The 144,179-nt window shown below is 43.4% G+C and overlaps 2 protein-coding genes across 3 annotated transcripts; both read right to left on the bottom strand.

Annotated features, from left to right (window-relative positions):
• Window positions 1-121: 121 nt before the first annotated feature.
• Window positions 122-20,608, bottom strand: cpb1 (carboxypeptidase B1 (tissue)). Its single transcript, XM_072572019.1, has 11 exons — window positions 20,327-20,608; window positions 20,139-20,214; window positions 19,927-20,051; window positions 19,728-19,830; window positions 14,469-14,570; window positions 12,669-12,773; window positions 10,624-10,734; window positions 7,324-7,414; window positions 4,100-4,302; window positions 1,904-1,988; window positions 122-354 (listed from the first exon to the last, which is right to left on the bottom strand). The coding sequence occupies exons 1-11, from the start codon at window positions 20,395-20,397 to the stop codon at window positions 167-169; spliced, it is 1,260 nt and encodes a 419-aa protein (XP_072428120.1). The 5' UTR covers window positions 20,398-20,608; the 3' UTR covers window positions 122-166.
• An 8,583-nt stretch (window positions 20,609-29,191) lies between these two features.
• Window positions 29,192-125,643, bottom strand: agtr1a (angiotensin II receptor, type 1a). Of its 2 annotated transcripts, none has more exons than XM_072572017.1 (2): window positions 125,520-125,643; window positions 29,192-32,413 (listed from the first exon to the last, which is right to left on the bottom strand). In XM_072572017.1, exons 1-2 carry the CDS (start codon window positions 125,532-125,534, stop codon window positions 31,205-31,207), a joined length of 1,224 nt encoding a protein of 407 aa, XP_072428118.1. In that variant the 5' UTR covers window positions 125,535-125,643; the 3' UTR covers window positions 29,192-31,204. The 2 variants fall into 2 exon arrangements, with proteins under 2 accessions (XP_072428118.1, XP_072428119.1); XM_072572018.1 differs by lacking the exon at window positions 125,520-125,643 and adding an exon at window positions 69,782-70,029.
• Between the last annotated feature and the right edge of the window lie 18,536 nt (window positions 125,644-144,179).

Genomic DNA, 144,179 nt, shown 5'->3' with positions numbered 1-144,179 from the left:
TTAAATGTTCCTAGTAAGGCAATATTCCTAAATGTGTTTAAGTTTCTGTAGAGTGCTCTGGGGCAGCCATAGTGAAATGCTGCTATAGCCCAACAAAGATCTCCTCAAAGTAAGAATACTGAACTGTCCAATTTCTTTATTTTAATGCATTCTTCAGGCCCATATTTCAATACAGATTGTTGACGACATAATTGGCCACGTATTTAATGGCCAACATGGTTTCTTCACACGTTGGTTGGATTTGAGATTCAGGTAACAGGAAGCCATATCGGCCAGTGTCACGGAGTTCAAAGGTGAAGGAGTATTTAATACCCAGATCGTAGGCCCAATCATCTGAACCTCCAGCTGCAAGATCTGTGCAAAGACAACATGCAAAATATTAGCAATGATAAAGCTTCAACTCAACAATTCCCACATCCTCTATGCAGATAAGAACCTCAAACTGTAAACAGTATAGGCATTGGGAGGTCATGTTATGGCTGTACAGGACATTGGTTAGGCCACTATTAGAATACTGCATGCAATTCTGGTCTCCCTGCTATAGGAAGTATTATAACTGGACTACCTAATCTAGAAAAATTGACGTTTCAGGCAAAAGCCCTTCATCAGGAATCATTCCTGATGAAGGGCTGTTGCCCAAAACGTCAATTTTCCTGCTCCTCGGATGCTGCCTGACCTGCTGTGCTTTTCCAGCACCACTCTAATCTTGGCTCTCATCTCCAGCATCTGCAGTCCTCACTTTCGCCTACCTAATCCAGAAACCCAGGTAATGTTCAGGAGCTGGGTTCAAATCCTGCCTTGGCAGGTAGTGAAATTTGAATTCAATAAAAATCTGGAATTAAGTGCGTAATGATGACTTTGAATCAATTTGAGGAAAAGCCCATATGGTTCACTAATGTTTTTAAGGAAGGAAACTGCCACCTTTACCTGGTCTGACTTATATGTGACTCCAGACCCACAACAATTTGGTTAACTCTTAACTGCCCTTTGGGCAATTAGAGATGGGCAATAAATGTTGGACCAACCAGTGATGCCCTCATCCCATGAATTAATTTTTAAAAAAATTCATACTCTCTGCATCACTGACACCTTTACCTGATATGTTAGTTTTGAAGATGTCATCTTCCACCTCCTTGACATGCATTCTAGTAGAGAATTGCCCTTTAAAAGTTAACGTAGCTTTTCTATCTCAGAACACTGCATTTCCAATATCAGCAGGTAACAATGACTTGTGCTAATGAAACACCTTGAAAGTACACATCTGACTATGGTGTTTCATGGGGACAGAATTGGACAAAATATATTGCAAGGCAAAGAAGGCTTTATCAGATGTTAGCAGTGTGTTCTATGAAGTATTTGAAATCAGGATAATTTTCATTAAGATTACTGACTCAATGAGCTGTGCTGTTTTCATGGACTCAGTCCGATGTTATTCTGTCCTTGTGGATCCTACCTCTGAAGAAATGTGGGCATTGAATGAAGACACTGGAGACTCAAGACTGCTTGACTTTGCTAGCTTGTGCTACTCAGAGCCTGCTGCATCACTGCCTCCATGTTATCTAGGAGTAACTCTTCCCTGATGTTCAGAAGTTCATGTAATCCCTTTATTTGCATTCTAATGGGCAGAATACTGATGACAGCTCTCTAGCATGGTTCTTCCATTCCTCTCTCCTCAGTCTCAACAACAATTGATGTCAAACTTAAACGTACATCATCATCATTATTAACATATTCCTTTTCATTATTCGCTCATATGAGAAGGGGCTTGGGGTAGAATTTCCAGCATTCATTTTATAATTTCATTTTGCATTTTCTTCCCACCATGCATTTTACAACTTTAAAATAATATTTCGTCTGCTTGTTTGAAATGGTGAACAAATCTAGAAAGAAACTAAAAGCTTACAAATGGTGGTAGCTGCTGGGCCGTAGGTATACTGTGTCCCATAGAGACTGGCCAGCTTACGAATCGCTCCTTTAGCAATGTTATTCTGGAATGGCAAGAAACAATTATTTATGTTTGTTGTTTCAGAAAGTGATTAAGCACTTAACAAAGATGCTGTGTCTGTTTTATAAGGAGCTCAATAAAAGCTAAGTTACAAATGGGGAACACCAGCACCAAGATTTCCTCATATAAATGAGAGACCTTTTTCTGCATTTCCAGATAATCTAAGCCAATTCAAGAGCACATGATTGTTAAACCATCTTGTATGGGAGCACTTATAATCAGCTGAAGAGAAAAATGGGCCCTTGTGAGTTAATGAGCCTTCTGAAAGATGGTACCCTTGAGAGTGCAACACTTTATTGAAATCTCAGCCTGAATGATGTGCTCAAGTTCCTTCAGCATCTCTGAGTCAAAATCATGAAACTGCCCTCCTGATGGCACTACATCCAAAGAACTGCAGTGATTCAAGAAAGCAGCTCAATATGATCGTTCTCAATGGCAATTAGAGAAGGGGCAGTAAGCTCTGACCTATTCAGCAACGTGCACTTCCCACAAATAAAGCAAATAATCAATCCCGGGATAAGGCAGTTATAGCTGATAGTTACCGCTGGTGCTGGAATCTGGACTGAAAACTCTGAGGAAGTTCTGATTAAGAGTCTTCTTGACTTAGCCTTGCTCTCTATCCATAGATGCTGCCTGACTCGCTGTGTTTTCCAGCGTTTTTTGTTTTCAATCATAGCTGATGGTCAGTGACAATCTCAAAATGCATTTTCTAAAGATTCGCCTACTGCATCAGCTTCCCCTCATGCTTCCCCAGTCCTGTATTCCTCCCATGTTCTGAAGGATTGTGACCTCAGCCCTCATTTTGCTGTGTTGACCATATTGTGCAGCAACAAGAAAGCAAACTTCATGTTGTCTGTGATTGTAAGGGGATTGAAGTATCACCCCCCTAAGAAAGGGCTGACTTGGATTTGAAATAGTTTGGAGAAGGTGGATTGATTTTTTGTGTGGAAGAGGTTGTAATATGATGGAAGTTTGAGCAGATTGCAGTTACACTCATTGGAATTTGGAAGACTAAGAACTGATTAAAATGTTCGCTGTCAGGTTGGCCACCTCCTTGTCCACCCGCAAACAGTTCCCCATATTTTAGGGAAGGTGGATAAAGTGTCTACTCAAGCATTCACCCTTACCTCACTGTGGGTGGCACGGTGACTCAGTGGTCAGCACCGCTGCGTCACAGCACCAGGGACCTGGGCTCAATCCCAGATTGGGTGAAGTTTGCATATTTGCCCCATGTCTATGTAGTTGTGCTCTGGTTTACTCCCACAGTCCAAAGATTAGGTGAATTAGCCATGCTAAATTACCCTTAGTGTTCAGGGATGTGTAGGCTAGGTGCATTAGTTAGAGGTGAATATAGGGTAGGGGGATAGGTCTGGCTGGGTCACTCTCTGGAGGGCTGGTGTGGACTGGTTGGGCTGAAGTGCCTGTTTCCACACTGTAGGGATTCTATACTATTCTATTCAAAATTGATTGAAGGTCTCAAGTGGCCAATTACTGCCTCTTTAAGGCCCTCATTTGCATTCTTTTCTTTGAAATACTGGGCAGTAGCAAACGCGTCAGAGAAGAAATGTAGACGGCTGGGTGGCTTATCATTTGGCATTTGCCTAACGAAGGTGTGCATTGGTTACCATTCACAAGATGATATCCTGCTTTGTCCTTCCTTGGCTATCCATACATTCCACACTCCCACTGTCGGGTGCCTGATTCTTTCCTATTTGGGGTTTTGGAGGGGGGCATTGTCGTTTGGAGAAGTTCATTCCCCTCTAATAATATCCCAACCCACGTAATTCATCATTTGACCAAGTACTTGTTCCTAGATAGTGCATAAACTAGCCCTAGGTGTGTCAGCACTTAGCCTATCCATCTTCCTTCTGGGATCATGAGATGCTGGAACAGAGGTAGGCCTTTCAGACCATCAGGGAATGTAGCATCTTTGCTCTTCTTGATGACCCAGCAGAAATACATCCTGAAAACCCTCACCCAGACTGACAGCAGAGCATACCACCATCTACTGGAGTCAGATACCTCTCAGAGAATATAAAACTACGTGTCAAATTCTGCCACACATGGAACTGTCTGATGTGTTGAGATACATACCAGCTCATTGTGGTTTGCCGCTAAGTCATAAGTGTAGGAATAAGGGAAAAGACACATCTGAGAGTATGAATGCATAGTGAGATAAGCCTTAATGCTTTCTTTATGGAGACGAATGAAGTTTGCAACAGCCTGAACCTCCTTCTCGGATTCGACTCGCGGGCCACAGTACGTCTCATCACAGGGATTTCTGGAAGCCCCGACAGCTGCAGGACACAATGGGACAATTAGCAGGACATCTGATGGTCTCACATTATCCCGACTCTGTTTCAACAGCTTGAAAACAACCAGAACAACACAGGTTGCTGAAGCAAGACAGAGAGGCCAGCATGTCGAACAGACCTTTCCCGATGATCAGGCTACATTTGAAACAATAAAATAAAACAAAGACCAGCAGATGCTGGAAACCTGAAACAGGCACATGTTGTTTGAGAGACTCAGCAGGTCTAACAGTGGAGAGAGAAATGGAAGTGGTTTTTCAAGTCTGGTAGGGCTCATGATGTCTGCTGAGTTTCTTTATGTTGTGGAGGTGCTGGTGTTGGACTGAGGTGGACAAAGTTAAAAATCACACAACACCAGGCTATACTCAAATAGACCTGTTGGACTATAACCTAGTGTTGTGTGAGTTTCTCCAGCAACTTCTGTTATTTGAAACATTTAATCTTCCAGTTTCACAACACGGCAGAGTGCAAAAGGCCTGTGGAAGGAGAATTACTGTCTGATTCTTTGGACCGAGGGCGGCACGGTGGCACAGTGGTTAGCACTGCTGCCTTACAGCACCAGAGACCCGGGTTCAATTCCCGCCTCAGGCGACTAACTATGTGGAGTTTGCACATTCTCCCCGTGTCTGTGTGGGTTACCTCCGGGTACTCCGGTTTCCTCCCACAGTCCAAAGATGTGCAGGTCAGGCGAATTGGCCATGCTAAATTGCCCATAGTGTTAGGTAAGGGGTAGATGTATGGGTGGGTTACGCTTCAGCGGGGCGGTGTGGACTTGTTGGGCCGAAGGGCCTGTTTCCACAGTGTAAGTAATCTAAAAAATAATGTATGCATTAAGGTTTAGATTTCTTCACTGCACATTCCTTTCCGGTGTCTACATAACTCAAAATGATTCTTTAAATCCCACAGTCATCAAGAAATATATTGATAGCTGCAGGGATTAGATTAGATTAGATTAGATTAGATTACTTACAGTGTGGAAACAGGCCCTTCGGCCCAACAAGTCCGCCCCGCCGAAGCGTAACCCACCCATACCCCTACATCTACATCTACCCCTTACCTAACACTACGGGCAATTTAGCATGGCCAATTCACCTGGCCTGCACATCTTTGGAGTGTGGGAGAAAACTGGAGCACCTGGAGGAAACCCACGCAGACACGGGGAGAACGTGCAAACTCCGGTGTCTTCACATTGTTATTTGAGTGCTGGGGTCACTATATTTGCTTAATATATGGAATGACAGGGAGCTTTTTTTTAAAAAAAAAATCAGTCTTCCTTTATTATTTCAAGAAAAAAAAGGATGCATTTCTGTAAGGAGACCTCTGACTGGTGTCTGCTGTAATCTTGGAAGAAGAGGGTCATAAACCTTAGAGAATCGTTCTTTCAACTATACGTGTGCATGTATTTAGCACTGAACAATGTGAGGATGCAGGATGACCTTGATGACCAGGAAGTTCAGAATCAGGAATCATTCATCCTTCCTAACTGCAGATGAACAAATTTTAGCCATGGTGTATCCTGGAAAAAAGCAATTGTAGGGATAGGGATTGGTGATGATGTAGGTGGTGGGGAAGGAATGCTTGGTTTTGGTACTTAGAAGAAGCTGCCCCTTGATTTGTTAAAAGAAGACTTCTGTGTAATTGTTTTACATCTGACAATTCTTAAAATTTGTCCATGGTGCAGTACGACACTCAAAATGTAATAATTTTTTAAAAATACGCAAAGGCATGCATAATAATAATGGCTCAGTGGTTAGCACTGCTGCCTCCCAGCGCCAGGGAACCAGGTTCGATTTCAGCCTCGGTCTGTGTGGAGTTTGCACATTCTCCCTGTGAATGATTTGGAGATGCTGGTGATGGACTGAGGTGTAGGTTTTCTCCGGGTGCTCTGGTTTCCTCCCACAGTCCAAAGATGTGCAGGTTAGGTGAATCGGTTATGCCAAATTGTCTATAGTGTTCAGGGATGTGTAGGTTAGGTGCACTAGTCCGGGATAAATAAAGGGCAAGGGGAATGAGTCTGGGTGGGTTTTTCCTTGAAAGATCGGTGTGGATGTGTTGGGCCAAAGAACGTGTCTCCACACTGTAGGATTCTATGATATGGGGTAGGCCATTTAGGGTTGAGATGAGGAGAGTTTTCTTTAGGCAGAGAGTGGTGAGCCCGTGGAGTTCTTTGCTACAGAACGTGATTGATACCAAAATATTGAATGTTTTCAAGAAGGTGTGAGATGCATAGCAACCTTTTTACTAACCAGTATCTACAGGACTGGAGTCTGCCAGTTAATGGAATATTCTGGATATTCAAGAGATTGCGCTAACTGCAGTAAATCCTGACCAAACGAAGCTTTGAGACATTGACATCTCTTAAAAAAATCTTTGTAAAAATATCAATACACCTCCTAAAATCAATGTCAAAACACGCATTAAGTCATAGAAATGTAACGCAGGGCAATACACATCACCATGATATTTTATTTACACTGTAAACTCTCGGACATCCTCAAAGATTGCAGGCATTTGAGGCATATAATTTTTGCCGGTTTCTCATGATTACCAGTGGATAAGATGGTAGTTAAAATAAAGTTTGCTGTAGTTCTTGGGGTGGAAGGATCAATGGGTATGGGAGGCGAAGCAGGAACAAGCAGCCATGACCATATTGAGTGGCAGTGGAGGGTCAAAGGACCGACTGGCTTACTTCTGTTCTTATTTTCTATGTTTCTATCTAAAAAGGGATAAAATATCCGTCTTGGTTGTGCAACCACATATGCATGATATTATCAAACACCAAGTTTCAGCTACCTATCCCCTAGTTTCAGTTTCATAAATGAAATGAAGTGGGCTAAAGCAGATGGCCAAAATGACATTAAGGTTCGGCTTTAGATGAATATTGGTCCGATTATTCTTACTTCAATTTGTTATGAGAATGGAGGGGGACCAGGCCCCTGAATCTGTTTGAGAATAAATTCTCTCAGAAGCCTCCCCTGTAGCAAAAACATTGAGGAGGATACTCACTGCACCATCCAGCATCCCAGTTCCTGTTCGGGTCAACTCCTCTGCAATAACTTCCAGATGTCCTGGAGCGAGTTTTTCTCCACATGCGATTCTTCCGGTAAATAAACAACAAGTGAGGTTATGGTATTGACACGGCGACAACACTGCAAATGGAATCTCTAAAGTGGCACACAGAGCATGCGTGGGTAAAGAGGGACGCAATCTTACCCAGGCGCAGCAGAAAGGTGGGGGACAGTGTGAAGCTACAACTATATCAGTTAGTTTGTGTTTTTCTGATTGGAAAGGTGAGCCAAGGTTTCACATGGTCAAGGGAAATGGGGGTGGGGTGTGAGCGGTGGGCATTGGGGGATGAGGGCGGAGGTGTGTGAGGGAAGGGGAGATGCGACAGGTGGGTGTGTGAGGACAGTGTGAGCAGTGGGGGCGTGTGAGGGGTATGAGGTGTGGTGGGTGCAAGAGGTGGAGGGGTGTGAAAGGAAGGATGAGTGAGGGATTGGAGGGTGTGAGGGGATGGGGGTTTTGGATTTGGAGGTTGTGAGGCATTTGAGGGTGTGAGGGGTTGGAGGGAGTGAGGTTTGGGGGCTGTGAGGAGGTGTGAGGTGGGGGATGTGAGAGGTTAGAATTGAACCCAAGTCCCTGGTGCTGTGAGGTAGCAGTGCTAACCACTGAGCCACCCTTGGTTAGAATAATACATTACAAATAACACAAGCCAAACTGAATGATTATTTGATGGTTTACATCAGAGTCATAGAGTCAAATAGCACAGAAACGGACCCTTCAGTCCAACTTGTCTATACTGACAAAGTTTCCCAAACTAAACTAGCCCCATTTGCCTGCATTTGGTTCCTTTACCCCTAAACCTTTTCTATTCATGCACCAGTCCAAATGTCTTTTAAATGTTGTAACTATACCTGCCTCTACCACTTCCTCTGGCATACGAACCACCTGCTGTGTGAAAAAGTTGCTTCTCAGGTCCATTTTAAATCATTCCCTTCTCCCCTTAAACCTATGCCCTCTTGTTTTGAACTTCCCTCCCGTGGGGACGAGACCTTGGCCTTTCACCTTATCAACCCTAATGATTTTATAAACATCTGTAAGGTCTCCCTCATCTCCTTGGCTCCAATGAAGAAGGTCCCAGCCTATCCAGACTCTCCTCAATACTCAAATCGTCTAGTCTCAGTAACATCCTTGTAAACCTTTTCTGTAACCTTTACAATTTTATAATATCCTTCTCTAGAAAGGCAACCAGACTTGTACGCAGTATTCCAAAAGTGGCCTCACCAATGTCCTGTATAGACACAACATGACATCCCAATTCCTCTACTCAATGTTCTGATCAATGAAGGCAAGCATGATAAATATCTTCTTCACCACCCCAATATTTTTATCAGCTGACATTAATATAGTGAGAGATAGCAATCATTCATTGTACAGGTTGTAGAGAGAGAATTTGGATCTTTAATACACTTATTGCATATTCGCAGTGAGTGTGCACAGAAGGTAACAAGAGCTTATAAGAAGTGCTGGTCATATGTCTGTGTGCCTGTGTGTGCATGTCTGCATGTTTGTCTGTGTGTCTGTGTATATCTGTGTGCGTGTCTGTGTGTGTGTCTATGTGTGTGCCCATATGTGAGTGTGTGTGTGTATATCTGTGTGCATGTGTAAGTGTTAGTGTGTGTGGCTGTGTGTGTGTGTGTCTATGTATATGTGTATGTGTGAGAGGGTTTGTGTAAATTTGTATGTGTCTCTGTGTGTGTTTGCCAATGTGTGTGTATCTGTGTGTGTTCTGTCTTTGAGCGTGTACTAGTATGTGTGTGTGTTTGTCTATGCATGTGTATCCATGTGTGTCATGTGTGTGTGTGTCGACATATGTGTGTGTCTGCATGTGTGTCTCTGTTGATGTGCGTGTGTGTGTTGATGTATGTGTCTGTACGTGTTTGTTAATGTGTGTGTCTGTGGGTGTGTTTATTAATGTGTGTGTTTGTTATTGTATGTTTGTGTGTTTGTTTTTGTTAATGCATATGTGCCTGTGTGTGTTTGTTAATGTGTGTGTGTGTCCATGTGTCTGTGTGCGTGTTAATGTGTGTGCCTGTGTATGTGTATTTGTTAATGTATGTGTGCGTCTGTGTGTGTTTTTGTTAATGTGTATGTGTCGATGTGTGAATGTGTTTGTTAATATATGTGCGTGCATGTGTATGTTTGTTAAAGTATGTGTGCATGACCTTTGAGAGTGGGGCCAGAACTCCCCGCTGTCTGAAACTAGATGACAGTTACAGAAACCCCAGGCGAATATACAAGTGTAGGCACTTGGGGCAACTGATCTCTGCCCTTCTTCCTAACCTTTGCTCTTGGGGAAATGAGCATCCATGAGAGATCATAGGTCAGGATCTACCCTGAGATTTCAAACTAAACCTGTTAAAGCATTTCGAATTTCAAAATTCTTTCGCTCCTCCCCACGTCTTCCCTTGGCTTGTGTGCTCAGTGAATCAATCAAAACAAGGGAAATGATTAGTGTTTTAGGGGAAAAATTAATGGAATTATATAACAAATCTCCCCAAAGTTTAGTATGAATTCTGGAAAACCCTGGAATCAGAAGAAATGTGCATTGCATTGTTCAGTCATTACAAAACAATATGAGTAATTATGAATGGCCACAACACTGATAAAACCTTTATTCCCATGAACTGAATAGAATTTGATTTATGCAATCCTTAAATTTCGAGGTTCTTCACGAAAATAATCAGCAAGTTCATCTGTGATTGGATCCCAGTGATGTTAAGTCTTTCTGTAGTGATCCGCCATGATTATATTGAATGGGGGAGCAGGCTTGAAGGGCCAAATGGTTTACTCTTGCTTCTGCTTTGTACATTTCTACAATCAATATACTGGAGGGAAAGTGGTGGAGGCTGGTACAAAAGTGGTGGAGGCTGGTACAAAAGTGGTGGAGGCTGGTACAATTACGACATTTAAAAGGCATCTGGGTAGATATATGAATGGGAAGGGTTTAGAGGGATATGGGCCACATGCTGGCAAGTGGGGGTAGATTAATTTAGGATATCTGGCTGGCATGAACAAGTTGGACCGAAGGGTCTATTTCCATGTTGTACAACTCTATGATTCTATGACTGATCTGCTTCATAACTTTGTACTCTTTATCAGTACATCACAGTGGACATAGTAAGTAATGCAGCTCCAGCCAAATTTAACAATCTCTCATTGTGAAATAATCTCTCATAACAAATTTACACACACCCTCTCACACATACACATATACATAGATACTGTGAATATATTACCGCTTACATTAGACCAGGTGAAGGCATAACCATCAACATTAATGACGGGCACAACAAAGAAGTCCATGGTATCCAGAACTTTGGTCATGATGGGATCAGATCCATAGGTACTGATAGCCTAGAGCAAAGAAAACAGCTATCAAAAGGCAGCCCTCACGATAACTCTAATTCAGGAAAACAGAATCTGCAAACTTAGTTGTTTTTACATCAATAGAACCTTTGACTTTTCCCCTCATATATTATGATTTCATTGCAGCAACTAATTATCCCTATATAGTTGAGGAAAATATGAACAGTTGCATAGCTTAAGATGAAACATAGTTTTGAATTAATAATACATGCATATTTGATAATGCTCTTCCACATTGTGCTTTCAGAGCCATTAATGGTAGGATTGACAGGATTGCGTTCAGACCCATGCATGAAAATCGATTAGTTTTAGTTGACCCATGCATGGTGATCAATTCATTTTAACAGACCAATGCACAGTGATTAATTAGTTCTGACAGATCCATGCATGGTGATAATTTTAGCAGACCTATGCATCATGATCAATTCATTCCAGCAGACCTGTGGATGGTGATCGATTAGTTTTAGCAATCCATAAATAGTAAGATGAATGAGTCTGTCAGTAGAACTATGCGATAGTGACAGAAATAGCTTTTGTCAAATCCATGCGTGGCAGTTTTGAACAGGCTGCATCTAGACTTGTGCTTGCATAATCTGAGAACTCATTCACTTAAACACAGAATTAAAAAAGATCTAACCAGGAGTGTTCAGCCTTTTGCAACTGGTGTGGTTAAAAGTTTTATAACCATGTATTTTTTTTTCACAATGGAGTTATTTATCACAACATTTAGAAGTTGGCAGCATAGGTATGATCGCTTTTATATAGGATCACAGTCCAATATTGTATTGAATAAGCCCTTTGATAAATAAGGAGAAAGTGAGATCGACAGATGCTGGAGCTCAGAATCGCGAGTGTTGTGCTGGAAAAGCACAGCAGGTCAGGCAGCATTCCAGGAGCAGAGAATTGATGTTTCGGGCATAAGCCCTTCATCAGGAAACTGTTCCCTACATTCCTGATGAAAGGCTTATGCCCGAAACATCGATTCTCCTGCTCCTCAGATGCTGCTTGGCCTGCTGTGCTTTTCCAGCACCACACTCGCGCCAATGATAACTATACCACATTACAAAGTAGTGATTACAGATTATGTTATATTAATCTGAGTATGGATATGGTAGAGTGCCTAGTTAACAGCAATATCAAATAACATTGTGCCTAGTGAGGTTTGAGAAGATTTGTAGCTCAGGTTGAGGTTCTGGATGTAAGTTTGCTCGCTGAGCTTTAAGGTTTGTTTTCAAACGTTTCATCACTGTACTAGGTAACATCATCAGTGAGCCTCTGATGAAGCATTAGTGGTATGGCCCACTTTTTATTTATGTGTTTAGGTTTCCTTGGGTTTGGTGATGACATTTCCTGTGGTGATGTTATTTGCTGTTCTTTTTCTCAGGGAGTGGTAAATGGGATACAAGTCAACAAGACATGACCCACTCTCACTTGTCTTTATATACAGATGAGGAAAGACACCACTTCGACTGGGACAACACATACATCCTAGGACAAGCCAAATAGAAACATATGCAAGCATTCCTAGAAGAATAACACTCCAACTGGAACTCTGTCAACAAACACATTGACTTGGATTCCATTTACTACCCACTAAGAAAAAGAACAGGAAATGATATCACCACAAAAAATGACATCAGCAACCCAAGGAAACCTAAACACATAAATAAAAGGTGGGCCATACCACCAGTGCTTCACCAGAGGCTCACTGATAATGCTACCTAGTATGATGACGAAATGTCTGAAAATGAACCTTCCAGCTCAGCAAGCAAACCTGCATCCACAACATTGTGCCTTTTAATTTAATTTGATGATATAATGAAATGGCAAATTTATCAAAAACAAATCATATAGGAGTGGAAATTATAACACTTTCTAAACAGCCTGTAATAAAAAGTGAGCACCTAATATTTTGCACTTACCTCTTTCACAAACCACTGGCAGAACGCTGGAGAAATCCACTCCCGAGCATGTATTCCGCAGTCCATGAAGATTGCAGGTTTAGGTTGGTTTGTTTCCTTGCCAATCTTTAGCAACACAATAAAATAAAAAACTAGAAATCATTTACTTTCACACTACAGAAATGTAGCTAACTAAATAGCTGTGTGTGAAAAACGGCCATTACCCAACCCACATCCCCTTCGCCTTACCAATTAGATTTACATAGCCGACCTGTTAAGATCAGTTTAACCTTCCTCTTCCTGAGCTTGTCAACTTTCAGTTACTTTATTTGTTTTTCTTAATCAATGCTTCTGTCAAAGTCACATTCACTATTCCCTAACTTGGCCACTGAAATTCTTCAAATCGCATGTAGTTCAAGACACCGTTTATTTCAATCAGGAATCCTAACTCCCCTTTTCTTGGTCAAGTGTAGCGTGAGTGGATTAATTTTCTTCAAGATTTTCAATTGTTTTGATTACATCTTTTTCCATCTGTGAGAACAGATTCATAGAATCATAAAAGTCACGGAATCGTTGAGCTGTAGAAGGAAAACAGCTAGCCCATCATGTCTGTACTGGCTCTCCAACTGAGTATCATGATTTACTGCCATTTTCCTGCCCTTTCCTGTAACTCTGCCATTTATTTCTATTTTATAATCACGTAATGCTCTCTAGAATGCTTCGACTGAACCTAAACCCACTGTAGTGTGTTGCAGTCTCAGGCATAAATGCACATACAGTAGACCACCCATACCTAGGGTGGGGGGGTGTGGAATGCGTTCCACGACCTACTGCAGAAACCCAAAAAACGTGGCTAGGAGCAAACCCATTCATTTTAATGGGAAATTTACCTTCCCAGCAGCTTCCTGCTCCTTGATTCCGGAAGGTTCCCTGTAATATGTTCAGCATGCGGTAAAGTGCGGGTAACTGAAACTGCGGAAAATGATTCTGCGAATGGGGCGGGGTGGGGGGGGGGTGGCCCTGTATGTTTTTCCTCACATTACCTTTACTTCTGTTGCAAATTAATCTACATCTGCGCCTTCTCCTTCTTGATTAATTTGTGAACGAGAACCATTTTTCCCTGTCTACCCCATCCAGAGCACTCTCTGGGGTGGCACGGTGGCTCAGTGGTTAGCACTGCTACCTCACAGTAGCATGGTCTCAGGTTCAATTCCAGCCTTGGGTGACTGTCTGTGTGGAGTTTGCACATTCTCCCCGTGTCTGGGTGGGTTTCCTTCAGGTGCTCCAGTTTCCTCCCACAGTCCAAAGATGTGCAGGTCAGGTGAATTGGCCATGCTCAATTACCCATAGTGTGAGCTGCATTAGTCAGAGGGAAATGGGTTGGGGTGGGTTACTCTTCAGAGGGTCAGTATGGACTGGTTGGGCTGAAGGGCCTGTTTCCATGCGGTAGGGAATCTAATCTCTTGATTTTGAAACAGTCAATCAAATCTTCACTTAGCTTTTCCTTTTCCATGGAAAACTGTTTTAAATTTTCCAAACTACATTCATGGTTGAAATTTCTCATTCCTGGAAACATTCTTGTAAAGTTCTGCTGCACTTTCTCCCATATGTTCACACCCCTCCTATCGTGTGGTACCCAGAGCTCCACAGTGTATTCCAGCTGAGGTTAACATGGTGTCTTATGTAGGTTGAGCAGTACTTCATTCTTCTTGTTCTCTATGCCCCTATTAGTAGAACTGAGGATGCTATAGGATTGAGCTCCCTCAACCTCTCGCATAAATTTTCATCTATGAAAATCCCCATTGATGTGATTCCAATTACCTTGATGACATAGATCGACCGTCCTTCATAGCTGGTTCCAATTTCCGTCAACGACATTAGCTTTGAGTTCCTAGATACGGTACTTGTCATCCAAGCATTGATCTATTCAAGGTAAAAAAAAATCGTAAAATGTGAAGATACTGACGGTTTGGTAAGACAATCCTGACATCTCCTCTATCTAACGCTCCAAACACTCTTCAAAAATTAAGTTCCTCTAGAATTTTATTTTTAAAAAAACTGGCATCAGAAATGGTGGCCATGAAATTACCACAGGAGATGTGCCACATTACCTGGTCAGACCTCCATGTGAATCCTGACCAAAGCAATATGGTTGACTCTTGATTGCCCTCTGAAATGTTTTGTTCAAGAAGAGAGTCCACACTGAACCTTTTAAAGGGAAATCAGGAATGGGCAGAAAATGCTGGATTGTTGAGGTCTGTACTCTATGAATGAATGAAATGTGTCCGGGTTGGTGAAGGTTGGTGCTCTTGCCTTGCAGCTGGGAGTTTAAGAGTTTCAGAGCCAATCAATAGATCCAGGTATTCTAGTCAGGAACACCAGTGCAGTCCTGCGAGAGTGCTCCTGGTGGAGGGGATGTCTTTCGAATGAGATATGAAACTGCGTTTCCTCACCTTTATGATGGCTAACGCTACTTCGAACACTGAGGTCTTCTCACACACTCTGGGGGGTATTAGGATAGCTGTGAGCTGCATGAAAGTATCGATGGATGTGTCAGGTGGACAGAGCAAATAGAATTCATGGAAAAATGTATGTACAGAGACACCTCGATTATCCGAAGGTCATAGGTGGGGAGTATTTCACTCAGTTAATCAAATTCCCGATAATCAAATGCCAATAACATAGTTTAGCCAAGCATTGGGACCTTGAGATTTTGCTGGATAATCTGATATTCAGATAATTGAATGCTGGATAATTGAGGTTCCTCTGTATATGACTTTCTCAGGGGTATCAACAACTTTTCTGTAAAAGGTTCAATCCACTGCGTGAACAGCAGAGAGTGACATTTTGAACAAAGTCTTGAAAGTTTTTCCTTTATAATTTCAGCTTTAGAAATTTAAGTGTCACTGGATCCAAAGCATTGACTTTGCTTTCTCTCTGCAAAGGTGCTGCCAGACCTGTTGAGTTTCTCCAGCAGTTTCTCTTTTCGTTTCAGATATTTCCAGCATCTTCAGTTCTTGGTTTTATTTCAGTGTGTAGATTTAAGATTGTACGTAATTAACGCTTGTAGACGTCTACCGGTCAGGTAAAGGAATCCTGTATTTTAAACAGTGACTTTATATATTACCTCTAATGTACAGAAGCATCTCAATGCACTTCAGGGAACATAGTCAGCAATAAATGAATGAACACTTACTTAAAGGAGAGAATGCTGGGAAGATTTACCAGGAAATTGAGGAAAGTAAGAGGAAAAGGCATGGTGTGGAATTGCCTGCACTTGCTCAGTCAAAGATCCATGCAGGGGAGATTATGGCCTCGTGGTAATATTGCTGGGCTGTTCATCCAGAGAACCAGGTAATGTTTGGGGGACCTGGGTTCAAATCCTGCCATGGCAGATGGTGGAATTCAAATTTCATAAAAATCTGGAATGTGGGGTCGAATGATGACTATAAGTTGATTCTCAGGAAAAACCCATTTGGTTCACTAATGCCCTTGAAGGAATGAAGCTACTATCCTTACCTGGTCTAGTTCACATGTGCCTCCAGACCCACAGCAACATGGGTAGTTCTCAACTGCCCTTTGGACAATTAGGGATGGGCAATAAATGTTGGTCTATCCCATCAATGAATTTTAAAAGTATGATCCTTCCTGTGCAGATTCTCCCAAACAGGGGTGGCTGGATCTTACTCCGTTCAGGCAGTTTTGACAATCAAGGAGACGGGTCGGTGCTGCATGGGATGAGCTGAGACTTTTCTGGGAGTGTAGTGATGGGGGTGAGGAGGCGAGGTTTCTGTGGGTTTCAGCAGCCGATCGCTACCCAATGTCCATAGCCTTCATCGCACAAGATTTGGTAGGGATCAAGGGAGACCCTCACGCAGCAGTCAGCCTGCACTGAGGTGACGTACACCATCTGCAGCTGTTATTGTAGCCCAGCCAGAAATAAGCCCTTCATTTGGGTCTCAAGCGACCATAATTGATCTTTAAAGGGTTCAGTCGATGGAGGAGGAAAAAAAAACATACATACTTGTCAGACTCGTCTCCTTTCACCTCAAAATGGAAGCCTGGTATGAGTAATACGCTCATTTCCACTGGCTTATATTAAGTCCTCACAACCACAACCCAATATGGGTCAAGATGGGAAGATAGTGGCCACCTCATCTGGTTAAGTTGTCTTTCTGCCCCCATTTGAGCTGAAAGGCTCCACTCGTAGGTTGCAAATTTCAGAAATAGGTTTGAGTCAGTGGAAGGTGGGCTCCATGTTTTTTGAGGTTGGGGGGAGGGTGGAGGTGGTGAGGATGTTGCACGGCAAACTGATTTTAAAGAACAAAGAGTTGAGAAAAGAGGGTTCTGGGATTGTGAGGGCTATAGAGACGAAGCTGCGAAGAGCTTCAACACAAGGGGTGAACTGGTGATGCTGGGGAAAGGCAGCACATCGAGGTTAGTGAGGACAGGAGTGATCACATGGGTGCAACTTGGTGCAGGTTAGATTCCATACAGCAGTGGGGGCTAACTCATTTCCAATATCCGTCCTGATCCTCCTGGTTGAAAAGAAAACCATAAAATACACAAAAGAACCTACCCACATGTCTCCTCCTCTGGATTTGATTCCTTGGATAGGTTTGGCACTATCTCACAATTATATCCTTCCTATAATTCGGCAACCAGGACTGAAAGCAGTACTCCAGTTGTGGCCTAACCAGTGTTTTATACACTTCCAGCAATTAATTCCCTGCTCTTGTATTCTATGTTTCGGCTAATAAAAGCAAATATTCCCAATGCCTTTCTTCACCACCTTCTCTACATGTGCTGTGACCTTTAGGGATCTGTGGATTATACACATCAAGGTGTCTCTGATCTTTCAGGGTCTTACCATTCACAGAGTGATCCCTTGACATGTTTGTCCTCCCCTCTCACATTTTCCCAGGTTTAATTCCGTTTTCCCCTGCTCTGTCTGCCTGACCAGTTCTTTGATACCCTCCTGCAGTGTGCAGCGATCCTTCGTGCTGTTTACCGCCTTGCTAGTGTTTGTGTTATCTGCGAACGTCTTGATCATAGCTCTCCAAATCACTAACGTAAGCCGCAATGATCCCCAGCACTAAATTCTGCAGAATCCCATTGAAGACAGACGTCACAGAAACATCTCCCTAATTTAATCACTCTACTGCGTCTGCTTCCTGCCTCTCAGCCGATTTCGAATCCAATCTATCACTTTGTCTTACATCACCATGAGTTCTTCCTTCACTGACCAGCCTGCATGTGTGGCATGAACAACAGCCTGGCCAAGGTTCATACAGGCCATGTGTAGTGTGGATAAGGATAAATGAATTATCCTTATCCACACTACCCAAAGAATTTTAGAATTTTATGATTTCTGTTTTGTGTGGATATTTAGAAAAATACAGTTGCATTTAGTGCACTGGCTGGTTTGCTTGTAACTATGTGACCTCTACCTCTGCTGTGAGTGCCTTTATGTAGTATCTGGCAATCATTAAACAACACACCTCCCAAAACTCACGAGTGAAATGAACGTGCAGGGATGCCGTTTAAAGGAATAATTAAGGATGCTCTCTATTTTTAAAACCTTCCTCCATGTGTTCTTTTCTCATTCAATACTTATCAATAAAATTCAGGTTTTGCAAGTAAAAACCACTTTCTCATTCCCTTCTAATTTGATCCAATAGATATCACGTGTGAATATTGTCATGAAAGTGCAGTCTGGCAAATTGCGAAGGGACATTTAACACAACAGTTCTATGCTGTAGTAATCCAACGCGCTGTAATCTCCAATAAATCTCCAGTGTTTTTGATCTTCCCAAATGTCCTGCTATTCTACACGTTCCGACAAGCACAGCAACTCAGGAAATTCAGCTTGTTCATAAGGGCCCTCACCAACTTTCACAGGTGCGCCAAAGTAAGCATACTGCCTGGGTGTTGTGGTTCTGTTCGCCGAGCTGGGAATTTGTGTTGCAGACGTTTCGTCCCCTGTCTAGGTGACATCCTCAGTGCTTGGGAACCTCCTGTGAAGCGCTTCTGTGATGTTTGCTCTGGCATTTATAGTGGTTTGTATCTGCCGCTTCTGGTTGTCAGTTCCAGCTGTCCGCTGCAATGGCCAGTATATTGGGTCCAGGTCGATGTGCTTATTGATTGAATCTGTGGATGAGCGCCATGCCTCTAGGAATTCCCTGGCTGTTCTCTGTTTGGCTTGTCCTATAATAGTAGTGTTGTTCCAGTCGAACTCATGTTGCTTGTCATCTGAGTGTGTGGCTACTAAGGATAGCTGGTCATGAGGAAACATCACAGAAGCGCTTCACAGGAGCCTCCCAAGCACTGAGGATGTCACCTAGACAGGGGACGAAACGTCTGCAACACAAATTCCCAGCTCGGCGAACAGAACCACAACAACGAGCACCCGAGCTACAAATCTTCTCCCAAACTTTGAATACTGCCTGGGTGTATAACGGTCTGGTGTGGCAACTGCTCTGCCCAGGACCGTGAGAAACTACAGACGGTAGTGTGCACAGCCCAGACCATCACGGAAGCCAATCTTCCATCCCTGGACTCCATTTCCATGGCTCACTGTTGTGGGAAGGCTGCTAACATCATCAAAGGCCTCTCAAACCCAAGCAATGAAACCCTCCAACCTCTTCTGTCAGGCAGTAGATACAGAAGCTTGAATACACATGCCAACAGGCACAGTAACAGCTTCTTCCTGGCTGTTATTAGACTGATGAATGGACTCTCCAGCCTCAAATAATGCTGACCTTGCTAATGCTGATCTCGCCTAGCGCATGCCCGATGCAATGTAACCTGTATGCCTCTGTCTAAGTCATTTTAACCTTTGCATCTTTGTTTGCTATAATCTGCTCGTACTGCCTGTAAAGAAAACTTTTTAATGTACCCAGTACACGTGACAATAAAACAAGTGACTATCAAATCAATTTCCCCTCCCTCTAACCTAACTGTGTAAGTCTTGTCTTAAGTGCCTACAGTGGCAACAGTTCAACTTCAGCAAGTCAAACAAGAACATGATTGTAGATCTGAGGGGACAATGTCTCATTGGAAGTTAAGATTAAGGCTTACCACATCCAAATCGTTGTATTTTACGTAACTGTGCAAAGAAGCTGATCGTTCCTTATTATCAAGTTGTTGTTCAATCATTTCCTGAAGGTCTTCAATTAAAACTCTAGATGGAAAGAAGGTTCAGGAAATTAACCATATGTTAGACTTGAGGTGAGTACCTGGATTCTGACTGAAACATTGGGCAATCATTTGAGCATACTCATATTCCAGTCCACTTTGCTCCAGCAGTTTCTGAACCTTCACTACGTCCTGAGCACCCACTCGGAAATCCACGTCCACGCCTACAGTCACTTGGTCAATGGAGTCAGGTTGCCAGAAGTCAACCTGGACAGAAAGGGAGAGAGCTGTTTGAATCACTTCATTTCAGAAGAGTTTTGGAAGATATTTAGAGCTCATGGATGGACCTCGAACCTTTGCAAAATCGGCCAGACCTTTCACGAACCACAGAGCTCGGTCATTTGTTGGCTTCAGGCGGAATACTTTCTCCCTTTGTGAGGACCAAAAAACAGAGTATGAGTAATGAGATGGAACAAAGACAGTGGGTTGTGTTACACTTTGAGATCTTTAATATAATATGATGCACAGGAAATCTTTCTTACCCATCAAATCGCTGGACAGCAGGATCAGCCAGTACGGCTGTAACCAACCCGAGGAGACAAAATATCTTCATTGTCTGATTCTAGAGATGACTCCAGTGCTGCTTTTTTATACCCTCTCATAACATTATCATTTTCCACAATAAAGTTGTTTATCATTTTGTGATAAGGTGGGATTTATAACTTTCATGACCTTGAGGGTTCCTCCGTTGCAAGAGTTAACATTCCTAATCTTTACATTTGGATTAAAGCTGGCACCTCTAGAATTTCATCAGCTGCAGCCTGTCTGCGTTCAGGGTGGGAATTAGATGTCTTGTGTAGGCTGTTCAGTTTGTATTTGAGCCAGTCCTGTGACAAGGCTGCTCCACCCATGAGTTCAGTCGAGGGTTCAAGGCTGCAAAAACTGGCATCCCAATGTCACCTGTCACAGAAAATATCCCTGATTCCCAGTTCAGCTTCTGTTTGTCTGCCAGAAAAGATTTACAAGGATGTTACCAGGGTTGGAGGATTTGAGCTACAGGGAGAGGTTGAACAGGCTGGGGCTGTTTTCCCTGGAGTGTCGGAGGCTGAGGGGTGACCTTATAGAGGTTTACAGAATTATGGGGGCATGGATAGGATAAATAGACAAAGTCTTTTTTCCTGAGGTTGGGGAGTCCAGAACTAGAGGGCATGGGTTTAGGGTGAGAGGGGAAAGATATAAAAGAGACCTAAAGGGCAACTTTTTCATGCAGAATGTCTGGAATGAACTGCCAGAGGATGTCGTTGAGGCTGGTACAATTATAACATTGAAAAGGCATCTGGATGTGTATATGAATAGGAAGGGTTTGGAGGGATATGGGCCGGGTGCTGGCAGGTGGGACTAGATTGGGTTGGGATATCTGGTCGGCATGGATGGGTTGGACCGAAGGGTCTGTTTCCATGCTGTACATCTCTATGACTCTATATGTTGATCAGAAGTCACACAGCACCAAGTTATAATCCAACAGGTTTATTTGAAATCACAAGCTTTCGGAATGCTGCTCCTTCATCAGGTGAAGTGAGAGAGAAGCGCACAGGCACTGAATTTATAGGCAGAGAGATCCAGGGCAGAGAGATCAAAAGATCATACAAATGGTGTCAGTGGAGTGTCGGTAGGCCGAATAATAACGCTCTGCAGATGATCAAGAGTGCCAGTCGGTGTGAGTAAAATGCCAACGGTTAAATAACAAGTGAAGGGATGACCTATAATCCGATTAAATGAGGCAGAGAGATAACTACAAAGAATTAAAAATAAGCTCGTGCTGGAGACAAACCAAATGACCGGAGTAACATAGTAGGTATAAGAGTCGTGTGTCTGTGCGCTTCTCTCTCATTTCACCAGGTGAAGGGGTAACGCTCCGAAAGCCTGTGCTTTCTAATAAACCTGTTGGCCTGCAACCTGGAATCGTCTGACTCCTGACCTGGTCCACCCCAGTCCAACACTGGCACCTCCACGCTACACCATATGTTGAGGACACAGGATAGAATCTCGCAGCACTCAGGCGATTTGATGCTTTGAAAAGCTATCCAAATCATCTCAAACTCCTACACTTCATTCACAACCTTTGTTCGTTATGTCCACTCTCCTTTTGAAATGTATTTCCTCCACTCTCAAAACAGTACATTCCACAACCAGCGTAACAGGCAGCTTGTCAACTCCTCTTCCTTTGCTAATCAGCTTAACAGCTGCATCATTTGATAATCAACCATCCAACTAATTGGGGAAAAATTCCCTTAGTGTTTCCCATTTGTTCAGAATGCAAATCTGTCAAGAATAACACATATTGCCAATAGCTAATTCTGATTCTTCTTTTCCAAGCAGGATACGTCCTAATCATGGGTCACTGCCAAAGGAAGAGGATTGTGTATGGTCCAAATCCCTTTGTGGGATGTGGGCATCGCTGGCTGAGCCAGCATTTATTGCCCATCCCCACTTGCCCCTTGAGAAGGTGGTGGTGAGCTGCCTTCTTGAACCGTTGGAGTCCACCTGCTGTGGGTTGACCCACATTGCCCTCAGGGATGGAATTCCAGGATTTTTACCCAGTGACAGTGAAGGAACAGTGATGTATTTCCAAGTCAGGATAGTGAGTGGTTGGAGATGGTGGTGTTTCCATGTAGCTGCAGCCCTTATCTTTCTAGATAGAAGGGATCATGGGTTTGGAAGGTGCTGTCTAACCATCTTTGTTGAATTTCTGAATTTCTGCATTTTGTAGATATTTCACACACATTTTATTGAGCATCAGTATAGAGACAGCGGATGTTTGTGGATCTAGTGCCAATCAAGTGGGCTGCTTTACCCTGGATGGTGTCAAGCTTCTTGAGTGTTATTGGAGCTGCACTCTCCCAGGCAAGTGGGGAATATTCCATCACTGGATGACAATTGACAATGGTTACATGGTCATCGTTTGTGCTAACTTTCATTCCAGATTTTTACTAAATTCAAATTTTACAGTGCGATTTGAACCCATGCGCCCAGCACATTAGATTACCAAATGGTCTGGACAGAGTGGATGTTGGGAAGATGTTTCCCTTGGAAGGAAAGATGAGGACCCCAGGATACAACCTTAGAGTAAAGGGAATACCTTTTTGAGCAGAGATAAGGAGAAACTTCTTAAGCCAGACAGTGGTGAATCTGTGGGATTCATTGCCACAGAGAGCTGTGGATGCCAGATCATGGACTGTATTTTATATAGAGACAGATAATTTCTTGATTACCAAGGGGATCAAAAGTTATGGGAGAAAGCAGAAAAATATGGTTGAAAACCAATTCTCCATGATTGAATGGCAGAGCAGACTCAATGGGCTGAATGGATTAATTTCTGCTACAATGTTTTATGGTTTTATTAAGCTGGGTTTGGGGGCTACCAGCTCACTGACTGTGGTGGCATAGTGGTTAGCACTGCTGCCTCATAGCACCAGGGACCATGGGTTCAATTCCAGCCAACTGTGTGTGGAGTTTGCACGTTGCCCTCGTGTCTGCATGGGTTTTCTCTGGGTGCTCAAATTTCCTTCCACAGTCCAAAGATGTGCAGATCAGGTGGCCCTGCTCAATTGTGCAGGCTAGGTAGATTAATTATGAGTAATGCAGTGTTACAGGAGGAGGGTAGTGTATTGGGTGTGGGTGGGATGCTCTTTGGAGGGGTTGCTGTGGACTTGAAGGGCTGAATGGCCTGCTTCCACACTTGTAGGGACTCTATGACATCACCAGTCCCTCAGGAGGGAGGGCAATGCTTTCTGTCAAATGTGACTTCATTTCCTCAAAATATTTCATTGGTTCTGAAGCATTTTGGGACACAGAACGGTTAAATAAGAATGCTGAAAATCTACTTTGGTTGGACGAAATGAAAGGCAAGATAATATTTAATTGGAGAGAATTATATAATGATTAGGAGAGAAAGTGAAATACTGGCATTTATTATAGGGGAAATGGAATCTAAAAATAAGAAGTCCATCCATAGCTGTTTAGTTTGTTAATGAGACCTTACCTACAGTTCAACATACAGTTTTGGTTGCGTTATTTGAGGTGGGATCTGTACTGAAGAACATTCACCAGGTTGAGTGCTGGGATGAAGGGATTATCTTTTGAAGAAATGTTGAACAGGTTGGTCCAATTCTCATTGGAGTTTACATACTGAGAGGTTACCTTACAGAAACATCTATGAATCTGAATGTGAATAAGCAAGGAATGGAGGCATATGGAGGGCAGGAAGAAGGGAATCGTTTCATTTGGCATCATGTTCCGCATTTGCATCATCAATAATTTGTATCATCGATTGTCACAAATGAGGCGCTGGAAGACTAGAGGTTGGCTAACGTGGTGCCATTATTTCAGAAAGGTTGCAAGTAAACTATAGCATTCCTTGCCCAGGGAAGCGGTTGTCGGTACTTCAGTAAACACTTTTAAAGATAAGGTAGACATGTTTTTGAAAAAATCAAAAGAATTAAGGGACATGATGTGAGTGTGGGTAAATGGAGTTGAGTCCACAAAAATATTGGCCATGATCTTATTGAATGGCGGAGCAGGCTCGAGGGGCCAGATGGCCTACTCCTGCTCCTCATTCTGATGTTCTTATGTAAGGATAAGCCAGGGGCCTATAGGTTGGTGAGCCAGTGGTGGGCAAGTTGTTGGAGGAAATCCTGCAGGACAGGATTCACATGTATTTAGAAAGGCAAGGACTGATTAGGAATAGTCAGATTGCCTTTGTGTGTGGGAAATCATGTCTCGTGAACTTGATAGAGTTTGTTGAAGAAGTAACGAAGAGTATTGATGAGGGCAGAGTGGTGGACGTGATCTATATGGACTTCAGTAAGGCATTTGAAAAGATTCCTCATAGTAGGCTGATTAGCAAGGTTAGATCTCATGGGATACAGGGAGAACTAGCCATTTGGATACAGAACTGGTTCAAAGGTAGAAGACAAAGGGTTGTGGTGGAGGGTTGTTTATCAGACTGGAGGCCTGTGACCAGTGGAGTGCCACAAGGATCGATGCTGGGTGCATTGCTTTTCATCATTCATATAAATGATTTGGATTTGAACATAGGAGGTATAGTTAGTAAGTTTGGAGATGACACCAAATTTGGAGGTGTAGTGGACAGCAAAGAAGGTTACCTCAGAGAGTGGCAGATGGAGATAAAAGCAAGGTGCTGCATTTTCAAAAGGCAAATCAGGATTTATACACTTAATGGTAAGGTTCTGGGGAGTGTTGCTGAATAAAGAGACCTTGGAGTGCAGGTTCATAGCTCCTTGAAAGTAGAGTTGCAGGTAGCTGGGATAGTGAAGAGGGCGTTTCATGTGCTTTGTTTTATTTGTCAGAGTATTGAGTACAGGAATTGGAGGTTATGTTTTGCTGTACGGGAATTGGTGAGGCCACTTTTGGAATATTGTGTGCAATTTTTGTCTCCCTCTTATCGGAAGTATGTTGTGAAACTTGAATGGGTTCAGAAAAAATTTACAAGGATGTTGCCAGGATTGAAGGATTGAGCTATCAGGAGAGGCTGAATAGGCTGGGGCTGTTTTCCCTGGAGTGTTAGAGGCTGAGGGGTGACCTTATAGAGGTTTATAAAATCATGAGGAGCATGCATAGGATAAATGGACAAGGTCTTTTTTCCTGCAGTGGGGGAGTCCAGAACTAGAGGGCATAGGTTTCGGGTGAGAGAAGAAAAATTTAAAAGGGACCTGAGGGGCAACGTTTTCACACAGAGGGTAGTGCGTGCATGGTATGAGCTGAGGAAATGCTGGAAGCCTGTACAATTATAACATTTAAAATATATCAGGATGCATATATGAATAGGAAGGCTTTAGAGGGATATGGGCCAAGTGCTGGCAAATGGGACTAGATTAATTTAGGATATCTGGTCAACGTGGATGAGTTGGACTGCAGGGTCTGTTTCCGCGCTGTACATCTCCATGACTCAATAACAATATTGTAGACCGAAGGGCCTGTTCCTGTGCTGTTATGTTCTATGTTCTATTTGCTAATCTGGGGGGGGGGGGGGGGGGGGCTGATGGGGTTGCTGCTGAGAGGGCATTCCTCCTTGAGGGAGTTATCTAGAACTGAGTGCATAGTTTCAGTGTAAGGGGTCTCCCCCATTTAAGTTGGAGATAATGACACATTTCTTCTCTCGATGAGTTGTGGACCTTTGGAATGCTCAACCTTTTGTGAAGAGTAGAGGCTGAGACATTGAATATAATCCAGGCTGAGAGAGATTCTTGAACTCAAAGGGATTCAAGACTTATGGGGATTGGGAGGGGAGTGGTATTAAGTCCATAATCAGATCAACTGTGATTCTATTGAATGGTGGTGCAGGTTTGAAGGGTTGAATGGCCTCCTGCTTCTCATATCTCATATTTTAAAATCTTCTCTTTAGTGTATATTATATGTGGATCCCATCTGGTGACAGTTCACTCCTGTCCATTGTAGAATACATAATGAGTAAAATGGTTTTATTCAAGATAAACGGTGGTAATAAAGTTAACACTTTATTTAAAAGTTGTGAGTTTTTAAAAATGCAGCTTTAAATAAGACAGACACAATAAATTATTGCGTGCCCCAAGAATCTACACAAGTTGAAAGGTTCTACATTTGACTTGCTGAAAGATGCACAGCGTTGAGGAATCTTCCATGCATTGAATTCTTGGATAGAAGAGTAATTGCAGTCCACTGCAACAACAAAGTCATTGAATTTATGCAAATCTCAGTCTCTCCTTCACTTTTAGGGTAAATGTGATGATCCGTGGTTTTCAGGTATAAACCTTTTCCAAAACAATGCAAGCCAGAGAATTAACCTTTACACACAATCGTCATCCATTTCCATTGACAAGACAGGCTAAGGATAAAGTTTATTGTTGACAGTACAGTGGGTAGAGAAAGATTAACACCAAGCTCATTTGCATGTTACCCACACTTTACTTTTGAACAAAGGCAAAATACTGTAGATGCTGGAAATCTGAAATACAAACAGAGAGGCCTAGAGAAACTCAGCAGATCTGGCAGCCACTGTGTGGAGAGAAATGGAATAAATCTTTGAGTCTGCTATGACTCTCCAGAGCTACCTTGTTCAGAACTCCAATTCTGAAGAGGCATCATTTTGGACTCGAAACATTAACTCGGTTTCTCTCTGCACAGATGCTGCCAGATGTGCTGAGTTTCTCCAGCTTACTCTGTCTTAATTTCATCTGTTTTCTCTTGATGGAAGCAACACAGAAAAACTTTAAATGTGATTACAGAATTTCAAACCACATGCTTGAAAACACTATAGCCTGAACTTTTTTGTCAAATGCTTCTTCTGAACTTCTCATTCAAACCAATAATTCAGCAACACAGGGTTAATTTTCTAACTTTTTGTACTTGTTTTGGAAGGGTGTCATGTCACATGTGCCCTTCTCAAAGGCATGTCCTTGGTGTTGTTTCTTCCAGAGCACTTGACTTGGCTCTTTCTATTAATGAGGTTTCTCATTGCTTTCCAGTGCTCAAGGAAAGGTTACGTTTATAGCTCCCAGGTCTATAACAGTTGTAGTGGTAATGAAGCATGTATTCTGGGCATTATTCTGAACCACACACTAGCCAAGTATGTAGCATTTATTAATTTAACAATCTAAGATGCAAGATGGACCACACTGAAACATACAAAATTCTTACAGGACTTGATAGCATAGATTTGGGAAGTCGCCTTGTGGTAGAGTCTGGGACCAGAGGGTTTAATCTCAGAGTAAAGGGTCATACATTTAAAAGAAGAGATTGAAGGAGTTTCTTCTCTCAGACAGTAGTGAATCTGTGGAATTGTTTACAGTAGAAGGTTGTTAAAGCCCTGTCAATAAATAGATGCAAGGTTGAGATGGATAGATTGGTAAGCCATGAGGGAATTAAGGGTTAATGGGAAAAGGTAGGAAAGTGAACTTGAGAATTACCAAATCCATCATGATCTCATTGAATGTCAGAGCAGACATGATGGGCTGAATGGTCTACTTTTACTCCTCCATCTATGGTCTTACATTCCACTGATTTGGTTGAAGTCTGTAAGATCCTGAATGGTCTTGACAAGGAGAACATGGCAATGTGATTCCTCCTGTGGATGAGTCCAGAAATAGAGGGCACTGCTTTAAAATTTGGGCTCACCCTTTTTAGTTCAGAGATGAGGGTTTTTTTTCACTCAGTGAGTTGTGCAACTTTGGAATTCCCTGTCTTGGAAAGAGGAGTCTTTGAATATTTTTCTGCTGGAGGGAGACAGATTCTTGTGAGGGAAGAGAATTGAAACATCATTGCAGGGCAGATGGGAATATGAAAACTGAAACATGAATCGAGGAACCATGATCTTATTGAACAATGGTGTGGATGTACCAGTGTTGGATTGGTGTGGACAAGGTCAGAAGTCACATGACACCAGGTTATAGTCTGAAAGGTTTACTTGAAATGACAAGGTCTCAGAGCGCTGCTCTTTCATTGGCTAATGCTTACTTTACCTGACTGAGGAACAGCGCTCCGAAAGCTTGTGATTTCAAATAAACCTGTTGGACGAGAACCAGGTGTTGTGTGACTTCTGACCTCATTGAATGATGAAGCAGTCTTAAAGAGTCTGCTCTTGTTCCTAATTTGCATGTTCAACAATTTGGACACTGGCGAGTTTTGAGAACTTTTGTAGCTCAGGTTGAGGGTCGGGATGTAAGCTTGCTCGCTGAGCTGGAAGGTTCGTTTTCAGACGTTTCATCACCACACTAAGTAACATCATCAGTGAGTCTCTGGTCAAGCACTGGTGGCATGGCCTGTCACATGCTTCACCAGAGGCCCTCTGATGATGTTACCTCGTGTGGTGACAAAACATCTGAAAATGAACCTTCCAGCTTAGTGAGCAAACTTACATCCAGATTTGGACAATGAATTGAATACAATACTGAGGAGATGGGGAAGTACAGAGCAACAGCTGAATTTGCACTTCGTAGACTGTCTTTTAAAATGATTTCTTCAAGAAGCAAAAACAAAAAAAGGGACAAGGGACAAAGTGATTAACTTATGCCATCTTCTTCTCTGGGGCCTCCTGCCATGTGTTTGGCTAGCTGAGTTGAGTCAGTGTGTGGAACCATTGCACATATATATTGGGGGGGTCCACAGAAATGCATTGTCAATTCTTCGACATTACTGGAGGGAGGAGGGTGGATAAATTGGCTGCGTAAATGCAGCCACAAATAGGTTGGGTTGTCTTTATCAATTTCTTCAAGACTAGCCTGGACTTTTACCACTACAGCTCCTCTATCTCCACAAAGATTGGATCCCCACTCAACTGTACCCCCCCCCAACTTCATCCCAATGCATCAGCCCACCGCTTCCCCCCACCCCCAGTAGAAAGCCACGCCACTGACCTGCTACCCACCTGTGTGTAGGATGTCCAATGCATTTTATTGATTCAATTGTAACCTCTTGAGCATCCCCAATTTTGATCACTCTGTTTTTGACAGTCATCTCTTCAGCTATAGAAATACTAACAACTCGCATTCTCTTCCTAACCCACACCATTTTTCTTTGGCACACCTGTTAGAATCCATGCCTTTGACTACATTTTTTTGACCATCTGCCCTGACATATCTCCCATATTTGGAGCTGCAGAAATGAAACACGTCAGGTTATGTTTATATCGGATTTTGTTCACATGCTTTAAGATGTTTCCTCTCACAATTTTCGCTGCACGTCCACAGTTTAATGATGAATATGGCTTTTTTTTGTCTCCTAATCAACCTTTTCAGGCATGTTATATATGGAGCAGTGGGAACTTGAACCCACAGCGCCTGAGCCAGAGGTGGGGACATGACCAATGCACTACAAGGGCTCAATAACTGCACTTTAATTTGTCTTCTTCAAGTTACTCCACCTGGCCTTGAGTAATCACCCACAGAGAACATTGAAGAGAAACACAGAAACATCAAACAACTGAATGCTACAATCTCCTTATCTGTCAATACTTTTATGATACAATTCCTGAGTCCTTAGGGCATATTACTCTGCTAATGTTGCCATATAAATACTGGTAGCTGTTAATGGCTTTTAATGAAGTTTCGTAACTGCAAAGGAAACCACACTTCTCAAGTCATGTTCTCACCTCTCCCTGTTTCCTTGCATGAATCCAGTCTCTGCCTGCTTCAGATTTGGGAAATGGTCAAAAAAATCGAAACACTTCTTCCTTTCAAGTTTTAGGTGAACACACTTTGGCAATTTGCCAGGTGTCAAGGATTCTGGAACTCTGCTCCAGTACCAGATCAGTCCGGCTCAAACCGATCGTGCCTAAAATCCTGAAGATGGTCACTTGAACGAAAGGAATTGTGGGTCTGCATCATATCTAGGTGCTTCCTAGGTGCTTCCGTGCTTCCCACGGTCCAACTCCATCAAGAGGCCAGGCCTGTTCTGAAGAATGGACAAATCATTGTTTCTGGTTTTTGGTCGCTACCTTCCAATAGATTTGACACTGGAAAGCCCACAGTGAGTCCCATCATCATATACTGGTGAAGCCCTTTATTCAGAAGACCTTCCGTTGGTTTGATTAAAGGCAAAAACAGTGGGGTCTTTTACCTGAGGAAATGTCAGTTTGCACTTTGAGTTGGCAGGAAAGAGATAGCAGCAACGTGTAACTTCCCCTTTCTGTCGCAAGTTCCCGAAAAAGGGACAGCCACAGTTGCAGTGAAGTTGAAAGTTTCTTCTGTCCACACGAGGTCAGGAATATCTCACCCTCCTGTTTTTGCAGTTTGGATACTTTTCTTTCTGCTTTGCTTTAGTTGAATCCGGAAGAATTAAACCAGATGGACCATTCTGCTGATTTTGAACCTCACTTGAGGTTTCATGTGTAATATTTGATGCGAGTTCAAACCTGACTCAAGCAGAATACTGAAAGCTGTTGAGCAGTGCTTTGAGTCTGTGGCAAAGTGTAGGGTAAAGCATTTATGAAATTAGACAGTGAGGTTTAATTAGGATTCCTTTTCCTCACCTTAATTTACAAGTGTGTGATGAGACAGAACCAGGAAGGGAGCTGAGTTAATTGGAGGTTAGATGTTACGATGGACCCCAGCACACTCCCCTGAGTGGTTTACATTCTAAATCCCATCACACAATCCAGTGAATCCTGTACTTGTGTGGACATTGTGCTGGGCTTTGCCATGATGTTGCATTCAGCTTGGCTCCTTGATCAAAGGACCAGTACTGGAAGCCAGTGCCTCCGCAGGTTGGAGCCCCTCGAGGCAAGGATTCCCTCGGAACTGAGAAATTAATTGTGTGAAACTTCATTTCCGGCGGCAGGGCTTTCGGTTTCTCCGAACCTGGTTTAGTCCATTCCAACTCGCCGTTGAGACATCGTGCGGGTTCATGATTATGTTCGCCGGACATTTCTAAGCCCGAACATCCAGGGGACACCCCTCTGAGGTAGGGCACCTTGGCTCACTCGAGGAGACTGGCTTCTTGGCTATCGCACTCAGCGATTCGATGGTGCGGTAAGATAAGGAGCTCATTTTGGTCGATAGACTCGGGTGGGATCTGATCTTGGGAGGCACACACCTCAGAAGGAGGAAGAACTTTTCTCTGAAGCTGTGTCCCACCAGGCCGTACAGGATGGGGTTGAGGCAGCTATTGAAGTAGGCCACGCAGATGGTGAAGGGGATGGAAGTGTCAATAATTTCGGTGATGTGGCAATGTTTGATAACATTCAGCCGCGAAAGAACATCCAAGAAAGTGAAAATCTGGAACGGAAGCCAGCACAAAATGAACGACACCACGACAGCCACGATCAGTTTGAATGCCTCGTTGCTCACTGGCTTGCTTCGTTCAATCCGGTAGGCCTGCACAAGGCTCTTGATAATTAGGGAGTAACAGATCAAAATAATGAGCAGGGGAATTAGAAACCCCAGAAGGGTCTTCAGCAAAGCCATGCCGAATATCCACTGGGTCTTGTGCTTCTCTGGGTAGGAGAAAGCACAGATGGTTTTATTCCACTCCTCGTAGTGAAAGACTTTGCGGAGGAACATTGGGGGCAGGCTGACTAGAATGGCCAAGATCCACACCATGATGCAAACCCCCCAGGCGTGGACCAGTGTGCGTCTCGTCCGCGATTTCATGGGGTGCACGATGGCGAGGTAACGGTCGATACTGAGGCAAGTGACCAGGAAGATGCTGGCGTTCATGTTCAGCTGCATGACGGTGGCGCCCACTTTGCACAGGAAGATCCCAAAAGGCCAGTGGTACTCCAGGGCCAGGTAGGCCACCCAGAGCGGCAAGGTGACGATGAAGATCAGATCGGCCAGGGCCAGGTTTAGCAGAAAGATGTTCGCCACGGTTGTCAGCTTCAGGTAACGATAAATGACCAGGACCACCATGCTGTTCCCCAAAACCCCCACCACAAAGACGATGCTGTATATGATAGGGATCATAAGGAAGACGTAACTGTGCCTCCCGCCAATCGTGCAGGTGAGGTTAGCCTTCCCAACATCACTCCCTGTGGAATTGCTCAGCAAGGTTTCTTCAGTGCTCAGTGCAAGGCCAGATGTTACGTTGTGGAATACACTGAAGTTTGACGCCATCTGTGTCCAGTTCATGTCTGGGATCTACAGGCAGAAAGAGGGGAGCTCATTAGCATGCTTTAAAAGACAGATAGATCACTTTACCTGTTTTCCGACCTGGCATCTTCAGGATAATACAATAGTTCCCTTCTACAAGACAAAATGCCTCAGTCACTTCAACATTGCATCAGACAGCTGCCCTTACAGATAATGCCTCCTTCCCACTTGTTCACATCTGTGAATAAAGCCATAAGATACAGGAGCAGACGTAAGCCATTCAGCCCATTGAGTCTGCACTGCCATTCGATGTGATCATGGTTGATCTGAATATCTTCAACTCTACTTTGCTGCGTATTCCCCACAAATCTTGATTCCCTCACTGATTAAGAATCTGTCTGTCTCAGCCTTAACTATAATCACCAAGTCTTAACAGTCCTATGCAGTAAAGATCCACAGATTCACAGCCCTTTGAGAGATGTGTGTGTGTGTGTGTGTAAGTGCACATGTGTGTTTATGTACATCTGCATGTCTGTGTGTGCATGTGTCTGTGCAAGTGCACTTGTGTTTATGAACATCTATATATCTGTGTGCGTGTATGCGTGTTTATGTGTGTGTCTGTGTGTGTGTGTGTGTGTCTGTGTGTGTGTGTCTGCGTGTCTGTCTGTCTGTGTGTGTCCATGGCTGTGTGACCCTTGGCTGTCTGTGTGTATTTGTTGATTCACACCATACCAGAAATTGACTAAGTGTCAGTTTTGTCAGATTTCTGGGTCTCTCACTGCGAGGTTAATGAGTTTTCCTTGTATGATCCTCCCAAACGTACCATGCCCCTGTGGTGCCCACCTTGTCCAATGCTAGGCTGATTCTCCCCTTCTCTGTAGGCAGAAGTACTTACCAATGCCAGGATAACCCAGGATCCATAGTGCCACCACCATCTTTAAAAGACTGTGGTGTATCCAGTCAAGAGCTGGCAGTCAGGTGCTGCTGGGCACATTTGGGGACAATTGCCTAGAAACAGCACACAACGGGAATTTGGTGTCGAGCTTTATGGACAGGGACCTGGAGGTCCTGGTGGAAGTTGGGGAGGGGTGGGGAGGTGGGGGGATTGATATACAAGAGGGATACACTCTCTCCCCCCAAGATAGACAGAGGTGGCCATGGCACCAGATTGTGCCAGACTGGAATGAGGTTGATACATGGGTCACTGAGATCTCCACAGTCCACAGAGGAGCATGCATCGATACCACAAGAAACTCAATAACTTTCTCTACTCCAGCAGGATAAATGCCACCCTCTTCTCTCTGCTACCTCACACTTCTTCCAGCTCTCCAAACACCTCCCACCAAGGTACATGTTCTACTGTTCTCCTTGTTATGTGTAACATCCTCCCTTGCTTGTTCTCATCCGGCCCAACCCACCCACCCAACTAAACCTGCATGGCCTCAGCCCTGTCTCCATACACATTGTGGTCACCTCACCACCTTCCCTCCCTCACACTAGTCCTAACAGCTATTAGTACAACTGCCGCCCGCCTTCATCTCACTCGTTATTTCTCTTTCTCACACTGCAGGAGAAAACCACTTACAATGGGGCCGAGAGAGTCAAGACGGGTGATGGGGTCCTCAAAGTTTGGCTCCTCACCTCCCCCCTCCCACGGCCCAGGTTGGTGGGAATAGGGAGATGCTGAAACTTTCTCATCTGGTCATCCCTCCACTGTCATTGCTTCATTAACAGTGCCACTAGTTCATCACTGTCCTGTAGGTATTGATGGATGCCCACAGTCTCCGTGGTCAGGAGGACAACACCACAACATACCCTCTCCTCCACCTCCAATGGTGAGACTCCAGAACACTTCGTGGATCTATTGGCAAGGCTGCCTCCTGCACTCTCTATTAGCTCAGAGACTGAGACCTCTGTGGCTATTTGGTCTCCACTGGAGTCTGTGGCATTCACTGGTGAGGATTTCACTGCCACATCTCCACTTAGAGTCATAGAGCATGGAAACAGACCCTTCAGTCCAACCTGTCCATGCCAACCAGATATCCCGACCTAATCTAGTTCTACCTACCAGAACCCGGCCCACATCCCTCCAAACCCTTCCTATTCATATACCCATCCAAATGCCTTTTAAATGTTGCAATTGTACCAGCCTCCACCACATCCTCTAGCAGCTCATTCCATACCACTCTCTGTGTGAAAAGGTTGCACCTTAGGTCTCTTTTATATCTTTCCCCTCTCACCCTAAACCTATGCTCCTCTACTTCTGGACTCAAGAAGAGACAGCCAGGTCACTGGCACTCAGAGGGTAGCAGGGACCAGGCACCTCCTCAGGTCCAGGTGGGCCAGGAGCCCCTGGGTCTCATCAGATCTTGATCTGAACCAACCAAGAGCCAAGAGCCAGGTTTGGTTTGGGACTCACTGGCTTACCCTGTCATTGGCACCCTGCTACTTTAGACGGGCAATAATCTGGCTGCTTTCCTGGGCAGCTTGGAGATTGCCATGGAGAGCCAGGTCTAGCGCCCTCAGAGTCTGCTGGATATACATAGACCTGCACTCACCATTGGTCCTCAGTACCACCGGCAAGGCGATGGGGCACAAGAGAGCTTGACCACGCTCCAGGTAGCTCTTGCTCACCGGGAGATAGATGTTTTGAACAGTGAAGAGGGTTATCTCAGAGTACAACGGGACCTTAATCAGATGGGCTGATGGGAGGTAGAGTTTAATTTAGATAAATGTAAGGTGTTGCATTTTGGTAAAGCAAATCAGCACAGGAGTCACAGGTAGACAGGGGAGTCAAGAAGGTGTTTGATATATTTGTTTTTATTGGTCAGTGCATTGAGTATAGGCATTGGTTATACAGGACATTGGTTAGGCAACTTTTGGAGTACTGCGTTCAATTCTCTCTGCAGTAGGAAAGATGTTGTTAAATTTGAAAGGATTCAGGAAAGATTTATAAGGATGTTGCTGGGTTTGGAGGGTTTGAGCTATAGGGAGAGGCTGAATAGGCTGGGACTATTTTCCCTGGAGCGTCGGAAACTGTGGGGTGACCTTGTGGGGTTTATAAAATCATGAGGGGTATGAATAGGGTGGATAGTTAAGGACTTTTCCCCAGGGTGGGCATGTCCAAAATGAAAGGGCATAGGTTTAAGGTGAGAGGGGAGAGATTTAAAAGAGACCTAAGGGGTAACTTTTTCACACAGAGGGTGGTGCGTGTATGGAATGAACTGCCAGAGGAGGTGGTGGAGGCTGGTAGAATTACAGCATTTAAAAGACATTTGGATGGATATATGAATAGGAAGAGTTCAGAGGGAAATGGACTAAATGCTGGCAAATGGGACTAGCTCAATTTAGGATATCTGGTCAGCATGGACAAGTTGGACCAAAGGGTCTGTTTCCAAGCCATATCACTGTAGAAGTGTCCAATGAGAACTCCACCATTCTTATGTGGTAACTTTGGGAGGAATGTCAGGACCTTGGAGAAGCTGCAAGGAGTATTTGTCAGAATGAAAGCTGGGCTAAAATTCTTTGTTGTGTGGAGACATTAGAGAGCTGGATTCGGTCTCCTGAAAGCACAGATGGCTAAGGGAAGATTTAATAGGAGCATTCAAAATTACAATTCATGAAGTAATCTGAAATTGTTCTCACTGGCAGAAGCATTTGTAACCAGAGGACACAGGAATAAGCTAACTGGAAAAGAACCAGAGGGGTATTGAGGAAAATTTGGTCTTGGGTGATGAGTTGATATGATCTGGAATCTCAAGCTTGGAAGGTTAGTGAATGCAAATTCTAACTCAACTTTGAAAAGAGCATAAGCCGGAAATAGAAAAGAAAAAGTCAAGGTTCTGTGGAGAGAACAGGGAAGTGGAATCAATTCGATAGTTATTTCAAAAACTAAGCCATGATTAGCCAAATGGAGAATATGATGACATTCCTGATGAAGGCCTTATGCCTGAAAGGCCTCCTGCTCCTTTGATGCTGCCTGACCTGCTGTGCTGTTCCAGCTCTCGACTCTGATCACCAGCATCTGCAGTCCGCACTTTCTCCCATGATCAAATGTCCTTCAATTTTATCCCAGAGTTTGCTTTCTTTATTCCGTGTGCATTTGTGTGTGTGTGTGTGAGAGAGAGAGAGTGGTTTTGCATGTGTGTGTTTCTGTGAGTATGTAAGTGTTTGTGTCTGTGAGCATGTGTGAATGTGCATGTGTGTGTATGTGTCTGAGTGTGTGCGTGTGAGTGAGTGTGTGTCTGTGAGTGTGTGACTGAGTGAGGCTGTGTGAGTATGTGCGTGTGAGTGTGAGGAGGTGTGGATGTTTGTGAGGAGGTGTGAGTGAGTGTGGGTGGGTGTGAATGTGTGTGTGTATACGAGTATGTGGGGGGGATGTGAGTGTGGGTGTGTGTGTGTATGTAAGAGTGGGTGTGTGAGGGTGTGTGTGTGAGTGTGTGTATGTGTGCGAGAGTGTGTCTGAGTGAGTGTGTATGTATGTGAATGTGTGTGTGAGGGAGTGCGTGTGTGTGCAAGAGAGTGAGTGTGGGAATGTGTGTGTATGTGAAAGGGAGTGTGCAGGTGTGAGTGTGTGTCTGTGAGTGTGTGACTGAGTGAGGCTGTGTGAGTATGTTTGTGTGAGTATGAGGAAGTGTGAGTGAGTGTGTGTGAATGAGTGTGTGTGAGTGAGTGTGGGTGTGTATGTCAATGTGTGCATGTGTGAGTATGTGAGTGTGTGCATGAGGGACTGGGGGTGTGTGTGAGTGCGGGTGTGAATGTGGGGCTGTGCGTGTATGTGTGTGAGTGTGTGTGTGAGGGAGTGTGTATGTGTGTGCGTGGGGAGGGGGTGTGCAGGGTGTGCGTGCGCGTGGGGAGGGGGTGTGTGAGGTGTGTGTGTGTGCGTGGGGAGGGGGTATGCAGGGTGTGCGTGCATGTGGGGAAGAGGTGTGTGGGGTGTGTGTGTGAGGGAGCGTGTGTGTGTGCGTGGGGAGGGGGTGTGCATGGTTTGCGTGCGTGTGGGGAGGGGGTGTGCGGGGTGTGTGTGTGTGTGCGTGGGGAGGGGGTGGGTATGCAGGGTGTGCGTGCATGTGGAGAAGTGGTGTGTGGGGTGTGTGTGTGAGTGTGTGTGTGTGTGTGTGAGGGAGCGTGTGTGTGTGCATGGGGACAGCGTGTGCAGGGTGTGTGTGCGTATGGGGAGGGGGTGTGCGGGGTGTGTGTGTGTGCGTGGGGAGGGGGTGTGCAGGATGTGCGTGCGTGTGGGGAGGGGGTGTGCGGGGTGTGTGTGTGTGCGTGGGGAGGGGGTGTGCAGGATGTGCGTGCATGTGGGGAAGAAGTGTGTGGGGTGTGTGTGAGTGTGTGTGTGTGTGTGTGTGTGTGAGGGACCGTGTGTGTGTGCATGGGGAGGGGGTGTGCAGGGTGTGCGTGCGTGTGGGGAGGGGGTGTGCAGTGTGTGTGTGCGTGGGGAGGGGGTGTGCAGGGTGTGTGTGTGTGTGTGTGTGTATCTGCACTGCCCCCCTGCCCCCGCCATGTTTTGAATGTGCTGTTGAACTGTTCACTGTATTTCTTCATTGTTCTACTTTTTGGTAAGAAGGGATGTAATGTTTAACTTGCTCCTTTATTTTCCTGCTTTGTACCTAAGATGATGCTGTAAGTGGTGACTTGTAAACTTTTCACTGTCTTCATGTGAGTCGATGTGACAATGATTCTAATGTTCAATGTGTTTTTATTTTTGTTAACTTTAACCTTCTAATGAAGTGAAAAGAGGCTTTACCATTCAAATGTCCCAATATCTTATGTAAGACATCAATGTTTCTCCATTTCTGTGCCCTGCATTAAAGGGCTGTTTACGTGGAATGCAGAATTGTATCATAATAAGCACTTTTTTGAGTACAGCCAGCTTTTGGGTTAGTGAAGGTCTACGATTAATGATGTCTCAGGAGTATCACAGGAATTTTTGTATTAAACTGCTGTCAAAATGCCACGATAATTTATAGGTGTCAAATGCGGAGGGTAAATTCCTTCCCACACGCGACCCATAAAGCCAGGCTGAAATTATACTTCAGGGTGCAATATGTCTATAATTCAAACAAATGCTGCACTGATGTGAAAATAAATCGGTGCTTTTCCTTTACCTACAGGGGCCTGTTAATCTGCAATACAGTCAGGTTCAGCATTCATTTGATTTCTTATGTCATGAAGTTAAGAAAACAACACTACATATGAACAGCATAAACACTGTGCAAGAGCTAGGCAACACACAGTCTGAAACATCATCCATCTTACTGATTCTTTCTTGTTTGTTAAACACTATAATGCTTTGTAACTGTCTGCAATGAATGTATATCTATTATATTAATGGATTAGGTCAATCAAATGGTCTTGGATTGTAAGACCCTACCACAGACAGTGAGGAAAACTGAGAGAATCATCAGGGTCTCTCTTGCTTCCATTGCAGATATTTACTCCGAAAGGCTAAGAGCATTGTGGAAGACCCCATACACCCCTCACTCAAACTCTTCTCCCTCTTGCCATCTGGCAGAAGATACCAGAGCTTTCGGTTTCTGATGGCCAAACTGTGCAACAGTTTCTTCCCCCAAGCCATCAGACTCCTGAACACTGTATGTTCGGACTCTTTTCCATCTGAAACTCTTTGCACAACTTTGAATTGCTGCTAGAACCACATCTTATTAATTATCATTCTTTTATGACACTGTAATTTGCGGGTTTTGCACTTTTATGCTCTGTATGCTGCCCTGTGTATCATCGTGCAGTTTGTGCTGTCCATGTAGCACCCTCGGTCCTGGAGGAACATTGTCTCGCTTTTATTGCAACGGTTGTATATGGTAGAAATGACAAATAAAAGCTACCCGATTCTTGACATCTTTGATCATAGATTTGAAACATAGAGGTTAACAGTCAACAATACCCCAAAGTTTCTGACACAAAGATTGCCTTTTCATTCATATCGATGGGAATGGTTCAGCACAATGTCCAAGAATGTGATTAGTCTTGTTCAACATTGAAACTGTTACAAAGCCTACGAATGGGTCCTGAACATCAAAAGCCTCACAGCCATGTTGTTTAAGGCAGTGACTGGTCCTGGAAGGTTTCAAGGATATCAGAGCTGCACTTTTGTTCGAAGGCTGGGAAAGTTAGATCTAATTAATGCCATTTTCCTCCTGGTGATTGCAATACTGGGGGCATAATCCCTGGGCAATCAATCCAGCAGTAAATTCAGGCCACTGCCTTTGGTTCAAATCCTGCGATGGTAGCATTTGAATTCAATTTTTAAAAATAAAATCTGGAGTTAACGATCTGATGATGACCAGGAAGTCACTGCTGACTGTTTGGGGCAAAATCCCATCTGGTTCATTAATACCTTTTAAGAAGGGAAATTTGCCTTCCTTACCTGGTCTGGCCTACACATGAGTTGAGAGTGTAGTGCTGGAAAACCACAACAGGTCAGGTAGCATCCGACAAGCAGGAGAGTCGAAGTTTCAGGCCTAAGCCCTTCATCAGGCTGTTCCTCGGATGCTGCCTGACCTGTTGTGCTTTTCCAGCACCACACACTTGACTCTGATCCCCAGCATTAGCAGTCCTCACTGTCATTTGGCCTACAAGTGACCCACAACAATGCGATTGATTCTAAACTCCCTCTGGCCTATTAGAGATGGGTAAAAATTCAAGCCTCTCCCCCCACCCCCCCACCCTGGCAACACCCACAACCCATGAACAAATTTTTGAAAAAGCCACCATCATGAAACTGACATGAAGCACTGTTGAATAAATTTGCCGACTTCATGTAGGAAAATTGCGTACAATTCTGGTTTCTTTCCAATCGGAAAGATGTTGTGAAACCTGAAAGGGTTCAGAAAAGATTTGCAAGGATATTGCCAGGGTTGGAGGATTTGAGCTACAGGGAGAGGCTGAACAGGCTGGGTCTGTTTTCCCTGGAGCTTCGGAGGCTGAGGGATGACCTTATGGAGGTTTATAAGATCATGAGGAGCATGGATAGGGTAAATAGACAAGGTTCTTTTCCCTGGAGTGGGGGAGTCCAGAGCTAGAGGGCATAGGTTTGGGGTAAGAGAGCATAGATATAAAAGAGATCTAAGAGGCAACCTTTTCACACAGAGGGTGGTGCAATTCTGGAATGTGCTGCCAGAGGAAGTGGTGGAGGCTGGTACAATTGCTATTTTTAAAAAGCATTTGAATGGGTATATGAATAGGAAGGGTTGGGAGGGATATGGGCCGGGTGCTGGCAAGTGGGACTAGATTGGGTTGGGATATCTGGTCAGCATGGACGGGGTTGGACCGAAGGGTCTGTTTCAATGCTGTACAGCTCTATGACTCTATGCGCATTCCCTTTGACCTAGTAAAGAATGGTGTGCCTTTAACGATCTCAGTATATTTGAACTCACATTAGGTTTTGATGTATTTTATGGAATACGGTTGCAAAGAACACAGTAGCCAGTTGGTGCAGGGCCACTCGTTGATAATGAGCAGGTAGCCTGTGTCAATGATGTTCAATGATCAGTACTGGCCAGGAGTCCAGGCATCATTTCCAATTCAGCTTAAAAATAGAGCCAAGGGATTTCTTTTTACATCCAACCTGGAAGACCTCAGTTTTACATTTCAACGAAAACAAAAAGTGCTTTTAAAAAGGCAGAACTACTCAGGTGATTTTTATGTTGAAGTTAGTCTTGAACTCCTGATTCAGAGCTGTGAAACATACCAGTTGTATTGTGTGATTTGATACCACAATGTGTTCAGATACAAGACAGACTGTTTGGTAAGAACGCAAAAACAAAAACTGTCTTCAGGTAACACCATTTGTTATACATTACTACTGAATATTGCTGTACATGGTAATCGTAGATATCTTATCTAAGTAGGCAAGGATCTTGCCTAGATAGGGGAGGGGAAAACGTGTCTTCTACATATGTTCATGTTCCATGTGTGCATGTGACTCTTCCAAACAGGAGAAAGTGAGGACTACAGATGCTGGAGATCAGAGTTGAGAGTGTAGTGTTGGAAAAGCACAGCAGGTCAGGCAGCATCCGAGGAGCAGGAGAGTCGACGTTTCGGGAATAAGCCGTTCATCAGCCCTGTGTAGGGCTTATACCTGAAACATCGATTCTCCTGCTCCTTAGATGCTGCCTGACTAATTCTTCCAAACGGTCTTGTATAAAAGTATTCGGTGCAGAGTGTTTTAACTGCACTGACACTGTGCTAGTTACACTCAGTAATATGTACCGTCATGATATCACGTTGCAAAAGGGTTCTGTATTAATTAGACCCCTCCCAATGTTATTTTCCTGTTATAACAATGGATTAATATTCTCAAGTGAGTTACTTTGAGCTTGGTCCACCATTCAGTATGATCATGGCTGATCATCCAACTCAGTCCCCGATCCCACTTTGCTCCCTATAAGCTTTAACTAAATATACCTCATTTTTGAAAATGTTCAATGTTTTAGCCTCAATCCATTTCTGTGATAAAGGCTTCCCATTCACTGGGTGAAGAAATTTCTCCTCATCTCAGTTATTAATAGATCAAATCATACCTTTAAACTGTGATCTCTGGTTCTGGTGTCCCCCATCGTTGAGAACATCCTCCTTATATTGACCATTGGTTAGGCCACTGTTGGAATATTGCGTGCAATTCTGGTCTCTTTCCCATCAGAAAGATTTTGTGAAACTTGAAAGGGTTCAGAAAAGATTTATAAGAGTGTTGCCAGGGTTGGAGGATTTGAGCTACAGGGAGAGGCTGAACAGGCTGGGGGTGTTTTCCCTGGACCGTTGGAGGCTGAGGGATGACCTTATAGAGGTTTGCAAAATTATGAGGGGCATGGATAGAATAAATAGACAAAGTCTTTTACCTGGGATGGGGGAGTCCAGAATAAGAGGGCATAGGTTTAGGGTGAGAGAGGAAAGATATGAAAGAGACCTACGGGGCAACTTTTTCATGCAGAGGGTGGTACGTGTATGGAATGAGCTGCCAGAGGATGTGGTGGAGGCTGGTACAATTGCAACATTTAAGAGGCATTTGGATGGGTATATGAATAGGAAGGGTTTGGAGGGATATGGGCCGGGTGCTGGCAGGTGGGACTAGATTGGGTTGGGATATCTGGTCGGCGTGGATGGGGTTGGACCGAAGGGTCTGTTTTCCATGCTGACTCTATGACTGTATGTAAGACCATAAGACCATAAGACATAGGAGTGGAAGTAAGGCCATTTGGCCCATCGAGTCCATTCCACCATTCAATCATGGCTGATGGGCATTTCAATGCCACTTGCCCACACTGTCCTCAAAGCCCTTAATGCCTTGCGAGATCAAGAATTTATCAATCTCTGCCTTGAAGATATTTAATGTCCCAGCCTCCACTGCACTCCATGTATAGACCTGTTAGAATTTTATAGGTTTATATGACAGACTCCTCATTTGACCCTTGGATCACAATAGTCATCAAAAGTGCAATGTAACTGGAGGTCTTTCTTTCTTTCAAACTTATTCAACATGGCTGTATAACTATTCGTACAATAATATTGAACAAAACTATTTCCAGGCTGTCTTCTTTTAATGTGAAAATAGGCTTCCTATAACATCATACATGGACGATCACCACCATCCTATATGCACCCTCCGAGTACTCTTTGACTTCTTGTGAAAGTGAGATTGTTACCTATTTTGCCACACAGAACTTTGAATTTGTTTTAGTCCTGCCTGAAACAGGTCCCCTTGGAGATCTTGTGCTGTCTAGCCTCTCTGGAAAGTTCTTTACGTCAACAATGCAAAGGGCTTCATCGAAATGTGGCAAACCATTAGCAATAAATGCAGGCAGGTTCCTTGAGCAATGTTTAAAGGTCAAGTTATCTCAAGGGCTTTTAACATATTATTCATGTGGACGTGTGAAAAACCGTAATGGAAAACAGCTGAATAAATGCCACACTTGGAACAATTTGTGCTTGTTTGGGTCAAAGCTGCAGAATACAGAGTGGAAAATAGCTCATCTTAATAGTTCACTTATAAGTATGCCGAGACGCTCTGAGAAACTGATTACCGGTTGATTCTTATCATGGTTGTGGCTATCTGTAAGCAAAAGTCGATTCTTATTCTAACCGAATATGATCTGGAAGCTATGCAAAAGAAACATTTGAAGTTATGTAATTCTGACTTTGGCTTTCTATGTTTCGGAGCTATTTTTGGTGCGATGCTGTGACAGAAATATTTTTAACCTGCAACAGTTTTCAGCTCCAGCTTAACAAGAGCAGTCAGCTTTCTGTTCAGTTTCCTGATAATTACTCAGCCCTGTGTGCCTGATGAGCTATTTCTGATCCTCTAACTTATACAAAGCAAAAGTTTTAAAAATAAAGATAGAGAGTTGGACATTCTCTGGAGCAGCAAACTTGAAATGTATTTGTTCTGGTGGTGTTAAACAAAAATGACAGAAAAGTAAGTGCAGTTACCAACAACACTGTGCCTGGCTCTTAGACCTTGCTCTGGTACAATAGGAACAAACTATAGAATAGATTTCTATGCTGTTTACTGCACACTTAGGGGGAGGTGATGGCTCAATGGTATTAACACTGGACTGTTAATCTAGAGACCCAGGTAATACTCTCGGGACAAAAACAGAATTCGCTGGAAAAGCTCAGTAGGTCTGGAAGCACCTGTGCAGAGAAATCAGAGTTAACGTTTCAGGTCAGGTGGTCCTTCATCAGAATGTTATGGGGACCCAGGTTCAACTCCTGCCATGGCAAGTGATGAATTTAACAAAAATCTGGATTTGACAGTCTAATGATGACCACGATAGATGGTTTGTTGGGGGGTAAAATTCATCTGGTTCATGAATGCCCTCTAGTGAAGGATGCTACCATCCTTACCTGGTGTGGCCTACATGTGACTCCAGACCCACAGCAATGTGGTTGACTCTGGACAATGAAGGATGAGCAATAAACGCTGGCCAAGCCAATGATGCCCACACCCTGTGAACGAACAAAAAATGAATGCGGGAGTTGTCGCTGGTACATAAATGAACTGGGGGCACCTTTTAGATGCAGAGTTTAGATCAGAGTGGTGCTGGAAAAGCACAGCAGGTCAGGCAGCATCCGAGGGGCAGGAGAATCGACGTTTCAGCCAAAAGCCCTTCATTAGGAATAGATGCATTCTTGCATTTTTAATGGACAACCATAACCACTCCAATTGGAGGAATGGTAATCGGAAACTTGCAAACTTAAAAATGGCTTTATGTCATAACCTCCACTAGTCTGCAACTCTCTGAGAACAAAAATAAAAGCAAATTACTGCGGATGCCGGAATCTGAAACCAAAAGAGAAAATGCTGGAAAATCTCAGCAAGTCTGGCAGCATCTGTAAGGAGAGAAAAGAGCTGACGTTTCGAGTCTAACTGACCCTTTGTCAAAGCTCTGACAAAGGGTCAGTTAGACTCAAAACATCAGCTCTTTTCTCTCCTTTACAGATGCTGCCAGACTCTCTGAGAACAACCCTTGCAAGGATGTTGCCAGAGTTGGAAGATTTGAGCTATGGGGAGAGACTGAACAGGCTGGGGCTGTTTATCCCAGAGCATCATAGGCTGAGGGGTGACCTTATAGAAGTTTACAAAATTATGAGGGGCATGGATAGGATAAAGAGACAAAGTCTTTTTCCTGGGGTGGGGAAGTGCAGAACTAGAGGGCATAGGATTAGGGTGAGAGGGAAAAGATATAAAAGAGACCTAAGAGGCAACATTTTCGTTCAGAGGGTGGTACGTGTATGGAATGAGCTGCCAGAGGAAGTGGTGGAGGCTGGTACAATTGCAACATTTAAGAGGCATTTGGATGGATATATGAATAGGAAGGGTTTGGAGGGATATAGGCCAGGTGCTGGCAGGTGGGACTAGATTAGGTTGGGATATCTGGTTGGCATGGACGGGTTGGATTGAAGGGTCTGTTTCCATGCTGCACATCTCTATGACTCTGTGACTCTACTTCTGTTGTTGTGATCCCAACACTGGCAGCAGGTCTTCTGCTATCTCAGCTCTTCAACTTTGCCGCTGGACCTTGCCATCTCCTTTATGATGCTTCCTACTACATCTTTTCAAGATGGCGGCGGTGGAGTAGGCAGAGTTTAGGCTCCTGTGCCTGGACATGTCCTTTTCGTCCACTTTGTCTTTTCCGTTCTTTCCCCTCTTTTTACCTTCCAAAGAGAGCTGTTTCGGTAAGAAGGCAGCGTCAATGGAGTCTGGAGTGGGGGGGGGGGGGGGGGGGGGTAGCCTCAGAGACAGGGTGGCTACAGAGTCGGCTGGCCTGTGAGGCTTGGAGAGGCACTGTAGTCAGTGACATGCTGTGGGATGAGGTGACCTGGAACAGGACTGTAGCAGTAAAGGAGGGAAAGTTGGACTGTCTTAAAGTTATTTTTCTTCATCTTTTTATTTTATTTTAAAGAAATGAGAGTGGCGTGAATGCATGGTGATGCTATAAACTTTTCACAGCATTTGATATTGAATACACGTGACCATAAATGATTCAATTCAATAACACGCTTCACGTTGACCATGCTTTTGCCTCCTGTCCTGCATGAACTTTCCATGTGTTGGTCCCAATTCGTTTCTGCCTTGGCATATTTTACTGGTGTGACAGACACTTTTATAAATTAGTGATGCAGCTGGGAAAACATATCCGGTACAATTTAGAAGGTTACCTTCCCAAAACCCAGAGTGTGGTGCTGGAAAAGCACAGCAGGTCAGGCAGCATCCGAGGAGCAGGAGAATCGACGATTCGGTTATTCCTGATGAAGAGCTTATGCCTGAAATGTCGATTCTCCTGCTCCTCAGAATCTGCCTGACCTGCTGTGTTTTTCCAGCACCACCCTCTTGATTCTGATCTCCAGCATCTGCAGTCCTCATCTCCCTTACCTTCCCAAAATGTCTTTTTTCTCTTCAGAGGTGCTGAGCATTTCTCGCATCTATTTTCAATTAACAATTTCCAGGTTTTGGTAGGTTTACAAAAATGTATTTTAACTATTAGTGGCCGGCCATTAAAAGATTCCGGAAGAAACTAACTGATTGATTTTCTGCTGAGAATTCTGCTGGCTGTTAATGGGAAGCCATATTGAAATCCTGATCAAGGGTCTCAGTTTGAAGAGGCCAGGGCTGCTCACTGCAATTATGACTCCTAAACCACTGTGCAACAACCCCACTCTCCCTGCCCCTGACCAATACAGATCACAGATACCATGCTGCCCAAGGGTTGACCAGGCTAGTGGTGAAGCAGAGCAGAGAGCTCTTGAGGATGTGGTTCTGTTCCATAGGCAGGATTTGGTTGGGTTGTGTCCTCTAGTATGGTCCGACAGCGTGAGTGCATCATCCTGGTCTGCTATGTCCTACAAGCTGGAGCAGACAATGGGGTAGTCTGGCAGTTAAAGTCATAGAGATGTACAACATGGAAACAGACCCTTCAGTCCAACCTGTCCATGCCAACTAAATATCCTAAATTAATCTAGCCCCAATTGCCAGCACATGGCCCATATCCCTCTAAACTCTTCCTATTCATATACCCATCCAGATGCCTTTTAAATGTTGTAATTGTACCAGCCTCCACCACTTCCTCTGGCAGCTCATTCCACACACAGACCACTTTCTGTGTAAAAACGTTGCCCCTTAGGTCCCTTTTAAATTTATCCCCCCTCACCCTAAACCTACGCCCTCTAGTTCTGGATTCTCCCACCCAGGGAAAATCCCTTATCTATTTGCCCTATCCATGCCCCGTATGATTTTATAAGGTTACATCTCAGCCTCCGTTGCTCCAGGGAAAACAGCCCCAGCCTACGATGAGGGAATGGAAACAGTCATCCGAGGGGGGAGAATGAGGGCATTGGGGAGCTTGTGAATGGCAGAGCTCAATGGCAATGGGCACTAGAAGCCAGCCAGGGCCTGTGTGATGCCCAGATCCTGTCAATGAAAGCTGGGTGCAGTTGTTAAATGTTGGTCATGGTAATCGCTGATCCATTAGACTCGGGGCCAGCAACTGCTCAAGTTCCAAACCCTGGAGGTGAGGTTTGTGTAACTCGTGACACTTCCCACAAATCACTTTCATCTGAGACACAACATGTCCATGCAGAACCTGCCATCTCCCCCCATAACTTTATTTATGACAATTGCAATCGTTGAATTTACCAGCACACACTCATTAGTTTAGGTCTATCTTCTGAAGGAGGAAACAACGACAGGAGGCTGAGAACAGCTGAGAATGAAAGGTGTATCTTCTCATCTTCCTCACTCTTAGGTCAGGCAAGGTGACACAGTGGTTAGGACTGCTGCCACACGACGCCAGGACGCGTGTTCGATTCCAGACTCGGGCGACTGTCAGTGTGGAGTTTGCACATTCTCCCCATCTCTGTGTGCTCCGGTTTCCTCCCACAGTCCAAAGATGTGTAGGTTAGGTGAATTGGCCATGCTAAATGTGGGGGTAGTGTAGGGGTCTTTGCCTGGATGGGATGCTCTTCAGAGGGTTGGTGCAGACTCAATGGGCTGAATGGTCTCTTTCTGCACTGTAGGAATGCTGTGACAAACTCACACTCTCTACGACTGAAGCCACACTCAGTGCAGACAAAAGAGAGCATTGTAGGATTTTTACTTCCAGAAAACAACTCACTGAAGCTTCAGAAAGTGAGGTTAAACCAACTACTAATTACTCGCTCCAGTTTCTCTCAGAGCTTGTAAACCTCTGAATTAAGGCTGCAATAAAACTTAACTTCCCTTGAATTGTAGTGCCGTGTTTAATTAATTGCAAAATTAAAGGAAATTCTGATTTTGAAAATTATCCCTTCAGACTATCACACTGAACAGCTCCGAGTGCAAACTGATATAAAACTAACAAAATCTTACATAAACATTTCTTATTCCTGCAGAACCCTTGGATAATGTGATGCGGCAAAATGCTCTGTAAATGCAAAGAGTGTCACAGTTTTTATTTTCGGGTGCCTTCCTAAAATGCAAATAGTTTCTGTGGATCAGATGGCAGGAGAGAACATCAAAGTCTGAGGCGCTCAACTGAGCTGACATACTAAGTATCCAGACCATAATGAGACAGTCACCATGGAGGTGAGCTAGCATTGTAGACAAAAGTGCCTGACCCTCCCTTGTCAAAGTGGATCTTCAGTGGTGACTGAGGCAAAGCTGTGCTTTCATGGCAATCAAAGGAGACATTACAGAGATATATCAAAGGACACTTAGGAGCTCAGATATCAACTTGGAGTCCTGGGAGAATTTTAGCCAGAAACGCCGTGTTTGCCACAAATAAAGAATGCTGCAGTCTCTTTTGAAAGTAAGAGCATATCAGAGACACAGGGAAAGCACAAGGAGAGGAAATCCCAAACCAGTAACTTGTCCAAAACTCAATTGTCTCTGCTCTCCTATCGTACTGGCTGCAGAACCTTTCAGGCACCTTACCAATCTTAACAATCACCTACGTTCCCACCAGAACACGAGCAAAAACCCCAGAAGATTAACATGGTCGTTGTTGCCTGGAAGGACGAGCAAGAGAATTAAGCTTTTATGCATTCATGGTAGAGCTACCTCCCCATTCACAGGAAGTTTGGCGTAGACCAATCTCACCTCCTCCATTTTTCAGATAGTGATGATAGACAATATTTATAACCCCACATTCCCAGGCACTGTTGTGATGAGTTCTGATTTTGTTTGTAAACACGTTTTGTACTGCAGGAGCCAACGTTCTGTGCGAATGTCACATTCGGAGAACACTCAGTTCCACGGGCTTGTTACATTTGCTATAACATGTTAACACAAATTGGCTGCAACATGATTGGGTGAGTCGGGAACACGTTTTTCAAAATGCAAACTTGTAAAATGTGTGTTGGCTATAACGTGATTACATCAACACTTTAGGTGTATTTGTACTGTGCAGATTTTGTAAAGCGCGGGTCACACGAGAACCTAACAATCGTGTAATAGCAAAACTAGCTGCTTAGAAAAATTGGGGGCTCAGTGCAGGGTTTCCAATAGGTTAGTCAGGAGAGCTCAAGTTCACTGCAGAGGAGTCAAAGGTGACAGACAGTGTCACTGAAAGTTATTGTGTACGTGCAGTTAAAACAGAGAGAGAGAGAGACAGAGCGAGAGAAGTAGACTTCATATAAGGCAGTACGGCTTTTAGCTGCATTGCTGGGAAGATTTGTGTACGACAGTGAGAAGTCTCATGCACAGTTAGATGTCTCTGTGCTGTTGGAATTCAGGCAGTATTTTGTTATAGACCAGACCAAACCCCCTGAAAAGATGTTAAGAAGGTAACCTAGACCCTAACTTTTTCTTATTTTAAAGGTAAATGCAAAATGTTGCAGTCCAGATGCAATTTGATTGGTCAAACGTTAAGTAAAACACAATTTATTCACACACAATAGTTAAAATACAACAACAGAAAGAATAAGGAAAAGAATCGGAAAACTAACAGAATAATAAATTCAGTAACTTAACTAATCAACTGTTCCAATATGATATCATCCCATAAACACCATTGGCTGAAAAACAAATTCAGATACATGCAACTCCAACAGCCCGGGAGGAGAAACATCAAGAGAAAATTCCAAGTGAGTGTAGCAGGGTGAGCTGTACAGCAGCAAAACAAGTGCTACTGAAAAACTAGGAAATGAAAAATCCTGGTTCTGTGGGAGCTTGACCACACCCATTCAGGCTATTTTTCATTGTTTCAACTTTAACAGAATAGCCCAAGTCCTCACAAGTTGTTTATTGGCTTTCCTCTGTCTTAAAACCTCTCCTTCAAAAACAAAGGATAAAGTAACCTCTTAAGGCCATAGTATTGTCACAATTTCTCAGAGGTGAGGTTAGTAAGTTGCTAAACATTGAAGTCAAGGCTCTGGAGGAATGCTAGGAGTTGTGACAGCTCAGAAGAAGGCCATTTGTCACTCTTTGTTAAATACAGCTGTGAGTGGGGCTTTGAAAAGTCCACCATCAATATTTATCTGATGCAACTGAACACGAATAGAGCTCAGGGAAAAGGCCCAGAGGCAGTTCTAGCTTGGTGAGGCTGGCTGTTGGTGAAATGCTGGAGGTGTGCGTATGAGTGAGTACTGGAGTGGAGTTTTCACAGTCCAGGAAACCTGGGAAAGGAGGGTGACCACCTCAAACAGGAGCAGTCATTGAGATAGTCTGTGATTGAACTGTTTGTGAAACGTAAGACAAGGACAGATAAGAGAGGTTGAAAAATCATACTCCTTTAGAAAACTTATTAGGATTAGATCATCTGCTGTGTTATTAACATAGAGTCATGGAGTTGTGGACACAGACCCTTCAGGCCAGCACTTCCCTGCCGACCAGATATCCTAAACTGACCTAGCCTCATTTGGCAGCATTTGGCTCCATCTGATGAAGGAGCAGTGCTCCGAAAGCTAGTGCTTCTAAATAAACCTGTTGGACTATAACCTGGTGTTGTGTGATTTTTAACTTTCTTATTTATGTACCCATCAGCATTAGCTGTAGAAGTCCTGCCCTGCTTTGCCTTTCTGGGCGAATTGGTAAGAAATCTGTTCATTTGCCTGCTTTCTGATGTATTATGTAGGCGATTTGAATCCAGTCTATTATGCGAACAAGATAATTCTGGGTGTTAGAACATAGAACATAGAACGTTACAGCGCAGTACAGGCCCTTTGGCCTTCGATGTTGCGCTGACCTGTGAAATTAAACTGATGCCCATCTAACCTACACCGTTCCATTATTATCCAAATGCCAATCCAATTCCCATTTAAATGCCCTTAATGTCGGTGAGTCCACTACTGTTGCAGGCAGGCCATTCCACACCCCTACTACTCTCTGAGTAAAGAAACTATCCCTGATATCTGTCCTATATCTATCATCCCTCAATTTAAAGCTATGTCCCCTCGTGTTAGCTTTCACCATCAGAGGGAAAAAGCTCTCACTGTCCACCCGATCTAACCCTCTGAATATCTTATATGTCTCGATTAAAGTCACCTCTCAACCTTCTTCTCTCCAATGAAAACAGCCTCGGTTCCCACAGCCTTTCCTCGTAAGACTTTCCTTCCACACCAGACAACATTCTAGTAAATCTCCTCTGAACCCTTTTCAAAACTTCCACATCCTTCCTATAATACGGTGAGCAGAACTGCACAAATGAAATAAACGTATTGTAGGTTGTATCACTGTTCTAAAATTGTGTTAGCAAAGTTTGTTCAACTTTATTCTCTTAGTAAGTTTCCAGAATCGAACACTTTGTCTACTGTGAATAAAACGTCACGAGTTTCCAACCAAATTGTAATTTACGTGTGGCAGAACTGTCTGTGATTGTCCCACCATCCCTAATCTCACCCTCAGGCACTTGCTGACTTTGGCCTGCTATATTTAGTATAAACCACAAGATGGCAGGCTATTTCCAGTCCACCACCAATTTCATTGAACACACTTGCAAGAAGCAGTAGGAAAGAATAATGTTGACGGACTGAATACAAAGGATTGCTTCACTTCAATGAGCTGGAAAATGTAGAAGAATTACCCACTGTACGAAGTAGCTTCCATTGGTATACAGAGAAATTTCCATTATTTAAATTGGACAGTTTACCTTGTAATTAGGAAACCCCCAACAATCTGTGAGACCTCAAGAAATGTCTTGTTTTCAAAAAGTCATTTTCCTAAATAATAGAGAAGGCACCAGAAGTATAATCTGAACTCAGCAGCTTAAGAATTTGACGTCCTAAATAGTTACTATGCGAGGATCTCTACATTTAATTGTTATTTCTGTGGTAAAGTGTTACCCCTCATGGGAGAGACAAGGACCAGTAGGCATTGACTCAGAAGAAAGAGTTGCCAATTGAAGACTGAGTTAAGGAGGAATTTCCTTTCTCAGAGGGTTGTGAGTCTTTGGAGCTCGTTGCCACAGGGCGCTGTGGGGGTGGACTCCTTGTGTATATTTAAGGTCGAGGTAGAGAGATTCTTGATCAGTTGGGGAATTAGGGAAAGTGCAGGAAGATGGAGGCGAGGAATGTCAGATCAGCCATGATCCTATTGAATGGTGGAGAAGGCTCAAGCTGCCGAATGACCTGCTCCTGTTCCTGTTTCTTATAGTCTTATGGTCTCAGCAGACTTTAAATTGTTCTTATCCTCACTATCACTAATCAATATTTTTTGTTGATAACAGTTTACATGATCCACATATCAGTTTTAATTTTCTTTTTGAAACTACTTGCAAAATGGGGAATGGCTATGGAAGTCTGAAGCACAAAGAAATTTAGAGATCCTCGTCCAGGATTCTCCTAAGGTTAGCATGCAGGTTCAGCTGATGATTAGGAAGGTAAATGCAATGTTAACATTCATTTTGATCAGGCTAGAATACAAGAGGAGGAATGTACTGCTGAGGGTGTATAACATTCTGGTTATTTGGAATATTGTGAGCAGTTTCAGGCCCCATATCCAAAGAAGGATGTGTGGGCCCAGAGGATGTCCAGAAGAGGTTTACAAGAATGATCCCAGGTATGAAGGGCTTGTCCAATGAGGTCTCTGGATCAGTGCTCGATGGAGTTTAGAAGGATGAGGGGGTACCTTATTGAAACTTAGAGAAACTACTCCGACCCCTTGGCATCATGGTATCCCACAAACCTACCAGCACACTAAACAGCAACTAATGTACTTGAAAGACCCTACACAGACAACAAGCAATTACGAAATACTGTGTAACAAACACTACATTGGACAAACAAGCAGAAACCAGCCACCAGGATACATGAACATCAACTAGCCACAAAATGACATGACCCTCTCTCACTAGTATCCTCACATACAGATGAGGAAGGACACCACTTCGACTGGGACAACACATCCATCCTAGGACAAGCCAAACAGAGACACGCACAAGAATTCCGAGAAGCATGGTATTCCAACTGGAACTATATCAACAAACACATTGACTTGGATCTCATTTACCACCCCCTGAGAAAAAGAATAGGAAATGACACCACCATAGAAAATGACGTCACAACAGGAAATGATATCAGCAACCCAAAGAAACCCAAACAGATAAATAGAAATCAGGAAACACCAGCAACACTTCGTTTGGAGGCCCACTGAAGATGTTACCTAGTATGGTGAAAAAACGTCTGAAAATGAACCTTCCAACGCAGCCAGCAAATTCACATCCAGAACTTAGAGAGTATTGAGAGGCCGGCAGGAAGTGAATGTGGAGATGTTTCCACTCATAGGAGAGACTAGGATCCAAGGGCACAGCCTCAGAGTGAAGGTGCAACCCTTGAGAACTGAGATAAGGAGGAAGTCCTTCAGCCAGAAGATGATGAATCTATGGAACTTGCTGCTGCAGAGAGCTGCAGGGACCAAATCATATTTAAGACAGAGAGAGATAGGTTATTGATTGGTCAGAGGATCAAGGGTTACAGTAAGAAGTCTGGATAATAGGGTGGAGGAACATACCAGCCATGACTTGATGGGCTGAATGGCCTTATCTGTTCCTACATGTTATATTTCTCCCCCATGGTGTGCCCTGTGTGTCCTGGGTGTAATTTTAAGTGGTATTTCACCTCTTCAATATCCATTTCCATCCGATTCATTCTGTATTCCCTTGATTGTAGAAGACTAGGGTGGCCTGGTGACTCAGTGGTTAGCATTGCTGCCTCACAGCGCCAGGGATCCAGGTTAGATTCCAACCTTGCGTGACAGTCTGTGGAATTTGCACATTCTCCCCGTGTCTGCCTGAGTTTCCTCCAGGTGCTCTGGTTTCCTCCATAATCCAAAGATGTGCAGGTCAGGTGGATTGGTCATTCTAAGTTGCCCATACTGTTAGGTGCATTAGTCAGAGGGAAATGGGGCTGGGTGGGTTACTCTTCGGAAGGTTAGCGTGGACTTGTTGGGCCGAAGGACCTGGTTCCACACTGTAGGAAATCTAATCCAAGAACTAATGGGACAATCAAACTGAGGTGTTCAGGTTGATTAAATAATTTGACAGGGATGGATAGAAAGAGAATTCTTCTAGTGGGGGAATCCAGTACATAACAGGTATAACCTTAAAATGAAAACTATTTCATTTAGGGGTGACGTATGAAAAACTGCGTGAAAATATGGAGTTCCCTCTTCTGCATAAAGCTTTCAAACATATTGATGGATTTTTCTTCGACAAGAGAGATAAAAGGTGTGGTACAGAGGTAGGTTGCCAGTATTTAAATAGAGATCAGTCACATTCTGACTAGACATTGGAAAAAGCCTTAGAGGACGATTGGCTTGACCCTTATACTCTGCTGCTATGTTGCTCCTATTGTTTTGATGAGACTATCCCTCTTTGAACCAAGACGAGAAAGCATCCTGCAGCGTTCCAACTCTACAATGGGTGGTCAGCTTTACAATTTGATATTGAACTGAATCCACAGCCTAACCATCTTCTATTTCGCAGTTTGTTATCTGTTTTATTGTTTCAGAAGGGAATAAGCACTCTCAAAGGGTACTTGAGGCTCAGTCAGAAAGCTCACCTCTGAAATATTGGGCCAAATCTTCAAATATTTGGATCATTGGAGGTTGGATGTTTGACTAGCGATGTGTCGGAACCACAAGGAAGTCTGTTTAACCAATTTATTGAAGTTCTTTGTGATTTTCCTCCACGTGGACACATTTTCTCCCACATTCCGTGGATTAGGTGCAGGTTGGGTGGATTGGCTGTGGGAAATGCAGGCTTATGAGGACAGCGTGGGATGCTCTTCAGAGGATCAGTGTGGACTCGGTGGGCCGAATGGCCCGCTTCCACACTGTACGGATTCTGCGATTCTTTGAGGAATTAGCATAGGCAGTGAATAAAAGGGCACAAATGGATGTATTGAAAATATGGATTTCCAGATAAGCTGCCACATCCAAGATTATTGCAGGAAATAAACTCCCAGTGGATAGTATACTGGAATGGATACTAACAAGAAACAGAAAGCACACATGTTGTGACAGTTTTCTACTTGTGAAACTGTACTGAGTGGTATCCTGCTGGAGCCTCAATCTTTTTCAATTTGATCTGGATGACAGGACTGGAAGTCTAATTGCAAAATCTGCTGATGGCTCCAAGCTAGGTCAGGGAATGTACTGTAAAAAGGACATAAGGCAACTACAAAAAGAAACAGATAGATCATCTCCTTTTAACCCCAGAGTACATGTAAATGTAGTACATCAACACGTGCAGGTTGACGGAAGGTGTGTTGAGTCGAGAGTGTGGTGCTGGGAAAGCACAGCAGGTCAGGCAGCATCCAAGGAACAGGAGAATCGGCATTTCAGGCAAAAGCCCTTTGTCTGAAATGTCGATTTTCCTGCTCCTCGGATGCTGCCTGACCTGCTGTGCTTTCCCAGCAGCACAGTCTCGACTCTAATCTCCAGCATCTGCAGTCCTCACTTTTGTCTGGTAGATGTTGAGACTGGTGGTATTAGGGCTGAGGTGTGGGCTTTGGGGGCAGTAACAGGTACTTGGATTTAGTGGGGTTTGCCACAAAGTTCATTGTTAAGTGGATAGATTGCAAGCCTGGCTGACACCACCTTGAAAGAGAACTGTGTCTGGGTGTTGAGATGGGGAGCTTGTCAGACAGTAACACTGATATTCTGCATAATTCTCATTGAATCCCTACAGCGCAGAAAGAGGCTTTTCGGTCTATTGAGCCTACACCGAATCTCCCAGGAGCATCCCACCCAAACCCAACCCCCGACTGTCCTGGTAAACGTGCACATTTACTATTCCCCATGGCTAATCCACCCAATCCACACATCCCTGGACACCAGAGGGCAATTTAGCATGGCCATTCCACCTAAACTACACATCTTTGGACTATGGGAGGAAACCGGAGCACCTGGAGGAAACGCAGGGAGAATGTGCAATCTCCACACAGACAGTCACCTGAGAATGGAATCAAACCAGGGTCCCTGGCACTGTGAGGCAGCAGTGCTAACCACTGAGCCATGGTACAGTCCCGAACACATTTTGCCTACAACATGTTCCCTCACTCACACCAACACCCAAAACCACTAACCCTGCGTGCCCTCTGAGCTGCCCACTCTTAATTGTGGCAACTTTACCAAATGTAATCGCTGTGATACCCATGTTAATGTCACAGAATATATGCTCCTCTCTCATTCCGGGAGGAACACAGCCCCCAATAGGGCAGAAAGAGTCAAGATGGATGTTTGGCTGTCCAAATGATGTAGAGAGCATCTTGATATGACATCTAGCCTTCTGAATTTTGAAAATCACTCAACACCAAGTTATAATCCAACAGGTTTATTTGTGAGAACTAGCTTTCAGAGCACTGCTCATTCATCAGGTAGCTGTGGAGCAGGATCTTAAGACACAGAATTTATAGCAAAAAATCACATGGTCATTCATGCAACTAATACGATATATTAAACACCGGCACCTCCACATAATTTCTGAAGCTTGAGTGAGTTTTTTTCAGGAAGTATAAATCCTACAATGCTGCATTTTGTCTACGATGAATGTGGCTTCAGTCGTAAAAAGGCTTCAACACACGCACCAGCAGATTCAAGAACAGCTTCTTCCCAGCTGTTATTAGACTGATGAACAAACTCTCCAACTTCAAATAATGTTGATCGTGTTTGTGGTGATCTTACATTGCGCACGTCCTGTGCAGTGTAACCTGTATACCTCACTCTGTCCTATGTCCTTGCTTACCTCGGTCTGCCTGTACTGCTCACAAACAAAGCTTTTAATTGTACTTAGGTACAGGCAACGATACATCAAATCGATCAATCAATCAGTAGTCTCGGGACTGATGTTGGAGACTGCATGACTTGCTGTGCTGGGGCCCATGAGAGAAGGCTATCTCCCTTGACTCGACTGAAGCTTGCTAGCCACTGTCACAAACTTCCCAGTGTTGACAAATGGCATGGCAAGACAGCAGAAATATTGTCCTGGTATATCATGAAGCTTGTCACCATCCAGGTCAAAGCTGCCCAATTGAGTGGCACCACATCCACAAACAAACCACTCCGTCCACACTGAAGCTCAGTTGCAGCAATGTCTACCAATTATCCAGATACAGTGCAGAAAGAATCCTTAGACAGCAACTTCCAAATCCTCAACCCTTTCCATCTAGAAGGGCAGGGATGGTAGATTCATGGGAATTTCACCACCTGCAAGTTCCCCTCCAAGGCACTCCCCATCCTAACTTGGAAAAAGACTGCTGTTCCTTCACAGTTGCTGGGTCAAAGTATTGGAATTCCCTCCCTAAGGGCTTTATGGTCAACCCCAGCAGGTGGACTGAAGCTGTTCATGAAGGTAGCTGAACGCTCCTTCTAAGGGCACTTAGGTATAGGTAATAAATGCTGGCCATCCAGTGATGCCCATGTCCTATGAATGGAATTTTATAAATGTATCACCCCCACTCCGATTATTCACCATCTACAATTGGAAACTAAATGGTTTGAATGAGAATAAAGGAGGAATAGTTAGTAAGTTTGTGGATGACACTAAAATTGATGATACAGTGGACAGTGAAGAGGGTTACGAAGAGTACAATGGAATTATGATCAATTGGGCCAGAGGGCTGAGGAGTTTAATTCTGATCAATGTGAGTGTTGCATTTTGGTTGGACAAACCAGGGCAGGACTTACACAGTTAATGGTAGGGCCCTGGGGAGCGTTGGTGAACAGAGAGACCTAGGGGTGCAGGTACATAGTCATTGAATCCCTGGAGTACAGATGGATGCCATTTGGCCCATCGAGTCGGCACTGACCCTCAACGGGGTACTTCTGATGTGTAAAAGGAAAAGCACAGCCAATTTGTACTCAGCAAACCCCCACAAACAATAGCATGGGTGATGAATAGGCCATCTGTCTTTTATGTTGAAGTTGTTAAAGGGAATGTACATTTTAAAAAAAAATCATAAGACGAGTACAGGAGTTGGGAGGTCATGTTGCAGCTGTATAGGACATTGGTTAGGCCACTGTGGGAATATTGCATGCAATTCTGATCTCCTTCCTGTTGGAAGAGTGTTGTGAAACTTGAAAGCGTTCAGAAAAGATTTACAAGGATGTTGTCAGGGTTGGAGGATTTGAACTATAAGGAGAGGCTGAACAGGCTGGGGCTGTTTTCCCTGGAGTGTCGGAGGCTGAGGGGTGATCTTATACAGGTTTGCAAAATCATGAGGGGCATGGCTAGGATAAATAGACAAAGTCTCTTCCCTTGGGTCGGGAAGTCCAGAACGAGAGAGCATAGGTTTAGGGTGAGAGGGGAAAGATATAAAAGAGACAAACGGGCAACATTTTCATGCAGAGGGTAGTACGTGTTTGGAATGAGCTGCCAGATGAAGTGGTGGAGGCTGGTACGATTGCAACATTTAAAAGACATCTGAATAGGAAGGGTTTGGAGGGATATGGGCCGGACGCTGGCAGGTGAGACTAGATTGGGTTGGGATATCTGGTCGGCATGGACGGGTTGGACCGAAGGGTCTGTTTCCATGTTGTACATCTCTATGACTCTATGAGGATGTTGTTGGCTAGGCCAGCATTTATTACCCACCCCTAATTGCCCAGAGGGCAGTTAAGAGTCAACAACATTACTGTGGGTCTGGAGTCACATGTAGTTTAGATCAGAGTGGTGCTGGAAAAGCACAGCAGGTCAGGCAGCATCCGAGGAGCAGGAAAATCGACAGTTCGGGCAAAAGCCCTTGATCTGGAATAGAGGCAGGAAGCCTCCAGAGTGGAGAAATAAATGTGTGGGGTGGGGCTGAGGAGAAGGTAACAAAGAGTACAATAGGTGAATGGGGGTGGGGATTGAGGTGATAGGTTGGAGGGGAGGGTGGAGTGGATAGTGGGAAGGGAGATTGGCCGGTTGGACAGATCATGAGGACAGTGCTGAGCGGGAAGGTTGGAACTGGGGTGAGGTGGGGGAAGGGGAAATGAGGAAACTTGTGAAATCCACAGTTGAAGTGGGGTTGAAGTGTTCCGAGGTGGAAGATGAGGTGTTCTTCCTCCAGGCATCGGGTGGTGAGGGAGTTGCGGTGGGGAGACTGGACACCTCCTAGTAGAGCGCTTCAAGGAACATCTCCGGGACACCTGCTCCCATCGACCCCACCGCCCTGTGGCCCAACATTTCAACTCCCCCTCCCACTCTGCTGAGGACATGCAGGTCCTGGGCCTCCTCTCACCACTGCCGGTCCCTCACCACTCAACACCTGGAGGAAGAACACCTCATCCGAGGAGCAGGAAAATCGATGTTTCCTGCTTTTCCAGCACCACTCATTACAATCACTACACTTTTCCTGCTTTCTCCCCTTTGATTCCTTTAGCAATAAACACTGGAATGCATTCCTTTTTGAAAATATTCAATGTGTCAGGCTCAAATGCTCTCTGTGGCAAAGACTTTCACAAGCTAACTACTCTCGGGCTGAGAGCTGAATGTTGTTGGTTACTTCCAAGTGAATGGAATATGAAAACAGGAATATCTTGTTTTAGGGCATTGGTGAAACCACATCGACAGCCCTGAGTACAAATTTGGTTGCCTTCTCCAGGAAATCACATCATTGACATTCAGAAATGATTCGCTCATCCGAACTCCTGGAAACTTTTGAGGAAAGGTTGAACAGATTAGGAGACAAGGAGGGCTGATGAAGGGCTTATGCCCAAAACGTTGGATCTCCTGCTTCTCAGATGTTGCCTGACCTGCTGAGCTTTTCCAGCATCACACTCTCGACTCTGATCTCTAGGTTAGAAGACAGTGAGGAGCACAGATGCTGGAAGCCATAGTAGATAAATGTGGAGCTGAAAAAGCACAGCAGGTCAGGCAGCACCCGAGGAGCAGGAAAGTCAACGTTTCGGTCCGAAACCCATCGTCAGGACTGACATGCAGTGCTTTTCCAACTCCACATCTATTGACTTGGACAGATTAGGCCTAGGTTCATTGGAGTTGAGAAAAATGAGAAGTGATCTTATTGAAAGATCCCAAGGAAGCTTGACAGGGTGGATGCTGAGGAGAAAGTGAGGACTGCAGATGCTGGAGATCAGTGGAAGAGTGTGGTGCTGGAAAAGCACAGCATCAGAGGAGCAGGAGAGGGTGGATGCTGAACAATGTATGCTGTGTGGGAGAGACTACAACAAGAGGGTGCAGATTAAAAATAAAGAGACCTCCCACTTAAGACAAAGATAGGGACAGTAGTTTTCTCCCAGTGAGTTGTCTTTTGCAAAGAGAGGTGCAGGCAGATATTGAGTATTTTTAAAGCAGGGATGGTTTCATTAATGAGGGAGGCAAAGTGTACAGGAGATTCATTGAAGCCACAATAAAATCAGTTGTGATTTTATCACATGGCTGAGCGATCTCAAGGGGCCAAATGGCCCACTCCCAACTGGTGTGCTCATATCTACTTCCCCTGTGCCTGTCTCATCAGCCCTGGTGTACTGAAGGAACATTATGTCGCTTTGTCAGGGGGCTGTGTATTCCAGTTTACCTTATAATTTAGGGTCCAGGGCAGTTTCAGTCAAAATGTATATTTGTAAAAATGCTGAAAGTTTTTTGGTTTTCCTACAGGCAGCTGATTTCTTTTCTTTCTGTCTCGGATTGTTGATGGGAAAGTTAACCTTTTAGTCCCTCCTCCATCCAGTGCTTTGGTGACCACAGATTTCCATTGCATTGTTGTGTGATTATCTTGGTGAAGTCTTGCAGTGGTTTTCTGCAGAATGGCCAACAAGGAAACTGTTCTGCTTTTACCACCTTCCTAGGAAAGGTTTGGTTCGCTGGACGGCTGGCTTACAATGCAGATTAATGCCAACAGTGTGGGTTCAATTCCCACGTTGGCAGGAGGTTACCATGAAGGATTCTACTGCTCAACCTCTCCCCTCACCTGTGGTGCTGTGACCTTCACCTTAAACCACCACCAGTCGTCTCTCTCAAACGGGAGAAAAGCCTTATGTTCTGGTGTGAAGTTTATCTACACAGGAAGGATTAGCAGACTGGTAATTATAAATGTTAACAGATGTGAAGCTGGAGGAGCACAGGAGGTCAGACAACATCAATGGGGTAGAAAAAAAACAATGTTTAGGGCCGAAACCCATTTGTCCTGATGAAGGGTCCTGACCTGAAATGTTGACCTTCCTGCTCCTCAGATGCTGTCTGATCTGCTGTGCTCTTCCAGCTTCACATCTATCAACTCTGACTTCCAGCATCTGCAGTCCTTACTGTCTCCTAGATTATTATTAATGCACCATTTCAATGTAATGTCTGTGAAACTGCTTAGCAATAATTTCTTCCATGGAGAAAGTTAACTATGGATAGTAACTATATAAGAACAAAGGAAAGCTTGAGATAGAGTCATAGAGATGTGCAGCACGGAAACAGACCCTTCAGTCCAACTCGACCACGCTGACCAGATATCCCAACCTAATCTAGTGCCAGCACTTGGTCCATATCCCTCTCGAACCTTCCTATTCATATACCCATCCAGATGTCTTTAAAATGTTGCAATTGTACCAGCCTCCACCACTTCCTGTGGAAGCTCATTCCATACATGTACCACCCTCTGCTTGAAAAAGTTGCCCCTTAGGTCCCTTTTATATCTTTCCCTTCTCACCCTAAACCTATGCCCTCTAATTTTCAACTCCTCCTCCCCGGGGAAAAGACCTTGGATATTTACCCTATCCATGCCCCTCATGATTTTATAAACCTTTACAAGGTGACAAATGGTCGCTTTGACCAAACAGCCTGTTTCCTTCATTATCTTTAAGAGGTTGTTTTTGACATTGTATGAAAGATGAGATTAAGTTAGACATTTAAGGGGCGGCACGGTGGCACAGTGGTTAGCACTGCTGTCTCACAGCGCCAGAGACCTGGGTTCAATTCCCGCCTCAGGCGACTGACTGTGTGGAGTTTGCACATTCTCCCTGTGTCTGCGTGGGTTTCCTCCGGGTTCTCCGGTTTCCTCCCACAGTCCAAAGATGTGCAGGTTAGGTGAATTGGCCATGCTAAATTGTCTATAGTGTTCGGCAAGGGGTAGATATAGGGGTATGGGTGGGTTGCGCTTCAGCGGGGCGGTGTGGACTTGTTGGGCCGAAGGGCCTGTTTCCACACTGTAAGTAATCTAATCTATACCGAAATAGATGTGAAAGTGGACTGCTGATTCACTTCCACCCATATTGTGCTACTTTCAGCTAAACTCTGCCCAATACAGTCTATAATAGGATTTCTTAAAAATCTTAGAGCCAACAGTGTGGGTTCAGTGTGGAGGAGGAGGTCAGAGGTTAATCTTTGCTTTGTTTGAGATTTATCCTCAAAATGAAACATTTACAAATGTAAGAGTCCGAACTCTACAACCCACAACCAGTATCAGAAAATGTCTCTTTGTAAATTTGATTCAGTGCAAGCAAGGATATGTGGAAAAAGTGGAATTTGGCATTGGGTACTAGAACTGATTCAGGAAAGATGGGCTGAATGGCCTCCTCCTGCACCATAATAGTTCTGTTATCTTAGTCTCCCACCTGATAATCAAGGTTTGCTCTTACAGTTCACTTTCTACTTGCATGGTGTAGTGTGGAGCTGGTATAGTAGGGGGATCAACTTCCTGTCTGAGACAGCAATCTCTTGCCACAGTCTGATACTCAATGAACTTTGCCACATTATGGATCACACCTTCCTTGGCTACCAACTCCTGAAATTGGACTTGAACCCAGAAGCAGGGACACTGCTCATTGTGCCACAATATCTCATTACATATGCAGAGGTTATTATGCAACCAGACACCCCTCACCCTTCTATAGACATACGTTGTTCTGTTGCCATAGTCTTAGCAGGCTGTAGGGGGGCTGCTCTCTTGTTAGAGACAAGCGACTGGTGGTGATTTAACCTGAGGACCACCAGACCCCAAGCAATGGAAGAGGTTGAGAATGAGAGTCGGTAACCTCCAACCAGTGATGGGAATTGAACCCATACAGTCGGCATCACACTACTCTGGAAACCAATGATCCAACCAACTGAGCTAAGCCAAATCCTCTGTAGATACTAGCCTTATTCTTAACACTATTGACTCTACCCACTTCAACAGCTGAAAGAAACTTTTGCATAATAACTCTTTGATTTATAAATAGAATGATTTGGCGATGCATAATTTCAATCTACCTCGATGCCTCTATTATTCAAATTGTGTCACTTGCAAAACACAATGCCTTTGATGCTGTTGGGGATGACGTTAAATTGTTACTTGTTAGACCACAGCTGGAGCACTGTGTACAGTTGGAGATGCCACATTGCAGGAAAGCTGTAAATGCACTGGAGAGAGCGCAGTTGTGATGATGCCAGCAATGAGAAACGTCACCAGAACAGACTGAAGAAGTTGGGCATGTTAGAACATAGAGCAGTACTGCACAAGAACAGGCTCTTTGGCCCACAATGTTGTGCTGAAAATATTGTCAAATCAAACTAATCCGTCTGCCTGTCCTTGGTCCACATCCCTCCATTCCTTGCATATTCAAGTGCTTATCTAAAAGTCTCTTTCATACCTTATCGTATCAGCCTCCACCACCTTCAATAGGGTTAACGTTAGGATTAGGCAGTGCATTGCAAACTCCTACCACCATCTGTGTAAAAGGTCTTGCCCACACATCCCCTTTCAGCTTTCACCCTCTTATCTTACATGCATGCCCCCTACTATTAGACCTTTCAACTCATAGAGTCATAGAGATGTACGGCATGGAAACAGACCCTTTGGTCCAACTTTTCCATGCTGACCCAGATATCCTAAATTAATCCAGTCCCATTTGCCAGCACTTGGCCCATATCTTTCTAAACCCTTCCTATTCATATACCCATCCAGATGCCTTTTAAATGTTGTCATTGTACCAGCCTCCACCATTCCCTCTCGCACCTCATTCCATATTCCATGTTCTCCTTGGACAGAAGATGGACTGAGGTTTTTAAAATCACACATGGGCTAAGTAGAGTAGATAGGGCGAAGGTGTTTCTGCTTGCAAAAGGAACAGAAATGAAAGGGCATAGATTTAAAGTGATGTGCAAAAGAAACAAGGGTGATACATGAAAAAGCTTTCTCACCCAGCAAGTATTTCGGGTCTGAAACACACTATCTCGAAATGTGGTGGAGGCAGGTTCAATTGAGACATTTCAGTAGCCTTTGGGTGATTATCCAGATAGAAATCATCTGCAAATGTTCGGAGGAAAAAGGCAGGAGATAATGATGCTCCTTTCAAGAGCCAGTGCAGGCACGATGGGCCAAACGGCCTCCTCCTGTACTGTAACAATTCTGTCATTCTGTAAAGGGTCAATTGACATTATTTCTGAGAAATACAAGGGAAGGTTAGCAACATGAATATAAAAGAACTGCTCCATATTGCAACAGTTGCACATTCCAGCACAATATTGCTCCTAACTGTTTGATCATTTGGATATTTAACTTTATAAAGACCCATCCTATTTCCTAATCCAATTCTTACCAAGCTTATTTCTGAAACTGGCTCCAATTAGACTTGTTGAAAATCTTGTCCATGAACTCACCATTCTGTGAAGAAATTAACTTCCTCTAATCCTTGCTTAAGGTTCGTTCAGTTTAAACATGTGCCAAGTCCTTCTGTGTTAGTGGTTCAAGGCTCTCTATAGCTTAAAGACCAGCAACACATTGTCTTCAATTTACTTTTGTTCACAGATCCCAGAACTCTGGAAATCTTATGTCAAAACTACATCCCAGAATAATCCAATCAGTAATAATTTGTTAAATTAGTTAACCCCTCCTCAACTCAAAAATATTCCTTTGAGAGTCAAATGCGGAACTCTGTACACAATGTTGTACAAGTGGCCTCATCAGTAATTCCTTCAAAATGGAATAGAGTGTTTGTTGAGCTTTGGAGTAGTGGAATTTAGTGTGTAGCTAATTATTTAGAATGAGGATCTAATCTGCACTGAAATTTATGGGGAGTCTTTAAATAGCCTGAGATTTTTTTTCTCATGAACAGTGAATTACTAATAAGGGGGAATATAATCGGGCTTGACACAGGAGGGATTGACATGGCTATTGAAGGGACGTGTTCACTCAAAGGCTTATCGGATGGTGAAATATTGAACTATTAAAGAGAACTGGAAGGGAAATGGGAGTTCTGACAGGGGCTTGGGAGCAGCACAGGTATAAAATGGCTAAGTCTGCTCTGCTGATATTTCTATGATTTTCTACTTGTTTTGCCTTGATGGGTACAACCACTCAGCATCCCTCAACTTCCGGATTAGTGGTGCTGGAAGAGCACAGCAGTTCAGGCAGCATTCGAGGAGCAGTGACCCCTACAACCACATGGTATCCACATTGCCTTCACCAGTTTCCAAATTTCCTCTCCCTCCATGTCAACCCTCCAATTTGGCACTACTGTCTTGATCTGTCCCACCTTGCCATCTTCCTCCCCACGTATCCGCTCCACCCTCCCCACCAACCTATCGCAATCACCTCCCACCTATATCCACCTATAACCATCCCAACAACCTTCCCCAGCTCCACCCCTACACTCCCATTTATCTCTCGGCCCCCTTCCTCCTCTGCATTCCCGATGAAGGGCTTATGCCCGATACGCCAAATCTTCTGCTCCTCGGATGCTGCCTGACCTGCAGTGCTTTTTCCAGCACTACACTTTTAAACTCTGGGTTAACTCAAGAAATGTTCAATAATCCCATCCAAATACTTCCTTTATCCACCTCAGTGAATATTTGTCTATATTGGTGGCACCGTGGCTCAGTGCAAGTTCCTCAGCGCTGAGTGCACTCTGCACGGTGACAGGATGGCACTGCTGCCTCACAGCGGTAGAGCGCCAGGTTCAATTTCAGCCTTGGGTGACTGTCTGTCTGAGTGGAGTTTGCACATTCTCCCTGCGTCTGTGTGGGTGTGCTCTGGTTTCCTCCCAGAGTCCAAAGATGTGCAGGTCAGGCGAATTGGCCACGCTAAATTGCCCAATAATGTTAGTTGCATTAGTCAGAATGAAATGGGTCTGGGGTGGGTTGGTCTTCGGAGGGTCAGTGTGGACTTGTTGGGCCTAATGGCCTGTTTCCACACTAGAGGGAATCTAACTAAAAAAAAAGCCTTGCTCCCTGTGTGGTTTGTTGCTAATGGTGTGCAGATTAATGGATTTAAGCTTATCACATTGATGATTGATACTGGAGCCTCAGAAAATTACCACCAAAATCAGGATTCACCGACTCAATATAAACATGATTAATCTTCACTTCTGTGAATTCATATTCTTCAGTAACAATCTAGGATTCAAATGTCGTTTGTGGTTCAGTGATAGCACTCTTATCTCTGAAGGTTTTAGGTTCTGGTTCTTCTCCAGGAATTTGTGTACAAGTTTCAGAATGACACTTGGTCTGGTACCGAAGGAGTGCTGCGCTGTCACAGATGTATCCTTCAAGATAACACATCAGACTGAGGCCTGTCTGTCATCTTCAGTGGGTGGTAAAAGATCCAATGGTACTATTTCAAAGAAGTGCGGAGGGATTCACAAATAATCAGGGCTATTACTTATTCCTCAACTCATTTCTCTAAAATACCCCAGAATATCTGTTTATCAAGGTGAAAGGTATAAAAGAGACCTAAGGGGCAACGTTTTCACGCAGAGGGTGGTGCGTGTATGGGATGAGCTACCAGCAAGTGGTGGAGGCTGGTACAATTGCAACATTTAAAAGGCATCTGGATGGGTATATGAATAGGAAGGGTTTGGAGGGATATGGGCCGGGTGCTGGCAGGTGGGACTAGATTGGGTTGGGATACCTGGTTGGCATGGTTGGACAGAAGGGTCTGTTTCTGTGCTGCACATGTCTATGACTCTATGACTCTAAAACAAAGATCTGTGGATGCGGAAACAAAAGCATAAATTGCTGGAGAAACTCAGCAACCCCATGAAGAGAAAACAGAGTTAACATTTCAAGTCAAATGAACCTTCTTCAGAACTAAGAATAACTTGGGAAATGCTGGTGACAGGGGAGTCGGAGGGTGGGGGTGGAAGGAGTGAGTGGAGCCCAGAGACAGAGAAAGAGAGAGAGAGAAAAAAAATGAGAGAGATAAAGGGATAACTGATAGTGTGTCAGGGAAGAAGTAAAGCTGATAGTGCAGACAATGAGTTGGTGCAAATGGATTGACTGTGCTTCAAGGGGTCTATTTTATGAAAGGGCCTGGGATGTAGGGGTGGGTAAAGGACATTGAAGAAGATGCTCAGGTTCTGAAATCATTGAACTCAATATTGAATTCTAAAGGCTGCAGGGTTCCCAAGTGGAAAATGAGGTGCTGTTCTTCCAGCCTGTGCTGACCTTAGGTAGGCACATGGATGATTTTGGGATAGTGTAGGGGGACGAGCTGAGAATAGTTCACAGGTTGGCGCAACATCGAGGGCCGAAGGGCCTGTTCTGCAGGCAACTGCAAGCTCAGGGCCATTTTTTCTGGACAGAACATAGGTGCTCTGCAAAGAGGTTTCCCATTTTGCATTTTGTCTCTCCAATGTAGAATACACCATACTGTGAGCTGCTTATTGTTTCTGTATTTGGTTATTTGATTTGATTTGATTTATTGTGATCGCATCTTGCTTAAGTAAAAAGCTTTGTTTTGTGAGCAGAGTAGGAGCTTTTCTCCTGTGTTTCCTAGATTACAGCATTGACCAGGTTGAGAAGTACATAGTTGGCTGCACAGGGTTTTACGATAGCGGGAGATTGTGAATGGCGCTATATGAATGCAAGTTTACTCCATAATGTATCAAGTGCCTTTAAGATGTTAGTTAATTTATGATCATGGATAACATTGTGAGATTATAATGTTGTTCAACAAAAGCAGTACCCCAGCCAGACTTACTGGCTACTAACATAGTTTAAAAGAACAACTATGTTTATTAGATATGTTTGGCAAATATTTTCTTGCTGGGTCTCACATTTTTCATGCACAAGTGACGCATTCCAAAATTATTTCTATTTACAAACAAAACACAATTATAGTATGCAGTTCCCGTCAAGGGTACCAATCCTTTAAAGATTTGAGGTTTGGTTTCTCTTCACGTTTTTTGGTATAAAGTTTGCCTGAAGGGCATAAAAGTGGCATGTTGTACTAATAATCAACCAATACCATTAGACTGGGGGGAAAAACTGAGTAAGTGGAATTATCAGCTCCTTACAGTTTACGTTTTCCGCAACCATTTAAAATAGAAGTCTGAGTTCTCACTTTTATGATGTTTATTGATCCTTGTGGCTTAGACATTATCCTCTGACCCAGGTTCCTGTCACCGCATTATGGCAAGGATATGGAAGCTTTGGAAAGGGTTCAGAGGAGATTTATTAGGATGTTGCCTGGTATGGAAGGGAGGTCTTACGAGGAAAGGCTGAGAGACTTGAGGCTGTTTTCATTAGAGAGAAAGTGGAGAGGTGAATTAATTGAGATGTATAAGATAATCAGAGGTTTAGATAGGGTGGACAGTGAGAACCTTTTTCCTTGGATGGTGTGGCTAGCATGAGGGGACATAGCTTTAAATTGGGGGGTGATAGATATAGGACAGATGTCAGAGGCAATTTCTTTACTCAGAGGGTAGTAGGGACGTGGAATGCACTGTCTGCAAGAGTAGTAGACTCGCTGATTTTAAGGACATTTAAGGTCATTGGATAGGCATATGGGTGATAATGGAATAGTGTAGGTTAGATGGGCTTGAGATTGGTTCCACAGGTCGGTGCAACACCGAGGGCCATTATGTTCTATATTCTAGGTGATAGTGCCTGCTTGTGGATGGAGGTAACAGTGATTAGGTAGATTGCCCGTGCTAAATTGCTCTGTAGTGTTCAGGGATGTGCAGGCTAGGTGGATTAGCCAGGGGAAATATAGGGTTATAGGGATAGGATCAGGGGTGGGTGGGATGCACTTCAGAGGTTGGTATGGACTCGATGGACCGAATGGCCTGCTTCTACACTGTAGGGATTGTATGAAGTCTCACCTTTCCCACCTAACTGAAGACCCAGTTTATGATCACAGTAAGACCAGTAAGAAATAGGCACAGCCCTTTACACAAACATTTGGTTGTAAACTTAGGCGAAAAATTGCTTTTTCATCTCAAGAATGATTAAAACCGTCACCGAGAAGACACCTGTAGTCAAACCGAAATGTGCTCAGACAACAATGAGGTTATTTCCTTTATTTTGCGCCAGTCTATAAAACTTACCATGGAAGGGAAACACATTAAATAAAAAGCTCCCAATGATAATAAGAAAAGAGCACTGTATCCTCATGGGATTATAATGGCGAGAGCACACCTTTGTAACAAAATCAAATTTATTGCAGGAAGAAATATTTCCCTGGTCAGGGCAAGTTCTGAAAATGCTGGAGACAATCTGGCTACCATTCTATAAGTGCAGTGGGCAAGAAGGAGACAAGGTCAGAGATTTGAAGAGAGGAAAAAGATTTTTTTTTTACCTGGAGATTGACCTGTGAGCTTTCGGTTTCAGTCGGTTTGCGATCTACAGATGTCCACTGAGCAGGATGAACACATGCCGCAACTGAATCACAGAAGTGACAGCAGATATTCTTTTATATACTCAGCCTGACACCCACGGGGAGCTGGGGCCAGTACCAAGCGCAGATGATGATGAGCCTCCTCTTTTCCGATCTGCAAGAGTTGATTGACTTTGTCACTCAGAAACACTGAGCCATTTACAGTCCTATTTCCTGAGAGCTGTTGATTATAGGCTGCTGCTCTTCAGTGACTGTGCAGCACTGGTCTCCAGTGAGCTGTACTATGAATCTTATTGCTAGCTTCATTGTAATCATCCTTTGCGTCATTAATTAAATTCTGAGAGTAACGGAAATGATAATAAAGTGGGGTCTCAGACATTCTAGAACTGTCCTGCTTTAACCCTGCAGTCACCAATTCACCCAACTATGACATTTATATCACTTAATAGTTTTGTGCATGTTATCATATATAAATGCTGTCATCTGTATGGTGCTCTTGCAATGTCTTTGTATTTACTGTTTGGTTTATGACTTCACCTTTTGTTTCTGTATATTTATTTTGAGTGTTGCAGGCAATTTCAGCATTTATTGCCTACCTCTAATTGTCCTTGAGGTGTTGTCAGTGCTGAGTTGCCTTGGTGCTGATACATTTCATATTGCCACATACTAGCAGACAAGGGATGGCCTGCTGGAGCTGGTCCAAACAATACAAGGGTTTCATGGGGTGGGGGTGGGGGGATGGTGTGGAGGTGGTGAGTAAAGCATGTGCCTCTCAGATCAGTATCGAACAAAAAGGCTGTGATGTGGAGGTGCCAGTGTTGGACTGGGGTGGACAAAGTCAGAAGTCACATGACACCAGGTTATAGTCCATCAGGTTTATTTAAAGTCACAAACTTTCAGAGCTCTGCCCCTTCGTCAGGTGAACAAAAAGGGGCAAGAATCAAAAAGAGATTTCCCTGCTCCATTCATTTGCTTTCACTAATAAAATCGACAGAAATAGAAGTTCTATTCCAATCATCCACATGGGTGGCAAGATTAAAATGAGAAATGGAGAGAACTGGCAGATGCTGGAAATCAGCTAAAAAATGTGCCCTTTTCTTGTGTGGCAAGGTGGCTCAGTGGTTAGCACAGCTGCCTCACAGTGCCAGTGAACTGGATTCAATTCCACTCTCAGGCAACTGTCTGTGTGTGGAGTTTGAACATTCTCCCAGTGTCTACATGGGGTTTCCTCCCACAGTCTAAAGATGTGCAGGTTAGGTGGACTGGCTGTGCTGAATTTCCCTGCAGAGATGTATGGGTTAGTTATAGTAAATGCAGAGCTCCAGGGGATAGGGACTTGGTCTGGGTGGGGTGTTTTTTTAAAGGGTTGGTGTTCACTCAAAGGGCTGAACAGCCTCTTTTTGCTCTTGGGGTTCCATAAATATGCCTGACTTCAGGGAATCGCCAGCTTTTGGAATTGTCCCTTCTCTCTGTAGATTGAAAGTTGCCAAACATCTCTTCCATCTTGACAAAATTTTCACCACCACCTAGTCCCTCATCCCACTTTTCATTTCCACCCCACTGTCCCAGTCCACTCATTTGCTTATCTTCTGGCAACTGCTCAGAGGTGTCTTGCTAGAAGGAATCAAGTTGCAGATGCTATTTTAAAAAATAAATCTTCGAGCTGCCAAAAGACATCTGTGCTGTTTGCTTTGGTGAATCTCCTGGGAAATTCAGCCAACTGATGCAGAAAACATTACCGGAACTTTATCATTTTTGATACTTTTCATTATCAGTGTGCATCTGCATTATTACTGTCGCAAAAGTGGAATCAATGGATATCAGGGGCAAACTCTCCGCTGGTTGGAGTCATACGAAGGAAGATGGTTGTGGTTGTTGGAGGTCAGTCATTCCAGAACATCTCTGCAGGAGTTCCTCAGAGTAATGTCCAAGGCCCAACCACCTTCAGCTGCTTCATCAAAGACCTTCTCCCCATCATAAGGTGGGGATGTTTGTCGATGATTGCACAAAGCTGAAAATGTGTTGCTGGAAAAGCGCAGCATCCATGGAGCAGGAGAATCGACGTTTCAGGCATGAGCCCTTCTTCAGGAATCTTCTTCAGGATGATTGCACAAAGTACAGTACCAGCATAGATTTAAGGCAAGAGGGGAAAGATTTAAAAGATTCCTAAGGGGCAACTTTTTCACGCAGAGGGTGGTGCATGTTGGAGTGAGCTGCCAGAGGAAGTGGTGGAGGCTGGTACAATTACAACATTTAAGAGGCAGCTGGTTGGGTATATGAATAGGAAGGGGTTGGAGGGATATGGGCCAGGTGCTGGCAGGAGGGACTAGATTGGGTTGGGATATCTGGTTGGCATGGACGGGTTGGACCGAAGAGTCTGTTTCCGTGCTATAAATCTCTATGACTCTATGACTAAGGAAAGGGCTTCCCACTTCAATGATGGAGTCACTGCTCAGACAGGCGAATGCCAGAAAAGAGGAATCCTTCACAAATGGGCTTCAAAAGGGATTAGATAAAAGTACCAACGACAATTAACATGAAAATCATTCTATCCAGGACTTGGCAACACCACAAAGAATGAATGTACCTTTTCTGTATTTCAAAAGTATACTTATACATTTAAAAAAATCGACATATATGGCCAGTGAAGCAGTTGGTTCTGTACAATAACACATAAAGAAACAGACAAACACTACATGAATTGGAAGGGTTTGGAGGGATATTGGCTAAATGCTGGCAAATGGGACTAGATTAATTTAGGATATCTGGTCGGCATAGATGAGTTGGACCGAAGGGTCTGTTTCCAAGCTGTACAGTTCGATGACTCATTCACAGTCCCTCAGATACCAACAGGAATCTGAAGGACCTGGTGTAAGGGATGATGCAGAGGAGGGCAATCCCTTTCCCAGAGGGCCAGCAGAAGAGGTCATGACACTAGGCCCTGGTTCTTGTGTGTGAGGTCACCGTCTCAGTGATGATAGTAGGGGTGGCTGGCCGTGCCCCAGGAAGGTCGATGACCATCTCCACTCAGCCAGTGTACCTGCCACTCTCTTTGCTGTGCCACCTCACACTCACTGCCACTGCCCTCACCTCCCACCATGCTCCGACACTCTTGTGATCACACGCAAGATCTGCCCTCACCCATTCTCACACGCTGAGCCCAAAACACACAGGGCTATTGGAAATTGGAGTCCTCAGTGTTGAGTCCTCCAGGCTGTAGGCTGCCCAGGTGGAAGGTGGGGTGCTGTTCCTCCAATTTGCAGTTTGGTTCATTGTGACAGTAGAGGAGGCCAAGGATGATCATGTCGGAGCAGGAGTGGGAAGGGAAATTTAAATGGGTGGTGACAGGGAGGTCCAGTCACCTCCTCGCTCGCATTGTATACATGTGATTGGGTGTGTTCAGCTGGTGCCCCTGGATTTGTGCCCTGAGGGGCTGTTTGGTGCTGAGCGCCATGGAGACCCCTCACATCCAGCAGTGAACTAAAATCCCCAGGTACCCACTCGTACTTCCGAGAAATCTCGATGTTCTGTGAATTTGATAAGCTGGGAAGCTGAATATTAGTGAGGGAAGTTTTGCTCTTAATGTAGTGTTTAACAAGCTAAACTATCCAAATACGTGCAGGTTAGGTGAATTGGCCATGCTAAATTGCCCCTCGAGTTAGGTACATTAGTCAGAGAGGAATGGGTCGGGGTCGGTTACTCTTCGGAGGGTCGGAGTGGACTGGTTGGGCCGAAGGGCCTGTTGCCACACTATAGTGAATCTAATCTGGAGGAAATCTAATCTAAACCCTCCCTTAACTGTAAACTCGTAGCTGACAGGAGAGAAAATCACCTCCCCATTTGGCAATAGTGTAAAAGATGCAGCCATTTGTTCCTGACTCTGAGGTTGGCCTCTCCAGATTCTTCTGGAAATCTCACCAGAGTTCATATTATTCCAGCCCCTGTGAGATTCCATCCTCATTTCTTCTTACTTTCCCTTACTCTCTTTCTTTCCCTTTCACTTCATCCAACCTCACTATTCTTTTAAACCTACTTTCCTTTCATCTTGATTCTGACAATATTCACCCAGTTCTCTTCTCTGTGACATTGAGGGCCATTGCGGAAGCCATTCAGCCCATTGAGTTGATGACTCTGATTCTTTGCAGCACTCCATCCTACTTTCTTTCTTGGGTCCCCATAAGCGATGAGTGTCTTTTATCTCATTCGATCACTTTGAAACCATTCATATTTCGGGGAGGATGTGGAAGCATTGGAAAAGGTGTAGAGGAGATTTACCAGGATGTTGCCTGGTCTGGAGGGAAGGTCTCATGAGGAAAGGCTGAGAGACTTGAACCTGTTCTCATTGGCAAGAAGAAGGCGATTTGACAGAGACATACAAGATGATCAGAGGATTAGATAGGGTAGACAGTGAAAGTCTTTTTCCTGGGATGATGACGTCAGCATGTATGAGGGGGCATAACTACAAATTGAGGGGTGACAGATTTAAGACAGATGTCAGAGGCAGGTTCTTTACGCAGAGAGTAGTAGGGGCATGGAATGCCCTACCTGCTAATGTAGACAACTCAGCCACATTAGGGAGATTTGAACAATCCTTAGATAAGCCCATGGATGATTTTGGGATAGTGTAGGGGGATGATCTGAGAATAGTTCACAGGTTGGTGCAACACTGAGGGCTGAAGGGACTGTTCTGCGCTGCATTGTTCTATGTTCTATGTTCTGTGGTCTTAATGTGAACACAGGCAGTGGGAGTAGCCAGAAACAGTGTTGGATCTGGTGATCTAGCTAGGATTGGCAGTAGGATGCCACATATGGTGTGAGCCGCTGTCATATAGAGACCAATCTAGCTGTGCTGTCTCCTTTTAGCTGGGATCCACCATCAGAAGCGGATCTCTCACTCACAACCTGCTCTGCCACTCTCTAATCACATGCTGCTTTGGCGTCAAAGGCCAGTAAGCCCTCTGATTGGATCAGCTGCTTTGTGAGCCCACCCGCCATTGAACAAAGACGTGGTCAGTTATGAGAAAAACAGTAGATGCTGGAATCCAAGGTAGACAAGCAGGAGAACACAGCAGGCCAGGCAGCATCAGGAGGTGGGGAAGTCAGCATTCTGGGTGTAACCCTTCCTCAGGACTGGGTGTAATGGGAGCTGGGTGGGGGGAAGGGTTTTGGGTGGGGAGGGGGCAGAGTGGTGAGGTAGGGAATATGTGAAAACAGGTAGAGGGTACCAGCTGGTTGGTCGATGGGAGGAATGAATTCGGTTGGTGGCTGCAAGGAAGGGTCGGTGTGAGGAATGGTAGGGAGGAGCAGGGTCTAGGAAAGGGAGTTGGGGGATGGGAAGGGAGGTTATTGGAAATTGGAGACCTCAGTGTTGTGTCCTCTGGGCTGTAGGCTGCCCAGGTGGAAGGTGAGGTGCCTGTTCTTCCAGTTTGCGGTTTAGTTCATTGTGACAGTGGAGGAGGCCAAGGATGATCATGTCGGAACAGGAGTGGGAAGGGAAATTTAAATGGGTGGTGACAGGGCGGTCCGGTCGCCCCCTGTGGGCCTGGTTGAGATGCTCGGTGAGCGACTCCCTAACTTTACGTTTGGTCTCCTCGACATAGAGACCACATTGGGAGCACCTGATGCTGTGAACAAAGTTTGAAGAGAGCTGAAAATGTGTTGCTGGAAAAGCGCATCAGGTCAGGCAGCATCCAAGGAGCAGGAGAATCGACGTTTCAGGCATGAGCCCTTCCTAAAGAAGGGCTCATGCCCGAAAACATCGATTCTCCTGCACCTTGGATGCTGCCTGACCTGCTGCGCTTTTCCAGCAACACATTTTCAGCTCTGATCTCCAGCATCTGCAGTCCTCACTTTCTCCTAGAAAGTTGGAAGAGAGGCAGGTGAACCTCTGTCTCACCTGGAAGGACTGTTTGGGTTCCTGGATGGAGGTGAGGAGTGGTCGTGTACCGGCAAGTTTTGCATCTTTTACAGTTGCAGGGGGTAGTACCAGGAGGTTCCCCTGGTCAGCATATTGGGGCTTTGGCAGGTGGAGGGGTGGGAGCACACATGACTCTGGACCCCGATATAGGGCCAAGAATCAGCTCTCCATACCCACTTCAAGAGCCAGCTCATTGTTTCTGAGCATGTAGTCAGCGTAGGAGAAAGAAAACTGAGCTGCTGGAGCCTGTTTTAATGCACTAATCAAGAGAGGGAGATTATTTAGCCGAACCTCCCTTGACTGTACTGCAATGTGCTGGTACCTCCCTTTCAATAAACACTAGTTTGTGCTGGGATAATGGCAATTCCCTTTCCATTCTCTTGTCAAAATGATTTATTAATTCACAATATAATTACAGTTTCTGAGACAGGCGCCCTGCCTATGATAATGATGCTCACAAATTGTAAACAGACAACTGTTATCACTTCTATCCATTTACAACCATGACAAACCACTTAAGCAACAAGCCAGAACAAATAACCTAATTATCCAGGTCATGCAATTTTGCTTGTCCCTACACTCAACCCTATCACATAGCCAGTCATAAAACAGGGTTCAGTAATTACACCTCTGCTAATCCTTCAATAAGCTGTTCATTTTGTCCACATTGAAATGTTAAAACAGTCTTCACACTGGAGAACATGGCACATCCTGGGTGCTATCTAGGTCATAAAGATGTTGCCTTTTGCAACTCATAAATTTACTGACCTCACCTTCACAGGATATGAATGGGATACATTGTCCTACTGATCTCATTCACTCTATCATTCAATCACTACAAAGATTTGGGCTTTTATCTGGGAGATGCTTTATGTGCATGCATAAAACTGTATCTGTGGTAACAGAGCTTGCTTGAAGTACCAGAAATACATTAGAATCCTTCCCTGGAAAATTCTGGTCTCTTGCGCATCCCTTATTTTTGTTGGGATGAAGGGTGTGTAAATTTTACATTAACGTCACTTTTGGCCTTTACATTTCAAAGTTAAGGCAGAATACTTATTGAAAGGTTTCCTTTAAAAACAAAACAATGCCAGGGACTCAGTACAGAACAGTAGCTCAATCCCACATTCATCAAAGAGCCGGTGACTGCAGACTTCGTGGTATGAATGGGAGAAAAAAAATGCTTTTACTGTTGGGTTTACAAGAGGTGGGGTAAACCTGTTAGGCCATTAGCTTTGTTTACAGTTCAGAAGAATCTAGGATTGAGCACATTTTTTATCCAGTGGAGGTTGCCGGGTATGGAAGTTTTGATTTATGAAGAAAGGCTGGGACTTTTTTCACTGGAGTGTAGGAGGTTGAGAGGCGACTTTACAGAGGTTTATAAAATAATGAGGAATGTGGATAGGGTTAATGGCAGTTGTCTTTTCCCTAGGGTGGGGGGTGTTTGTACGGTGAGAGGAGAGAGATTTTAAAAAAGACATGGGGGTAAATATTTTACACAGAGGGTGGTTTGTGTGTGGAATGAACTTCCTGAGGAAGTGGTGGACGTGGGTACAATTATAATGTTTTAAAGACATTTGGATAAGTACATGAATAGGAAGGGTTTGTGGAGGGACATGGACCAGGAGCAGGTAGGCGGGACTAGTTTGGGATGATGTTTGGCACGGACAGGTTGGGCTGAAGGGTCGGTTTCCGTGCTGTTAGACTCTGTGACACTAAGGCACCAAGGTTGTGTTTGGAGGTTAGGTCGGTTTCTCTCTGACAAGAAGTTCTGGGCACTTTAAGGAACATATAACCTCAGGAGAAGTGTTTAGTTTGTGCAATTTCCCTACCAGGAAAGTTTGATTAGAAATCCAGTTCGGATTCAAAATGTTAACTCTGTTTCTCTCCATTGATGCTGAATTTCTCTCAGTCTATATTTGGTTTAAAGTTTGAAAGTCATTGGAATTGAGAAAGTTTAGGCTCTCAAATTTGTGAAAAAGATCATGTCAGCAGGCATGAAAAATAATCATCGAATTGTTTCCACACTCACTAAACACTGCAACGGTTTGAAAAGGCAGTTCACCACCACTTTCTCAAGGGCAACTAGGAATGGACAATAAATGCTGACGTCCATATCTTATAACTGAGCAAAAGGTAATCAGCTGAATAGAAACACGAGGGCTGAGGTAATGATGCAATTTCTCTAGAGTTGAGTCAATGTAATAGATAGTGTCAGAGAACAGGGTAAAAACTTGCTCTGCTGTGTAGTTTAGATATTGCAGTTTATATTTACATAGCTTGTTTTTGATTACATTTCTTTCTCTGGGTAATAAACTTATGTTCTGTTATTAAATAAAAATCTATAGACTTATGTGGATATATTTCAAGGACTGATCACTACCTTAACTAACTAATTCACCTAAACAAATGAATCAGCTGGTTTACCAAGCTGGTTTCTTCACCCAGAGAATGGTGAGCCTGTGGAATTCTCTGCCACCAGAAGTGTTGGAGGCCAAAACATTGAACATTTTCAAGAAGGTGTTAGATGCATTTCTCAGAGCTAAAGGGAACAGGAGACTGAGTTGGATGATCAGCCGTGATCACATTGAATGGTGCAGCAGCTTCAAAGTGCTGCCTGACCTACTCCTGCTCCTGTTTTTTACGTTTCTGTTAGTTTGCGTTCCAGGCAGACTGATCAAGAAACGTAGGACATAAGAACATAGGAACAGCCTTCAAGCCTGTCCATTATTCAATTAGATCATGGCGGGTCTGTGGCCCAACTCCATACACCTGCCTAAGGAGAGGCAAGGCTAAGAGGCAATCTTCGGCTTTGCTTCTTAATGTTGCCATGTATTGCATCTGAGTATTAAATGCTATGCTACACAGCAATCAGAGATATACCAAGCTCTAATCTTCCTTTTAAATTACAGATAGACATATTCCAACAGCTATAATGTTTAATACTAAGCATTCTGCAACAAATGCTTCTTTGCACATATTTCCCTACCACTCTCATGCATGCTCTAACTATCTCTGTATCCAATCATGCACTAACTAACTCTGCCTATACTGTGCAACGTATGCCCTGTGAGGAGTAGCTCCCTGACATCATTCCCAGATTGCTCCATGGTCCAAACACCAGTTACTTCATTTTCTTTTCAACTGCATGATTTTGGAAGTCAAGTCTGTCATTGTTTGTTCATTATTTCTTAATTTGCCTTATTCTCTTGATTGCGGGGCTCTTGAGCAGTGGTAGTGTCTCTACCGCTGACCTGCGGGCCCAGATTCGACCTGCTGTAGTGGTGTGTAATGTCTCTGAGCAGATAGATTGGAAAATATCATATTACTTGAATGGGGATTTTGACTTGCAGAAGCAGTGTCCCAGTGTCTGAACAAAGAGTCCTGTGTTCAAGTCTCACCTGCTCCAGAGGCGTGTCTGTAACCTAACTGAAAAGGTTGATTTAAAAATCTCTGCTCTTTTGAACATTTTTCCAATGTATTCTTTGGCACTGCAGCCAATCCATCAGCATAAATTTGACAGGGCTGTATTAGAATGCTTGAGGAGAGTTTCTGTTACACTTCTTGTGAAATAATGCTGACATTTTTTGAATTAATCTCAATCATTCTGACATTCTCAACATTGGCGCTAAAAGTTGATGTGTATCACGTAAATGCTGACTGGGATAAATGGCTTAAGATCACAGAATTGTGTCCATTCAGCCGATCACATCTGTGCCAGCTCACCAAGAGAGAATTATGCTATTGATAGCGTTATCTATATTATTATTAATTAATAATACTAGTGCAACTCTTCTGCCATAGTCCAGTAAAATGTAAAATGTTAAAAATGTAAAACCTCACGTGTTGACTTTTTGTGATGTTAAATTGACAAATTGACATACATCTCTCCTCATTTTTCTCACTGTCAAAGTGAACGGAAATAAAATTACATTGATGAAAGTCAAAATGGAGATATATAAATTATGTGGCTGACTCAAAAATTCCTCATTTTACACTGTCACACAAAGTTAAAATCTCCCGTTTTGAACATTAATTATACAGTCTCTCTATATGTCCAATTTTATTCCTATCTGTTCTGTACTTTTTTTTTCTCAAATATCTTCTCAATCTTTTGGGTCCTTGGACTTTGAACATCTGCATCTATATTTCTACTTATTTATCTAATCTAAATCTTTGTTCTGTACCATTTATTCTTGAACAGCAGCCTCAAGAGGACTTCATTTAATAAATTATATACTTTCCGCCTGGCTGTGAGAGCCAGGGCCTGGGAGTAAAGATAAGAGTTGCCGTTGTTGGTGAACAAATGAAGTGAATTTGATCATTTTAATGTCAGTTTCTGTAATGTTCCTGTCATTCAGTAATCACTTTTACAATGTCGGTAAAAGCATCACTTTTTCAATGGGTCAGAAATGAATACAAAATGCTTTTTAATTTTATTTTCTATTGTGAAACATCATCCAGACAAAGATCTCGATTAGATAAATAGGCAGAAATAAAGATGCAGAGCTTCAAAGTCCACGTACCTCAAAGATTGAGAAGATATTTGAGAAAAACAGAATAGAGCAGATCTGAATAGAATTCTGCATGTCGAGTGACTGAACAATTAATATTTAATATGGTTGATTTTGACTTTGTGCAATAGTGGGAAACTCTGAGTCAGCCGTAAATTTATACTTCTCCATTTTGACTTCCATCAAAGTAATTATATTTCCATTGATTTTTGACAGTGAGAAAAATCAGCAGAGATGCATCTCAGTCTGTCAACTTAATATCACAAAAAGTCAACATCTTTGCCATTTGACGTTTTACATTTGACATTGTAAAATCGTTAGTGCTTTTGATATATAGTTCATTGCAAAGTCTCTCACATCAGCTCCTCTTAGCCCAGCTCAGCATAGCCTTGAAAACTAGCTTTGAGATTTCTGAGATAATACTGGCACTCTGAGGTACTTCCCGGAAATGTGAATAAAATATGCACTAAAGGAGATAGAAAGATGAGATATAAAGGATCATTTCACTTGGTCATCTTTCAAAGTGAAGATGACTAAATTCATCACCTGGGGGGGGGTTTTGGTGGGTACATGCTGCTTAATGTCCAAAATATTTTGCTGCGTACAGAGCAGGATACTGCAGTCAGTTGACTTTTGGATAAGTTGCTGGCTGGACATTCACACTCCTTGTGATTACGTCTGTTCCTGAGAAGCCCTTGCTTTACAGAAGGCAGTACATTTGGTTTTTTTTTTACTTTGGTCATGTCAGATGCTGGGCCAGTTTCTCCCAACATTTAAGTTTGATATCAAACTACTAAGTGAACCATTCAGAGTGGCAGGGTAGAGGTTCCTTTGATCGTTGTGAATGCACAGGCTAGACTCAACTTCTCTCGGGAATATTCCCTATAGAAGGCAAAGGTCAGGAATTCTGGCTGCATGACCAGCCCAACTCAGTGACTGGCCCTCTCTGGTGTGGATGCTTGGTGTGATGTTACTATGGCTTTAGGAGGTGTATTTTGTCCTTTTTTTTAATGAAGAAAGATTGAGACAGAGGTGAAAAACGATCTACTCAAAACCAACAGAGTGGTTGTGAGGCCTTGGGGTGTTGTAAAAAGTTGGAACAATAGAAGCAGCCTTAAAGGATGGGGTGAAGTTCCCACAGAAGCAGGACTTTTAATTTTAGCTTTCAACACTTGGCTGGGGTCTTGAAGCTGGATGTGGAAGGTCTTATTCCTCTCTCAGTCACAGCTAAAAGCTGGGGTTCTCTTCCTGCTGCTAGAATTACATGTGAGACAATCTATTTTACTGAGTTTGTCTTTGCCAACAGTGTGTTTATGGGATTGCAACAGTTAATTAGTCGTAGTTAAAATATATATTTGAATTTTTAAGCATTTTGATAGAGTTACAGTTAAGCCAATTATTTTCTTTTATTTTTATTTTGTCTGTATTTTAACTGTTGTGTAAAAATAAAGTGCATTTTGCTTTACATCAAGTAGTCTGACCAATCAAATTGCACCTGGAACGCAACACCTTATACTTTAAAATAAAAGAAAGTTAGGGTCCAGGCTATCTTCTTAATTTGTTTTGAGAGGGTTTGATCTGGTCCACAATGTTGGCATGTCAACTCAAGTGAGTGTTCCTAAGAACAAAGAACAAAGAAAATTTACGCCCAGGAACAGGCCCTTTGGCCCTCCAAGCCTGAGCCAATCCAAATATATTGTCTAAACCTGTTGGTCAATTTCTAAGCATCAGTATCCCTCTGTTCCCCACCTGCTCATGCATCTGTCCAAAGGTTTCTTAAATGAATCTACCATGCCTGCCTCTACCATCTCTGCTGGCAACACATTCCAAATGCCCACCACCCTCTGTGTGAAGTACTTGCCGCGTGTATCCCCCTTAAACTTCCTACCTCTCACCTTGAAAGTGTGACCTCTCGTTATTGAATCCTTCACCCTGGGAAAAAGCTTGTTTCTATCCACCCTGTCTATACCCTTCATGATTTTGTAAACCTCAATCAGGTCCCCCCCTCAATCTCCTTTTTTCTAATGAAAATAAACCTAACCTACTCAACTTTCTTCATAACTAGCACCTTCCATACCAGGCAACATCCTTGTAAACCTTCTCTGCACCTTCTCCAAAGTGTCCACATCCTTTTGGTAATGTGGCGACCAGAACTGTACACAGTATTCTAAATGCGGCCGAACCAATGTCTTGTACAATTTTAACATGACTGACCAGCTCTTATACTCAATACCCCATCCAACGAAGGTAAGCATACTATATGCCTCCTTGACCATCTATCCACCTGTGCAGCAACCTTCAGGGTACAATGGACCTGCACTCCTAGACCTCTCTGCCCATCAACTTTCCTCAAGGCTCTTCTGTTCATTGTATAATTTGCTCTAGAATTAGTCTTGCCTAAATGCATCACCTCACATTTGTCTGGATTGAAAACCATCTGCCACTTTTCCGCCCAACTCTCCAGTCTATCTATATCTTCCTGTATTCTCTGATAGTCTGTTATGCTTTCTGCTACTCCACCAATCTATGTGTCATCTGCAAACTTGCTGATCATATCAACAGTGCCCTCTTCCAGATCATTTATGTATATTACAAACAGCAGTGGCTCCAACACTGATCCCTGTGGAACACCACCTTTCTTCATTTCGACAAACTCCTTCAACTATTACTCTCTGTTTCCTGTTGCTCAACCAGTTCTTTATCCACCTAGCTAGAACACCCTGCACACCATGTGACTTCACTTTCTCCATTAGTCTACCATTGATCCTGGTATTTTGCCCAGCCATCTGATCCTCAGTAAGTTCAATAAACAGCTGAAGAAGGTAGCTCAACTAAATCCAGTGGTCAAAGTGCTGTGTATTGCAGGTGGTCTTTGAGAGATTCGGATGGGAGGGGTAGAGGTGAAGAATTCCTTAGGACTGAAAGCTGGAATAAAATTAGAGGCTGAAGAGAGGGAGATGCACATCAGGAAAAGAGGTCACGGGGAGGGGTGTCGGATTGGAAAGTATTAAGGGCCACATCACAAGAAAGTTAGAATAATATCTTCACCCTAGACAGACAAAGAGTGCTTCTATAATAAAATATAATGCCAGTTCAAGGAGTTTAATTTTGGTTTTGTACTATGATTAGGACACCATTTGATGCAATTATGGTCAATCCAATTTATGCTGATAGACTGCGACTATTTTGCTGTTTGAAATAAATGAATGAATATAGGGATTCAAAAAAAGCTCTGGAATTTTTAACATCCATGTATTAATTATTGCACAGAAAATAGTGCAGATATACATTACTCCCATCATGGATGTATTTTGAAGGACCAGAGATTTGATCTCTAGTATCCTTTCCAATAGCCAGGCCAATGTGTGAGGACGCTTTTTCACTCACCGAATAGTTAGGATCTGGACTGCAATGCCTGAAATCTGGTCAAAGTTGAAAATCACACAACTCCAGTTTATAATCCAACAGGTTTATGTGGAAACACTAGCTTTCAGAACGTTAGGCTCCTGACAAATGAGCAGTGTTCTGAAAGCTTGTACTTCCAAATAAACCCGTTGGACTATAACTTGGTGTCGTATGAGTTTTAGCTTTGTCCACCTCAGTCCAACACTGGCACCTCCACATCATGGAAATATGGTGGGGGCAAATGCAACTGGGGCACTAGATGATTATTTGGATAGAAATGGTGTGCAAGAGTATGGGGGAAATGGCAGGAAATTGGCATGAGGTAATGATGCACGTTTGAAGAGCCAGTAAAGACATGATATGTCAATTGGCCTCCTTCTGTACCTCATCACCTCTATGATTCTGATTTATCCCTCAATCAACCTCAGCGCCACTGGTCATTGGCACATTGCTGCTTATGGGAACACTTGTGCCCAAATTACCTGCAATGTTCCCGACATTGAAACAGTGACTATACTTTAAATCAGTATTTTATTGTCCACAGTGCACTTTGAGGTATTTGGTGGTCACGACAAGCACTATATAAATGCAACTCCTTCTTCTTAAATGTCTCACAGGGGAGAATTGTGACTGCTGTCCAGGAAATGTTAATTTTCTCGATAGCGTAAACACAGGAATTACAAACTTTGGATGCCGTTCTGCTACATTACCATGGCACATCCGGAGCTTTGTCCCAAGGGAAAGCAGACTGCAAGAGGTGCACGCACAAGGGAATCATCGAAGTGAGGCTAGGACAGGGTTACGGTCATGGTATTACTGGACCTCTCTCTGCTCCTTGTCACTTTGTCGGACAGATCCTTGGAAATCAGCAGGAACAGGCTTCACACCCAGCTCTGTCCAAGGTGGAGAATGGAGATGGGGTGGAACCAGCTTTATTGTCTTCATTCATGGGATGTGGCCATCACTCGCTAGGCCCCAACATCTATTGCCCCTGCCAACTTGCCCTTGAGAAGGTGGTGGTGAGCTACCTTCTTAACCGCTGCAGTCCACCTGCTGTGGGTTGATCCACAATGCAAAAAGGGAGGAGTTCCAGGATTTTGACCCAGCAACAGTATAGGAACAGTGATGTATTTCCAAGTTAGGATGGTGATTGGCTTGGAGAGGAATTTGCAGGTGATGATATTCCCATGTATTTGCTGGCCTTGACCTTCTAGACGGAAGTAAATGCGGCTTCCAAGGTGTTAAGGTAGAGACTGTGGTAAGGGCAGTGCATCGTGTAGATAGTGCACACTGCTGCAACCGATTGTTGGTAGTGGAGGAAATGGATGCTCGTGGATGTGGTGCCAATCAAGTGGGCTGTTTTGTCCTGGATGGTGTCAAGCATTCCGAGTGTTGTTGGAGCTGCACCCATTCAGGCAAGTTAGGAGTATTCCATCACACTGCTGACTTTATGTTTTGTTGATGATGGAAAGGTTTTGGGTAGTCAAGAGGTGCTGCAAGATTCTGAGTCTCAGATCTGCTCTTGTAGTCACAGTACCTAAATGATGGGTCCAGATCAGTTTCTGGGGAATGATAACACACAAGACAATTGCTACCTTCAATTTCTCAGCCCAAACCGGAATATTGTCTAAATTTACTTTGCCTTCAGCAGTTGCTATAAGCCGTGACTTTTAATTAATTAGTCAGGGAACTTTTCTTAACGTGAACCAACCATCCTACCTCCTTCACACCAGTGAAAACATCTAGAGGAAGAAGACTGAGAAGCAATGTTCTGATCAGCACAAGACACATTAGGAAGTCTATCCCTCTGTCCGTAACATCCATGGTTGTTTTTCCAGCCGTGTGTGTGCACATGTGTGTATGAGTGTGTTTTTTATTCATTAAGGGGTAAGGGCATTGCTGGCTAAGCCATGATTTGTTGGCCATCCCTAGAGGGCTGTTCAGAGTCAATCACATTGTATGTGTGTGTTTGTTTGCATGGATGTTTTTGTGTAATCAGGAATTCATTAGGGGGTTTGAGTTTTAATTAGTAGAATAATATGCCAATGGTTCATAATTATCTACCTCTTAGAAGCCCTACATTCAGCCCAACAAGTTCACACTGACTGTCTGAAGATCACCCCCCCACAGACTGACCTGTCTTAAAGTTATCACTGTATATCCCATGGCTAATCCCCCAACCTGCACATCCCTGGACTCTATAGGTAATTTAGCATGGCCAATCCACCTATCCTGCACATCTTTGGACTGTGAGAAGAAATTGGAGCACCCGAAGGAAACCCACGCAGAAATAGGGAGAACGTGCAAACTCCACACAGTTATCTGAAGCTGGAATTGAATCCTGGCCCTTGGCGCTGTGGGGCAGTGTACCTGTAATTAGGCATTTATTTGTAATGAATAGTAAATCTTGTTATGAATAGAAGACTAATTTGTGTTTTCTGTCAACCTATATCCAAAAGTCAGATAATTTGGATAATTCTGCATACTTTTTAAAATATTTAATGTTTGCAGTTACTCTGGGGATAGTGGGGTTTGATTTCCCACCTCCATGAGGTCTATGCTGGGCTCACTCCAGTCTGTACTGGGACCCCTCACTGTCACCGATGATGGTAAAGGAAAGCAAATATAAAGTAAAGAGAAAAGAAAGCAAGCACAAGAACCCTACTCCTCTGTCTACCGTCATTCACAACGGCATATGGCAGGACTTCAGAGCTTCAATCTGATCTGTTGGCTGTGGAATCGTCTAGCTCTGTCTATCACTTGCTGCTTTGCGCAGTATCCCTGTGTTGTAGCTTCACCAGGTTGACATCTTATTTTCAGATATGCCTAGTGCTGCTCCTGAGATGCGCTCCTGCACTCTCCTTGAACCAGGGTTGATCCCCTGGATTGATGGTAATGGTTGAGTGGGGGTTATGCCAGGCCATGAGGGGTACAATTCTGCTACTGTTGATGGCCCACAGTGCCTCATAGATGTCGAATTTCTAGATTTTTTCAGGACTCATTTACCATTGGCGATAGTGCCATACAACATAATGGGGTTATTCTTAAAGTGAAGGAAAGACTTTGTCCCCACATGGAATGTGCAGTGGTCACTCTTACTGATACTGTCATGGACTTCAGCTGGCAGATCAGTGAGGATGGGGTCAAGTATATTTTCCCCTCTTGTTGGTTCCCTCAGCACCTGCGAAGACCCAATCCTTTAGGACCCGACCAGCTCGATCAGTAGTGCTGCTGGCGAGCCACTCTTGATGGTGGACATTGAAATCCCTCACCCAGAGTACATTCTGTGCCCTTGCCATCCTCAGTCCTTCCTTGAAATATTGTTCAACATGGAGGGGTGCCGATTCATCAGCTGAGAGTAGTGGTGGGGGACAATCAGCAGAAGGTTTACTTGCTCATGTTTGACCTGATGCCATGTGACTTCATGGGATCTGGAGTCGAATTTGAGGAGTCATGGGGCAGCTCCCTTTGACTGTGTGTCACCTCCTTTGCTGGATCTGTCCTGCTGATGGGACAGGACATATCCAGGGATGGTGATGGTGGTGTTTGGAATCTTGTCTGACGGTACGATTCCCAAAAAGCACTCGATTGTTGCTTGACTCATTTGTGAGACAGCTCTCTCAATGTTGGCACTGTTCCCAGAGGTTAGCAAGGAGGACTTGCAGGGTTGGGAGGGCTGTGTATGCAACCCTCCAACTCGGCACCATCTTATTGAACCGTCCTACCTGTCCAGTTTCCATCCCACCTCTCTGCTCCACCGCCCATACTGAACTATCACAGTCACCCCCCACCTACATCCACTTATCACCTTCCCAGCTGCCTTCCCCCCAGCCCCGTACCACCCTCCTATTTATCTCTCAGCCCCCTTCTCCCCTGACATTCCTGATGAAGGGCTTATGCCTGAAACGTTGACTCTTTGCTCCTCGGATGCTGCCTGACCTGCTGTGATTTTCCAATGCCACACTTTTTGTGTCTGCATTCACCATTGTCATGCCATAGTCAATGCCTGGTGTTCTGTCCAATCTGATTCTTTCTTTTTCTAGCTGTTGATACAACTGGGTCAGACTAGTTAAGGATAGCAGACTTGCTTCCATAAAGGCAGTAGTGAACCAGATGGGATTTCACAACAACCAACAATGCTTTTAATTCCAGATTTTTAAAAAAAATCGCATTTAAATTCCCACCATTTGCTGTGGTCAAATACAGATCTTCAAAACTTTATGTTGGTCACAGGATTTCTGGGAAAGGGTTACTCAACCTGAAATGTTAACTCTAAAACGTTTCTCTCCACAGATGCTGCCAGATCTTCTAAGCTTTTCCAGAATTTTCTGTTCTTGTTTTTGATTTCCAGCGCCCCCAGTTCCGTTGGGTTTTATTTTGTAAAGACCGGGATACCGAGAAGGGATATCAGCTTCTTGGATTGTGCCTTGAATTTCTAATTAGTGTTTAAAAAAATTATGAAATCAGAAGGGATTAAACTGTTCCGTCCCAATGCGCTGAATTGTTGTAATTTTAACAGACGACATTACTCAAAAAGGCATCTCTCTCCATCTTCATATTTTTCCCAAGGTCATAAAGTACCGATAAGATTAGAGTGTTTGATGAAGTGTTGTTTGACATTGGTAATAAACTCCAGGTCTGACATCTTCAGTTCTTCCCTTTCTGTTTACCCTTTACTGGCTGGAATTGCGGAGTACACAATTGGTACAGTAAGTTGTTTGAGAAGTGAGGAATTTTCTGCTTGCTCATGTGCTAAATTACGTACCCGCTAGAAAACACATAGGGTATGATTTTCTGTTTGTTTAAGTAAATGTGAAATGAACAACTAACATGCTATCCCCATCACTGAGAAAGCTTGACAAAGGAAAATCCCACAAAGGACTGCTGGAAATCAGAAACAAAAACAGAAATTGCAGGAGAAACTCAGCAGGTTTGGCAGCATCCGTGGAGAGAAAGCAGAGTTAAAGTTTTGGGTCTAGTGACCCTTCTTCAGAACTCTAGGAAATGAAAGATTAATTCTGCTTTCTCTCCACAGATGCTGCTGAGCTATTCCTGCAATTTCTTTGCTTCTGTACTGAGAAAGCTTGACCTGTTTCATATCTCGTATTTCGCTGCTCGCTGCTCGTTGGATGCTGCCTGAACTGCTGTGCTCTTCCAGCACCACTAATCCAGTATCATATCTCGTATTGCTCAGAGAACCGCAGTCCAGATATCCTTAGTCTTTTTGGTTACTTCCTCCTGGGAAAGAATGTTCAAACAGTTGAGTGTCTGCTGCTTCCCATATGCTAAAGCATCTCTACCTTCCCAGAGCCTGTTATTAGAAGAAATGTTGAGGACTGCATACCCAGCCCAAGGGAGATCTCAACTCAGGCAGCTATAGGCTGTAGGCATCTCTTATCACACTCGGCCCTCACTATTTTTACTACTTCTGGATATGGACAGGTGCGAGGACTTTCCTGGAAAATAATTGAAGTATATCGTAAAAAGTGGTACATGGTGGTTCATTTTAGAGCACTTGGTTTCATAGAACAGTAACTTTTAATTTGGGAATGGACTCTTTACAGTCAATGTACACAACATTAAGGGAAGCGATGGCCTAGTTGTATGATCACAAGGGCTCAGGTTTGAATCCCACTGTGGTGCATGGCAGAATTTTGGATGTGATAAAAATCTGGAATTAAGATGACTGTGAATCAGTTGCCAGGAAATACCCATCTGGTTCACTCATGCCCATTAGGGAAGCAAACTGCCGTCCTTACCTGGTCTGGCCTACATGTGACTCCAGACCCACTGCAATGTGGTCAACTGCCCCCTGGGAAATCAGAGATGGACAATAAATGCTGGTCCAGCCAACTATGCCCTCATCCTGTGGGTGAATAAAAATAATGGTATCTGAAGTGAGATATTCAGAGCTGAAAAGGCACATGGCATCAATTATGTAATCAATAGATATTTCCAATTATTTCTGCCAAGCGGTTCCATCACTGAGGAATCGCAAATAGTTTAGAGGCAATTTGTGAGCAGTTGCAGCAAAATGTTCTAAAGAAAAATAACTGTGTGCTTGACATAGAACTTTTTCACAATCCTCCCAAATGCTTTACTTTGAAATACAGTCACTGTCATAATGTGGACAACATATCTGCCAGTCAAAAGTGAGGACTGTAGATGCTGGAAATCAGAGTCTAAATTAGAGCGGTGCTGGAAAAGCACAGTAGGTCTGGGAGCATCCGAGGAGCAGGAAAATCGACGTTTTGGGCAAAAACTCTTCAATATATCTGTCAGCAAAGTCCCACAAGCAATTGTTGTGAAAAGACTTAATTTCCAGATTCACCTGTTTTGGAAGTATAGCTTTTAATTCTATTTTCTCTAATCAACTTGTTCAGGAATGATATTATACACTTCTAGAGTAGGTGGGACATGAACCTAGGCCTCCCGGTCCCGGGGTACGGACACTACCGCTGCTCCACAATAGGGCCCCCAAAGCCTTTGCAGATGTTTTCTAATGAACCTGTTCAGAGATGTTATAACACAAGTCTGGAACAGGTGGGACATGAACCAAGGCCTCTTGGTCCAGACCGAGTAAGTTTTTCAACATGAGACAGTGGAAAACACTTGGTTTGGTGAGCAGTTAGGCAAACTCCAGAGGAGCGGCAATTTGAAGGGTAGCCTGTGTTTTCTTTTAATCATACTGGAGATCGGAGTGAGAAAGCATTAAACAATGGATTGCCCCTTTCATGATCCTATTAACCTAATGTAACAAATTCCTTATATTCCCTGAGTTGTTGTCCTGCATTATAGTACTGAGGAAGTGGGGAGGCTACAGAAGGATCTAGACAGGTTGGGAGAGTGGTCCAGGAAATGGCTGATGGAATTTAACGTGAGCAAGTGCGAGGTCTTGCACTTTGGCAAAAAGAATATAGGAATGGACTACTTTCTAAATGGTGAGAAACTTAATAAAGCCAAAGCACAAAGGGATCTGGGAGTGCTAGTCGAGGATTCTCTAAAGGTAAACATGTAGGTTGAGTTTGTGATTAAGAAAGCGAATGCAATGTTGTCTCTTATCTCAAGAGGGTTGGAATATAAAAGCAGAGATGTACTACTAAGACTTTATAAAGCTCTGGTTAGGCCCCATTTGGAGTACTGTGTCCAGTTTTGGTCCCCACACCTCAGGAAGGACATACTGGCACTGGAACGTGTCCAGCGGAGATTCACACGGATGATCCCTGGAATGACAGGTCTAGCATATGAGGAACGGCTGAGGATACTGGGATTGTATTCGTTGGAGTTTAGAAGATTAAGGGGAGATCTAATAGAGACATACAAAATAATACATGGCTTTGAAAAGGTGGATGCTAGAAAATTGTTTCTGTTAGGCGAGGAGACTAGGACCCGTGGACACAGCCTTAGAATTAGAGGGGGTCATTTCAGAACGGAAATGCGGAGACATTTCTTCAGCCAGAGAGTGGTGGGCCTGTGGAATTCATTGCCACGGAGTGCAGTGGAAGCCGGGACGCTAAATGTCTTCAAGGCCGAGATTGATAGGTTCTTGTTGTCTAGAGGAATTAAGGGCTACGGGGAGAACGCTGGCAAGTGGAGCTGAAATGCGCATCAGCCATGATTGAATGGCGGAGTGGACTCGATGGGCCGAATGGCCTTACTTCCACTCCTATGTCTTATAAATGAATTGCTTACAAATTACGAGCAGGAGTAGACCAATTAACTCCCGGTCAATCAGACAGGGTTGATTTGATTGTTGCTGCACTCCGCTTTCCCTTGTGACTCTCTTGCTGGTCAATGGGCGACACGGTGGCACAGTGGTTAGCACTGCTGCCTCACAGCACCAGAGACCCGGGTTCAATTCCCGCCTCAGGCGACTGACTGTGTGGAGTTTGCACATTCTCCCCGTGTCTGCGTGGGTTTCCTCCGGGTGTTCCGGAGGAATGCAATCCAAAAATGTGCAGAGAGGTGAATTGGCCATGCTAAATTGCCCATAGTGTTAGGTGAAGGGGTAAATGTGGTGGAGTGGGTCTGGGTGGGTTGCGCTTTGGCAGGTTGGTGTGGACTTGCTGGGCTGAAGGGCCTGTATCCACACTGTAAGTAATCTAATCTAATCTAATCTGTCCACCTCCTTTAAAAATCTTCAATGATTCTTCATGTAACAGTATATCTGAATGTCCATTTGGAACAGTGTGTAGATGATAATGCAGGTTGGAAGCTCTGTGAATGCATCCAATACTCAAGTTGTAAAGGTAAATTCACTGTAGTCCCATGCTCCTAGTAGAGAGAAGGATAACTGGTGGTGATCAAGGCAAAGGGAAGAGGTTGAGAAGGTGCGACCTTCATGGGAATCTCAGCCAGTGCAGAAATTGACCCTGCCCTGTTGGTATCATAAACCTGCCATCCAACCAACTCCCACCTCAGTTACACTGTGTTAACGAAATAATGCAGGAGTTCAATTTTGTTGTGTTGTGTCGCCATAGTCTTGCCAGACTGTAAGGGCTGCTCTCTCATTAGAGACAAGCGACTGGTGGTGATATAACCTGAGGGCCACCAGATCTCAGGCAAGGTATGAGGTTGAAAAGGAGAATTCTACATGGTAACCTCAAACCAGTGATGGGAATTCAACCCACGCTGTTGGCATCACACTGCTCTGCAAACCAACAATCCAGGCAATTGAGCTAAACCGATGCTAATTGTGTTTAATTAGACTGCACCTGGTGTATTAAGTGTGGATTTGGCCCAGACGGAGTGCAGAAAATGTTCATCTGACCTCTTCCCCCAATGACGCGACTGTCCCATTGCAAGAGAACTGGGCCTGTATTCTCGAGAACAAAATTACATAGCACACAGCACAGGAACAGGCCCTTCAGCCCATCCTGTCTGCGCCAACACATGATATCATCGTAAACTAATCCCGTCTGCCTGTACACACTCAGCATCCTTCTTTTTCCTGCCTGTTCATGCCTCTGTTCAAATGCCTGCTAAATATTGCTATTGCATCTGCTTCTACCACCTCGCCTGGCATGTTCCAGGCATCTACCATCCTCTGCATAAAAGAAACTTACCCCGCACATCTTCTTTAAACTTTCCCTCCTCACCTTAAACCTATGCCTTCTAGAATTTGACATTTCCCTCATGGGAAAAAGACTCTACCTATCCGCAATATCCACCTTCACATGATTTTATAAACTTCTATCAAGTTGCCCCTTAGCCTCCAATGCTGTAGCAAAAACAATCCAAGTTTATCCAACCTCCCCTTATAGCTAATAGACTCCGGTCCAGGCAACATCCTGGTAGCCTCTTTGGTACCTTCTCCAAAGCTTCCACATCCTTCCTATCGTGTGGCATCCAGAACTGTACACAATATTCTAAACATAGCCTAACTAGTGTTTTATACAGCTGCAATGGACTTGCCAACTTCTATATTCAATGCCCCGACCAATGAAGGCAGAAATACCATTTGCCTTCTTTACCACCTTCTCCACTTCTGTTGTTACTTTCGGGGAGCTATGGACTTGCACTGCAAGATCCCTCTGTTTACAAACGCTGCTAAGGGTACTGCCCTCCCAAAATGCATCACTTCACACTTGCCTGGATTAAACTCCATCTGCTATTTCTTTGCCCAACTGTCCAACCGATTTATATCCTGCTGTATCTTGTGATCACGTTCCTCACTTTGCACAACTCCACCAATTTTTGTGTTTTGAAGAATGAGGGGTGATCTCATTGAAATATATAAAATGCTTATGCAGACTGCCAGAGTAGAAAGAAGTGAGATATTTCCTTTGTTTGGGGAGTCTAGAACCCAGAGGAATGATTTCAAAATAAGGAGAATGTCATTTAGATCTGAGATGTGGAGAATCGGTTTTACTCAGAGGGTTGTGACTCTGTGGAATTCTTCACCACAGAGCACTGTGGAAGCTCCGCTAACATATATGTATAAGGTAGAAATTGATACATTTCTGATTATTAATGGTGTACAGGGTTATGGGGATGGGGTGAGTCAAAGGCATTGATATGTTCAATTAGTCCTGACCGTACTGAATGGTGGGCCAGTCTGGATGGACTGAAAGGCAGTAAATAACTCTTAGAATCCAGGGCCATGATTCTCGGATCGCAAAACAAAAAAAAAACCTGCAGATGCTGGAAATCAGAAAGAAAAACAGAACTTGCTGGAAAAACGTAACAGGTCTGGTAGTATCTGTGGCAAAAGTGAGAACTGCAGATGCTGATGAAGGGCTTTTTCCCGGAACATTGATTTTCCTGCTCCTGGGACACTGTTTGACCTGCTGTGCTTTTCCAGCACCACTCTAATCTAGACTCTGGTAGCATCTGTGGAGAGAAAGCAGAATTAATGCTTTGCTTTAGTGACCCTTCTTTAGAATGGTTCTGCATTTGTTTCTAGGATCATTATCTGTTTTACAGATAGTCATGATAGTCAAGAGAAAAGACAAGGCATCAAATCTAATTTTGAAAACTGCAGTTAATAAAAGTTGTATTGTCTTTGGCACTTGTTGGTGAATACTGTTAATTAACATATGTTTTCCCAGCTTTATAGGCTATGTTATGGGTTGGCTTTTCCAGAAACTGTACTTAGCTTTACATAACAAAATGGTAATGGGGACAGGAAGAGCGTAGATTAAAAAAATGAAACAATATTGATGTGCTTATTCATCCAACTCTCACAGTGATTGAGCAAGGAAGCTTTTATTGTGTAATCATTTAAGCTAGGTACAGCAAATTCAGTTTGTTTCCTTAATAATGACATGCTATTACCAAGATATCTTTAACGCTTGCCAATTCATCATAGAATCGTTCAATACAGAAGAGGCCATTGAGCCCATCGAATCTGCACTGGCAAAAACTACTCTAAACCTACACTGGTCCCACTTTCCCACGCTAAGCCCAAAATCTTGAATTTATGAATTAGAAATAGCCTTTATTGTCACACACACTGAACACATATGGTGGAACATTCATTTATGACACTATGAGTGGCCATCCCAGTATGTTTTTAAAGGCTGTGAGGTTTCCCAGCTCAACAGTCCGCCCACACAGTGCATTCCAGATTCCTACCACTCTCTGGATGAAAATTAAAAATTCCTCAAATTCCCTCTAACCTTTCACCTGAACATTATGCTTTCTGGTTATTCCCTCTTCGACTCAGGGGAACAGCTGCTTTCTACTCACTGTGTCCATGCCCCTCATAATCTCACATATCTCAATTTGGTCCCCCCGAACCTTCTCTACTCTGAAAAAGAAAATCTGAATATTACCACACATGAGTTTGAAAAGGTTAAACATTTTTCTATTCCATCCTCATTACCGTAGTCTGATATTGGCCATGCTTTGAGCTCTTTGTCCAGTTTATGTAAGAAAACATATTTTACCCAAATGCCATTGTTAATAAGACCGGCAAAGGAATACAGAATTCAACTCAATTTTATTAACAGAATGTTCCTTATTCAAAACACAATGTGAACATTTGCCAAGCTCCCACATTAGTTGCTCTCTATCTAGTTCTATCCATCTGAGACAGGATATTAATGATCAATGTGTTAGAGCTGGGCTGTTGAATCTCGTTTCATAGAACATAGAACATAGAAATGTTCAACATAGAACAGGCCCTTCGGCCCACGATGTTGTGCTGAGATTTAATCCTAATGTACAATATAGTAACTTAACCTACGCACCCCTCAACTCACTGCTCTCCATGTGCATGTCCAGCAGTCACTTAAATGTCTCCATTGACTCTGCTTCCACCACCACTGCTGGCAACGCATTCCGTGCATTTACAACTCTCTGCATAAAGAACCTACCACTAATGTCTCTTTTATACATTCCTCCTAATATCTTCAAACTAAGACTCCTCATACCAGTCAGTCCTGCTCTGGGGAAAAGACTCTGGCTATTGACTCTATCTGTTCCTCCCATTATTTTGTACACCTTGATCAGGTTTCCTCTCTTCCTCCTTCTCTCCAGAGAGGAAAGTCTGAGCTTATTCAGCATCTCTTCATAAGGCAAGCCCTCCAGTCCAGGCAGCATCCTGGTAAACCTTCTTTGCACCCTCGCCAAAGCCTCTGTGTCTTTCCGATAGTAGGGTGACCAGAACTGGACACAATATTCCAAGTGTGGTCTCACCAGGGACTTGTAGAGCTGCAGCAAAATCTCACGACTCTTAAACTCGATCCCCTTGTTGATAAAAGTCAAAACACCATATGATTTCTTAACAACCCTATCCACTTGGGTGGCAACTTTGAGGGATCAAGGTACTTATATACCCAGATCCCTCTGTTCCTCCACTGTTCTGTCTCCACTGCCAAGAATTCTATCTTTAATCCTATATTCAGCATTCGAGTTGGATCTTCCAAAATGCATCACTTTGCATTTATCCAGGTTGAGCTCCATCTGCCATTTCTCAGCCCAGCTCTGCATCCTGTCTACGTCACGCTGCAGCCTGCAATAGCCCTCGATACTATCAACAACACCTCCAATCTTTGAGTCATCTGCAAATTTACTAACCCACCCCTCAACCTCCTCATCCAAGTCATTTATAAAAACTACAAAGAACAGAGGCCCAAGAAAAGAGCCCAACAGGACCCCACTCAACACTGTCCTCCAGGCAGAATACTTTCCATCTACAACCACTCTCTGCCTTCTGTCAGCCAGCCAATTCTGAATCCAGATAGCTAAATCTCCCTGTATCCCATACTTCCTGACTTTATGAATGAGTCTACCATGGGGAACCTTATCAAATGCCTTGCTGAAGCCCATATATACCACATCCACTGCTCGACCGTCTTGACACCTCCTCAAAGAACTGCTGACTGCCTTTAATCACACTATGCTTTGCCAAATAGTCATAAATCCTATCCCTCAGAATTCTTACAGATGTAAGACTGACTGGTCTGTATTTGCCAGGAATTTCCCTATTCCCCTTCTTGAAAGGAGGAACAACATTTGCCTCCTTCCAATCCTCCGGTACAACTCCTGTGGGGAGGGAGGAGGCAAAAATCCTTGCCAGCGGCTTAGCAACCTCCTTTTTCACTTCCCAGAGCAGCCTAGGATAAATCTGGTCTGGCCCTGGGGACTTATCAATCTTAATGTTTTCCAAAGTTTCTAGCACATCAACTTCATCAATCTTGATCTGGTGAAGTTCCAGAAATCCCAGCTCCTCTAAGTTTTCATTTACAACAAGTTCCCTTTCCTTGGTGAAAACTGAAGCAAAAAACTCACTTAGGCCTTCCCCTGTCTGCTCATACTCCACGCACAAGTTCCCTCCACAATCCCTGATCGGCCCTACCTTCTCCCTGATCATTCTCTTATTCCTCATGTATGAATAAAATGCCTTTGGGTTCTCCCTAATCCTTCTTGCCAAGTCTTTCTCGTGCCCCCTCCTGGCTCTCTTTAGTCCATCTCTATTCTCTTTCTAGCAAGCCTGTAATCCTCTAAAGCTGTGCTAGATCCTTGCTTCCCCCACCTTATGTAAGCTGCTTTCTTCCTTTTGACAAGAAGTTCCTCTGTTCTTGTCATCCAAGGTTCCTTAGTCTTACCCCGTCTTACCTGTCTCAGAGGAACAAATTCGTGCATCACTCGCAACAACTGCTTGTTAAACAGTCTCCACATGTCTGCTGTGCCCTTTCTGTGGAACAATTGCTCCCAGTCTGTACCTCCCAACTCCCGTCTAATAACTTCATAATTTCCTTTTCCCCAATTAAATATCTTCCCTCAGTAACTGCTCCTTTCACTCTCCAAGGCTATGCTAAATGTGAGGAAGTTGTGATCACTTTCACCAAAGTACTCTCCCCCCCGCGAGATCTGACACCTGTCCTGGCTCATTGCCAAATCCAAATCCCTCATTGGTCTGTCTACATACTGAGTAAGGAAACCCTCCTGAACACACCTGACAAAAACAGCTCCATCCAAACCATCTGCACTTAGAAGGTTTCAGTCAATATTGGGAAAGTTGAAATCACCATAACAACAACCCTGCTACTTTTGCATTTTTCCAGAATCTGCCCGTCTATGAGATCTTCAATCTGCCATTCTGTAGAAAACCCCCAATGCGGTGACTGTTCCCTTGCTGGTCCTAACTTCCACCCATATTGACTCAGTAGACAAACCTTCCTCAACAACCTTCGTTACTGTAGCTGTGGTGCACTCTCTGATCAGCGATGCTACACCCTCTCCTCTTTTTCCACCCTCCCTGTTCTAAACCCTGGAACATCAAGCAACCATTCCTGCCCCTGTGGAACCCATGTCTCCATTATAGCCACAACATCGTAAATCTCACCCACTTAAAACCTTCCCAGAAGTCCTTTGCTCCTCCATCGCACCTCTCGGCAAATGGAGGCCCAGACGCCTGAAGTAAGTGTTTTAAACAGTTGGACTCACCTTCCCAGCAGTCGTTTGCTCCTCCCTCGCACGTCTCTGATGTAGGGCTGTCTCTCTTCCCTGAAGGTGAGTGTCACAACTGCTGTAGACCAAACCAAACATCCCCCAAAACATTTCAAGAAAGTAACCCAGACCCTAACATATCTAGTTGTTTTAAGCAGGTGCAGAGTGGATATTCCAGGAGGGATACAGCTGGTCAAACCACTTAGTTTTAAATGAAACAGAATTTATTTACAAGATTAATGAAGGAAGCACGAACAAAACAGAACAGAATATAGAATAACGCAACTATTTAAAAACTCAATCAACTCTATCGCAACTTAATTATGTTGTTTGAAGTACTTGCAACATCCCCAAAAACACTTCTTGGCAAAGAAGGTAAAATCAAACACAGGGTCTGACAGGAGAGAGAGATGGCAGAGAGTTTCAGCATGGAACACCTTCTTCCATGCAACTGTTTCTTTGACCAGTAACCTCAAAAACTGACTGCTTGCTAAAATCAAACCAAACCACACCGTAGAAAAGCTGAGTTGGGAGAACTGGCCACTCCCCTTTCACTGTACAAGTCAGCGAGGTGTAAAGTGCACATGTCAAGGTGCCAGAAATTCTGATCAAAACATCCCTAATGCACAACCCTTGGGCTGGTTCCCTTGAACCTTTGTGACCTCTTTGACCTTGGCTTTTATTGTTCTCTGTCACTAATGGCTGCTGTTAAATTTAATTTGACCAATTTTCTATCAGGTCCATTTCTCTGGCTGTGGGTCAATTTAGAATTTCCAATTTTGAGCCCATGGTCACTTGACCACTTGGTCTCACATCAAAGCCAGGTTTTGAATTACTTCCCTGTTATCTCATTTAATGGATGCTTCATCTTCTGGGTTTTCCCGATTAATTTAGGGTTCTCACATTTAGTTTTTTTGTCACATCAATGGCACTTCCTGTCATTAACCAAACATTGTTGATGAATCAAAGAATCCCGATAATGAGGAAAGAGGCCAATTGGCCCATTGATTCCATACCAACCCTCTGAAGAGCATCCCACCCAGACCCACTCCATCCCTATATAGCCTTGCACTTCCCATGGCCAATCCACTTAACCTACACACCGTTGGACTGTGGGAGGAAACTGGAGCACCAAGAGGAAACCCAAGCAGACACAGGGAGAATGTGCAAACTCCACACAGACAGTTGCCCGAGGCTGGAATATAACCAAGGCCCCTGGTGCTGTGAACCACCGTGCCAATCTTATGATTTAGCTAGAGATTCATCAGTCACATGATACCAGTGCACAAAACATTCAGCCAATCGGCAATCACTGCTGCTTGATCCCCACCATGTTTTCATTCAACCCTAAAAGCCATAATGATCGGTTTGTATTTTTGATGCATAATAGAAGGTGAGTGAGTGTAATGATCCTTTTGTCCACTTGAAGCACCCAGTGAGAGGTTTGAACCATTTTGATGATCTGGATGAATTGGGCGGAGTGTAAATCCCAGGCTGTTGTTGCTTAGGGGGTTCTATCTACCTTTGGAAAGCAGGCAAGAGACCTGTGTAGCTTTTTTTTTGTGAAGGATACTCAAACACATTCCAATGAGGCCACTTGTGAGCTTTTCCCTGAAATCCGGAGGGGTTGAGTTCTGGCCTAGTGAGAAATTCCAGTCCACTAGAGGCCAGTGGCTCTTGCACTTAACAGCATGACTGAGGAGGCCAGAGAGAGGGAGCTGCTAGAAGACCTCCCCCTGGAAAGGGAAGGTGTGATGGTTGCAGGTGGGGTTAGGAGGAGTGAGGTGGGTGCAGGGTGTGTCAGAATCAAAGGGTTGGTGGGGTTGGGGGGGGAAGAGCTCTTATTTGGCCTCTCCCTTATTGATTCCAATCCCTTGATAAAAGTGCCTTTGATTGAGGGGCACGCCCACCTGATGACAAAAAACCCAACACACTTCCCACTCGGGGACATACTGCTTGGGGACAGCCTTGCATTCAGCTGGGGTTCAATGAGTGCTGTTTGGATGATTTCCTTAAGTAATCAGTATTTGGTCACTTAAAAGGACCTCCATTGGTCATGTGGTGTTAAAAGGTTTTTCCATCATAGTTTAAATCTGGTGGAACCTGAGAGGGGGCAGAGGTCAGGCTCCACCCAAGAAAATGTCTGCCCCACCTCCAGCTCTTCACCGGTGAGTTCTGCCCAAAGGGAGACCCAGTTCAATGGGCTTTCTGTCTAGTGCATTAGGTCAAGTCACTGAATGCCATTATCCGAACTCATTCCTATCCACACTGTAAAACCTATTGGTTTCATTAGTATTTCTATCCTAATGCAAACTTCAGACTCTTGAAACTTGAGCCATCAGAAAAACCATTATTCCTGATTTACTTTATACTTTATCAAGTACAACATGCATTGCCAGTTGTCTTTCATTTAACTTCTCCATGAATGCAGTTTCCAAAACAATAGTTTTGAAATATCACGTAAATATCATGATAACATGATATCTGTAAATATCATGGCACAGCCATGTTATTATAGTAGGTAATACAAAACTGATAAAACGTTTCTCAACACTATCTAATTAAGGTGGCCAGCAAGACAAACAAATAGGTAATAATCTAATGTTAATTTGTTCACCTGTTCCATGTTCCTTTGCTTGAAGCATTAATGAAAGAACTTTCATAGACTTAGTTTACTCATTCCAGAAATAAAACTCACAGAGTTTGATTTGGCAATAGAACATTTCTTTATAAAATCAATGTAACACTCATCCAGAAGAAATTACTGACTCGAGTAAATTTAGATTTGTTAACCATTCTCTGAAGGTATTCAATCAATAGGGTGACATAAGGGTGGCATGGTGGCTCAGTGTTAGCACTGCTACCTCACAGTGTGAGGAATGTGGGTTCAACTCCACCTCAGGTAATTGTCTGTGTGCAGCTGCACATTCTCTCCATGTTTATGTGAGTCCCCTCTGGGTAATCTGGTTTCCTCCCACAGTCCAAAGTTGTGCAAGTTAGGTGGATTGACCATGCCAAATTGCCCATTGCGTGCAGGAATGTATAGATTAGATGGATAAGCCATGGGAAATGTAAGTTTACAGGAAAAGGATAGAGGAATGCCTTTTGGAGGGCTGGTGTGGACTTGTTGGGCCGAATGACCGTTGCCATACCATGGGGATCCTATGGAACCTCACTCACTCCAAATTATTAATATCATCAGTGTCTAGCCTCAGTTGTTATTTCCCTCCTTTCCAAGTTGCACTTAACTTGCCTAAGCTGATGTTTTAGTGGATCTTTAGAAGGTGCTACAAAGTGGGAAATAAACCATCATTCCTGAAAGTGCATGTGACATTGGCTCTGCTTCCTTATCCTGATTCTGCAATAATTAGGTGTTTGAGAGATATTCTGAAGGGATCCATTGATCTGGAAAAGGTACCTGTGAGGCCTTAATTGCTCTGATAGTTTGTCCACCTCGGTGACAGGCGTTCCTAATTCCTTTGACAACTCACTTCGAGCAAAACCAAAAGGAGATAAATTTGGAGGCATTCCCTCTATATGAGTGATTTTGGAACATGACTTTTTTTTTCAAATGGAATGAGGCTGAGAATTAGATCTTTACAGAAATATTAAACTTGAAGAAAGTAAACTGTGATTGTTGGAAATCTGCAATATATTGAGAAAATGCTAGAACCATTCAATAGGCTGGGCCCCATCTGTGTACAGAGAAATATATATTTCTGGTTGATGTCCTTGCACCGATTGCGTTGAGCAGTTTTCGGTCAGTTGCCCCAAAACCTCCCTATGTGGCTTGATGTCACATTTTGTTTTGCAATACTTGTGTGAGATGCCTTGGCACATTTTATTAAATTTCATAAAAAGCACTACACAAAGTTCTAGTTATTGTGTAGAATGCAACAGATTTAAGAGTCATGTCATTTATTTATCTGGCTTTGTTCAGTACTCATCCCTAAGCAATGTTAACTCTATCGATTTATTTTACACTTCCTGCATAATGCCATCTCCCTATCTGGTCGATACAATATTTAATTAATTTATGAGCACATCTTTGTTTATGACAAAGTAGAATGGCTGTGTTAAATGCTTGCAACATCCCATTTCTGATCTCATTATACATAGTGCACTAAGGAAATGTCCCCATGTTCCTGGGAAGCAGCAAACAAAATATTAAAAATCTGTATTCACTTCAGCAAAGTAAGTTTTACTGTCCTGAAGAATGGTCACTGGATCTGCAACATTAACACTGCTTTCCCTTTCCACAAATCCAGCCAGATCTGCTGAGTTTTCCCAGCAATTAATGTTTTTGTAAGTTTGTAAGGAGGTATATCTGAAAATTTCAAATCATGAAAAGTCTTTAAAAATGTTTCTTTTAAGGGGGGCTGCAGTGTGGGTGTGTGGCTTTGAATTGCCTTCAAGATCTTACACCATTGATATTTAATCAGGCTGTCAGTTACAATATATGTTTGTACCTCACATTAGTATTTTGTCAGAAGTCACACGACAGCAGATTACAGTCACAGAGTCATAGAGATATGCAGCATGGAAACAGACCATTCGGTCCAACTCATTCATGCCGATCAGCTAGCTGAACTAATCTAATTTATCAACTAATTTGGCCCACAACCCTCTAAACCCTTTGTATCCATATACACTTCCAGATGCCTTTTAAATTTTGCAATTGTACCAGCCTCCACCACTTCTTCTGGCAGCTCATTCCATACACATGCTCTGTGTGAGAAAGTAGGTCCTTAGGTCCTCTTTAAAATTTTCCCCTCTCATCCTAAAACTATGCTCTCTTGTTCTGGACTCCCAACCCCAGCGAAAAGACTTTGTCTATATATCCTATCCATGCCCCTCATGATTTTATAAACCTTTCTAAGGTCACCCCTCAGCCTCTGATGCTCCAATGAAAACAGCCCCAGCCTATTCACCCTCTCACTATCGCTCAAATCTTCCAACCTGGCAACATCGTTGTAAATCTTTTCTGAACCTGTTCAGGTTTCACAACATCCTTCTGATAGGAGGGAGACTATAATTGCACACAATACTCCAAAAGTGGCCTAACCAATGTCCTGTACAGCCGCAGCATGACCTCCCAACTCCTGTACTCAATGCTCTGACTAATAAAGGAAAGCATACCAAAAGCCTTCCTCACTATCCTATCTACCTGTGTCTCTAATTTCAAGGAGCTATGAACCTGCACTCCAAGGTCTCTGTTCAGCAACACTCCACAGGATCTTACCTTTAACTGCATAACTCCTGCTAAGATTTGCTTTTCCAAAATGCAGCACCTCACATTTATCTAAATTAAACTCCATCTGGCACTCCTCAGCACATTGACCCATTTAGATTAGATTACTTACAGTATGGAAACACGCCCTTCAGCCCAACAAGTCCACACCGACCCGCCGAAGCGCAACCCACCCATTCCCCTACATTTACCCCTTTACCTAACACTACGGGCAATTTAGCATGGCCAATTCACCTGACCTGCACATCTTTGGATTGTGGGAGGAAACCGGAGCACCCGGAGGAAACCCACACAGACACGGGGAGAATGTGCAAACTCCACACAGTCAGTCGCCTGAGTCGGGAATTAAACCCGGGTCTCTGGTGCTGTAAGGCAGCAGTGCTAACCACTGTGCCACTGTGCCGCCCACCTGCCATTGTGCCGCCCACAATGCCACCGTGCCGCCCACATGCCACCGTGCCACCCACATCATATCTTGATGTGATGAAGATTTGATCAAGAACCCATTGTACTCTGAGGTTACCTTCTTTGCTGTCCACTACACCTCCAACTTGGGTGTCATCTGCAAACTTACTAACTATACCTGCTATGTTCACATCCAAATCATTTATATAAATGACAAAAAGCAGTGGACCTCGCACCAATCCTTGTGGCATACCACTGGTCGCAGGCATCCAGACTGAAAAGCAACTTTCCACCGCCAACTTTTGTCTTCTACCTTCGAGCCAGTTCTGTGTCCAAATGAGTAGTTCTGCTGCATTCCATTAGATTTAACCTTGTTAACCATTCAACCATGGGGAACCTTGTCGAATGCCTGACTCAATTACATATAGATCACGTCTACCGCTCTGTCCTCATTAATGCACTGCGTTACTTCTTCAAACAACTCAGTCAAGTCTGTGAGACATGATTTCCCACGCACAAAGCCATGTTGACTATCCCTAATCAGTTCTTGCCTTTCCAAATACATGTACATCCTGTCCCTCAGGATTCCCTCCAACAACGTGCTCACTACCAATGTCAGGCTCACTGATCTATAGTTCCCTGGCCTTTTATTACCATCTTTCTTAAATAGTGGCACCATGTTAGCCAACATCCTGTCTTCCAGCACCTCCCATGATATAAATATCTCAGCAAGGGGCACAGCAATCACTTTCCTACCTTCCCACAGAGTTCGAGGGCACACCTGATGAGATGCTGGGGATTTATGCACTTTTACGTGTTTTAAGATATGAAGCACCTATAATATTACTCTGTAATGTGACGTCACCATCTATTTCCCCACATTTTATATCTTCCGTGTCCTTCTCCAACAGGTTTATTTGAAATCACAAGTTTTCGGAGCAATGCTTCGAAATCTGTTGAACTATAACCTGGTGACTTCTGACCTTGTCCTCCCCAGTCCAACACTGGCACCTCCACATAATTTGTATTTTGGAAAGATCCTTATTTCCTCAGGTAGCTTGTATCCTGTAATGCTTTTTGTTATTACTCATTTGCAGGTTGAGGGCGTCACTGGCTAGGCTCGCATTTATTGCCCAGAGGGCAGTTAACAGTTAACCACATATGTGGAGCAGACCAGGTAAGAGTAGCAGATTTCCTTCTTTAAAGGACATTAGTGAACCAGATGGGTTTTTCCCTGACAATTGGCAATAGACTCATGATCATCATCATGAGACTCTGAATTCCAGATTTTTTGTTTTGAATTCAAGTTCCAACACTTGCTATGATAGGATTTGAACCTTGGTTCTCAGAACATTATGTGGGTCTCTGGTTTAACAGTCCAGTGATAATACCACTCAGCCATCACCTTCCCCACTCTTTTACTTACACTGTTGTACGTGATATTATTCTGTGTATACCTCTCTCAACAGTACAGGCTAGATTAGATTCCCGACTGATGTTTAGATTCTCTACAGTGTGGAAACTGGCTATTTGGCTCACAAGATGAAAGTGAGGACTGCAGGTCAGAGTCTAGATTAAAATGGTGCTGGAAACACACAGCAGGTCAGGCAGCATCCATGGAACAGGAAAATCAACGTTTCGGGCAAAAGCCCTTCATCAAGAATGAGGCAGGGAGCCTCCAGGTGGAGAGATAAATGGGAGGGGGGTGGGTCTGGGGAGAAGATTTCCCTGCTCCTTGTATGCTGCCTGACCTGCTGTGCTTTTCCAGCAACACTCTAATCGAAACAAGTCCACACCAACCCTCTGAAGTGTAACCCACCCCCCTACATTTACCCATGACCAATACATCTAACACTATGGGCAATTTACCTGACCTGCACACTTTTGGAGTGCGGGAGGAAGCTGGAGCGCCCGGAGGAAACCCACGCAGTCACGGGGAGAATGTGCAAACTCCACACAGACTGGTCGCCTGAGGCAGGAATTAAACCCAGGACCCTGGTGCTGTGAGGCAGCAGTGCTAACCACTGAGCCACAATATCCTAGCCATCAATGAGCTACTTTATCCTTTCTTCATAGTCTCTCACACCTAACTGCTGCTGTCACTGTTCCACAACATGAGGTATCCCTATCTCATAATCATATTCATCCTCATCAGAATAAGTATGGTCTCTCAGTTTCCTCATTATTTTATTTTTACTCAGTCAGGGGATGAGATTGTCCCTGGCTGTGCCAGCATTTATTGCCCATTCCTAGTTATCCTGGTGAAGGTGCCTGTTGAGCTGCTGCAATCCTTGGGGTGTTGGGATGGCTACAATGCTAACACTTCAGCAAAGAGTGTTCCAGGATTTTGACCCAGTGGAATTAAAGGAATGGCAGTAATAAATCCAAGTCTGGATGGTGTCTGACTTGCAAGGAACTTTCATTTGTTCGTGCTCCCATGTATCCACTGTCCTTATCCCTCTAGATGGTAAATGCTGCAGGTTTGGAAATGCCATTGAAGGAATCTTGATGTTGCAGTACATGTTGCAGATGGTACACTCTGCTACCATGATGCTTCAGTCGTAAAGGAAGTGAGTGTTGATGTGATGCATGTAGTACCAATTCAGCAGGCTGCTTTGTCTCAGATTGTACAAAGCTTTTTGAGTGTTGTTGAAGCTTCACTCATCCAGGCAAGAGGGGAGAATTCAATCAGACTCCTATCTTGTGCCTTGATGGTGGGCTGGCACTGGGGAGACAGGAAGTGAGTTCTTTATTACAGATTCCTAGCCTCAGGCCTATTCTTTTAGCTACAGTATGCCTGCTCCAGTTCATAGAACATAGAACATAGAACATAGAAGAATACAGCGCAGTACAGGCCCTTCAGCCCTCGATGTTGCGCCGATCAAAGCCCACCTAACCTACACTAACCCACTATCCTCCATATACCTATCCAAAGCCCGCTTAAATACCCATAAAGAGGGAGAGTCCACCACTGCTACTGGCAGGGCATTCCATGAACTTACGACTCGCTGAGTGAAGAACCTACCCCTAACATCAGTCCTATATCTACCCCCCCCTTAATTTAAAGCTATGCCCCCTTGTAATAGCTGACTCCATACGTGGAAAAAGGTTCTCACTGTCAACCCTATCTAACCCCCTAATCATCTTGTACACCTCTATCAAGTCACCCCTAAACCTTCTTTTCTCCAATGAAAACAACCCCAAGTGCCTCAGCCTTTCCTCATACGATCTCCCTACCATACCAGGCAACATCCTGGTAAACTTCCTCTGCACCCGTTCCAGTGCCTCCACATCCTTCCTATAGTATGGCGACCAAAACTGCACACAATATTCCAGATGCGGCCACACCAGAGTCTTATACAACTGCAGCATGACCTCAGGACTCCGGAACTCAATTCCTCTACCAATAAAAGCCAGTACGCCATATGCCTTCTTCACTGCACTATTTACCTGGGTGGCAACTTTCAGAGATCTGTGTACATGGACACCAAGATCCCTCTGCTCTTCCACACTACCAAGTATCCGACCATTAGCCCAGTACCCCATCTTTTTATTACTCTTACCAAAGTGAATCACCTCACACTTAGCTACATTGAACTCCATTTGCCACCTTTCTGCCCAGCTCTGCAGCTTCTCTATATCCCGCTGTAACCTGCCATATCCTTCCTCACTGTCTACAACTCCTCCGACTTTCGTATCATCCGCAAACTTGCTCACCCAACCTTCTAACCCTTCCTCCAGGTCATTTATAAAAATGACAAACAGCAATGGTCCCAAAACAGATCCTTGCGGAACACCGCTAGTGACGGCACTCCAAGATGAACCTTTGCCATCAACTACTACCCTCTGTCTTCTTCCAGCCAGCCAATTCCTAATCCAAACCTCCAACTCACCCTCAATGCCATATCTCTGTATTTTCTGCAGTAGCCTACCATGGGGGACCTTATCAAATGCCTTACTAAAATCCATATATACCACATCTACCGCTTTCCCCTCATCTACCTCCTTCTACCTCCTTCAGTTTCTGATCAGTGGTAAGCCCCATAAAGTTGATAGTGGGCATATCTGTGATGACGATACCATTGAATGTCGGGGGAGATGGTTAGATTCGGTCGTGTTGGAGATTGTCATTGCATGGCACTTATATTACATGACTGTTACTTGCCACTTCTAAGACCCAAACTTTGTTTGTTCAAGTATTGCTGCATATGGACAGGGACTGCTTCAGAATCTGAAAGGACTTGAACATTATACAATCATTAGTAAATATCCCCACTTCTGATCTTATGATCAATGGCAGGTCATTTGATGAAGCAGCCGATGATGGTTGGGCAGTTTAGGTATGTATTTGCAATGCCACTTCCCAGGGTCCTACCATTCATCATCCATTACCTAGTCTTGTTTGTCCTGCTAAAGTACAACATTTATCTGGACTAAATTCCAATTGCCACTGATTAACTGATCTGACCAGGCCTTCAATATTCTCCTAGAACCAAAGGCTACCCTCCTCAATATCTAACACTCCACCAATTTTTGTATCATCTGCACACAATGATTATTGTGGGATCCTACTGGACACAGGCTTCCAGTCAGAAAAAAACACCTCTCAATCATCACCCTCTACTTCCTGTCACTCAGCCAATTGCAGATCCAATTAGCCAATTTTCCTTGGTCCTACGAGGTCTTACCTTTGCTGTCAGTCTCCCATGCAAAACTTTATCAAAAGACTTGCGAAAGTCTGGGTGGACTACAACGAATGCATTCCCCTCTTTTACACACCTGGTTGTCCCTTCAAAAAATCCAATCAAGTTGGTCAGATATGATCTCCCCTTTACAAACCATACAGACTGTTTCTGATTCTCCCTTGCCTCTCCAAATGCAGATTAATTCTGTCTTGCAGAATTACTTCCACTAGTTTCCTACCATTTGAGTTAGACTAAGTGGCCTGTAGTATTCCTGATTTATGCCTTGCTCCCTCCTTGAATAACAATACCATATTTCCTGTCGTCCAGTCCTCTGGCACCTCTTCTGTGGCCAGAGAGGAATTGAAAATAATTGCCAATGACCCTGCTGTTTCATCCCTTATCTCACTCAACAGCATGAGATACATCTCATCTGACCCTGGAGATTTATCTACTTTTAAGCCTACCAGACCACTTAGAACCTCCTCTCTGTCTATACTAATTTCTTTAATTATATCATAGTCCTTATCCCGAATTTCCAAATTCACATCATCCCTCTCACCATTGAACACCAACAAAACTATTCATCTGGAAGCTTTTATCTATGTCTTCTGGCTCTAAACAGAAATAACCATTATGGTCCTTAATGGGTCCTACTCTTTCCTTAGTTGTCCTTTTACCTTAAGCAAAGAAACATAGAAGATAGGAGCAGGAGGAGACCACTTAGCCCTTCGAGCCTATTCCGCCATTCATCAACTCAATAGCCTAATCCTGCTTTCTCCCCATAACCTTTGCTCCCATTCACCCCACTTGCTATATCTAGCTGCCTCTTCAATACATTCAATGTTTTGGCATCAACTACATCCTGTGATAATGAATGTGTTTGTAAAATAATTATTTTATGTGTTTTAGTTTTCCCTTCACTATTGGTGTCGAAAGAACAATTTCTGCCCATTACTTTACTCCCTTCACCTCTGCTTGTTTCTGAACCAATATTTCAATGACCATTTTAAGCTGAGCGTGTGTATCATGTTCAACAGTAATCTTGTTTATTCTGCTCAATCGTTGAGTGCAATGCAATCACATTTATAAAATCTGTCCAAAGCCGTTTGGTAAGAAATGATAATATTCGAATCATATTGAAGTTATTATGGTTTACCCTTATAATTTTGAATAATGCTCCTCTCTTTTTCTCTTGTACAGCTGAGTTTGATATTTTCTTGCATTCATTCATGGAATGCGGCCATCACTGGCTGAGTCAGCATTTATTCTTCATTGCCCTTGAGAAGTTGGGTGAGCTACATTCTTTTTGAAAGGCTACAGTCCATGTGATGTAGCTATAACATTACAAAAGAAGTTCAAGGATTTTGACCCAGTGACACTGAAGGAGCAGTGATAAAGTCCCACATCAAAATGGTGAATGGCTTGGGCATTTGGAAATCACAGAATCTTTACAGTATGGAAATAGGCCCTTCAGGTCCACACTAACCCTCCGAAGATTAACTCAGCCAGACCCATTCCCCCTACCCTATAATTACCCCTGACTAATGCACCTAACCTACACATCCCTGAACACTATAGGCAACTTAGCATAGACAATTCACCTAACCGTTGGACTGTGGGTGGAAACTGGACCACCAGGAAGAAACCCACACAGACGTGGGGGGAAAGTGCAAACTCCACACAATTTCCCGAGGCTGGTATCGAACTCAGATACCGAGCGCTGTGAGGCAGCAGTGCTAACCACTGAGCCACCCTGCCGCCCACAGTGTTTTCATGAGTCTGCTGCCCTTCTTCTTCGGAGTGGTAAATGTCATGGGTTTGGAAGGTGCTGTCAAAGGAGTTAAATTAGTTTGGCAGGAGAATAGGATAGCAAGTAGATGTAGGTTCAATCAACTACAGAAGGACAGTCCAGTGGATGGAGAAGACATGGCAAGAGTAAGGCACATGGGAGGCTAAATTATATCTATTTTAATGCAAGGAGCCTGACTGGTAAGATCAGAATGTGGGATTATGAAACTGTTGCAATCACTGAGACATGGTTGAAGGTTGGACAGGACTGGCAGCTCAATATTCCAGGGTGTGGAAGTTTCAGGCTTGATTGGGGGAAAGTTTAAGGCAAGTGGGACATTGAAGAATTGATAAAGGAAATCGTCACTGAAGGAATGAGGGAGGGTGTCCAAAAGGGTCTTCAGATGGGGCCATCTGGGTGGAGTTTAGAAATAATAAAGGGGTGATTACTTTGCTGGGATTGTACAAGACGCCTCCCGCCTGTCAGAGGGAGATAGAAGTGCAGGTGTGTAGGCAAATCAGGGAGGTGGGAGAGAAACTGGGTTATAGTCGGTAATGGCTTTCAACTTTACTAACATTAACTGGGATCACCTTCATGTGAAGGGATTAGACAGGAGTGGAATTTTTAAAGTGCATCCAGGAGAGCTTTTTGTACCAACAGGTAGATAGTCCAAGTCAAGATAGGGAAGTGTGAGACCTAATCTTAGGGACTGAAACGATCAAGTGGTTGAACTTTGAGTGGGTGAACATTTTGAGGAGAGTGAATGTAACTCTGTAAGTTTCAAAGTCTTTATGGAAAGAGATAAGGATAGCACAGAAGTTAAGTGTCAAAACTGGGGCAAGGCCAACTTCAATATCATTCGAGGGAATCTGGCAAACATAACCTCGGAGCAGCATCTTGCAGGTAAGTCTACATTCGGAAAGTGGGAATCTTTTAAAAGTAGTACAGTGAGAGTTCAGGGCCAGCCTGGCTGTTAAGAAGGCATATGATGTGTTGGGGCTTATTGGGAGGGGGATTGAATTTAGGACCCACGAGGTCATGCTGCAGCTGTATAAGACACTGGTAAGGCCACACCTGGAGTATTACGTACAGTTCTGGTCACCACATTATAGGAAGGATGTGGAAGCTTTGGAAAGGGTTCAGAGGAGATTTACTAGGATGTTGCCTGGTATATAGGGAAGGTCTTATGAGGAAATGCTGAGGGAACTGAGGCTGTTTTCATTGGAGAGAAGAAGGTGGAGAGGTGAATTAATCGAGACGTACAAGATAATCAGAGTTTTAGATAGGGTAGACAGTGAAAGCCTTTTTCCTCTGCTGGTGAAGGCTAACACAAGGGAATGTAGCTTTAAATTGAGGGGTGATAGATTTAGGACTGATATCAGGGGTAATTTCTTTACTCAGAGAGTAGGAGGGGTGTGGAACGGCCTGCTTGCAACAGCAGTGGACTCGCCGACATTCAGGGCATTTAATTGGGCATTGGACATACATGTGGATAGTAATGGAACGGTGTAGGTTAGATGGGCATCAGATTATTTTCACGGGTCAGCGCAACATCGAAGGCCGAAGGACCTGTACTGCACTGTAACGCTCTATGTTCCATGTTCTAAATTCCTCTAAGAGTGAAGGGCAATGACAGCAAATCCAAGGGAAATTGTGAGTTTGATAAAGAAAAAGAAAGAAGTATATGTCAGATACAAGGGGAGGCTCTTTAAAAATATGGAGAATGTAGGGTGTTGCTTAAAAAAAAAATCAGAAGGGAAATGAGGGGCCACAAAAATTTTTGGCAGATAGAAACAGGGAACGCCCAAGGTACTTTACAAGTATATTAATAGTAAAAGGATTATTGGAAAAAGAATAGGGCATATCAGAGACCAAAGAGACAGCCTGTGTGTAGGGCCTGAAGATGAGGGTGAAGTATTGAATGAATATTTCTCAACTTTATTCACAGAGGAGAAAGACATTGTAGCTGGGGATTTCTGATGGTGTTAGTTCAGAAGAGATCTGAGAAAGAATATTTTCGCCTGGGAGGGTGTAGGAATATGGAACATGCTGCCTAAGACAGTGGGAGAGGCTGGTACACTTAACAAGTATCTGAATAAGGACTTAAAGTCTCAGGGCATAGCAGGCTATGAACCGAGTGAAGGTAAGTAGGATTGCTGCAGATCGGTGTTTGTTGATCAACATAGACATGGTGGGCCAAAGGACCTGTTTCTATGCTGTATGATCATATGACTCGAAGCCTTAGCAAGTTTCTACTGTGCATCTTGTAAATGGTACGCAGTGCTGTTACGGTGGTGGAGGGAGTGGATGTTAAATGTGGTGGATGTCATGCCAATCAAGCAAGGCTGCTTTCTCCTGGATACTCTCAAACTTCTTGAGTGTTGTTGGGGCTACGCTCAGCCGGGCAAGTGGGGAGTATTCCATCACACTCCTGACCTGTACCTTGTAGATGGTGGACAGGCTTTGGGGAGTCAGGAGGTGACTTACTCACCTTGGAATTCCCAGCCTCTGACCTGATCTTGTAGCCACAATATTTATATAGCTGGTACAGTTCAGTTTCTGGTCAATGGTAGCAACCAGGTGTTTATAGGTTGCTATGGAGCAGACCAGACCCCCTCAAAATATTTTCAGAAGGGAGCCTAGACCCTAACTTTTTCTCATTTTAAAAGCAAATGTGATATGCCATGTTCCAGATGCGATGTGACTGGTCAAACTACTCAACTTTAAGCAAAACACTATTTATTCAAACACTATAGTTAAGATACTACAAAAGAAAGAAGGACTTAGAATAACAACTCTATTGAGAAATGTAGCAGAATAATGGATACAGTAACTATTACTATAACTATTCCAGTATAGCAACATTCCATAAACACACTCTTTGCAAAATTCAGAAAACAGATTCTTTCTGACAGGTAACTCCAGCAACCCAGAAGGACAAACATTAAGAGAAAACTCAGAGAGAGTAGCAGCCAGGAGACATTTACTGCAGCTTCCAACCCAGTCAACACATCAACAGCAACTGCTTTAAGCTAAACCTAAAAACTGGAACACAACTAGAAATCCTGGTCTGAGAGACCTGGCCACACCCAGCCAGGCTACTTATATTGTTCCATCTTTAAAAAACAAGCCAAGGCCTCACAAGCTGTTTATGTTAGCACAGACTGCCACTTGTTTAATCTCTCTCATGAAAGAAACCAGGATAAAGTTCACTTCTTAAAACCACAACATCATCACAAGATATGCCAATCAGATGTCAGAAAAATTATCAATGAGGAACTCAAAAATCATTGAAAGTTCTTGATTTTTATATGTAACAGGGAAGATAATATTAACACTGGAGAAGAACATTTTTTTGCGGAACAATTTCACATTTGTTCATTAACAATTTTAATGTCAGTTTAAACATGTGGCACAGAAAACTCATTGCCCAGTTTAGACACTAGACATTCAAGTTTTTACTTCCTGTGTTTTACTTCCTCTGTGTAGTATTTTTAATACATGAATTCACTAAACTTGTGATGTTCCCTACCTTGATCAGTGAAAGAGTGCTTGGCCATTAAGTCCTTTGAGCTTGTTCCTCCATTCAACTAGATCATGGTTAATCTGCATTTTAATTACATCTTACTTTGGTTCTAGAAACCTTAATGCCCGACTGAAAAAATATATCAAGCTCAACTTTGAAATTTTCAATTGATTACTGCTATTCATTTCATGGAGGATGGAGTAAGTTTTAATGTGAAGAAGAACCAATAAAATGTTTGGCTTTTGAAAAATAAAACATGGAGCAAAATACGTTAAATAAAACAGATAAATTGCCCGTAGTGTTAGGTAAAGGGGTAAATATAGGGGAATGGGTGGGTTGCGCTTCAGTGGGTCGGTGTGGACTGGTTGGGCCGAAGGGCCTGTTTCCACACTGTAAGTAATCTAATCTAATCTAATCTAATAACTGTAGCCTCAAGAACTTGGGACAGATGTGGCTGCAGTTGGGACATAGAGTCTTATACAATTTTGTTAGACTTCTTCATGTATAATTCAATTTTAAATTAGTTTCTCAAAAAGTTGCTGTAGATGTGAGCTGATCATGCTTTAGTTATGGCTAACGGAGGGATCTTGGTGAATGAGTATCTCTTCAACAAGTGAGATTGAGGATTCAAAACTAAACAGAGGACCAGGGAAGGTGAGTTAGAGTGATTGAATGTAATATCAAATCAGGCAAAGAAAGCTAAATTAAGAGAGAGAAAAAGAGATAGAGAGGAAAAGTAAGAAATCAAAATTAAAACTCAACATGTTTTATCATCAGCTAAAACTATTGCAACTTCATTAAGGTGATGGAAACAACAGGGCAGCAACATTTTTGTCAAGTTAACAGCAAAGTTACATAAATCTGCTGGCAACTAGTGAGAATTTGCAATTTATCTCTTCACTGCGACATGTTGCTGCTGATTTGCACATTAATCTTGTTCAGAGATTGTCAGTTTTGCAACAAAATCTGTCCAAAATGATTTCAACTGCTCTTGAGAGAGAGTGTCTGCTTCTTGCGATTATTCTGGTCACAATAACAATGACTATCCTTTTCACCAGCGTGAACTGACATTATTTATTAAAGTAATTTAACTAATCTTTTGAAATTGGCTTGCTGACTGGATATGATATGATGTGCAGCCTGCCCCAGGCTGTTTATGAAAGCAATAGCAAAGAACAAGTTCATTGATTTTCCATCATTGACAACAGACATTATAAAATGGTTTGAGCGGTGTAATTGAAAATAAGATGTGGCTTGTGTTGAGAGTGGGAGTTAAAATCAAATCCATGTTCTCAGCTTTTAATTTAAAACTTTTCTGTGGTTGAATTGGTTTAGGTTTTGTTTATTTTCCAAATTGAGATTTAATGAAGGTTTTAGAAATGAGGAGGGCTCTTTGATATTCAGTGTTAATGTTAAAGAAACAAACAGCTCATCGTGCTCGACATTCTCTCCTGAATGCAGATTAAGTCTTGTAATCGAACACAACAAATTAATGAATGAGTCTGGGGCACAGAGGAAATAGAGGTTAGAAATAGAAGGGAGAGTTGGCAGTGTTCAAGGGTATTTAATTCAATGGAAGGGGTAAAGACCTTAGTTGAGGGTACAAATAAATGCCACGGCTGAGAGTGTGGTGCTGGAAAAGCACAGCACACCAGGCAGCATCCAAGGTGCAGGAGAATCGACGCTTCTGGCATAAGCCCTTCATCAGGAATGAGGCTTGTGGGCCGGGGGCTGAGCGATAAATGGGAGGGGTGTGGGGTTGGGGGGAAGGTAGCTGGGAATGTGATAGGTGGATGAAGGTGGGGGGGGGGGGGTTGATGGTGATAGGTTGGAGAGGAGGGTGGAGCGGATAGTTGGGAAGGAAGATGGACAGGTCATGAGGGCGGTGCCGAGTTGGAGGCTTGGGACTGGGATAAGGTGAGGGAAGGGGAAATGGGGAAACTGGTGAAATCCACTTTAATCCCGTGTGATTGCAGGGTCCCAAGGTGGAAGATGAGGCTTCCTTCCTCCAGGCATCGGGTAGTTAGGGTTTAGTGATGGAGGAGGCCCAGGATCTGCATGTCCTTGGTGGAGTGGGAGGGGTGTAAGGTCATAGCTATTAAAGAACATAGGATTATTTTAAAGTTCACTTGTGGAATGTGGGCATCGCTGGCAGGGCCAGAATTTATTGACTGTCCCTAGAGAAAATAGTGGTGAACTTCTTTTTTGAACCGCTGCGGTCCATGTGCTATAGATGGCCCACAATGCCCTTAAGGTGGAAAATCCAGGAATTTGATCCAATGACTTTGAAGGATCGTTGCTCTAAGTCAGGATGCTAATTGGCTTGGCGGCAAATTTGCAGGTGGTATTTCCATGTATCTGCTGCCCTTGACCTTCTAGTTGGTAGTGGTCATGTGTTTGGAAGATGCTGTCCAAGGACTTTTGGTGAATTTCTGCAGTGCATCTTGAAGATAGTACACTTTGCTGCCATTCACTGTTCATGGTGGAGAGTGTGGATGTTTGTGGAACTTATTGATCCATACAAGATAGAGAAGAGGATGAAAATTGAGAAAGGCAGACAATTTTGGGTTGAGTAAACAACTAAAGCTGCGAGGAAGGGTGATGTGTTAAGGGCACCATCAAGTTAGGCCAAATGCATTGAGTCAAGGAACAAGAAAGGGCATTTATAATATTGGGAGTGTACAGTCAAAAGCATATCGAGGATAGAGATGTCGATAATTATGAGGGGGATGACAAGGTGGATACAGAGCAGCTGTTCTCCTTGGTTGAAGGGGCAAGATCAAGAGGAAATAATTTTAAAGTGAAAGCTGGGATGGTTAGAAGGGATTTGAGGAAAGATTTTTTCACCCACAGGGTGGTGGGGATCTGGAATGTTCTACCTGTGAGGATAGTTGAGGCATGTAAACTCACAACCTTTTTAAAAAGTACTTGATGAGCCCCTGAAGTGTCAAAACATTCAAGACTAGTGCAGGTAGTGGTATATTTTTGTAGTACAGATTTGATGTGCCGAAGGGTCTCTTTTGTACAGTATGATTCGACCATTCTCTGAGGAGCAAACATGTAGGCAACTCCCTAAGAAGCAATATTAACTGTGACAGTGTTAAAGTGAGATGATCTGAGGGAATCATAATTGTTAGAGTGCATTCAGGGGAACCTCTTTGTCCAACGTGTAGCATGTCTAATGAGAGAGGCTGCAGCTCTGGACTCAGCTTGGGGAAATGAAACTGGGCAGGTGGGAAGAGTAAGAGAGCATTTCGATGATAATGATCAACATTCAGTTAGTTTTTACACAGTTATGCACAAAGGCAAAGGTAGAACAGGAGATAAAGTTCTAAATTGGGGTAAGGCCAATTTTATTAAGTTGAGGAGTGCCTGAGCAAAAGTGGAATGGAAACAGCTTGTTGAAAGTTAATCAGTGCCATTCTAAGACTGGTTTATAGGACACTACTCATGCCTTAGTTATTTGTTCATACTTCATGTTTTGATATAAATCTTTACATGTTTCTGATTTCCAAGCTTTGAACTTTAGATCTTGAGGTGGAAGGGAAGAACTGATAGAGGTGAGTATTATTAAAGTCTTGATGTTAATGAGTGAGTGAGTCATATCTGGTGGAAGACTGAGTTTGAGAAGGAGACAAAAAGGACCAATTTAATTTTAACTAATTCTTAACTTTTAACACTTATAGCATTTAATGACCAAGTGGTATTATCATTCGACTATTAATCCAGACAGCAAAGTAATGTTTTGGGGACCTGAGTTTGAATCTTGCCATGGTAGATAGTGGAATTTGAATTTTATAAATATCCAGAATTAGGAAGTTAATGTTGACCATAAAACCAGAATCAATTGGCACGAAAAATTCAGGTGGCTCACTAATGTCCTTTAGGGAAGGAAACTTGCCATCTTTACCATGTGACCCAGCAATGTGGTTAACTCTTAACTGCCCTCTGGGCAATTCAGGATGGGTAATAAATGCTGGCCAGGCCGGCAACACCCACATCCTGTGACTGAATGTTGATAAACAGAATGCGTCATGATCTGGATGATGATAGCAACATGTGGCAACTCCACAGGGCGAATGTGTAATGAAAACAAAAAATGCTGGTGATCACAGCGGGTGAGGCAGCAACCATGGAGAGAAAGCTTGCTCTCTCTCCAAAGATGCTGCCTGACTCGCTGTGATTGCCAGCACTTTTTGTTTTCGGTCTATATTCCAGCATCTACAGTAATTTGCTCTTGAATATGTAATGACTTTTTTTTTACTTCAATTCTATAGCATAGTTAAGGTTGACAACTCTCCAGGACTGATGTTAGGCTGCCAACAAATAGTCTCTTGAACATTAAGCTCTAATTTATTATATGCTGGAACAAAATCTTGAAATTAGGGGGAAGAGGCTGTTTGGCTGCAGGCATGGGGAGAGGCGATGGTGCAATAAGGATGAGACTTCCAGCATGACCCCCAATCAGAGTTAGCAACTTTAGGGGAATTTGAATACTTTGTACAAGAATTGATTTTAAAGTATTCCTGAGAATGATGTCAGAATGCCATCAGAAAATGAGTTAATTAGATAGCTGGCAAATTTTATCCAACAAAGAACTGTTAAACGCGGACTTCAAATCCCAAAGAGAGCAGTTAGACTGGCGCCAAGAAGTAAGCAAGCAGTTCAGGTTCATACATCATTTAGATACGTATTTTTTGCCTTTTGTGAAAGTACATCTAAGGATTGAGCAATAATTTATTTTTTACTGCAGAAAATAAAACTCTTAATTCCGCAGTCCAAGGGAAAGGAATAACACAGCCTATCCTCTCACAGTAGAAACCTATTTTGTATTAATACAGAGACAATATGATCAAAATGAAAGAATGGTGGCCCAGTGGTTAGCACTGCCAACTCACCGTGTCAGGGACTTGGGTCCGATTCCAGTCTCTGGTGACTGTGTGGAGTTTGTGCTTTCTCCCTGTGCCTGCGTGCATTTCCTCTGGGTGCTCCAATTTCCTTCCACAGTCCAAAGATGTTCAGGTTAGCTGGGTTGGCCGTGCTAAATTGTGAAAGTGAGGACTGCAGATGCTGGAGATTAGAGTTGAGACAGTGTGACGCTGGAAAGGCACAGCAGGTCAGGCAGCATCCGAGGAGCAGGAAAACTTCGGGGAAAAAGCCCTTCCCGTTGTGTCCAGGGATGTGCAGGTTAGGTGGGCTAGCCATGGGAATTTCAGGATGTACGGGGCTGTTACTGGGCGGGATGCTCTTTGCAGGGTTGATATTGGTCTGAATGGTCTACGTCCATAATGTAAGGATTCTACAAAAATCTCTATTGTTACTTCCTGTGAGGGTTCAATGTAACATTAATTTGGACAAAGTTAAAACTCACACAACACCAGGTTATTGCCCAACAGGTTTTGTTTGGAAGAAAAGCTTTTGGAGCACTGCTCCTTCATCAGGTAGCTAGAGGGGTCTTATAATCCTGCCCCACTAGCTCCCTGGCGAAGGAGCAGCGCTCTGAAAGCTTGTACTTCCAAGTAAACCTGTTGGACTATAACTTGGTATTGTGTGAGTTTTAACTTTGTCCACCCAGTCCAACACCAACTCCTCCACAACATTAGTCTGGTGTAGCTTTATTATTGCTCTTAATGGCAACCATCATTGCACGACATGCATTTGTTTAAATACAATGTCCATTGAGAGATCACTGGAATGCTTTGAGTAACTTCAGGTTATGGTTAAGTTGCTTCATTAGAAGCAGTATAAAAGGACAAGGATCCATGTCTGTGTTATCCCTGATTTGGATGTGTTTGCAGGAGAAAGTGAGTACTGCAGATGCTGGCGATCAGAACCAAGAGTGTGGTGCTGGAAAAGCACACAGCAAGTCAGGCAGCATCCGAGAAGCAGGAAAATTGACATTTTGGGCATAAGCCTGATGAAAGGCTTATGCCTAAAATGTCGATTTTCCTGCCCCTCGGATGCTGCCTGACCTGCTGTGCTTTTCCAGCACCACACTCTTGACTTGGATGTGTTTGCAGTTGATTGAGGGTACAAAAGGGAAAATGTTTTCTAATTACAACATCAATGAGACTCATTGACACGCCTTAGCCGGATGTTGTAATGCTGGCTTCAATTTGTCAATCATTTCTTTTGGAAGTCACTAGTTTCTGGCTCCAGTTTTGGCCGGGAACTGGGAAGATTCAATGGAAATGAAGCAACTGGTTATTTCCACTGTTTCCTCCAAACTTACAAATTATGGAAATCCTACCGCAAGTACTCTCTACAAAATGTTGAGTTATAAAATGAAATAGCTGCTATAATAATTTTCTTTTGGTATATTAAATAATAATAATGATGGCATGACTTCAGAACTCAATAAGTTAACAATTCTTTTAGGGCATAGATGAAATAAAACAAAACAATGGGGCCATCCTGATCTGGTTGTACAACTGCTCTCTTGTACAAGTAACTACCATATAAGTTCCCTAAGCATGGAAGCAGGCTATTTGGATTAACAATGGCCCTCTGAAAAACATCCCACTCAGACACATCCCGTCCCTGTTACTTTTCATTTACCATGACTAATCCATCTCGCCTGCATATACTTGGATGCTTATGGGCAATTTAGCATGGCCAATCCACCTAGGCTGCACATCTTTAGATTGGGGGACAAAATCCACACAGACACATGTGCAAACTCCAAACTGATGGTTGCCCACGGCTGGAATTGAACCCAGATTCCTGGCACTGAGAGGAAGCAGGTGTGGTCCAGCTGGTCAAACCACTCAGCTTTAAGCAAAACAGAGTTTATTTAAACACTACAGTTGAAGCACGAATAAAAGAAAACAAAATCTAGAATAACAACCATTTGAAAACTCAACTGACTCAATATAACAACTTAACTAACTCCTGCAACATTCCATAAATACACTCCTTGGCAAAAGGTAAATTCAAACTCAGTTTCTTACAGGCAGGAGAAATGTCAGAGAGAGAGAAACCAGTGAGGAACCATCTGCTGAAGCTTGAAACCTTTCTCTGCACTGCAGCAGCTTATCACTGTTACAACTAAAAGAACCTAGAAAAAACCTGAACTGGAGAACTGACCATTCTCCTGGCATTGTCAAAATAGGCTTCTGCCCAGACAGATTGGTACCTCTGTCTTTATGACCTCTCATGAAAAAAAAAGACAAAATAATCTTGTTAAAGTGACAACATTGTCACACATAAACAATGCTTCAGCAGGTAAACTACCCTGTTGGAGGTAAAATCACAATACCAAGAGGAAAATCTCTACATCTTCATGACTTTGTTATTGCTTTAGCTGTCCTGCCACCTCTTGCACTGTATTGGATCACTGGATAATAGCAGGTCCTCAATTTAAATCTAATAGGTTGTTCTCGATTAATGGTTTTTCAACTCAAATGATCATTAAAGATGACCTAGCTCTCATCTCTTTCTGTTCAATTCCACTGTCTCTTACATCATGTCTACATGTAAATACAGAGCCAATGAATTGATATTGAGATCTCGGTGCTTGTCCGGGTTGTAAATATGGGTGGAATTTTGCATTGGGTTCCCATTCCAATAGATAAATAGCGATTGTGGTTCAGTGGATAACAGATGCCCTAATATAGTGTTGGGGAAATGTTGCACTGTTGGAAATGCCATCCTTGGGTTGGGAAATCAGAGGGTGATTGTAAAAAATAAGAAGGCACTATTTTGACAAAAAATAAAGGAGTTTTCCCCAGTGGCCTAACAAGTATTTGTGCCTCATCAACATGAAAGGTAAATTACCTCATCACTATCTCATTGTTGTTTGTGGAATCTTTGCTGTTCACGAATTGTCTCCCACGTTGTAAAGTGTTCAGATCATTCTGAGATTGTGAAAGGCATGACCGAAACACAAATTCTTTCAATTCTGACTTTGAATGTATGGTCTAATGCAACTGGCTTTGATTCTGTTCAGAAACTGCCCTTTGCTTGATCTTGGAGCCTAATAAGATGATGGCAAGGTCCTGGTGATTGTAATGAAGTGGTATTATCAGTGGTATGATCACTGGGCTAGAGACCCAGGTAATATTTTGGGGACCTGGGTTCAAATCTTGCCATAGCAGATAATGGAATTTAAATTCAATAATAATGTGGAATTAAAAGTCTAATGATGATCATGAAACCATTGGCAATGGTTGGAAAAACCCATCTGTTTCCCTAATATCCTTTAGGGAAGGAAACCACCATCCTTACCTAGTCTGGCCTACATGTGCCTCCAGACCCACAGCAATGTAGTTGACTCTTAGATTCCTTCTGGGCGATTAGGAAGGGGCAATAAGTGCTTGCCTCAGCAGGACGCTCTCATCCCGTGAATGAATTAAAAGAAAGAAAGATAATTCAGCCAACAATGAACAGACACATGTCTTTGCTCCTAAGTGACAAATATCAATTTGTCAAACATGAGAATCAGCTGCTCAAGCCTTGCTACTTTCTTTTATTAATCCAAGACATATGGGCATTACTGGTTGGTCCAGCACATTTTGCCCATAGGATACTTAAGGGTCAGCCATATTGCTGTGGGTTGGAATCACAATTAGGCCATAAGGGGAGATAAAGATAAACGATTTCCACTGGTTGAAGATTCTACAACCGGGGCATAGTCTCACAATTAAGGCCAGGTCATTCAGGGGGTATGGTGAAAACGCTTTCACACAAAGTGTTGTACAGGTTTGGAACTATCTTCCGTAAATATGGTCAATGTAAATTCATTTGTTAAATTTAAATCTAAGATACACACATTTTTACTGAGTAAGTGTATTAGAGGTATGGACACTTGGAAGGTTAATGGGGTTCAGCCACAGATCAGCCATCATCTTATTGATTGGTAGAGCAGGCTCGAAGGGCTGAAAGGTATCCTCCTGCTCCTATCATCCTATGTACATGTGTTTGTCCAAAAACTGCAGGAGAAAGTGAGGATTGCAGATGCTGGAGCTCAGAGTCAAGAGTGTAGTGCTGGAAAAGCACAGCAGGTCAAGTAGCATCCGAGGAGCAGGAGAATCAATGTTTCTGGCATAAGCCCTTCATCAAGAAGCTTTCTGATGAAGGACTTATATCCGAAATGTTGATTCTCCTGCTCCTCGGATGCTGCCTGACCTGCTGTGCTTTTCTAGCACTATGCTCTCGAGTATAAGATGTGTGGGCAGGGTTAGCTCATTGAGTCTGTTATTCAATCATTTCTCAACTCTATTCTTCTGCCTTCTCCCTATAATTCTTGATCCCCTTATTAATTAAGAACCTATTTATCTCTGTCTTAAAGACTCGCAAGGACCTGGCCTCCACAGCCTTCTTCAACAATGAATTCCTCAGATTCACCACTGTCTGACTGAAGAAATTCCTCCTCAACTGAACTCTAAAGGGCCATTCCTCCTCTCTCACGCTGTGACCCCGGATCCTAGTCTCGCAGGTAAACAGGGTAGTGAAGAAGGCATTTGGTAGGCTTACCTTTATTGGTCAGAACATCGAGTATAGGGGTTGGGACACCATGTTGCAAAGGAATAGAACATTGGTCAGGCCACTTTTGGAATATTGTGTGCAATTCTGGTCTCCCTGCTATAGAAAGGATGTTGTGAAACTTAAAAGGGTTCAGAAAAGATTTACAAGGATGTTGCCAGGGTTGGAGGATTTGAGCTATAAGGAGAGACTGAACAGGCTGGGGCTGTTTTCCCTGGAGCGTCGGAGGCTGAGGGGTGACCTTATCGAAGTTTATAAAATCATGAGGGGCATGGATAAGGTAAATAGTCAAGGTCTTTTCCCAGGATAGGGGAGTCCAGGCATAGGTTTAAGGTGAGAGGGGGCACATTTAAAATGGACCTAAAAGGCAGCTTTTTAATGCAGAGGGTGGTGAATGTATGGAATGCACTACCGGTGGAAGTGGTGGAGGCTGATACAATTTCAACATTTAAAAGGCAGTTGGATGGGCATATGAATAAGAAGGATTTAGAGGGATATGGGCCCAGTGCTGACTAATAGGAGTAGACTAGTTTAGGATATCTGGTTGGCATGGACAAGTTGAACTGAAGGGTTTGTTCCCATGCTGTACATCTCTATGACTCTATGACTATGGCTCTCCTACCAATAGAAACATCTTGTCCATGTCCAGTCTCTCCAGGCCCTCCAGTATTCCTTAAGTCTCAATGAGATCCCTCCTCATCCACCCAAACTCCATTGAATGCTGACCCAGAATTCTCAATTGCTGCTCATATGATAAGTCCTTCATCTCCAGAATCACTCTTATAAACCTCCTCTGGATCCCCTCTAATGCCAGCGCATCCTTCCTTTAAAACTGGGCCAAAAACTGCTCACAATATTCTAAACGTGGTCTGACCACAGACTTACACAGCCTCAACAATACATCCCTGCTCTTGTATTCTAGCACTCTTGAAATAGACACTAATATTGTATTTGCCTTCCTAACTGCCAACTGAGCCTGCATGTTAATCTTAAGAGAATCCTGTACTGGGACTCTCAAGTTCCTTTATCATTCAGATTTCTGAAAGTTTTCCCCATTTAGAAAATACCCTACACCTCTATTTCTTCCTACCAAAGTACATAACCTCACATTTTTCCCCCATTATATTCCACCTGCCATTTCTTTTACCCAGGTGGGACTAGATTGGGTTGGGATATCTGGTTGCATGGACAAGTTGGACCGAAGGGTCTGTGCTGTACATCTCTATGACTGTATGACTCCTGACTTATTTTCTTACTACTGCTCGTGGACCTATACAGAACTTCCAGAAATGTACTGTGTTTTTCCTAATTTGGTTTCTCAACTCCACCTGGCAAGACCAGACATTTCCCTTCCCCTGAAGGGAACTAGTGAACCAAACGTTACTTTCCTAACATATCACTTTATGGTCACCATTCGATTCTTAATTCCAGATTTTTAATTGAGTCCAAATTTCACCATCTGCAGGATTTGAACGCAGGAGCCCAGACCATTACCGGGTGTCCCTGGATTAATAGTCTAGCAATAACATCACTAAGCCACCATAGAACATAGAACATAGAGCATAGAACATTACAGCGCAGTACAGGCCCTTTGGCCCTCGATGCTGCACCACCCTGTCATACTAGTCTGAAGCCCATCCCACCTACACTATTCCATGTACGTCCATATGCCTGTCCAATGACGACTTAAATGCACTTAAACTTGGCGAATCTACTACCGTTGCAGGCAAAGCACTCCATACCCTTACTATTCTCTGAGTAAAGAAACTACCTCTGACATCTGTCTTATACCTTTCTCCCCTCACTTTAAAGTTGTGTCCCCTTGTGTTTGCCGTCCCAATACCATGGCCCCTTTAAATAAGTACTTAAATGAAGAAACTGACTTAACATCATCATGTTGCCTTATATTGCTCAGTTGCAATTTGTAAGCAAGCATTTACAAAAGCTGCACACCAGGACATAACAAACAATGAGTATTCTTTTAATTTTCCAGGCTTCTCTTAAATTCATAAAAGATTGCGCCAGGAATAACTGAACAGTTTTCCTCTGACGTTGTTATTTCTTTAAAGCATCCGTTGTCTTTCTTGTGTCAGTTGCAGACTCGTCATTATTGTCCTTTTGACACAATCTTAGGCAAGATCAGAAACTCTAAGCATGCGTTAGGATTCGAGCTGTGAAGTCATAAGTTACAACCTGTGCCTGGAACTTATCTCCACTGTCACAGCTGTGCACCCACTGGGACCTCCCAACCGTGAAGGCAGAAACTCGGTGTGAACTAACATAACTCATTCTTCTGGTACCATTGTAGACCAAGACAGAATACTTACAGTTTGAGGGGCCATTGTCAGAAACAGAAGAGAACACTTGGCAAACAGAAAAAAAACTGAGAAAATTAGGAGCGTAACATCCAGAAAAACAGTTAAAAATGGACTACATTGTGAAATGAAAGCATCCGGTACTTTGCACTTGGAACAGTATCACAAGAGCCTGATTATTGCATTTTCATTTTCCATTGGTCAGCTGCAGAAATATAGTATGGCTACCACAATTTCTTTTCCTTTGGGATGCTATTTCCTGCATTGGTTTTAGGCCAGATGTTCCGACAAACTTCCACGATGATACTCCAGTTCCCAGATGTTTGCAATTGCTTGGTAAACATGAGAAGTGGCATTTTCCTACGGCCCCGACACTGCTAAATTACACTGTTCCAGCTTTTCCTGGATAGCTTTCAACAACTAGCATCTTGGATGAGTGGGGGAAAGGGGGAAGGGAGACGGTGAGACAGTGGGGAAGTCAGGCTAGAATTACAAAGACATTTAGAAGTGAATACTCAATTATACCCACTGTGTGTAAGCTTTTCCTCCACAAATTGATTTTGTGATAAACCTTTCCTGACAAAGAAACATAACTCCTTCTGTAGTCAGTAATTATTGATGAGTAATGATTGTGAGATCTCAATGCTCCCTTTCCTTCCCTCTGCCCCAGCCCCCACAAAAGCAACAATTCCATGCAAATAAATCCAGCTATTTTATGTCAAAGTCCATGTGTGAGGCATGCAAATCATTCAGCTTTCATTGAATATTATTCTCGTGAGCATGAACCGTACTTTGGAGGTGCTGTGACTGGAATTTTCAATTTTAAGATTGTCACAGCCTTGCCGACATCCGATTCATCCAATCTGGCCGTATTCTTTGTACGAACCATTAACTAGTGAGGTTGTGGAAAGCTAACATAGCATTTAAAGATAGCCAATTCTTACAGGTTATCCAATTATCAGGGCTTCTCTCTAGTAGCCTTTTGGAGGAACATGTTACACATGTGAGGGCTAATTTTCAACTCATGAACTTCCCGTATCCATAGAGCTTTTGGTTTTTACGACAGGAATATAGTTGATTTGTAGCTTGTTTCATAATCCTTTCACTCACACTGCTGCCTGATAAGGTGAGCAATTAAAAAGATTTTAAGCTTGAGTACTGTTCCAAAGATAAATCTTGGACCAGATTTCCATTTTCAGTTTTGGATCCACAAATCAGATCCCAGCACTTAAAGTCTGGCTCATTTACCCAGTATTTTGGTCCCCTAGTATCAGACAAAGGCTGTAGTTAGCATCATCTCATGGAATCCCTATGGTGTGGAAACAGGCCACTTGGCCCATTGGATCCTCACCGATCCTTTGAGGAGCATCCCAGCTAAACCTATCCTAACCCCGTAACCCTGCATCTCCCATGGCTAATCCACTACCCTGCACATTATGGACAATTTAGCATGGCCAATTCACCTAACCTGCACATCTTTAGACTGTGGGAGGAAACCAGAGCACCCAGAGGAAACCCATGCAGACACAGGGAGAATATGCAAATGCCACAAAGACAATCACCTGAGGCTGGGATTGAACCTGGGTTGCTGGCGCTGTGAGGCAGCAGTACTAATCACTGATCCACCATGTTAGAGTCATAGATTCATAGAGTCATAGAGATGTACAGCATGGAAACAGACCCTTCGGTCCAACTCGTCCGTGCCGACCAGATATCCCAACCTATTCTAGTACCATTTGCCAGCATTTGGCCCATATCCCTCTAAACCCTTCATATTCATATACCCATCCAGATTTGCCCTGATGCCGGCCCAAGTTTGTGGAAGAAGTGGGTGGAAGGTAAAACCAACATTTTAGAATGTCCACCTCCATTAACATGGATATTAGGTCATTGCAATTCGTAGCTGTTAGGCCCTTCATTGGCACAAAATTAATGTCTGGGCAACTGTTCAACTTGTTCTGTTGATGCATTTGTCACATAGCGTCATCATTAAGAATAGATTAATAGCCCGGTGGAGATTCCTTTGCAAGTTTTAAAAGGGAGGGGTTGTGCTAATATTGTTTGATTAATAACTTTACTACCTGGAAATAACTTCATTTTTGTTTGAAATGTTTTCTCAATGCCTGTGTGTCTATTTGGTTCACAGTAGAAGTATTTTTTTCAAAAGGAATGTCATATGACAGATTTTCTTATCTTTAAATTTCTGAATATTTCAAGGATTTGCCAGTGTTATTATATGGTCTCTTGGTTCAATACCAAGAAGATACTGGAAGAGGACACTGAAGGAACAGTGGATGTCAAAACATTAAATCAATGTGGAAATCAAGCTACTGCATTGAAAATGTTCTTAAATGATTATCATCTTAAATTGTGACATTTCAAATTGGCAGCAGCATTTAAATGTTTCTAGCTCCCTAGCAGATTTCCCTCAAACTCAAGTGCAGGAAAGTAGGACTAATAAAGATTTAGATTTTTCCCAGTGCACATGTGATGGGCCAAAGGGCCTTCTTCTCTACTCTACAATTCTATGAATGTCCACTCAAGCTTGTGGAAAGAAACTGTCCATAGAAATCATTAACATTGATACCTAGCCAATTTCTGGTAAGATTTAGCCTATTATTTTTGCATCCACTCTGTCTAGTAACTTAGGATCCAACAATATTTCAATAAGATCACCACTCACACTTCTGACCTCCAATGGATAGGGATCCAACCTGTCAAAACCTTCCTCATAAAGTAATTTTTCAGGGAGGTGCTGGTCCAATGGTATTATCATTAGACTGTTAATTCAGAAACTCAGATAATGTTCCAGGGACCTGGGTTCGAAACCTGTTCGTGGCAGATGGAATTTGAATTTGATAATAACCTGGAATTCAAAATCTACTGATGACCACGAGACCATTGTTGATTGTTGGAAAAGACCTAACTGGTTCACTAATGTCCTTCAGAGAAGGAAAACTGCCATTCTCACCTGTTCTGTCTTACACGTGACTCCAGACCCATAGCAATGTGGCTAACTCTCAACTACCCTTTGAAATGGCCGAGCAAGCCATTCAGTTTACAGGCAACTAAGGATGGGCACTTAATGCTAGACAGCCAGTGTGGCCCATGTATAAATAAACAAAATCACCACATCCTGAGAATTAGTGAAGTGAATTTTCTCTGCCCTGCTTCTATCGCAATTATCTACATTCTTAAAATAAGGTGGTCCAATGTGTGCGCAGTACTCTTTAGATGTGATCTCAACAGCGTTTATACAACTGTCACAAAACGTGAAACATAATCTTTATATTTTGTTCGCCTTGCATTCCACTTGCCGTCCTCCTATAATCACTTGTTGTACCTGCATGCCAATGTTTTGTGATTCATTTTTTAAAAGTTTTTCATGGAATATGGGTGTCACTGGCCAGGCCAGCATTTATTGCTCACCAATAATTGCCCCTTGAGCTGAGAGACATGCTCACACTATTTCAGAGTGCAGCTAAGAGTCAACCACATTGCTGTGGGTCGAAAAGTGTGGTGCTGAAAAAGCGCAGCAGGTCAGGCAGTATCCAAGGAGCAGGAGAATCGACGTTTTGAACATATGCCCCACGAAACATGGATTCTCCTGCTCCTCAGATGCTGCCCGACCGGCTGTACCTTTCCAGCACCACGCTTTCGACTCTGATCTCCAGCACCTGCAGTCCTCACATTCTTCACATTGCTTTAGGTCTGGAGTCACATGGAGGCCAGATCCGGTAAGGATGGCAGGTTTCCTTGCCTGGAGGACATTAATGAACCATATTGGTTTTTATGACAATTGATATCGTCACCCTGACACTTGCTTTTAACTCCAGATAGTTTTTAAAATTTAACGTGTACCATCTGCCGCAGTAGGGTTTGAATCCACGTCCACCATTAGCCTGAGGTTCTGGATCACTCGCTTCCAGATCACAGATACAACTCGGCCACTGCAATGTATTAGTTTACTCAGATCTCATTTTCTTCTTAGAGTTTTGTGTTTATTCTCAATTTGAATAGTTAGATGTTTTTCTCGTTCCTGTGAATGATTTTCTCACATTATACTCCATCGATTAATTTTTTTGCCAACCTCGCTATATCCTTTGTAGATTCCTTATGTCCACTCCACTACATACTTTCCAACCTACTTTTGTGTCATTAGTAAAATTAGCAACCACACATTTGGTTCCTTCATCAAAATTATTTGATGTAGCTTGCAAATAGTTGAGACCTTAGCACTGATCCTGTGTCACACCAGATGTTCCACCAGTGGTGAAACAGTTGTTGAAGGTGGCCATACAGGTATAGCAGGTAATGAGGAAACCTAATGGCATGCTGGCCTTCATAGCGAGAGGATTTGAGTATTGGAGTAAGGATGTCTGGCTACAGTTATATAGTGTCATTGGTGAGGCAGTACCTTGAGTATTGTGTGGAGTTTTGGTTTCCTACTCTGAGGAAGGACATTCTTGCTATTGAGGGAGCCCAGTGAAGGTTCACGAGACTGCTTCACAGATTGGCAGGACTGATGTATGAGGAAAGACTGGATCAAGTAGGTTTGTACTCACTGGAACTTAGAAAACTGAGAGGGGGGTCTCATAGAAACATATAAAATCCTGACTGGGGCTGGACAGGCTAGATGTGGAAAGAATATTCCCAATGTTGGGGAAGTCCAGAACTAAGTGTCACAGTTTAGTAATAAAGGGTAAACCATTCAGGATGGAAATGAGGAAGGATTCCTTCACTCAGAGAGTTGTGTTCCTGCGGAATTCTGTCCCATAGGAAACTATTGTGACCAGATATGCTGAAGCGGGTGCTGGACTTGGCCCTTGCGGCTAACAGGATCAAGGAATATGGAGAGAAAGTGGGAATGGGATACTGAGATTGCACCGTCAGCCATGGCCATATTGAATAGTGGGGCAGGCTCGAAGGGCCGAATGGCCTACTCCTGCTCCTATTTTCTAAGTTTCTATGTTTCTATGTTTTCTCTGCTACAGCTTGCCAACTCAGAAATGAATTAGGTATTTATATCTAACTTCAGTTTCCTGTTAGTTAGCCAATATGTTACTTTCCACATCATGGGCTGTTGTTCTGTGTAATAAATTTTGATTTGGCACTTTGTCGAATGTCTTTGGAAATCTAAATCTATCATATACACAGGTTCAACTTTAGCCACGTTGCTTGTTATTCCTTTCAAGAACTTTGATGAAACAACCATGATTATAATCATCATTGCTGATGAAGAGCTCATGTTCGAAACGTCGACTCTCCTGCTCCTCGGATGTTGCCTGACCTGCTGCGCTTTTCCAGCGCCACACTTTTTGACTTAGAATAGTGTGAACAGTTCTGGGTCCCACACCTTAGGAAGGATGTGTTGGATTTGGAAGGGGTTCAATACAAGTTACACGGAAGATAACTAGACTTCAGGGGTTACAAGGACATAAAATGCAAAGTAGGCCTATTTTCCTTAGAATTTCGAAGGTTAGGGGGTGATCTGATCGAAGGCTTTTTCGCAAAACCATGTAGACTCTGTCAGATTATATTGAGGTTTTCTCAGTGCCCTGTTATGCCACCTAATTAGTAGATTTCAGGATTGTCTATTACTCTATATTACAGAGTTAACTGGCCAGAAGTTAAGGTAAGGGTTAGAAGTTTCTGGAATTTTCTCTTGGTTTCACACATAGTAACACTTCACTGAAGTCCTGAGCTCATGAAAAGCAGCATATAAAAACAAGTCCAGAGAAGGACAACCAGGGATGGGCAATGCATGCTAGGAGAAAGTGAGGCCTGCAGATGCTGAGATCAGAGACAAGAGAGTGGTGCTGGAAAAGCACAGCAGGTCAGGCAGCATCGAGGAGCAGAAGAATCGACGTTTTGGGCATAAGTCCTTCATCAGGAATGCTAGCCAGCCAGCAGCATCCCATGTCCAATGATTGAATAAAAACAAAAATTCTTTTCTTGATGTCAATGCATAAAACACTGAAGGGTAAACACTAAGTTACTTGATAAACTGCTTTCAATTTCTTTTACAGGAGCTTTCCGGTTAACAAAAACACTGGCAAAATCTGTGTGGACTTTGTTAGGAAGGTTGAGTTATTTATAAAATTGTTTTTATTTGTCAAAATGGCTTGACTTAATCATGGAACATTTCAGTTTTCGCACACTTTTGTAATTTCCGTGTCCTATCTGGGTACAGTCAGAACAGCAACTTTCCCACCGTTCACTCTCCTTTTAAATCAGTATCTTATCCAATTGCACTTCACTATCCACTGTGTGATCTTGACTATATATTCTCCAGAGAAGTGCTTCCTGAATGAAAAAAGAAGATTAGTTTCACCAGCTGGGACACATTCATGACAGTTCAGCTCATGTGGTCAGAGTTGAGAAGCCACTTCACATTTAGAAGTTTATATACAACTAACTGGAGTCAACTCCATTCTCTTTCACAATCTCTCAATGTTGTTTGGCAACAGCCAACTCAAAATCCCAGTGTGGTTTCTCTTACTTCAACTCTTTAGCTGAGCTAACTTTGCCTTACAAAAAGTATTGTTTACTTAGTTAGCATTTGATTACACAATCAGCTAATGATGGATGTATATTGTTCTTACTGGGAACTGTTTGACTGGATTCACTTTTATCTTATGTCCTCTTCATCGATTCAATGTTAGGCAAGAAGTGCAAGGCAAATTTTTGACATAGATATCATGGTCACTGGACTCATCCAAGACCCTAACTCTCAGCATGTCGTACTCATGTACGTGTCTCTTCAGCTACAGGGATTGCCAACTGGCAAAGGATCAATTTTAAGAATCTAGTTCTCCCTTCCAAATCTCTCCCTTTCATTGTTATGTTCTCCAGCCTATTACAGCTTCTGTTCTCCAATCTGATTTGTGCACACAATCCCTACTTCTGATAGACTTTCAACAGCTGAGACACCAAGCTGTGGAATTTAAGTCCTAAACCTCTCTGTCTCTCTTTATCATGGTCTTTAGAAGCTCTCTCTTTGATCAAGCTATTGGTTACTTAATTCAGCAAAGTGCAATGCTCCATACGAAGAGATGATGTTGGATGGGTTGTTTTGCATGTTGAATATCATGACAGAAGGCTATATAGAGTAGTAGAGTTGTACAGCATGGAAACAGACCCTTCTGTCCAACTCATCCATGCCCAACAGATATCCCAATCTGACGTCGTCCCATTTACCAGCATTTGACACATATCCCTCTCAACTCTTCCTATTTATAAACCCATCCGGATGCCTTTTAAATGTTGTAATTGTACCGGCCTAGAACATTGCCTCTGACACGCACTACCCTCTGCATTAAATTCTCGAAGACCTTATAATCATCATTGCTGATGAAGAGCTCATGTTCGAAACGTCGACTCTCCTGCTCCTCGGATGTTGCCTGACCTGCTGCGCTTTTCCAGCGCCACACTTTTTGACTTAGAATAGTGTGAACAGTTCTGGGTCCCACACCTTAGGAAGGATGTGTTGGATTTGGAAGGGGTTCAATACAAGTTACATGGAAGATAACTAGACTTCAGGGGTTACAAGGACATATTATGCAAAGTAGGTAAAAACAATGACTGCAGATGCTGAAAATTGCCCGAAACGTCGATTTCGCTGCTCATTGGATGCTGCCTGAACTGCTGTGCTCTTCCAGCACCACTAATCCAGTATTATGCAAAGTAGGCCTATTTTCCTTAGAATTTCGAAGGTTAGGGGGTGATCTGATCGAAGGCTTCAATATATTTACAGGAAAAGACAGGCTAGGTAAAGATAAACTATTTCCACTGGATGGGGGTTCTAGAACCAGGGAGTACAGTCTGAGAATTAGGGCCAGACCATTGAGGAGAGCTATTAGGAAGCACTTCTAACACAAAGGGTGGGAGAGGTTTGGAACTCTCTTCCACAAATGGCTGTGGATACTGGATCAGTGATTCATTTTAAATCTAAGATTTATTTTGTTAAGCAAAGATATAAAGGGATGTGGGCCAAAGGACAGGCACGTGGACTTACATGAGAGATCGGCCATGATGTCATTGAATGGTGGAACAAGCTTGAAGGGCTGAATGGCCTACTCCTGTTCCTATGTTCCTGTGTAATGATTCCATTGGGTGTCAGTATTTGAGTTGGTGGTGGGACGAGTGTTGGGGAAGCGTGGCTGAAGGAGGCAGCCTTACTGATACCCTTCAGGAGCCTCAGTTCTCTCCCCTTCAGCAGAGGAGGAGGAGGGTTCTGGCCATGTCTCTGTGGAAGTATTGGAGATGGCAGAGGGAGCTACAAGACAAAAGAGAGAGAAGTTGTCATGGCCAGTGGTTTGGAGCTGGTATGTAATGGTGGAAATTGACAGCAAGGTCCACTGTGAGATTTACCAGTGGAATGAAGAGTGGTAATGACACGGTTGGCAGGACATGGCCTGGCTCAGTGTTCCTGCAAGTCTTCCTCTGCCAGAACCAACATTCTCCCCTCGTACAGGGGGACGAGGCTAATGTTTCATGCCCCTTCTTTTGGCGAATATCTGCTGAGCGACATGTAACTCCAGCAATGGTGCATGATAAGATGGGCTCAGAATTGGATGTTATAGCGACCGGGCAGGTAGTTGAGATGATTTTAGTAAGCTAGAACAAAAAGGCTCTCTGGAACTTACAGCAGAAATCCCTCCAACTCACACTTAGCCAAAAGAAAACCCCATAAGATTCAGCCCATGAGCTGCCATCCTCTGATCAGAAGCAGCTCTCAGTAGGAAAACCTTCCCATTCCCGAGCACCCGGCCTCCAGGAAAAGTCCCTCTGATCAGTTCACCATAACTTGCCTTGTAGTTGGATGGACCTTCCTATAAAAAGGAAATGGCTTGTTCACTGAAGGACAAAACATCTGCAAATCAACTCCCCAGCTCGGCGAACATATCCACAACCATTGCAAACTCTACCTGAGCTACAAATCTTTCCGCAATCCTTGGAGACAATGGTTTTTGTTAACATGACACTTGTGGCTTGGAGGTTCTGCCCTAGACATTGTAGAAATGGCTCTCCTTGTAATACATAACCTATACTGGTCTGTGTTTACCGAGGGGTGACTGCTGACTGACTCTGGTAGGTTTCTGCGAACTCTGTTTACACTGTTTTACATAATATTGTTTACTGCAAGTGGATCTGTCACTGGAACATACTGTTCTACCCTTATGCACATTACTGCTGGTGTCACTGTTAGATCATTATCCTATCCATTCTCAGTGCCTTCCAGGCAGCTCTCCAACCAGCAAGATTCATGAAGATGCTCTCCAATATTCTAACCAAGGAATAGTGCTTTCGGAAAGTTTATCATGGACCATCCTTGCTTTTGCCCTGTATGTAAAGCCCAGGATTTTTCCTGTTTCTTTTTAAAGTCAGAACTCAAATGCTACCAGGTTGTAGTCCAACTTACCGAGCATTGCCCCTTCGTCAGGTGATTTCACTTCACCTGAAGAAGGAGCTGCGCTCTGAAAGCTTGTGATTTCAAAAAAACTTGTTGGACTATAACCTGGTAGCGTGTGAGTTCTGACTTTGTCCACCCCAGTCCAACACCGGCTTCCCCTTCGGGAGGCGGCGGCCTAGCGGCATTAACGTTAGACTATTTATCCAGAGACTCTCGTAATGTCATGGCGATCCTGGGTTCAAATCCTGCCATGGCAAATGGTTGAATTTGAATTCAATAGGAGATATCTGAAATTAGGAATCTAATGGTGATCATGAGAAACAATTGTCGATTGTTGGAAAAACCCATCTCGTTCGCTAATGCCCTTTATGGAAGGAAACTACCACCCTTACCCATGTGACTCCAGACAGACAGCGAAATGGTTGACTCTTAACTATCCTCTGGGCAATGTGGGATGGCCATTAAAAACTGGCCTGGACAATGACACCCTCATCCTCTGAATGAATAAGCAATTACACTGGCACCTCCACATCTGGGCTTCTTTTTAAAGCATCCTCCTACTGTCTCAATCTCTCCCCTCACCTGAGGCATGGTGACCCTCAGGTTAAACTGCCACCAGTTGTCTCTCTCTAATGAGAGAGCAGTGCTATGGTCTGGTAAGATTATGGCGACCGTATCGTTTATCAATCTCAACTTACATCCTCCAGGGACTGGTACACCCAAGGCCTATCTGTTCCTGCACCCCATTTCAATTTGCACCTCTAGGTGAGAAACTGGGAGAAAGAAAAGCAGCACTTTTCACATTTTTGCTTCTGAAGTCACATCCTCAGATTGCACACAAGTGCTGTCTGTTCTCTGCCCTTGGGCAACAAGCACTGAAGGAAACCAGTTTCCACACATGGCATTTAAATCGCAGGATTGAGAAAAGTGCATTGGATTAAATGAATTAGAATCACATTGTAAATCCTGCAGTCCAATTCTCAGATTTAATCAGCCTTTCAATTGCTGCTTGTTACTCGGCGCCCCTCTTCTTTCTCTTTTTTTTCAGTTGGGATCAGGAAAGATTTACAAGGATGTTTCCAGGGTTGGAGGGTTTGAGCTATAGGGAGAGGCTGAATAGGCTGGGGCTGTTTTCCCTGGAGCATCGGAGGCTGAGGGGTGACCTTATAAAATCATGAGGGGCATGGATAGTACAAATAGACAAGGCCTTTTCCCCGGAGTGGGGGAGTCTAGAACTAGAGGGCATAGGTTTAAAGTGAGAGGGGAAAGATTTATAAGGGACCTAAGGGGCAACTTTTTCACTCAGAGGGGGATGTGTGCATGGAATGAACTGACAGTGGAAGTGGTAAAGGCTGATACAATTACAACTCCATCCCTGTAACCCTACATATCCCATGGCTAATGCACTTAACCTACACATCCCTGAACACTATGGGCAATATAGCATGACTTGAATGAGTGCAATTCTGACAACACTCAAGAAGCCTGTTCTGAAGATGTGTGTGTACCTTTAAGAGAGTTAAAAGCAGCAGAACTACTGGACACAGCACCAAGTGTTCTCAGTAAGGTAACAATGTAACACTTGGCCAAACAACTCGATTAGCTCGTTGCCTGAAGACAAAAACAAATTCGAATTTGACCAATCAGTTTAAATTATATCCCGAAAAATGTCAAACTCCAATCCAGTTTGAATTTAGTAAATTGACAATCTTAAAAACCAATGAGGAAAAAGTGAGTTCTGCAGATGTTGGAGATTATAGTCAAGATTAGAGTGGTGCTGGAAAAGCACAGCAAGTCAGGCAGCATCCAAGGAGCAGGAAAATCGACATTTCGGGCAAAATCCCTTCATCAGGAATGCTGTCTGACCAGCTGTGCTTTTCCAGCACCACATTTTATCAACTCTGACTTCCAGCGTCTGCAGTCCTCACTGTCCCTGGTTTATTGTCACATGTAGTCAAGTACAAAAGCACAGGAGTACAGTGAAGAGTGTACTATGTCACTACCCACAATGCCATGTTACATACAAACGTACCTCGGTACAAATCTTAGTTACAAAAGTAGTGAGATAAAGAAAAAAAGTTACATTACAATCCAGTCATTCATGGTATTAGTGCACGTTAGAAAAACGAGAAATAAAGTTAAAAAGATAAACATTCCAGTTCTTCTATGAAGGGCCTGAGGTAGATCAACATAGAGGGCTTCCACATACTGTCTAACCAGGCTCACAAGCCACTGACCGCAGTAGGCCCCAGTCCAATAGCTGTTCCCGCTCCGCTCCGTGCCTCCAGCCCCCTTCGCTTTCGCCCATAGCATCTCCAATGATGTCATCGCCGTCTCTCTACAAGGTAAGAATTGTGATGAAGGGCTTTTGCCTGAAACGTTGATTCTCTTGCTCCTCGGATGCTGCCTGACCTGCTGTGCTTTTCCAGCACCACTTTAATCTTGACTTAAAAACCAATGACACAATCCGATGGATGTATAAGACCGGGGGGAAATTGAACAGTTGAGAGGAGAACTGACAAGCCCAGCATGTAAACAGACTGTCTGAAAATAGCTGTCTTAAAAAGGTACCTTTTTGATCAATAACCTGTGATGCAGAAATTCCTAAAAAGAAGAAAAGAAGATGCAAGAAGACACACAGAACAAAAGCTGCCTGGTTTTGAGCTAAGAAATGTGTTTTTTGTAAATCTTAATTGGGAATTTTATCAGACTAGTGTTATAGAAGGGAAGGTAAAAGATAGAGAAAGAAATTGTAAGTAGTACTTAGTTAATTATTTTCTGTTATACTTTAAGAAATAAAGTTGTTAATCTTTACTTCAAGTAATTCTTGGCCATATGAATATTTACAGATTACTGCATGGGGTAAATCTTTTCTGTGTTGCTGGTTTTAAATTTGGCAGGAGGGTTTACCCCGTGTCGTAACAGGCCTCACACCATCCAGGACAAAATTCGACTTGATTGTCACCCCATTGAAATCTTAAACATTCGTTTCTTCCACAGTGGCAGCAGTGTGTACCATCAACTAACACAACTCACCAAGGCTCCTCCAACAGCACCCTCCAAAACTGTACCCTCTTCTATCTAGAAGGATAAGGGCAGCAGACTCTGGGATCGCCAGCATCCAAACTCCTGTCCCACACACTAATTGGACCTAGAACAAGATCATTGTTGCTGCATTAAGTTTCTGAAATTCCTTTCTTGACAACAAGATGAATACCCTGACACTCAATGGCTGCAGTAATTCAAGAAGTTAAAAATCACCACAACACCAGGTTACAGACCAACAGGTTTATCTGGAAGTAGAAACTTTCAGAGCACTGCTCCTTCATCAAGTGGCGAGGTCTTTGTCCAACCCAGTCCAACACTGACACCTCCACATCATAATTCAAGAAGGCAGCTTGCTATTTATTCATTCAAGGGCAGGGTTTGAGCTTTCCAAGTCGGTCAGCATTTATTGCCATCCCTAATTGCCCAGAGGACAGTTAAAAGTTAACCACGTTTCTGTGAGTCAGGAGCCATGTGTAGGCCAGACCATATAAGGATGGCAGTTCTGTTCCCTGAAGGACATTAGTGAATTAGATGAGCTTTTCCTGACAATGGATTTATGGTCATGATTAGACTCTTAACTTCAGATTTTTATTGAATTCAAATTCCACCATTGGCCGTGATGGGCTCACACTGATGGACATCTGTGAATGGAAGGCTGGTCAATCAATGCACTCTCTTAAAAACATTGAACTTTCGATGGGAGTTACGAGATGGCAGTGCCGGATCAGGGAGGGTCCAGTCTCCTCAGCCTGGGGCTCATCCATCTGGTCCAATCTTCGATTATCTCTTTATTTCTTTTAATTTCTTTTCTCATTCTTCTTTTTTTTAAAAGCTTTTTTTAGTGTTTTTTAAAAAAAGGTCTTACCTTGTGGAGAATTGAATTGAATTGAATTTGTAGTGGAAGTAGTGGAGGCTGGTACAATTATAATGTTTAAAAGGCATCTGTATGGGTATATGAATAGGAAGGGTGTAGAGGGATATGGGCCAAATGCTGGCAAATGGGACTAGATCAGATTGGGATGTCTGGTCAGTGAGGATGAGTTGGACCGAAGGGTCTGTTTCTGTGCTGTACAACTCTATGACAACCTTATGACAATTCTCAAGGATGAACCAGAGCAATAGATCAAACAGGTAACAACCTTGCACTGTGTATCCATAAGGTAATCAATGCAAGCCTGCGTACTGCCTAGAAAGATGCCTTCTGTGTGGAGTCTGCACATTCTCCCCAGGTCTTGTGTGGGTTTGCTCCAGTTTCCTCCCACAGTCCAAAGATGTGGAGGTTTGGTGGATTGGCCATGCTAAATTGATCTAGAGATGTGCAGGCTAGGTGAGTTAACCATGAGAAATGCAGGGTTACTGAGATAAGGCAGGATGTCTGTCAGGATGGGCTGCTCTTGGAGGGTTGGTGTGGACTTGATGGCCTGCTTCTACGCTGTAGGGATTCTATGATTCTATGATGATTCTTTGTGGACAGAATATTTCTCCAACATGTGTAGATGCAACTTCGGATTTCTTCTTTTGTTTAATGCACAATTCTTTTCAGATAGTCAGAATCTTAGATGTGTCAGTAAACTCAATATTCATTTTTTCCAAACTTTGATTAGTGTAGGCTTAATTGCTCAATCTTTCCTCAGAAGACAATCTGTACCTGCCAGGAATCAGTTCCACGAACTTCCTCTGAACTAGTTTCAACACAAAAATATCCTTCCTTATGTGCACAGTCCTCCAAGTCTGATACTACTGAGTTGCCATACCATCATTTTGTCCACTTTCATATTCCGTCCCCCAGCTTTCCATTTGCCTTCTCAGTCAAAAATCCCACAACAGCAGGTTATAGTCCAACAGGTTTATTTGGAAGCACTAGCTTTCAGAGCGCTGCTCCTTCATCAGGTGATTGTGGAGAATCAGATTGTAAGGCATAGAATTTATAGCAAAAGTTTAAAGTGTGATGTAACTCAAATTATATATTGAAAAAGACCCAGATTTTTTTCTTTTTTTAAAAGTTACATTTTCAAGTGCACTTTAACTACTGGTGTTATGTCGGCCCAGATATTCGCAGTCATTTATTGTACCTACGTACTGGCTTTTTGTGATTCATGTATCAGCACATCCACATTTCTCAGTACCATTGATTACTGCTGTCTCACTTTCTGTAAATAATATTCCACTTCTTTATTTGTTGTGTAAGGTGGACAAGCTCACATTTTCCCTTATTAGACTCCATCTGCCAAACTTTTGCCCATTTAATGAATCAATCTATATGTCTTTGCAGATTCTTTTTCCCTCTTCAGAACTATCTGTCCCAACCATCTTTGTGTTATCTGCAAATCTAGCAAGCGTAAACTCAGTCCCTTCTTCCAAGTCATTGATAATGATGGTAGATAGTTGGCCTGTGCTGTACTTTGCATTTCCAACATGGTCAATAGATAGAGATACGTTGCAGTAAATATATTGAAAAAGTACTTAATTGTTTATAAAATTTGCTGAGACTTCCTAAGAATTAGATATGCACTAAAAGAAATGCAAGGTTTTTTTTCAGTAAACTGTGATGAGCTGGAATCAGATTCAAGTGAACTACGTAAAGTTCTGGTCGCCCTTCTGTGCGCCAGATATTATTAAATCAGATTTACAAGCATCTTATCAGGACTGAAGGGTTTGATTTATAACGACAGGCTGGTTAGGCTGGAATGTTTTTCACTGGTGTGTAGGAGGTTAAAGGGTGACCGTAGAGGTTTACAGAATCATGAGGGGTAGAAATAAGGTGAATAGCAAAGGATTTTTTCCCTAAGATTGGGGAGTTCAAAACTAGAGGGCATAATTTTAAAGTGAGCGGAAGATTTAAACGAGACCTCAGGTGCAATTTTTTTCACACAGAGGGTGGGTCGTATGTGGAATGAACTGTCAGAGGAAGTGGTGGATGCAGGTACAGTTCCAACATTTAAAAGACATTTGGATAGGTACATAAATAGACAAGGTTTAGAGGGATATGGGCCAAACACAGGCAAATGGGACCAGTTTAGTTTGGGAAAATTGGTTGGCATTGGCAATTTGGACTGAATGGCTCATGCCCGAAACGTTGATTCTCCTGCTCCTTGGATGCTGCCTGACCTGCTGTGCTTTTCCAACAACACATTTTCAGCTCTGATCTCCAGCATCTGCAGTCCTCGCTTTCTCCAAAGGGTGTGCTGCCATGCTCTACAACTCTATGACTTTCTGAATCTCAGCACGTTACAGTCTGCAGTTCTTGAACTGTAACAGATAAACATTGTGGTATTGGTAAATGAACAATGTAAAGCAAAGACAGAAAATTCATTCTTACCATCAGAGGGATTTGAAAGAACTGCAAAGTCATTATGTTCCATATTTAGAGTATAAATAATTCTTTGCATCATTTCAAACTGCTTTCATCATTTACTGCCTCAGTTGTTCGTTCTCATACAACCACAAGATCTTTTTCAACACATTTAGTTTATTCCAGATGCAGAATATTAAACAGAAAAACAAAGGAGTGGCTGGAACATTAACCATAGAGTCATAGAGTCATAGAGTTGTACAGCATGGAAACAGACCCTTCCATCCAACCTGTCCATGGCAACTGAGTTTCCCAAATTAAACTAGTCCAACTTGCCTGCATTTGACCCATTTCCCTCTAAACCGTTCCTATTCAGGTACCTGTCCAAATGTCTTTTAAAGGTTGTAGCTGTTCCTGCATCTGTCAGTTTCACCTTGATGAAAGCTAGTCCGAAACTATGTTTAAAAAAAAATGCTGAGCAGTCACGTGATTATAATGGCACATTAACATATTTCTGATAGTTATTGGCTTTGAAAACTCAGCAGTCTGCAGAGTAAAGGAGATTTACTTTGATGTCTGCTTCTCTGTAAATTGCTGAACAGCTTCACCAGTAGTCTGTTTTGCAGAGGCCATTAAAAGCCTCTTTGAGGCTCTTTATTGACCCTAACAACAATCTGGAAATTGCAGCATTTACAAAATGGTGACAAAATATTGTTGTTGCAGTCACTTCACAATGGTAACTAATATTGTAGAGGGTCTCCTGGTAATGTGGTTTGTGGAATTGACTAGATACTGAACATTGAAGATTGTCACAACTATGTAAAATGTGGGCTTTTGATCTCTAAATCCCCTCTGCTGATTTAATGCCTGGAACAGCCATGGACTTGAAACAGGGAGCAAAACTTTTGAGTTAAAATGGCTACAGGCATCAGATGTTAGAAAACCCACAGACGTTAGAAAAATTTCATAAAGTCAATGCAACTTAAACTAAAACCAATCTGAGCTGAAATGAATATTTTACCCTTGGCAATGAAATTTAGTATCCTCCTTGTGAGACAGGTAATCCTTTGAAAATCCAGTCCAAATTATTTAAGAGGTGTATGTTTTTTTACTGCGATAAACTCCTAAAAGTGCCTCCGTCTTGTTTGCAGGAGAAACTTGGCATCATGTTTCTGTCCTGGTTGGTTACATGTCACATTTCAGAGCTGAACAATGCAACACAGTTAATTTTGAGTTTTGGTTTAAGCAAGCATGTATTTAAAGTGATATGGAAAGAAAGGGGGACATGAGAATAAAGAATCTTTTTTCGCATGACGAGCAGTTTAGTTACGGAATACACTGCCTGAGAATGTGTTGGAGACAGGTTCAATTGAAGCATTCAAGAGGGCATTAGATGTTTTCTTTGGATAGAAATGGTGCTCAGGGATATGGGAAAAAGACAGGAAGTGGAGCACTAGTATATAGAGACAGTGCAGGCACTATAGGTTGAATGGCCTCTGCCTGTACTGTACTCTCCTTTTCCACCTATCCACTCCACCCTCCTCCCTGACCTATCACCTTCATCCCCTCCCTCACTCACCTATTGTACTCTATGCTACTTTCTCCCCACCCCCACCCTCCTCTAGCTTATCTCTCCACGCTTCAGGCTCTCTGCCTTTATTCCTGATGAAGGGCTTTTGCCCGAAGTGTTGATTTTACTGCTCCTCGGATGCTGCCTGAACTGCTGTGCTCTTCCAGCACCACTAATCCAGAATCTGTCTGTACTGCATCAATTTGTGATTCTGTGAACTGACTGATCTTGCACAAGGATGTTAAGTTGAGTTGTTGGGCACCAGGCCTTTGTTCCGTTACAGCTTAGAGCTGACGTGGTGCCACAGTCATTTTCAGAGATGAAAGGTTTCACGCTATGAATGGGTCAGGCCCCAGGGCATCCATAACAAGATTAATGGGACACTGCTTAAACAGTTGGATTGTGAGTAAACAGAAAGTCGTTTGTCTTATGATCACTGGCTTCTGGAGATCATTTCCAGTCATTTAGTCTCAAAATCTAGAACCACATCACTCAAAGTTCTACATTTACGCAAATGTAGCATATGTAGTTGTTTATGAGCCCTCTGAGGATAGTATTGGAGACTCTGTTCTATGGCATGAGCCATAGCAGTGTCTGCCGCACTGGGATTATTTCCTGATGTGACTATAGAGAATTATGTAACACAGCCTGTGTACTAATCCCGAGGTAACATGTGCAAGTGTAGCTTCTGTGTAATGTCCTGCAAACTTTCCATTATTATACATGAGTACAGCCATAACAATCCCTAGTCCAGGAATTCCCCACATAGGTTCAAGATACCATCCACGCCCTCCACCTCCTCCAACACTTCTGTTTCCTCGGCCTCCAATGCCTCATCCTCACCATGGACGTCCAATCCCTCCACACCTCCATCCGCCATGACCAGCGCCACCAAGCCCTCCTTTTCTTCCTCTCACGGCGTTCCCAACAGTACCCTTCCACCGACACTCTCACTCGTTTGGCTGAACTGGTCCTGACCCTTAAACAATTTCTCCTTTGAATCCTCCCACTTCCTCCAGACCAAAGGGGTAGCCATGGGCACCAGTATGGGCCTCAGCGATGCCTGCCTCTTTGTCGGCTACATAGAACAATCCATCTTCCGTAATTACGCCGGCACCATTCCCCACCTCTTCCTCCGCTACATTGATTACTGCATCGATGCCACCTCATGCTCCCGCGTGGAGGTTGAGCAGTTCATCAACTTCACCAACACATTCCACCTGACCTTAAATTCACCTGGACCATCTCTGACACCTCTCGCCCCTTCCTGGATTTCTCCATCTCCATCAATGACGACCAACTTGACACTGACATTTTTTACAACCCACCGACTCCCACGGCTACCTG

Source organism: Chiloscyllium punctatum, chromosome 6 (assembly GCF_047496795.1).
Source record: "Chiloscyllium punctatum isolate Juve2018m chromosome 6, sChiPun1.3, whole genome shotgun sequence".
NCBI lineage: Eukaryota > Metazoa > Chordata > Chondrichthyes > Orectolobiformes > Hemiscylliidae > Chiloscyllium > Chiloscyllium punctatum.
This window is presented reverse-complemented; position numbering and strand designations above follow the sequence as displayed.

Excerpts from the sequence above, each read along its gene's own strand:
- cpb1 (XM_072572019.1), bottom strand. The coding sequence starts at position 20,397 with ATGAAGATATTTTGTCTCCTCGGGTTGGTTACAGCCGTACTGGCTGAT. Across the intron at positions 20,052-20,138 it reads GTCTGGCCGATTTTGCAAAG|GTTGACTTCTGGCAACCTGA; the intron begins GTTCGAGGTCCA and ends CTTTCTGTCCAG. Across the intron at positions 4,303-7,323 it reads CTGGGATGCTGGATGGTGCA|CTGTCGGGGCTTCCAGAAAT; the intron begins GTGAGTATCCTC and ends TGTGTCCTGCAG.